This window comes from Talpa occidentalis, unplaced genomic scaffold (assembly GCF_014898055.3).
Source record: "Talpa occidentalis isolate TD23 unplaced genomic scaffold, MPIMG_talOcc4v2.1 talOcc4.14, whole genome shotgun sequence".
Lineage (NCBI taxonomy): Eukaryota > Metazoa > Chordata > Mammalia > Eulipotyphla > Talpidae > Talpa > Talpa occidentalis.
Genome location: NW_023601433.1, coordinates 17,762,595 through 17,880,641, shown reverse-complemented (window position 1 = coordinate 17,880,641; position 118,047 = coordinate 17,762,595). Strand labels below are relative to the sequence as shown.

Genomic DNA, 118,047 nt, shown 5'->3' with positions numbered 1-118,047 from the left:
TCTTGCAACAGCCTTCTTTCTTAATCTCTCTCATTTTCTGTTGCTTTTCTCCACACGTCTGAAATTTTGGGACCCATTTCTACCAAGACTTTAATCTTGTAAAGATCAATGAGATAGAAGTAACAGCCATCTGCTTCCTTGCGCTCCACTTCTCAAAATAAAATATCACACGCTCACACATACTGAAACCACGATGTACCACTGTCAGAAGGCAGAGGCCAATAATCTTGTTTATCAAACCCTGAAGATCACTGGCATGAAAACCCGCAGAGGTGCGTATTAAAACTCAAATTCCTGGACTGCACTTCAAATTTACTGAGTTAAAATCTCTAGGTATAGGGGTCAGAAATCTGTTTTATTGTGCTCTCTGATGAGGTGGTATTCGCTACAGTGTGAATGCTTCCATAACCCATGAGGATCCTCTGATCAAAACTCAGCTTTGGGGCCTCCCAGGTAGCGCAACGTGTTAAGACACAGCCTATGAGGCTGTCCGCAGCCTCTGCAGCATGAGTTCAATCCCCGGCCAGCCGGGGAGCTACCCACATGGTGCAGCAGACCTCTCCTGCTGCTCCCCTCAGCAGTGTACTTAGTTCAATCTGCCTGTTCTGTTCCCCACTCTGTCTCTGGTGAATCCTCTCACCCCCCACACCTCTGGCCTGTACCCCAGCTCTTGTATGCATAAATAAATAAATCTTTAAAAAATTTAAAAAAACAAAGCTTTGCATAAGTTGACCCTGTGACCACTTGTTCTCATGCCCTTTTGGTGAGAATTCTATTAATCATGTTTCTAAATACTGACACAATCTATATAGCTCCAGAGAACATAATGTGTAGACATGATGAGAATCATCCTCTCCATAGTGTCTTGCTTTTGGATAGGGGTCAGGGGACCAGTTCTGGCTGCAGAACTGTGAATAGAATTGAGTTTGACCCTCCACACTGTCCCTGTGCTGAGATGGTAGCGTCGCAAGACAGTGGAGCCAAAGTCAGCTTAAGTCTCTGATGGTCTGTAGAGCAAAGGTCCCATCGATCTTCAGCGGATGAGCAGCATGCGCTAGAAACAAGCCATGGAGATTTGAAGGTGATTTGTTACTGAAGTACAACTGAGTCTGATTTGCACTAATCCAACTAAACCCCCCAATTCTGTTCATGTAAAATTGTTATAATAAGAATTCTATGCCTATGAGCTTTGTTAGCACACTGACCTCCTAAAATCAGCTCTTATCTTCATAATTAATTTTACTGCATTCACTCATCATATGGAAATGAGAAAAACTTTCTGTAGGTGAATGAAAGGTATTTGTAATCTTAATGACTTGGAAAAAGTAAGTGAGGTAAAAATGAGTCAGTCAGTCAGAAATGTCTAGGTGACCTGCTTTGACAAAATTCACCTTGTTCTTTTTTTTTTAAATAACCTCTAATTTTTTTAAAGATTTATTTATTTATGCATACAAGAACTAGGGTACAGGCTAGAAGTGTGGGGGGTGAGAGGATTCACCAGAGACAGAGTGAGGCAGATCAACCAAAATATACTGCTGAGGAGAGGTCTGCTGCACCATGTGGGTAGCTCCCTGGCCTGAGATCAAACACGTGCTGCTGTGGCTGTGGATAGCTTCATAGGTTGCACCTTAACCCCTTGCACCACCAGGAGGCCCTTACTTTGTTCTTATTCAAATCCCTACAACTAACCATGACCGAAAACCTCAAATTTCTCTTCAATCCAAAATGCATATGTACTATAAACTCTATCTATTTAGCTTACTACATCATTTATTGTTGAGTCAGAGCCCCTTTTTAATTTGTGATTATCTTACTCAACTTCGGTGATGGGCCAGTTCAGCCATTCCTGCTAATTAACTCAGGACCAGTCTTCAAAACACCAAACGCTTCCCCCTCCAAGGGTTTTTTCATGCCCTTCCCAACCTCCCAGCATGACTCCCGGGCTATGAGCCAGAAGAAAGACCTTGAACCCTTGTGCCCCTCTTAACATTGAGTCTCAGGTTGGCATTTGATCCTGTCCAACGAGAAAAGTAATGGGCAAAGTAAAGTGAGGTGAGTGGGCAAGAACTGCTTTGCTCTCTCGCTTCCTTTTTCTTCTTTTTTTCTCTTCCCTTTATTTCTATTCACTTTCCTTCCTTCTTTACTGTTAACATACTGTCTAGTTTCTACTTTGTCTTGGCTTTCCATGTCTAACCACTTAGCATACAATTTTTCCCCACACTTTTTTTTTTTTAAGATTTATTTATTTATTTATACAAGCACTGGGTACAGTCAGAAGCGCGGGAGGGTGAGAGAATTCACCAGAGCCAGAGCGGGGAGCAGAGCAGGCAGAAGGACCGAAGTACACTGCTGAGGGGAGCAGCGGGCATGGCAGGAGAGGTCTGCGCACCATGCGGGACCCTCGCCGGTGGCCGGGGATCGAGGCTGCGGGCAGATTCGCAACCCAGCGTTCAACTGCTGCGCCACTGAGGAGACCTTTCCCCATACTTTTGATGGTCTAGACATCTTCAGAATCTGCCACATCTAGGAACTCTCCTGGGACAGTGGCACATTCCCTATATTTATATCTTCAAGTTAAATAAACCCCAGATGAACCAGACCTTCTGCCCTCAACGCAAAGGCTCAAATTCTCTCCTCCTAAAGTATTCCTCTGAAATCAATTTGCAGCCTAAGAATTTGGTTCTAGCATTTTCTTAGATCTTTTTAAATCTTTTTTTTTTTTTTTCAGTAACAGGTTCTTGATGTTTACTCAGAAACTTTTCTGAGCAGTGAGGCTGCAGTGTGGGGGAAACATGAATTTTGGAAAACCTACTCCTGGATGAAAGGTGGCTTTAATCCTTCATCTTTTTAGCTATGTGACAATGGAAAACATAAGGAATCCCTTGGGGGTCCCACACCTCATCTATCCATTGCTTCTCTTCTGATGATGAAAGATATGGAGCCAGGATTAGAAAATTAGTTTTATAGCCTGTGGCTAGAGCTAGCATTCTGTTTAGAATGAATATGCTCTCAGCAATCATCTGTCACCAGCATGGCACTCAGTGAAAACCCTAAAACAAAAAAAAATATGTATTTTCTCTCATAAGCAGGACAGAAATTCAAATCATGCACATTATGGGTCAGAATGCTGAGATTAATCTGATGCCTTCAAAGGATTAATGCTTCTTTTCCTTCTTTTTCGTTGAGAGATTCTTTTGCAAAACTGACAGATTTTCTTTCTTTTTCTCCTTATTTGTTCTCCTTGATTTCTTCTCCCATTACCTTAAATTTCCTTTTATAAAATAGAAGAAAATCTTCTGACTTAAATATTCTATCCTTTATGTCACCAAAAGTCCATCAGCACCTCTAAATTTCCTACCTAGTTAACAAGATACAAAAGAATCTGAACTCACAGTTAATTCTTCCTTATGCCCGCGTGCCAGCTAGAAAGTCAACTTTCCCCTTGGGTGATTAGGCAAGGGGGAGGGCTTTGAGTTGCCCTCCAGAGACCACAGAGCAATGAAAGAGGCTTGAAGTGGGGAGGGAGCACACTTACTTCCTTCCATTCTCTTCTTTCTCTGCCAGCTATGGTCAGAGCACAACTGGTAGCCAAGGACCAGCCTTGAATTGTTGAAACCTCTGTCTGTACCACGTGAATCTTCCATTTTCAGACTCCCAATGTGGTATGTTTGTCTTGCAAAAGAACATCCTGGTTGTAGTATGCATGGCAATGCACCGTCCAGCACCCTCTTTAGGAAAGAAGACAGTCAACATTAATATTGAGAACCCCATGTAAATGAGGTCAGGAGGCTAGGGCATTCATTCCATGCACAATAGATCAGAAAACTTTGGAATCCATAATACCTTTTATTCTCCCATAGTATCTTTTTCCTGGGCAATTGAGGGGGTGGAATTCTGATAGCATCTGAGTGAGGGGGTCAAAGGGAGAAATCAGAAGCACATGAGGCTATCTCGCTCTGCCTGTGCCTTCTCAAGTTTTGTTTCCAAGTAAACCAGTGTTACATGGTTTAATGCCTGTCTCATACTCAGCAAGCAGGGGAATGAGAAAAATGTGCATTAGCAAATTTATCTCGAATCACGCAACACTTCCCAGCTCTCTTCTTCCCCCAACAAAGACAAAAGGGAAAACCTTTTTGTCTCCCAAGTCTCAGGTACATGTTTTTATGATTAAGAAGAAAAATTGTGTAATTACTGAATAGTGGCAGTAATCTTTGGGCTAGAACTTTTGGTGACCACCAAAAATGGAAATAGAATGGTGAACTCATTTATCCCAGCAGAGAAATTGAGAGAGGTAGGATTAATGAAGTAGAGGGAGGAGGGAGACAGGGAGAGACAGAGGAAGGAATTTGGGGGAAAGAAATGATCTGGGGAAAGTGTGCGATAGCAGGAAGCTGCCTGTACACAGAAATCTCAGTTTGGGGGAAAATGGTTATAATTTATATTTAACTCTTATGATAAAGTTCTGTCATCTCCAGAAGGAGGTATATCCACAGCCATGTCAAATAACAAATGAAATAGACAAAAAAAGCAAGAAAGAAGGTGATTTTTTTTTAAAGATTTATTTATTTATTTATACAAGCACTGGGTATAGTCAGAAGCGCAGGAGGGTGAGAGAATTCACCAGAGCCAGAGCGGGGAGCAGAACAGGCAGACTGACGAAGTACACTGCTGAGGGGAGCAGCGGGCGGCAGGAGAGGTCTGCGCGCTATGTAGGACCCTTGTTGGTGGCCGGGGATGGAACCGGCGCTGCAGAGGCTGCGGGCAGCGCTGAACCGCTGTGCCACCGGGGAGGCCCAGAAGGTGATTTTTTTTTTTTTAAAGAATTTTCTCTCGGGGCCTCCCTGGTGGCACAGGCAGTTGAGCACTGTTCTGTGAAGCTGTCCACAGCCTCTGCAGTGCCGGTTGGATCCCCGCTGGCCTCGGAGCAACCCACATGGCGCACAGACCTCTCCTGACTCTCCCGCTGCTCCCCTCAGCAGTGTATTTCAGTCAGTCTGCCTGTTCTGTACCCTGCTCTATCTCTGGTGAATCCTCTCACCCTCCCGCGCATCTGGCCTGTACCCTGGCTCTTGTATAAATTTAAAAAAAAAGAAAAGTTTTTTCTCTCCCTGATTAGCTTCCTCAGAAGGCAACTGTTTAAAATTGAGAAATAGTTACAATTCTTCTGTAATACACTCTGGGGAAAGAAAAAAGAAGCGGAAGGAAAACAATATACAAATTACCCAAATATACAATATTACCCAAAAAATAACAAAAAAACTCTATGCTGTTAGTTTAAATTGAAAATGGCTGATTTGTCATTAGAAGGGAAAAGAAATGTAAGAAGGACTAGATGAATAAATGGAAAAAATGCTCATTCTACAAAATAAAAATGAAGCTACTTTAAAGTTCTTATTAAAAGTGCTTATGTTAGCACATTACTTTGAGAAGAAGTGAAAAATGCTGGCATTTGAGTGTTCTCTATTTGATAATCACCTTGCCCAGAATTTTAAAGGTATTAGTAAAACAACAGGCAGACAACATACAGCCTGTGTTTATCATCAGCCACTAGGCTCCCAACGAGGCTCATGATCACAGCCATTCCATTCTGTGACCAAGAGGACCAGCATGTTCATGCAAAGAGATCACAGGGGAATCCATTAAGAAGCTTCTAGAATATGTTTTCTATATAACCCTCACACTTCAACAATATTGAGTCTGTCTGTCCACCATCTTCCCTCCTCCAACAGACTTTTGAATATTGATTTTGTAGCCTACCACTTCACTGTACAGATTTATTGTTTCTGATAGTTTTTTAGTGGAGTCTTTAGACTTTTCTATGTATATTAAAATGTCATCTGCAAATAGTGATACTTTTACTTCTATTTTCCCAACTTGGATTCCTTTCATATCTTTCTCTTACCTAATTGCTTTAGTAGAACTTTCAATATTATGTTGCATGGTAGTGATTAAATGGACATCCTTGTCTTGTACCTCATCTTAAAGGAAGAGTTTTCAGTTTTTCACCACTGAATATGATGTTTGGTGTGGGTTGGCATAGATGGCCTTTATTATGTTGAGATACACTCTTTCTATCCCCACTTTTTTGAGTTTTTGTAATAAATGTATGTTGAACCGTGTCAAATGTTTTCTCTGCATCTCTTGATATGATCATATGATTTTTAATCTTCCTTTTGTCAATGTGATTAAATACACTGATTAAGATTTATTCCAGGGATGCAAGAATGGTTCAAATGTCAGAAAATCAAACACTTCACTGTTTGACCAATTCCTCCATTCTTCAATTCCCACCTTAAATATTTCTCTGCCTACTAAGCAGAATTGGGTATGTTCTGCCTTCCCAAATCAATTCCTATCTCAGTTTCAAGGTTTATATTCTGTCATCAGTCTGTTTCCAAATGTATCTTCTCCATAAACGTGAGCTTCTTGAGGGCAAGGTTCTTGTCTGATCTCCATTATCTTGTTGTAGTGGAGGTGCTCAGTGAGTCTTACTGTGTAAATTTTTTTTTTAAGATTTATTTATTCATACAAGCACTGGGTACAGTCAGAAGCGTGGGAGGGTGAGAGAATTCACCAGAGCCAGAGCGGGGAACAGAACAGGCAGACTGATGAAATACACTGCTGAGGGGAGCAGCAGGCGGCAGGAGAGGTCTGCGCACCATGTGGGACCTTTGCCGGCGGCCGGGGATTGAACCGGCGCTGCAGAGGCTGAGGGCAGCTTCATAGCCCAGTGCTCAACCACTGTGCCACCAGGGGAGGCCCCTTACTGTGTAAATTGATGGATATTTAAGAAGAAGACAACATGTCCCTTAGAGACGCGTCTGTCCACCCCTAACAAGCTGTGAGGCAGTGCCATTGTTTCCAAGATGGATGACTCTCTCTGTAAATTCATTCCAGTGCATAAGAATGAGAACTGGTTTGCCCCTGCTCTCTTTCCCTTGGAATCTTCCATTAGATATTCCAATCTTTAGGGCCATGCTTTAGAGGTTTTCGTTACTCATAACTATACTACTTTTCTGTATGTTAGTCAGCAGAATTAATTGATCAATATAATTTATATATATATATACGCACAGGCGTGTATATATGTGTATATACATTTCATTATTCGTTATCCCCCTTTTAATGAAAGATAGTTGACACTGAATTCAGAAATTACATTTGATCCTGAACGGCACATACAAAAATGATTTAGCCCAGATTCTTTGAGAAGCAGATACTAAGATGGGATCAGGTTTGTAAGGGAATTCTTGGGAAAGACACCTGTGAGGGGTAATGAGGAGGAAACAGGAGAAGACAGGGAAAGTCCTCAGGAAATGTTGCACATCTGAAATCTATGGAGAAGAAAGGGAAGGGGCTAAGGAAGGATGGAGGGAGGGAAAGCGGAGAAAAAGAAAACAGAAAGAAAGCAAAGGAGGGAAGCCATAGACTGCTGTGTGGTTTCAAGAAAGGTTCTGTAAGGGCATCCTTGGGGCAAGGTCACCCACGATAGCAGCTCCTGTCTTCCAGGAAGGGGCAGCCTTGGTATGTTTGCATCAGCTGGGAATATCCCAAGGGAAGTGTGGTCTTGCTGCTAATGCACCAGCAGCTATGGCTGGAGCTCAACTGTGTTTCCTGCAGTATAGTCTACAAGGGATAGTCTCATGGCTGCCGCAGATAACAAGTTGTGTAATTTAGATTTAGCAACCCTGTGATTTTACCTGAAGCAGTGGTATCCAAGGCAAGTTTGGAGGTTATGATTTCATCATCCATCTGGACCCTGTTCTTAGTCCCACTTAACTTTGAATTGGGAATTGTCATCAGAGTATCCTGAATGAAGATTGAGAAAAGGGATCTATGCCTTGATGAAAATGTGAAACCATAGGTCTGCAGCAAAATAACTTCTGCTTTCATTTCAAAATGCAGTACTTTCCTTCTGCCTCAGAAAGACACAGACTTAAGATGTTGCATGTCTGATGCCTATCTGTCACCCCAAATCTAGTGGCTGTTACTCTAAAACCTTATTGCATGATTCTATGGACTGATTTATGGACCAAGAAAACTTCAAATGTGTCTCTGCTGCCAAAGGAGAAGGTCGCCTTATGGTGGGCCATCTTTGCCTCGTGTCTGGGCCTGTTAGAACATTTCCCCCAGGAACACTGTGGCTTCAATAATGCTGACATCAACTCGACTAAGAGGCTGGCTTTTGTCCCCAAAAGATGATTGTTTAAGAAGCCAGTATTCTCAAGATGGCTTTTTGGTAGGGTCTCCTCTGCCAAAAATCTCACTTGGAAAACCTTGTAAAAATGTCAGGGTAGATAGTGGTAGCATTAACATGGTCTTGCTCCTCCTACTCCTTCCCCATGAACCCTCCCCCCATTTATTTTTTCCCAATAAATCTCTTATATATCTAATTCCTTTTTGGTATCGACTTCTCAGAGAAACTGGACTAAATCAATTTTAAATATTTTGTTTTGCATGAGTAATTTAGAGCCAAATATTATTTCTGAATTCAGTTTCCTTATCTGTCACAGACAGAGGATCTGCAGTGTTTCAGAGTCTGAAATGGAACTTTCCTTTGTTATTGACAGGACCGAAGCAACCCTAGCTTCAAACTCCTAGAGTTCAGAGATATGGAGACCAGCACCTCATGAAGCAACAAGTATAATTTTATGTATTCACACTGTAAGATTATAATTTCTGTGATAACACTACATGGTCGTAATAAAGATTCCACAAATTAAATGTCAATTTACTCAAAGGTATAAGACATCTTAGAAAGAAACAACACAGTAGGGATTCTATTATCAAGGAGGAACTAAAATAGGATCCTAGAATAACTGCAAATTGATTGTACTCATGTGTCATTAACACCACTGAGAAATTCTCAATTTTCATTCCCTCCTGAAAATACGATGAGATGTGCTTTCAGATTATAGCTGTATTGGCTGCCACTGCCATGCATGATCCCAGCCCTAAGTTAATGCTAAATCAAGGTAGGATATTGAAATTTAGAATAAAATATACATTTAAAAAAAAGAAAAAATAGAGTAGGCTTCTGTGGTTTTCTCATAGGGAAAGGAAATACGTAAAGATATAATGGCTAAGAACTTTCCAGGATTAAAGAACAATTCAAATAATCATACGCAAAAAAGTCAAGAAGAAATAAAATAAAAGGAGGGGAAAAACAGCTATTTTCCTTTCTTGAAATACCTTCCTTGCTGAGAGTCAACTGTAGAAATAAAGATTAAGTGTTTTTGTAACAGTTGATATGGTCCTGAAATACTGTTAACAATTAGCTTTGCATAGTAAATATAGCCTGAATTTTGCTTTCTAGTGCATTTGAATTGAAATTGATTTTGGGTGATGGTTATCTAAAAAGGTTACAAAAAAGGAAGCCTTTTTTGTAAACATTGGACAGTAACATCTAGATAGTTGCAAAAGGTGAGGCAGACAATAGAAAGAATCCAAAGGTGTTTTTTTCTATCAACAGGTAGTAGAGTACCTTCTAAACTAAGACAGAGAGATAGGAGAAAATAAGCAGGGGAAGCAGGTTCTGGCTGAACAAGTTTCATCCATTACTAAAGCTTTGTTGAAGACACAAGATTGTTGGCTTGCAGAGCTCACACTGCTCTGGAATGTTCTAGGGATTATTTGCGAGCACTCTCACTCCTGATCCACTTTATTGGCCACCATTAGGGCATACATACTAGTTTAGTCTGGACAAATTCTTTTTTTTTTTTAAAGATTTATTTATTTATGCATACAAGAGCTGAGGTACAGGGGCCTCCCCAGTGGCACAGCGGTTGAGCGCTGGGTTGCGAAGCTGCCCGCTGCCTCTGCAGTGCCGGTTCAATCCCCGGCTGCTCCCCGGCCACCAGAAGAGGGTCCCACATGGCGCACAGACCTCTCCTGCCGCCCGCTGCTTCCCTCAGCAGTGTACTTCAGTTCTTCTGCCTGCTCTGCTCCCCGCTCTGGCTCTGGTGAATTCTCTCACCCTCCCGTGCTTCTGACTGTACCCAGTGCTTGTATAAATAAATAAATAAAATAAAATAAAATAAAATAAAATAGATCTTTAAAAAAAAAAAAGAGCTGGGGTACAGGCCAGAGATGTGGGGGGTGAGAGGATTCACCAGAGACAGAGTGGGGAACAGAACAGGGGATTAGTGAGCGAGACAGGAGAGGTCTGCTGCACCATGAGGTTGCTCCCCGGCCAGCTAGGGATTGAACTCGTGCTGCAACGGCTTCGGATTGCTTCATAGTGTGGTGCTTAACCCCTTGCACCACCAGGGAGGCCCCTGGACAAATTCTTAGGCACCAGTTATGTACAAAAACAGTAGAAAATGGCTTCTGAGTAGAGAAGATTGCTTAAGCCATCAAGTTCATATTCCCACACAGAACTTTCTTTTAAATTGTTTCCAGTTTCTATTTTAGTTCTCTTATTTCCACTGCCATGTGAAGACCAGAGCCATTTTAGTTAGTTTAGAGATAGACTCTGCTGAGGAGATTTAAAGCAGCTGCTAAATTTCCTTCTCTCAGTTCCCTTGGGTGCTAAGGAAGCACGTTCCTTTCCATCTGGGCCCTGAGTGCATCCAGTTCAAGTGAAAAATGCACTCTTGACAGCCAAATAACCCCCTCCCCAGTTTAATAGTGAATCTTACAAAATGTTCTTAACTCTAGTTCCCATTTTCTGGGCATAGAGAACCAGCCTTATCTCCCCCAAGCTGTTCCTGCTATAAAGCTCTTGCATCCGTGCAGAAAACATGTTTTCTCTAAAAGCTTAAAGTGTTTTGATTTTTCTTCTCAACTTTCACCAACCCATCTCTGTAACACATGGCTCATATTCTGATTTTCTCAGGAACCATTGTCTCTGCACTTAACATTACCAAGTGCTTACTACCCAACTTCCCAAATCTGTATTAATTACCAAATGGAATTTGCAAAGTCTACAGCTCTCCTTCTTATTCCTAATAACACCGAAATTTTTATCCAAAAATTCACCAAGTATAGAACCTCCTTTACATTTTTGCTGTTCTGTGACAAAACACATACTGTATTTAAAAGAAATACATACTATAAGAAGCATAAGCAATGAAGTGAATCCTAAATTGACCTATTTTTATTCTTCCTCAAGTCTTAGTTCATGACTTAGATGTGACTTAGTCTTGTCTAAGTCATCTAAATCTTAGTCTAAGTTATGTCTTAAACATGATTCAGTCTTAGTCATGTCTTTTTAAGTTTCCATGCTTGCTATTTCTGATAGAAAAAAACTAACTTACAAAATAAAGCCAAAGTTGGCCTTAGTTGAGACACACTATAATAAGGTAAGGAAGTTAATAGACTCCTAAAATAAGGTGGGGGTTGTGGGAGTGCTCTTTTTAACAGAAAACACAGTAAAAATGAAACTGGAAGGAAGCTCCATGCCTGAAGGGGACCCACCACAGATCTCCTGGCCTCCCCAGAGTCTACCAAAGACAGCTGATGTTTGGTCCTGTAATCCTTCTTAGGGGACTAACCTAGTACCTCCTGGCGATCCAAACTCCTGCCTGGAAGAGCATGGAAGTCCAATTTTCCCCAAAGTGCCTCCTCCTAGCTCCACAATGCGAATATCCAGAAGGAACCCCAACCCAGGTAATACCCCTGCCCTTTCTGCACCTCCTCCTGCATCAGCAGGCCTGAAGTGGCACCCTCTTTCTCCTGGAAAGTAGTAGGATATACTTCCCCCACTCAAAGCAGCTTCTGAGAGGTCACAGTGTGACTCAGCTTCCTTGGTACATCCATCAGAGAAGACAATGAAGATGACCGACAATGCTACCCTGTTTTGCTTATACGATTCTTAAGTGGTGTCTCCAAAGACATAACTGAAACAAATGTCTTGGAGAGTTTTGCCTTCATTTTCTTTGTGTGTTTTGTGGTTAGGGTGATTATTACATTAAATGTCAATTATATCAACTTTTTAAAAAAGATTTATTTATTTATGCATACAAGAGCTAGGGTATAGGCCAGAGAGGCGGTGGGTGAAAGGATTTACCAAGAGACAGAGTGGAGAGAAGAACAGGCAGATCAACTGAAATACACCGCTGAGCGGAGCAGCAGGCGAGCCAAGAGAGGTCTGCTGCACCATGAGGGTAGCTCCATGGCCAGGATTGAACTCGTGCTGCAGAGGCTGCGGATAGCTTCGTGGTGCTGCATCTTAATTCCTTGCACCACCAGGGAGGCCCCCATATCAACTTTTGACAAGGATAGCTCTCTCAAACATTTGTAGTGTGATATTACATGGGTAAGTAATATTGGCTGTAATTTGCTAACATTTGCCATTAGAATTGGGTGCCCTCATGAGATGTGTGATATTTCCAGTTGCATTTTTTTTCTTTTTATTTTTTCCTTATTTTGACAACAGAAATTTGCACATATTTAAAGTGTACGGTATATTTGTGTACATTGTAGACTGATTAGTACAATCATGCACATTAAAAGTCATCACTTTAAAAAAAAAGAACAGGGCCTCCCCAGTGGCGCAGTGATTGAGCGCTGGGCTGCAAAGCTGCCCACAGCCTCTGCAGCACCGGTTCGATCCCCGGCCACCAGCAAGGGTCCCACAAGGCGCACAGACCTCTCCTGCCACGCTCGCTGCTCCCCTCAACAGTATACTTCATCGGTTTGCCTCTTCTGTTCCCCGCTCTGGCTCTGGTGAATTTTCTCACCTTCCCGCGCTTTTGACTGTACCCATTGCTTGTATAAATAAATGAATAAATCTTTAACAACAACAACAACAAAGAACAAAAGTGCTCTTTTGAGAAAACATAGAAGATTTTATCACAATCTGGGCTTTTTATATCTAGCTCTTCCTACCTTTGATTTTATCATAAGCTTAGAGTTGTAGAAAAAATCTAGGAACACACTAAGCTTAGACTTTTCTTATTTGCCTAACACAGCTATTTATTTTCAAAGTAGACTATAATTTGGGGGCTGTATGGACTTATCAGGATTTCAGGAACCAGGGATTACGTTGCTGCAAGTTGTAGATCAAAAGAGGTTCTTTTTGCTTAAACTCATCGAAGAAAAATTTGAAAGCTAAACAGCGAAACCCAAGATTCTGTGTTAGCTGAATTTGAGGGAGAACTCACTGGATGGTCACAAAGTTCTTTTCAACAGATATACTTGGGCAATTTCCTGGTGGACCACAGGTAAGCCACAGGGGTGGGTGATCTAGGGAGTTACCCTAGAAATTACTCCCTTTTCTTTTGAAAAGCTTTAGGTACAGAAAAAGAACATAGGAAGAAGAGGCTTCTGGTCACTGTTGTCATCTCCTTCCACCAGACACTGGCCCTGGCTCACCTGCCACTACCCAGTCCCTCAGCTCTCTAGAGGTTCTGTCTGGACAATACAGAGAAGCTGTGAATGGGAGGAACTGGTTATCCTGGCTTTTGGGGACCTGGATTTCTTCTTTCTTTTCTTTATTGTTTTTCCTTTAGTATAATAAGCCATATTTTTTTAAGCTATAGATTTCACTAGTTTTTGTTTCTCTGATAAATAATGGGGTAGAAGCAGAAGTAATTAAGAGGTATCTATTTTACATAATGTATCTAATTTACATTTTGATTTAGCATATGTGACTACACTAAAGCAGCTAAGACTTTTTGACTTCTTTCCTAAAAGTCTTCCCTGTGTTGATTGTTGAGTGAGATCTGGGAAAGTGAGGGATGCTAATGTTGTTCGATCCACCAATTGGCATTCCAAGCTCTTTTTTAAATCCGCTGTGTTATGTGTAACTTTGAGGAAAAATGACTGCTCTTCCTTATGGGAAAAAAGCATGTGTACAGGTGGGGAAGTAGAGGGAGAAAGGGTGTGTTGGTGTTATGATTTAGGATTGGACAATCTAACATTCTTTGGGACTTTGAATTTTGTGTCAACTACTGTTATGAAAACAGTTACAAATTGACATAAGGTTGTAACTGCTGTAGGAATTTTGCTAAGAACTTGCTTCCTGACCCTTGAGAGCAACTTGGTTCCTGTTCTTTGTCCAATTTGGGTCCTTCAGCTTTCCAGGAATTCTCTAAGCTATTCCAATAAATTTGCTCAATACAGCCAGAAGTGGTTTTTGTTTGCAAAAACAAAAATATCCTTGCTGAAATACAAATTACTGCTTCTGATTCTATTACAAAAGATAATAAAAGCATTTAGGTCGTATTGCCAAAAATGATCTAGGGTACCAACTCCACAGTGCACTCTGAAGTGTCTGAGTGGATCAGCAACCCACTCTTGATACTTTAGGGAAATATTTACCATTTCTAAACCAACTTTCATATTTAAAAAAATTCAGAAAAACTTCAAAAAATTTTCTCCCCAGCTGACTACTATGGAAATTATTTGCAAACTTATCTCAAAATCAGAAAAGCTTTGAGCAAATATTTCTATTTATCTATCCATCTCTATTTAAACATAAGTCAGGTAGAACTGTTTTTCACTTTTCTTCTTTGCAACTTGGCCTTTTTCTATTTATAGTCAGTTATGTGTGCAGGAGATCTTCATTAATGTTGTAGTCTGTCAATTCAACCAGAAACTTCTATGACATTATCTATTAAAGCCTCAGGTTTTGTTTGTTCAGTTTGCAAGAAAACAAAGCCATGAATATATTCATGCTACACTGTGTTGTACATCTCATTCACAGTGGATGATAAACACCAAAGTTGCCTCATGTGATGAGAAGATTTAAAAAAAGTCTATATTTTTAATGAGCAGTTTTAGGTTTGCAGCAAAATTGAGAGAAAGATACACAAATTTCCCATAATGCATGTCCTTTATATATGCATAACCTTCTCTATTATCAATATTTATATTTTTATTTATTTTTTAACTACTATTTATATTTTTACATCATTTTTCATTTTTGCAAAATATATGCATTTTCTTCTTGGTTACAGTCCCCATAAAATTCCCACCCACCTTGTTTTGATCCTACTCCTTCCTTCCCCTGTCCCTGTAGTGTGTCTCTACACACTACAGTCTCTACACACTACTAGTTGCTTGTTGATTTTGATTTTTACTTTATCATAATTAGGCTTTTTCCTGGTCCCTTATTTAGGTTTTCTAAATTCCTGCTATGAGTGAGACCATCCAGTATTTTTCTTTGTCTTTGTGGCTTATTTCGCTGAACATGAGCCCTTCCAGCTCCGTCCATGTTGCTGCAAATTGCATGTGTTTATCTTTTTTGATTGCTGAGTAATATTTCATGGTATATATGTACCACATCTTCTTGATCCCGTCATCTATTTTGGGGCATTTGGGTTGTTTCCAAAGCTTAGCTATTGTAAATAGTGCTGCTATAAACATAGGGGTGCAGGTGCTCTTTGGAATTAATGTTTCTGCGTCCTTTGGGTAAATCCCTAGGAGTGGAATTGCTGGATCATATGGAAGCTCCACCTTTAGCAGGTTGAGGAATGAGGAGAAGATTTAAAGATAAATAATACTAGATTCAAATTCCAGTTTCTCACTTTTACTAGTTGGATAATCTGAGGCAGATTATGCAATCTTTATGATCCTTAGATTCACCATCTACACAAATATGATGAGAATATCTGTTCTAAGACAATATGAAGATTTAAGATATGAAGATTCTTATCATAATACCGACTTTGTCCACTGTGTATGGAACCTCTGTTGTGTATTATCTGTATTAAGTAGGCAGTAAATTGTAGGCAACATTAAATATAAAAGGAAACATAGCAGCCAACACCATAGTTTTTCTCTCCTTACCTGTCACCTTAAATCTCTAATTCTTAACTCTTTTTAAGTAACCCCTAAAATCAAAGAAAACTGTGGGACCTTTCCCTAGAAAATAAACATTCACATAAACTCAAATTGTACAAAATTTAATGGGATTCCCAGACATCGTAAAGCCATTGCATGGACTTCATATTAAGAACCCCTGCTTTTTTTTTTTTTAATTTTTTACATCATTGTTCATTTTTAAACAATATTTACTTCCCCTCCCTCGATGTAGTCCCCATAGAATTTCCTTCACCAATGCACTCATGCACCATCACCACAGTCCCCTGTGCTCCTCCCTCCCTCCCTCTCATCCCTCTTCTTCCCTTGCAGGATATCTCTGATTTAGAATTGTCTGTTTTTGTTTTATTGTGTTTTGTATTGCTATTATTTTTTTTACACTGATGTCTTATTTGGTTCCCCTATATTCCTGCTATAAGTGAAACCATCCGATATTTTTCTTTTTCCTTTTGGCTTATTTCACCGAGCATAATTCCTTCTAGCTCCATCCACGTTACTGCGAATGGCATGACTATCGTATTTTGATTGCTGAGTAGTATTACATTGTGTATATAGGCCACATCTTCTTGATCCAGTCATCTATTTTTGGGCATTTGGGTTGTTTCCAGGTTTTGCCTATTGTAAATAGTGCTGCAATAAACATAGGGGTACAGGTGTTCTTTTGAATCAATGTTTTTGTGTCCTTTGGGTAGCTCCATTTTTAGTAGACTGAGGAACCTCCAGACAGCTTTCCATAGTGAAGAACCCCTGCTTTTAATCAAATAGCCTCCTCTTACATCAGTTACACCAGTTAGAGGCAGTGTTCACAAATACCCAGGTGTTCCCCTATAGTTAGGATGGGCCTGTAGAAATAGTTCTGGCCAAGAGGACTATGTGGGGAAAGACATAATGACTCTTTCAATGCAAGGCTATAACATGCAGGTGTCTCATCAGTGGACTAGAAATAAAGGACTTTATTTAGGATGTCAGCTTTGCAAAATCAAGCATCCTAGTTCTTGTATTGTAGAAGAGTCATTTGACTCACACTGGATTATGGTGTGCAGGAGGAAAGTCTTTGTTGTGGTAATTCACTGAGAAGTCAGGTTACCTGCTAAAGCAGTTAATCTGTCTACCTCCATTAATAAATCCCTTTTATTGACAGATAGCCTTATACAAGTTGGATTAATGTGGACCATGTCCATAGTAAATCTGTATTTTAGTAACAGGTTTGTAAAGTGCTTGTTCAAAGGTCTTTCACATATCTCACTGTAACTTTACAACTTTGTAAGATAGGAGGGCAGGGATTATTATATTTGTTTTATAGACAATGAACTAAAACTCAAAAACCATATGTGGCTTACCCATACATAACTAGTAGGGACCAAAGCTTCTTTTATTATACTACACTTTAATAGAAATATGTTTCAGAATCTTACTGCAACTTTCAAGAAGTATGATCTAGCTTTGTTCTAAAAAGATTTGAAGTGATTATATTTCAACTAGAATCTATATATTAAAGCGTTTAACTAAAGTAGATGTTATGTATAGAAAGTCTGATAAATTTTTGGAATTATCTTTGGTTAAAATGATTGGATGGTTTCAGCTGAAATATCACATATATTTAATAAGAATATATTCATCAAAGCAATACCTTTTAATCGGAAAGCCTTCTAAAAAATAACATGAATTTCATATTTTACATTTTTTGTAAAAAACAAAATATTCACTTCAAACCAGTGAAAGTTGTATTTCTAAAAGAAACCACAAAATTTACTTCTTTACTATTTCATTATTATAAAACATCTAATACAGAAAAGTACATAAATATATGTACAGTTTAATGGATAATTATAAAAAAATTCAATAACCATCTATGTGTATTGATTACGTAGACTCAATTCCAGTGGGTGTGTGTGGAGGCCTTTTCATACCAACAAGCAATTCTTGGACATCATCCGAGAATTCAACTCGTTTCTAACACTATCAACTCAGAGAGCATCAGATTCCACAGATTACATGCTCGGCCTCCTAAAACTGCCCTCCACTTCAGATGCCAGATGCAAGCTCAGGTGCCACCTGGGCTTCTGAACCCGCTGGTCACAGACTGAAGGTTCCTATGATCCCCCCACTTAGACTACAGCTACCTGTTTCAAGTCCAGATTATTGTCTGTGCTTCTGGAGGAGTGGTTATAAATCAGAGGTTCCCAGTACAGGTTCAACTGTTGAACTTCAGGTTCAACTGATTTTCTAGAAAGACACACAGAACTTTGGAAGCCCAGTTATTCACTAGGGCACAAATGTATTACAAAAGACACTGAAAGAGGTGCAGGTGCTCTTTGGAATTAATGAGCACCTGCACCCCTATGTTTATAGCAGCACTGTTTACAATAGCTAAGCTTTGGAAACAACCCAAATGCCCAAAAATAGATGACTGGATCAAGAAGATGTGGTATATATACACCATGGAATATTACTCAGCAATCAAAAAAGATAAACACATGCAATTTGCGGCAACATGGATGGCGCTGGAAGGGATCATGCTCAGTGAAATAAGCCAGAAAGAAAAAGAAAAATACTGGATGGTCTCACTCATGGCAGGAATCTAGAAAACCTAAATAAGGGACCAGGAAAAAGAATAACTGTAAGAAAGAAAATATCAAAATCAACAAACAACTATGAACCAGAGACACACTATGCGGGGGGGGGAGCATGGAAAGGAGGGATTGGGATCAAAATAAAGGGGTTGCAAATGTATGGGGAAAGTAAAAATAAAATTTAAAAAAAAGATAAAAAAAAAGAAAAACCACTGACAGATACAAATCAACAGCCAGATGAAAGGGACATCTAAGGCAGAGTATGGGGAAAAAGTGCCAATCTTCCCGAATCTCTACATGCTCACCTGTCCTCTTAGGCTTTTATGAAGCCTTCCTCACATAGTAATGAATGAAATCATTGACCATTGGCAATGGAACTCAACTTCTAGTCCCTCTCCATGGAGATTGGGGTGAGGTGTTGGACTGAAAGTTGCTTTCCCTAGCAGCCAGCTACTGCTCAGGTGTTTTCCAAAAGTTACCTTTATTAACATGAAGACAACTTTAATAATCTTAACACTTAAGAAATTCCAAGACTTTGGGGGAATTATGAGATGGGATTTGTGAATAAAGACCATATATGTATAGGAAATATATATTTTGGGGGGGAAGAAATACATATTTTGGTATATGAATGACTATTATATATTAATATGTATCTTACAAATTGTTTTATATATATATATATCTTACAAATCATGATATGTAACCATCTAAGTCAAGCAATAAAGTATTACCAGTACTCTAGAAACAATTCTTTCCAATGCGTTTCACTTACTAATTCTTTTGAATTCACTCTTTTGAATTCATCAGAACATAAATAATCCATGACACTGATTTTCCCCACAATTGCATTAGGCACAATAATTGAAAATAAAGACTGAATTTGTTTTTTAAACAGAATTAAAGAAAGTAGCAAGTTATTTCCACTTGTTAAAATATGCTTCTCCATCAAAGGGAGTGAACATCATCAGGAAAGGAAATTGGAGTGAGTTATATTATCATTAGTTTTTTTTTAAATATGGAGACATTCAGATACGAATTACCTTATTAAATGGAGATGCCACAATTAGCCAAAACTAAACAAGTTAGAGAACAATAAGTCATATTCTCAAAAGAAGCTAATTTCTTTCCTCATTGTGCAGTTTATCAATTTGAATTAGGTTTAGCTACTAGTGAAAAAAAAAAAAAAACCAAAATGCCAGTGGCTTAGCAAAATAGCATGGCATTTCCCCTTTCTAGTGAAGAAATTGGAGGTAGTCTCTGTCAGGTAAATATGCCCTTCCATGAAGCCAGGAAACTAGACTCCTGTCTTTTGCTCTATCTTCCTTAGCACATGGCTTCCAGTTCATAGTCCAAGGTGGTTATTCAAGCTCCAACTATCATGTTCACTCGTGCTGCAGAGGCTGCAGATTGCTTCATAGTGTGGTGCTTAACCCTTTGCGCCACCAGGGAAGCCCTCTCTTTATTTTTTTCTTTTTTTTTTAAGATTTATTTATTTATTTATACAAGCATTGGGCACAGTCAGAAGCGCAGGAGGCTGAGAGAATTCACCAGAGCCAGAGCGGGGAGCAGAACAGGCAGAAGGACTGAGGTGCACTGCTGAGGGGAGCAACGGGCGGCAGGAGAGGTCTGCGAGCCATGTGGGACCCTCACCCGGTGGCCGGGGATCGAACCGGTGCTGCAGAGACTGCGGGCAGCTTCACAACCCAGCGCTCAACCACTGCGCCACTGGGAAGGCCCCAGCCCTCCCTTTTTTAATATACCTGATGAACACGCCTTCTTCTGGACATTGACTTTGTGATCCAAGAAAGGATGAAAGCCAAATGGCAAACAACATTTTAGAGGAAAAGAATTCAGTACTACCGTCAGTGGCCTACTGCCTGGCAAATGGGAAACACTAAGACAGGCCTGGCACCCTGCCCATGGAGTCATATGTCCCTGGGCTGCAAGGACACGCACTTGCCTGTATGCATGCGGGTGTTCCCTGCTGCAATGTGCCCGATGCTGTGGCCAAAAAGCGCATAAAACAAAATGGAATATTTCTACAGAAGCCCCAGCATCCTGAAATGATAATGAAACTTGATTAGTTAGGAAATATTGGACACTCACATGCTTGGATCATCTGTCTTCAAACAACTGCATGAAGCAGTGGCTACCTAGAAATTCTATCTTAAATTGGATCAAACTACAACTCTGCAATACCCTTGATCTGTCTTCCAGGAATGCAGGCTATGAATGAAATACCTGGATATACATGTTCGGGAGGTTTTGCAGAAATGGATCCTATGATGTTCTGATGGAGGATTTGAGTCTGTTTGGAAAATGTTGACAGAGGTAATGCTTACTCGGATCTATAATAGCCCTATTTTAAATCAGAATGGGCAGTGTCAGACACCTCTAGGGTTCCACACCACACTCGACCTATATACAAAGTTTGCCTTCACAATGACCCACAAATGGCTGTAAAATCTCTAAAATTTTGGAGACTAGAAGGACCGCCCCCCCCAAAACTACTGGTAGGGTTTTCCTCTTTTCTGATTCAAAGACAGAGGGAAATAATTGAAAGACAATGTAAAAGTCTTTGAAGCAGTGATAAACTGTTTTTGTTTTTTTTTTGGAGCTATGTTGCTAGTTGGTGTAGTTCCTAATGTTATAAAATATAAAACCATTTATTCATAAGAAAAGGATCACTAATAAGATTATAAACATTTTTCAAAATAAGAATCAACTTTCTAATAAAAAAAATCATTTACCATTCCTATAGGTTTTTGTGCTGTTTTGCAAAAGTAAGTTTGCAGAAGAAAGTTTGCATTACAAAATGACTGGATAAACCAGGTATTGGAGTAGGAAAAGCCTGAGCGATCTTTATTGTAGCACTTTAAGTCCCTGGCCAAGTGGAGCTGCCTCATATGTAAACTGGGTAACTGGTGCTTAGCTCTGGGGTCATTTCCTGGCCCAACAGTGTTTCCTTGTTGGCTCCAGCCTGCTCACCAGGGTTGCAAAAGAAAATTAAAGTCTAACATGGGACCCAGAAACGAGGTTCCATCAATCTAAAATTTTAATCTGTGAGTAAATAAACATCCATACAAATACACCCTGTTGTGCAAATGACACGGAATCGTGTGGTTCTGTGAGCAGGGGAGGGTGGGGATCTTGGGGTCATCTGTTCCTGTCTCCCTGATTACCCTCTACATAAGACACATGCAGTATGATTTAGATTATACTTTAGTGATGTGGATAATTTCTCACATCTCACATAGTGTTTTTGAAATTGTGGTAAATTATACATAGATTTTACCATTCAAACCATTTTTTGAGTGTACAGTTGCAGTCATGTTAAGAACATGGATGTTGTTCTGCAGCCAATTTTTTTTTTTTTTAGATTTATTTATTTATTTATACAAGCACTGGGTACAGTCAGAAGCATGGGAGGGTGAGAGAATTCACCAGAGCCAGACCAGGGAACAGAACAGGAAGAACGCTGAGGGGAGCAGCGGGTGCTACAGGAGAATTCTGGGCGCCATGTGGGACCCTAGCCCGGTGGCAGCTGGGGATTGAATTGGCGCTGAAGAGGCTGCAGGCAGCTTCGCAGCCCAGCACTCAATCGCTGCACCACCTGAGGAGGCCCTACAGCCATTTTTTACTGAAACTCTTTACCCATTAAATAACAACTTTCCATTACCTGCGCCCGGCCTCAGCGCCTAGTAAGCTCTATTCTGCTTTCTGTCCCTATGAATTCCAATACATAGGCACCTCATTTAAGTGGAATTGAACAGTATTTGTCCACTTATGACTGTCTTATTTCACTTAACATGACATCTTCAAGGTTCTTCCTTATTGCAGCAAGTGCCAGAATTGCCTTCCTTTTCAAGGCTGAGTAATATCCAATTGCATGTATATTCCATATTTTGCCTGTTCATTTATCTATCAATAGACACCTGGCTGGATTCCAGCTTTGGGTTTTGTGAATAATGCTTCTAAAATATTGGTGTACATGTATCTGTAAGTGAACCATCCCTAGAGCTCCCCCATAAACGACAAAGTGAAGGGATTTCATCTTTCACTCTAAGGCAGAGTTTCTGTTTCTTTTTATACCCCTTAGTGTGGGGATGTGGAGTTAGCTCAAGTGTTGCCCTGTTTTCTCAGATGTCAACAACCCTATCAAAGACCCACCCAGGTAGATAAGTAATTTGCCTTAGAGCAGTATTTCTCAAACTTCCTTTACTGAACATTTTTTGCCATAGTCATATAATGTGTAACATTTTTCTAACACTTCTTTATTGCCATGTTCATATAACATGTAACACTTTTCTTTAAATCAACTCTTTTTTTTTTTTATAAGAGAACAAATCCACTTTTATTCATTGACTTCTCAGTAGATGTAAATTTGTGAGGGGTCCAGCAGCACATGGATTCTGTGTCCTAGGACCTTGGTGGGGACATTGCTTCAAAAATTGGCATGAATGGGGCCTTCCTGGTGGTGCAAGGGGTTAAGACACAACCTATGAAGCTGTCCACAGCCACTGCAGCAGTTCAATCCCTGAGCAGGGAGCTACCCACGTGGCGCAGCAGACCTCTCGTTTCTTCCACTGCTTCCCTCAGCAGTGTATTTCAGTCAATCTGCCTGTTCTGTTCCCCTGCTCTGTCTCTGGTGAATCTTCTCACCCCTGCATCTCTGGCCTGTACCACAGCTCTTGTATGCATAAACCTTTTTTTTAAAAATTGGCATGAATCATGCCACTGTCTCAATGGGCAAGTGTGTCCTCTCCCCCAGGCGACTCCAGTCTGATTTATTTGCCACCAGGGGTCACCGTGTTGTTCACTGTGTTGTACACATCAGCACATTTCTTGCCTAGATAGCAATTTGATCTTGAACATAAGCACCTTGTATTTTAAGAAAAGCTGTATGATTCTTCTGGCTCTGGAGATCCCGTGTATAGCCAGTAAAAATGATGTTGGACCACGGCCTTCCAAGTCCTATTTTAGAAGTCCTGTTCCCAGCAGACTCCACAGCCTCCAAGATGGCAGAAAGAGTTAAATCAACTCAATTGGAAAAAGTAAATTTATCTTAAAAGGAAACTTTAAAGGGTTCCTTCCAGCCATGGCTGATTACAGAGATCAGTTAGTCCCTTGCATGGGGATACCCCTTGCTGGTGGTTAGCATCTTCTCCCTACTCAGCATCAGATTACATCCTCCAGCAAAGCTGGGGGAGTTTTGAACAGAAAGTGCTGTTGAATGCACAGCTAGTCCTTGTACACAGATCTGTGCCCAGGGAGTAGAAGTCATCTCAGATGATTTTCTATACCAGGAAACACTACCCTAGTCTAGAGAACGGTTGTCAAGATTTTATTCTTCTGGGAAAGTCACAGATTCTCCCTGGATATGCTCTGCGTCTGTGACCCAGTTGTCTGAAGATAATTTTTTATTTCGGTCATTCTCAAACTTTGGGGTCTCACAACTCCTTTACATCCTTAGAAATTATTGATGTCTCCAAAGAGCTTTTGTTTATGTGGGTTTTACCCTATTGATACTTACCATACTAGAAATGAAAACAGAAAAATTTAAAGTATTTACTAATCATTTCAGATAATCATAAACTACATGGTAGAATAAATGTTTTCATGAAAACAAAAGGAAAGTGGCTTTGTTTCCCTGTTTGTATGTTTCTTTAATCTCTGACCTAATGAAACTCAGCTGTATTCTCAGATAGAGCTGCTGTTGCATTCAGTCTTTTGAAACAATGCACTGAGAAAGCTGAGCTGCATGCTTATGAAAGGGAGGGAAAAAATCCAAAAATGTTTTATTCTTATGAAAAGTTTTGACTTCATAGATCTTCTGAAAGGGTCTTGACCACCCCTAGATCACACTTTAAAACTGCTTTAATTCATTTTGAGGAGTCAATGTGTAGTGGTTTCCTGGGTAGATCCTAGAGCCCAACCGCCAGAGCTCTGGCGGTTTTATCATCTTTGTGACTTTGACCAACTAAATAACTACTTTGTGTCCTAGTTTTCTTATCTGTAAGATGAAGATAATAAGGTAATAAAAATAAGGGTATATAATTATGAAATCAGTAAAATAAAATGGAATCTTAAAAGAAAGGTGTATACAGGTATTCAATATACACTTTAAACTGGAAGTTCATTACTATTTTATTTTATTTCTTAGTTTATATGTGAACATTTTGGGTATGTATATCAGCCAAATATTTGTATTTCTTCCTCTGACTCATCAATTAATAGATTTCATCTACTTTCCTACTGAGTTGCTTGTCTTATTACTGATTTTAGGAGCTTTTTACAGTACACATATTAACTTCCCAGTTCTTTATGTACTGCAATTCTTTTTTTCAAATCCATAATTTTTCTTTTAATTTTATTTGGGATGCATTTTTCATCATGAAGAAGTTTTAAATTTGTAAGTGTCAAATCTCTTATTTTCCTTCATGGTTATAAGCCAGGGATTTGTAAATTTTCTTCACAATATTTGTGTCTTGTTTCATCTTGAAAAGCAGAAATTGGGCCTCCCTGGTGGTGCAAGGGGTGAAGTTATTCACAGCCAGTGAAGCCCAGGCCAGGGAGGTGACCCACATGGCACAGCAGACTTCTCCTCACTCACCCGTTGCTCCCCTCAGCAGTGTGTTTCAGTGGATCTGCCTGTTCTGCTCCCCACTCTGTGGTGAATCCTCTCACCCTCCACACCTCTGGCCTGTACCCCAGTTCTCGTATACATAAATAACTCTTTAAAAAAGAAAGAAAGAAAGAAATTAAGGTACTCGAAGTTTACAAGTTTACATGGTAAACCAAGAGCATCAATGTAGGGTAAGGTAAAAAAGTATCAGGCTTTTCTGCCCTCCCACCATTAGGACTGATGATGGATCCCTGTGGTCCTGAATGCATGCCTGATGGCGGGCACCCGGAGTAGGGTGTGGGCATGTGTAGATGGGATATACCTGGGCAGAGAGACTGGGCTTATAAGGGCGGCATCATGGGGACACCAGCAGAAGCAGAACAAATGGAAGAACCACGAGAGGAGCAGAGAACAATGCCACCAGAGAACACCGGAGAGCCCAGAAAGATTGAAGACTTGCTTGGGGCTGGGAGGCCTGCCAGCCTCATGGCACCCCAGCACCCCTACCAGCCATGTACCCAGTAAATCCCAATAAAAGCCTGAAAAGCCACTGAGGGCTCCAGGACTCTCTCCTCCTTTACCCCGTCTGCTCGGGTCATAGAGAACCTGCTCTGTGCCCATTCCTGCCGCTACAATCAAGAATTAAAGAAAATTTTGTAATGGCTAACATGAGCCAACTGAGTATTTACTAAACTTGTCCGGTCCATTAAATTCATCTCCCTAAGCCAGACAGTGTTTGATTCTGGCTCTATTCCTCCACCTGGGTCTTGGAAGGAGAGTTCAGTAAGAAATAAACTCCCTGAACCTAATGCATTATTTCTTAAGCAGTCACGGGTATCAGAATCACTTGGAGGCTTGTTAAAACAGAATTTGTGTTCTAATTGTTCCCTGGTGTGTGGCTGTGGGAACGCGTACATTTCTCCACACTGAGAAGGTAATTTGAGTTGATGAACAAAGGAGGCATATCCATTATTCACATTTAAATGTTTGTTAACGCCACTTAGGTGGCCAAGACTTTAGGTCTAGGCAGGATCCATGCCTCGCACCCTTGACAGGAATGTTTTTATAGCCTGCTAAGGCTTAAAATTTAATTAGAGAGTAAAAGCTTATATAAGGGCACTAATACCAGGTGTCCAGGGGACATGTCACATGTGTCTGTAAGGTTGTGCATGGTTCATCCATACAAGCTAACAGTTTAGGGAGGAAGCAATGGGGGAATTCTGGTATCTTCCTTCAATAGGAAACAACCGTGGGTCCTGGGTCTAAGATGGTGTCGATGCAAAGAGCCGGGGTACAGACCAGATGCGCAGGGGGGTGAGAGGATTCACCAGAGACAGAGCGGGGAACAGAACAGGGAGACTGACTGAGATACACTGCTGAGGGGAGCAGCGGGAGAGACAGGAGAGGTCTGCTCGCCATGTGGGTTACTCTGAGGCCGGCAGGGATCGAACCGGCACTGCAGAGGTTGCAGACAGCTTCACAGTGCCGCACTCAACGGCCTGCGCCACCAGGGAGGCCCGAAAACAGCTGTTTTAATGTAACAACCTGTGGAGACTAGGCCTAGTAGTTTTGCTAAAATGGATTCAGGAGAAGATGGTAGAAAGATTATGTCAGAACTCTGACCACAGTAAGGAGTATTAGGTTTGACATTATGTTCCTTTAAAATTATTTTTCATCTGGGTTTAGGATTTATTCATACAATTTGTAGTCTCAACTTTGACTTCTGCTATGATGCAATAATTGTGTAGTAGACTGTTTAATGCATTAGTAAATAGGTTTTTGTTTTTTGAATCATTGTTTATTCATCAGGTATTTATTATCAACTATGAGCCACATATTTGGGATATATCAGCGAGCAAGAGATAAAGAATCCTATCCTATGGAGCTTATGCTAGTGGGCAAGAGATAGACAATAACCTGTAAACATAGTAAGTAAGTTATACAGCATGTTAGAAGGTGATGTGTTACAAGTAAATTTTAACAGAATAAGGGAATCCTTGGATGCAGGAGGAGGGGTTGCACTTCTAAATATGGTGATCAAATTAGGCCCAAAGAGGTGAAATTTGAGCATGACTTGGGGGGTGTGGGGGCTAGCCAAGTGGATATATAGCTGAAGAATGCACATTAAATGGGTTGTGCCAAAGCCCTCAAGTAGCAGCATGCCCAGAGTATTTGAAAAACAAGGAGGTCACTGGAGCAAGCAAGGGTGAAGAATTGGAGATGAGGTCAGAGAGGTAAGAAGGACCAGTTCACATAGGGCTTTTGTAGGCCACTGTTGTGACTTTAGTTTCACATTAAGTGAAAGAGGGAGCCTCTGAGGAATTCTGAGCATCTGAGTGACACAATCTGACATTTTAAAGGCATCACTGGTGGTTATGTTAAGCATAGGCTATAGGTAGCAAGGTAGAACCAGAGAGCTCAAGTAGTAAGCAACTGAGTAGTAGTCCAAGTGAGGGAAGACAGTAGCTTTCATAGGGTGGTGGTGGTATAGGACCTGGAAGTGTTCAGGCTCTGGGTTTATTTAAAAGGTAGAGCCAGCTGGATTTCTTGATAGAGTGGATGTAAAAGAGGGAAATCAGGATGGCACTTAGGCTTTTAGCTTTAGTAAAATGAAGTATGGAGTCAGCATCAGTGAGATGAGGATGACTACTGACCAGGTTCAGATGTGAAGATTAGGAATTTAGTCTGGGATGTTAAATTTCAGATGTCCAGTGACGTCCAAATGGAGATGCTGAGCAGGCAGCTAGATAAAGGAAGTTTGATTTCAGGAGTGAAATCAAGGCTAGATATAAATTTGGAAGTTGTCAGCAAACAGATGGTTTTCAAAATCATGAAACTAGATAAGCTCACCAGTCTGTAGTGAGTGAGGATTGAACTCTGTGTCTAATGCGAGACCAGGGAGAGGCATCAGAGCAGTACAGGAGACACCAGGGCTGTAGAGAGAAAACAAAATGCGGTGCCCCAGAAATTAAGTGAAGAAAGTATGATGCACTAGGTCAAATGTAGCATTTAGGTAAAATGATATTAAGGTGAAAGATTAACCATTGGAATTATCACGTGGAGGGTATTCGTGACCTTGGCAAGTGTAGTTTTGATAATGGGGTGAAAACTTAAATAGGTTCAAGTGGAGGGGAGGAGTTTGAGACAATTATAGACTTCATTTCTGTGTTGTGAAGGGGAGCAGAGAAATGGGACAGTAATGGAGTGGGGGAAGTTTTGTACTTTCTAAAAATGCAAGTAAGAGAATACTTGCATGATGGAGGGAAAAATCTACTATGGAGGCAAAAACTGCTAACATAAGAGAGAGGGAAGAACTGTTGAATCAGCATCATTGCATAGGTGAGAGAGATTAGGATCTAGTGCTGGAATCAGCAGAACTCTTTCTGGCTAGGGTCAGTGAATATTTTAGGTCTTGCAGGCCACACACAGTGTCTACTGTATATTCTCCACACCCCACCCCCCGCAACCATTTGAAAATATAAAAACCATTCTTCAGTCATTGGCTATATGAAAAAAAGAATAGAATTTGGTCCACAGATTGTAGTTTGCTAGTTCCTGATCTAAGCACATAAGCAGAGAGGCTCATATTAAATAAGAGCGTGGGGAGCAGGCAGAGCTTTTGTACAGTAATGGGCTGGAAAGTGGGGTGTATGAGTTTGGATATTGAAAGGTAGACAGATGCGATGGTAGTTCTCTTCCGGTTGCTTCAACTTTCTCCAGGAAGTAGGAAAAGTTATGACTGGGGGTGAGATTGGGAGTAGAACGTGCTGTATATTTGAAGAGGAGACAGTATAAATCATTGTGTAAGAGAAAGGGGGAGTAAAAAAACTTGCATCAAATGTGTTTGATTGCCTGATACCATTTTGGGATCTCTTGAGGTTTGTGTTCATAAATTCAGAGTTGAGACAGATCTCTTAATGCTCTTTGTGTTTTTATTCCAGCTGTGTTCAGCTAGATGGGGCAAGAATGGGATAGGAGAACACTGATTAAAGTTATGGTTTTGCCAGGTAAAATATGATTAATTGAAAGTAAGGGAATATTCAAGAGAGTGATCAACGATTAACTGGATTTGAACAGGGTGAGGGGTGAAAAGGATGAAGGGTAGTACTAAGAAAAATACTGTAAAATTCCAATGAGTTTTAAGAATTCTTGGGAACCAAGGACCCAGAGGTTATCTGGGAAGACAGGAGACATAAAAGGCAGATGCATGGAATTAAGATAACAGGAGGTTTGCAGTTAGTGGTAATAAGTACTTTTCCTTAGGGAATGCTCAGGGGAAAGGCTCAAGGGAAAAGAAGTGATCAAGGAGATGGGGATTAAGGCATCAGAAAGTGTATCAATGTGTATATTAAATCACCAAGAATTTCAGGCAGGAGTCTTGGAGACTGGCAATGAATCAGAAGCTAAAACCATCAAAAAAATAAAGGGTAACCCTTGCTGATTTTAGGTCCTATCACACTGAGATTATTGTTTTGCAGGGTGGGATCCAATTTATTGTCTGAGTCCCCTCTCTATGGCCCACCTTGCCCAACCTACAGAAACCCTGCCTCCCCCCAAATCTGGGAGTGTCCCGTGGAAGGGAGACAGAGTGTGGGGAAATCCCTATGCTCTGTCCTGGGCAGTGCCCACAGGAAGGATACATGGGTGAGGAAGGCCAGTAACTCCACCTGCAGAGGATGTGGCACTAGGTGGGGTACACAGGAAAGGAGGTGCCGGCTGCCGGCTCTCCTCTGGGCCCTGCTGCGGGTGGCATCCAGGGGTGGGTGCTAGCTTGAGGAAGTGCACACCCTTCTCCTGCTGGTGACCGTCGTTCCTATCAGGTTGCATTCTGCAAGGCACCATCGCCTGTATGTGTCCTGGCCGTGCTCTAGCTTCTCCTCACTGGGGGTCAGCAGTTCCTCCTCATCAGCCTGTGCTTCTCCCTAGGGTGTGCCTGCCTCAGAAGTGGTGTCCTCTTGAGGGACTGGTGTCAGGCTGCTGCCACCCCTATTGCTACCGTGTAGGGGCAGGAATGGCTCATTGCAGGATCTCTATGATCAAAGCAGACAGGTAAGAGTGCTGGAGCCCTCTGTGGTTTTTCAGGCTTTTATTGTGCATTTACCAGGTACATGACAGGCAGGGGTAAAGCGGGGTGGGAGGCTGGCAGGCCTCCCAGCCCCCGGCGAATCTTCACTCTTTCTGGTCTCTGGCGTTCTCTCATTCTGCTGCTCTTTCTCGTTCTCTGCTTTCTTCTGCTTGTTCTCTTTCATTCTGCGGGTTCCCTGTGATTCCACCCTTATAAGTCGAGTCTCAGCTCAGGTGTACCCACCTATGTATGCCCACATCCCACACCAGGTGTCCGCCATGAGGCGTGCATTCAGGACCGCAGGGATCCATCATTAATGCTAATGGCAGGAGGGCAGAAAAGCCTGATAATGACTGACCACACATAGTCACCCTTCTTGCATTTTGCTCCTGGGTGATCTCCAAGTGGCTCAGCACAGTATCGATGCTGGACTTAATCTGTGTCAACTGTCTTGATGGCCTGCAGCTCATTGCTCTCTAACTTGATCTTGGCAGAGCTGGCTGAATGGCTGTGGCAGGGCAAAGGACTTGACAGGTACGGTAACTTTGACATACCAACCAACGGAGCTGTGACCTGAGGTCACTACACAGGGACTGCCCTGGGGGACTGGCACTGGTGACAGTTGGCCCTGGATAGTAGAAGAGCCTGTACATGGTAGGTGCTACTCTTCAGCTCCTTGAGACCCAAGGGTTGGGCTCTCTAGCTATGTTGACGTCCAGGGTCTACCCAGTCAGCATCCAGCCAAATTTCTCTCAGGACAGCTGCCCGGCTGTGATGCTTGTTGGCTTACAGGACAAAGACATAGCCTTTGTGCAGAAAACAGGGGGCCACATGACCATACTGGGAGACGATGGTCTTCACATTCAACTTCTTCACCCCAGCGCTGAGGTCTCCCACAAAGACCCAAGAGTTGATGGACTTGGGATAATTCTAGTTGGTTACTCCGTTTGTCTGGATTTTCAAAGATGTGGTGGCCACTAATATCAAAGTTGAGCTCAGCCCCGGATTCCCTCCTTCTAGTGACTGAAGAATATCTCTGAAAAAAGGGTTCTTCAGCCCAGAGGCCTGGAAGAAGCCGCACTGTGCAGGAGGTGGTGCCACATTGTGATCTTAAAAGATTTTATGATTTCTACTTTTTGAAATTCAGTTTTCTATGTGATCAAATTTGACTCATATTTGGAAATGCTCTGTGGGCCCAAGACAACATGGATTTCCTATTTGTAAGACACAAAATTACAGATGTGTTTCGTTTTATTGCACTTCTCAGGTTATTGTGTTTGTATAAATTGAAGGTTTGTGGCAGCTTTGAGTCAAGCAAGTCTACTTGGTTCTATTTTCCCAACAGCGTGTGCTCACCTTCATCTCTCTGTCACATTTAATTCAGGTAAATATACATTTTTACGAAAAGCTGTTTCACACTTAGTACAGTACAGCATAAACCTAACTTTTATATGTACTAGGAAACCAAACACTTCATGTGACTGGCTTTATTGCAATATTCATTTTATTGTGGTGGTCTAGAATGCAATCAACAGTATCTCTGTGTTGTGTCTGTACATTTATAATTATTTTTCATTAGGTCCTCATGAATATGGAGAGATCAGTTAGGACATCACTGTGTAGTCAAAAGATGGTTGGTGATAGTACAGAGGAAAGGCTCTGGAAGGAATATTTAGGACATCAAATCAATAGGACTTAATGATGAACTGGGTATGACTCATAAAGGAGAAAAGTAACAAGGAATGACTTCTAGGTTTTGATCAAAATGTAAAGGATGGTGTCATTAAGAACACATGGCTTGGAGGGTCTCCCCTGGTGGCGCAGAGGTTGAGCGCTGGGCTGCGAAGCTGCCTGCAGCCTCTTCAGTGCTGGTTCGATCCCTGGCCACTGGCAAGGGTCCCACATGGCACGCAGACCTCTCCTGCCATGCCCACTACTCCCCTCAGCAGTGTATTTTGTCAGTCTGCCTGTTCTGTTCCCAGGTCTGGCTCTGGTGAATTCTCTCACCCTCCAGCGCTTCTGACTACCCAGTGCTTGGATAAATAAATTAATTAAAAAAAAAATCTTAAAAAAAAAAAACAAACACAAGGCTTGGAGAAGTCAGGATGACTTTATAGAAAGTTAGTCTAAATTATAAGGTATGATATCAACAAGTTATTTTACCTTTCAATTTTCTCACTGCAAAAAATGCAGAAATAAGTTAGGTTCTTCTTGTGAGAGTTATACATTAGTAAGTGTAAAACACTTATTTCAGCCCTAATGCATGATAAATCCTCAGTAAGTGTGAACTATTTTTAGTCTTTGCTGATAGGATGCATTCAAAGACGACCCAGTTTGAAAGGCAAAGTAATGAGCTCGGTTTCTAATGTTTCCTGGTTGCATTGGGAGCATACGTATGATGTTAGGTAAGGTAAGCAGCTGGATAGTCAGGCCTGCAACTCAGATAAAAGATCTGGGCTAGAAATAAAATTAGTGAGTCATCAGTGTATAGGTGGTAACTATACACAGAAGCCACAGGAGAGGGTAAGAGTGCCTAGAAAGAAAAGTGAGGAGAGAGACTGGTTCTTTTTTTTTTTTAATGGAGGTAAATGTCTTAACATAAAATTCATCATTTTAATGTATAATTCAGTAACTTCCAGTACATTCATGTTTGCAACCATCACCACCATCTAAATTTGAAAATTTTCAACAAAAAAACACCCATACCCATTAAGCAAGAATTCCCCAATTTTACCACTCCCTAGACCTGACAAGTACTAATTTGCTGTATCAGTGGGTTTGCCTATTCTAGACATTTCACATAAATGGGATAACATTCATGCAGCTTTTTATATCTGCCTGATTTTACTTAGCTTGTTTTTCAAGTTCTATGCAGGTTAAACTATCTATCATACGGCATCCTACTTATGGCTGAACATTATTTTGTTGTATGGCTAATATACTACAATTTGTTTTTCTATTCATCTGTGAATGGATATTTGGGTTATTTCCACTTTTTGATTATTTGTTTATAAACATTCATATAAAAGTTTTTGTTTGAATAACTATTTTCAGTTTTCTTGAGCATATATTTAGAATTATTAGTTTCTGTAAATGTCTGGTTTCCAGTGTTCACATATACTTGATTCTGGTAGTTTTTGTCAATTTCTTTGCTTTTTATATGGAGGTACAGGCCCTTGGAGTTTCTTACTTGCCATCATTGCTGATGTCACCTCCACAGGACTGATTCTTGAAGATGTTAACATTTGGTAGTGGAACAGAGGATGAATCTGCCCAAAGGAATGAGAAGTGGTGGGAAGGAAAGGTAGCAAGAAAATGAGGAATGTGATGTGTTACAGAATCCAAAAGAAGGATAACAAAAAGAGTAGCTATTAATAGCAAATATTTGAAGATCAAGTAGTTTGAAAAAGTGTTAGTGAACACAGTGTACACAGAGCTCATGTGTGACCTTAAGACTATTTTTCAGTGGGATGATACTGGTTATTTTGAGCAAGACAATTCTTAAATGTGAGGGATTGTCCTACATGTTGCAGAGTGTGAAATATCATTGACATCCAACAGCTAACCACCAGGTGGACCCCTCACCTTCAAACCACAGTCAAGAATATACTAATCAGAACCAAAAAATATTGCTCTGTTTTCAGATGCCTCCTGCAGAATCATCAATACCTCCTGTACTGCTTTAGGAAAATCTATTTTGGTGTTGTTATAGAGGCTGATGTCAGTCTACAGTGACCTGTAATATGAATAGAGCAGCAAAGAATAAAACCAGTGAGGTGCCAGAGATATCTTACTAGAAGTTTGACTAAAGTGAGGAATGTGACAAAGCAGTAACTAGGGTAATTGGGGTTTTGCTTTGGTTTGTTTTTGGACATAGGAGTCAGATATTTAAAAACTAATGGAGGGCCTCCCCGGTGGCGCAGCAGTTGAGTGCTGGGTTGTGAAGCTGCCAGCGGCCTCTGCAGCGCCGGTTCCCTGGCTGCTCCCCGGCCACAGCAGGAGGGTCCCACATGGCGCGCAGACCTCTCCTGCCGCCCGCTGCTCCCCTCAGCAGTGTACTTCAGTCTTTCTGCCTGCTCTGCTCCCCGCTCTGGCTCTGGTGAATTCTCTCACCCTCCCACGCTTCTGACTGTACCCAGTGCTTGTCTAAATAATTAAATAAATAAATAAATCTTTAAAATTAAAAAAATAAATAAAAACTAATGGAAATGGTCCAAAAGAAAGGCAGGCTTTGAAAAAGGGATGACTTGTAATATTAAGTAACTGAGAGGTGGAAGGAAAGTTTATGAAGAAACTGGTCTTACAGAGGAGACTTAACTCCTGTTTTGAAACTGTGACCTTAGGACAAGGCAATAGCATAATAATTACTGTCCCTACTTCCTTCCTTGTGATACAGGCTATTTTCCGCCAGTGTCACTTCTCTGCTCGTAACTCTCCAATGCCTTCTCCTTTCCTGTAGAATAAAATCCAACCTTTTTATATACTGGCCTATTAGATCCTTCATAATCTATTCCCCCACTTTCTCCTTTAACCTACTTGGCCTCACTTTCTAATCCTTGCTCCTCAGTCACTAAATTCCACCCACACAGCTTTCCTTATTGTTCATGAACACACCAAGCACACTACTGCTTTAGGACCTTTGCTCTTGCTCCTCAATATCCAGGCTCTCATTATCTATCCAACCTGCTCAATGATAAATTTAAATTATCATTCCTTAATCTGGGTACTTCCTATGACCCTCCACTTCTCTACAGCACTTACTACTTTCTAAACTACCTATCACTTATTTTATATCTGTCTTTATCCACTAGAATATAAGCTCCCAATGGGTAGATTTTGGTTTGTATTATTTATTGATGTATCAGAAGCACATAACAGATACTCAAAAATTGATTGACTAAGTAGGATAAATTGAATGTAGACAGATACGCATATTTGCAACTGGAAGAAATTTCCATGTGGTGGCTTCAGTTTAGGAAGGAGTATTGCTATCTACCGCTGAGAGGAAAGGGTAGTTAAGTAAAAGAAGGGAGATCGGTTTGAGGAGAGTGAGCAGATTCTTAGCATGAAAGATCTCTAGTGTGCATAGAGAAGAAAAGATATTCTTAATAACAATTTCCCAATAAAACTCTCCAAATTACCCATCCCCTAGTGGACAAATTCCACGTCAACAGGGTCTGCCTGAAGCAGATGCAGAGACATGAAAGTTTCCCACAAGTCTACGGCACCTTCTGTCAGGGAGCAACAGGAGGGTAAGACAGCCCTTGAGAGCTAGACAAAAGAAGAGCAGGAATTCAAAATGTACCAAGTAATCCACCATGAAGTCTGGCAATGCTGCTATGGTCTCCGACCAGGAGAGCAGCCTTCCCCCAGGTATCTCACCCATGTCTCCTCCAAGGGTCTCTGCCCCAACAATACCAGGGTGCAAGTTGAGCTGAAGAAGCAAGGCGATTCAGGTCTGCCCAACTTCCAAGTTACACAGGGAAACGCAGCTCTGCCCCTAGTTCCCAGTAGCTCCCCAACATGGTATACTGGACTTGTAGTCCATGGCAGCTGCATGTAAATGTGGCATGGAAAAGAATGCCCATTCACTGTGTTGAGGTGCTCCTCCTTTTTGTGAAGATGCCAGTGTAACAGGTTTAGACACATTTAATATGTACTGTCGATTCATTGACAATGAACTCACCATTACAAAAAGTACTAAAGATAAGCCTAGCTAGGAAACGTACATTATCTAGACACGTAAACTATCTAGGAAAAGAACACTACAGCCTTCTGGTGCTTAGGAATACAAGACAGCACCTTAGCATTATGACTGGTGCGCACTTAAAACACCAAAATCACAAATAAAATCACAAAAGTGTGAAAAACATACTGTATAAGGTGGAAAGCACATGTGTTTACAGTATGAGAGCAGTGTGACCTTAGCTTCAGCCGGGAATGTGTTAGGTAAGTTAAAGCCCCTCCTCCTCCATGAATGTTTTGCATATTGATTTTGAGGTTACAAAAAATCTAAATGATTAGGCAGATTTGCAAACATGGAATCTGAATTATGCATGACCATACATTGCCTGTTCTGATCCTTTTGATCAAATGGTATATATAAATTTCTGCAGACATTTAATTATCACACTACATTAGCAATACATTTTTGCTGCCAGTTTTAAAGCTTTCGCAGTTTAAAGTTTTCTAATCTCATGTCTCCTGCCTTCAGTGTATTTGTTACAGTAAACTAGGAATTGCACAGGAAATCTTTTTCTCCTTTCAGTCATTGGCAGTTTTTTCTTATTGACCGCTTAAGTGGGCATGAGGAGGCTGTTACTGCTTTCTCACAAACAGCAATAATCTTAACGTATAGCAGGTGGATGTTATGAGATTTGTAATAAAACTTTGTTTCCCATTAGGTTGTGTTTCAAGTTCTTTACCCCACATCATTCCATCTCCTTAAGTAACTTGTTGAATTCCAAATCAGTTATTTTTGGGGACTGATCTTGTTTCTTGTGGTTTGCTTCCTGTCTGCCTTTCCCCCTATGTAAGTAGCTGTATCTTCACGTCTGTTACTCTCCCTTCCTTTAACGTTTCCCTTAGAGGAGATCAGAGCAGGAAAAGAATCGCCAGCATCAATACCGGAGCTGCCCTGTAACATACACCACCATCCTAAAGCAAAGCTTAACTTCTCGGCATACCTGACCAGGCCAAGGTGGCTACTGCGCCGCAACATACAAAACACGTGGGGCAACCGGAGGCTCCGCGGCGTGCCCAGGCCACACGCGGGGCACCCACGTGCGCTTCCTATCCCCAAGCCGTTCCCGGGAGAGAGGACCCTGGGACACACGGTAAACACAGAACAGGAGAGGGCAGGAAGGCCGGCTGGGGTGGAAACTATCTGAAAAGGCTGAGACGGCTCCGGCCCCCGGCCCCCGCCAGCTGCAGCCCCGTCCTCTCGGGCGCGGCCCCGGGGCGCTCCCCCCCTCGGAAGGTGCCGCCGGGCCCGGGCCGGCCGCGTCCCACCCCGCGGTCCTCCCGGCCGGGCCCGGGCGCGCCCCGCACGCCGCAGGGTGTGACTTACGGCAGAGCGCGCCGGGCGAGCTCCCGGGGCCCCGGCCGCGCCCGCTCGCGGCTCTCGGCGTCCGGCCGCGCGCAGCCGCCCAGGCCCGGGTTCCGGCGCCGGGGCGCGGGCCTCGCTCCCCTCCCCGCGGGCGGCTTCCGTCGCCGCCAACCGTCCGCCGGTGCCGACCTCGGGGGCTTCCGACCACCCCGTCAGCGCCCGGAGGGGCGGGGGCGCCGGCCGGAGAGCGCGCCCGAGGGCGCCCCCACCCCCGCGCCTCCGGGCGCACGCGCAGCGGCGGCGCCGCCCGTATTTAGTCCGCGATGGCTCCGCGCGCGCCCACCGTCCTCCTCCCGCAGGCGGCTCCCTGCCCGCGCCCCAGGGGGCCCCCGGGACCAGCCTCGAGCGGGTCCCCGAGCCGAAGTCGCCCTAAACTGGAACGGCGGTGGCCGGGCGTGCGCGTGGGGACGAGCAGCGGCGACCGGAAAGAGCGGACGGGCCGCCCGCCGGCGAGCCAGGCCTCAGAGGAAGAGGAAGGCCGGGCCGAGCCGAGGTTTGCCGAAGGCGGCGTTCCGGCGCTGCGCGGGGCGGGGAGGCCGGCCGAGGGAGGGAGAGGAGGGGCGCGGCGGAAACGGCCGAGGTTTCCCGAAGGCCGCGGCGTCCGAGTTGCCCGGATGTAGTTGGTGGAGCGGCAGCGGCGGCACCAGCGGCGGCGGCGGCGGCGGCGGCGGCGGCGGCAGGAGGAGGCGAAGGAACAGGCAGCGGCGGCGGCGGGGGGAGGAGGGAAGAGGCGGCGGAGCGGGAGGCAGAGGAGGCGGAGGAGTCGGTCGCTCTCCGCGGGGCCGGGCCGGACGCGTCTCCTCGCCCCCTCCCCCCGGCTCGCCGCTGCCGCCTTGCAGTTGGCGCCGCTGCCCGGGCCGCGAGCGCGCGAGGTGCGGACGGAGGGCGATGGCCCGGGCGCGCCGGCGCCAGTAACGGGGAGGTGCTGTGAGCCGCCGAGGGCGCGCCGGGCCCCGGTGCCGGCGCCGCCGCCCGCCCGCCCGCCCGCCGCCGCCCGCGCGCCGCCCGCCCGCCCCTCGCGGCCGCTCTCCCCCCCGACACACGCTCTCGGCCGGGCATTGATGGTAATGTATGCGCGGAAACAGCAGAGACTCAGTGATGGGTAAATCGTCTTTTCGTTTCGGGCCGGGCCGCCGCGCGGGGGCGGGGGGCGGCGGCGGGGGGGCCGTTCCTCCTTATCTGGCGCTGGCCGGGCCGCCATTTTTGTTGTTAACCCCGATCCCGATCGGGCCGGGGAGGCGTCGAGGCCGCGCGGGCGGCGAGGCCGGGCGCGGGCGGGGCGGGCGCGGGCGCGGGGCCGGCCTCGGGCCGCGGCGCCCTCGGGCCGCCCGGGCCGTGTGCTCGGGGCGCCGCCGCCCGCGCGGGTGGAGGGGCCCCCGCGGGAGGGCCGGGGGCGCGCGCTCCTCCTCCCCCCGAGGTGCCTTATGTCGCCGTCTCTTCCTGTTTTTCAGCTGTCACGACCGGAGGGGGGACTCGCAGCCTTACCAGGTACCGGCCGCGGCCGCGGCGGGGGAGTGACGGGCGGAGGGGAGGGAGGAACTGCTGCTGCTACTCGAGCGCAGGCTTCGCGAGCCGCTGCAGGCCCTTCGGGGCCACAGCTCCGGGCCGGGCCCGCGGGCCCCCGGGGCGGCGTGTGGCTCGGGTCGCGCTCGCCGGCGGTGTCCAGTGACTCGTTTTGACGGGTGGCTGCGCCAAGCCCGGGCTTCTTTTTAGGAAAAGGGAAAAAAAAAAAAATTCTCCGCCAAGACGGACCTGACTCGATTATTTGGGTCTCAGGACTCGTTGGGATGAGGTGCTAGGTGACTTCTGAACCGTAGTAATTGTTCTGGGAGGCTAAAAGTTAACGTAAAAAATACTAACGTTAGAGGAAGGGGCTGGGGAGAAACAGCTAATTGATTGGCAACTTTTAAATGTGTTTTCAGCCACCTCTCCTCAACATTTTAATTATTTTTTTGGTGTAAGCAATTGCCTTCGTGAAGGTGCTTTTGTTTCTGCAAGAATTGAAGTCTTCGGATACCTGGAGAGCTCATTTTAATGGATATGGCTCTACCGCAATCATTTTGATTACTGTAGTTTGCAGTTGTAAAAAATATGATGATGGAAGTGGGTCCTGTTTTCAGGGGGAAAATCATAAATGTTTGCTAACTGAGATGACACGAAAAGTAATTAGTTGTTACATTAGATCACTTAAAGGCTGATTGTTGAGCTGATTGTTAGAGCTGATTGTTGTTACTAGCTTGCTGAGTTAAAGCAGAAGTTAAAACCCTAACTCCCCCGATGTGTAAGACTTTGTTCCCTACATGTGGATATGAAAGCGATTCAATCCTATTGAGTCTGCCCCTTTAAAACAGAATTACACATTATAAGAGACTGCTATATCATGGTTGTCTTAAATATATGTTACAATAACTAAACCATTTTTTGAGAGAATTCCATAATGTTAGATGTATAGACCATTATGCCTTAAAATTGTTTTACACATCTGCAAGAATAGTTAAATATGAAACGCTTTATTAAATATCAAAGAATTGGTGAAACTGACACTTTGGTTTTGTAGGTTTGAAACATGATTGTTGTTATTTATGCTTGTGTCTGTGTGTCATTTGTACAGTGAAAATACATTATGTAGTATTTAGTTTCTCTACTTGTCTTTAAACTTTTTAATTTCCAGAAAAACTTATCGAGGAATTAATGTACAAAGGTGTTTAATTTCTTGGTTTTTTTTTTTTTTTTTTAAGGTACTTACTGGAGATTTTTTTCCCCCATTTTAAACATGTCATTTGTATCTGGAGCTTTATGATGATTATTAGTCCTTTAGCTCGTGTCTGAATAACTTAAAGGAATAATTGAAAATGGAAATTTTAATTTTGTTGATATAAATTTATAAACTTAATAAAATCAATACATCCTTAGTTATGATAAAAGTAATTGAACTTTTAAGTTTCAATTCTTCTTCTGTTTTTTTGGGGGGGTGATGTCTTGCAGGCACTTAAGTATTCATCGAAGAGTCACCCCAGTAGTGGTGATCACAGACATGAAAAAATGCGAGACGCCGCAGATCCTTCACCACCAAATAAAATGTTGCGGAGATCTGATAGTCCTGAGAACAAATATAGTGACAGCACAGGTCACAATAAGGCCAAAAATGTGCATATTCACAGAATTAGAGAGAGGGATGGTGGTGAGTAGCTTTTTTTGTTGTTGAAATGTTCACATTTTGTTTATTTACATAATATGTTTGTTTTTAATCAAGATCTGTATATAAAACAATAGGTGTTGGTAGTATTTCCAGTTTGGGGATTTGACCATGTGGTTAGGTCATCAATATTTTATTTCTATCCATTCATTTCATTACTAAACAAGTTGCTGTACAAATAAGGTGCTGACTTGAGCATCTAAAATTGGAGTCAGGTAGCTGACCATAGAGAATGTATTTATGAATATAGTCTGCCACATGCCTTATTAAGAATAAGAGAAATACTGGACTTCTTTTTTTTTTTCTCCCAAGAAAGATAGTTAACATTTTCAAGTAGATTCCATTTGTTTGACTTGATTTATTTTGAGATCTTTATTGTGTTTGAATAACTTAAAGCTTTCATGTATTTCCTAATGGTAAAAATGAGTTTAAAAACTTAGTAGAGTTATTGATACAGTTCACAGGTTACAGAACCATTTGTAATTCCTTTTGGGTTACTGTTGTGAACATTTAAAATTTTAATTTCCATATTCTGTAGGCTTTCATTAATGTAACTACTGTGTTCATTTAAATATTTGACTTTTTAATAGCCTCATTTGCTTTGTGTATTAATGTAATCCTTCAAGCTCTTTGGCACGAGGCTGACACAAAGTAAATAAACTCAACTATTTTCTAACACTAATCGTCCCAAGTTTACCAAAATACTAGATTTTTTTGTCTACAGCATGCATTGGGGAATAAAATTAAGACATCGGTATTGTTTGCACTGTGAGATCTTATAGATAACATTTGGGATAAAATATTTAATATTAATTGCACTTTGATGAGCTTCTGAGGAAACTCGAGAGAGAACCCTGTGACTTTCTGCCTCTGAATGTCAACTAGCTTCTCAGTACTTTACTTAAACTTTAAAAAAATACCCTTCATCTTATGGTCCTCTCTGTGGCCTTGTAGGATAGAAATCAGCATTACTTATTTGATCAGATAATTAAACATTGGCTTCTATAAAACTACTTGGTTGAGGAAATTAATGGTCAGACGATTGCATTGAGTTGGAATGATTTACTTGATTTAGTGCATGGGAGGAATAGAGTTCTCTGTTGAACATAGTTGTAGCTTTATGCTTGTGCAGAGAAAACATTTTTGTGAGTCACAGTAGCAGGTGGGTATGATTATGAAAGTGTTAGAAGTTCTTTGGCAGCAAGATTATTTTAATTATTGATTGCAATTTTGTGGGTAAATTTTCCATAGTGTTACAATGTTACTGAGCACGCTTCTATTGTGTTTGTCAAGTGTTAGCTCTTATTTTTGTACTCTATTTTTAAAACTTTGGTGATTGTGACAAAATACGATGTAGCTCCGCATCTCCCCTCATTCATTAGTATCTCAGGTTCTCTTTTAGTGCTTACTAAGTTAAACTGTATCTGCAAATTGAGAAAGAATTCAGTTTTGGTGCTCTAGGATTTCCTTCTGTAAATAAATGCTTTCATATATTTACGGTGAACCATGCTGGGTAAATTCTTTTGCAGGTGAAATGATCTCAGGAATAATCCTTTGCTAATTCATTCAACAAACATTGGGCGTCCACTGGGTCAGCAATTGTGTGGTGTTCCTGGAAGTAAAGATAGAAGATGTGATCCTGGTTTTTAAAGCTATTCTTAAAGGTGTTACTCTTGAAAGCTAGTGGTGTTTAACTGCTCACTTTTTCTGTATTCCTTTTTTCTTCATTTTGATTTTAATTTTATTTCTGTGAGAACTCTAGATCCCTCATGTTGGCTTTTGTTTTCCTCTTTGTATGTGCCTGCTGATGCCGCCTTAGTTCCACTAGTAAGAAACTTTGTATTCAGAATCATTTAAGTTACAACCACACTTTAAAATTTGCTTCTTAATTACTTGCTTGCCTTCCATTGGTACCTTTTAACTACTGTGAACGTAATAACTCCAGTTCTGTTCCAAATCTAATATACCTGTCTGTCTTATCCTTTATATTATGTGAGAATGCAATACCATGAAATATGAGCTCTCCATTCTAGAGTCCTGTGTGCATCTTTGATATAATTCCGTCTTTTGTGTGACATAGTGGTTCTTTCATTCTTTAATACTTGACCCAGGTGTTTTCTTTTATTGCTAATATGTGTTTAATGCTAAGCTTTTTAAAGTGCATGTAGAGACTTACGTATTCCAGTAGATTTTTCTTCAGTAGGAATTAAGATATAGAAAGTACTCATATATATAAAATCAGAACTATTATCCAAAGTTAAATGCAGGCGAGTTGGAATGTATGTGTTCTTAACATGTACAATATAAGTAACAATCTAAGAACAGGATGCTATATTTATTGAACTAATTTAACTTTTTTTTTTAGAAATTTAGATCGAAAATATCTAATAATTTAATAGCCTATGTGCTGTAATTTGTAACTTGCATTTTACAAAGCAAGTTAAGCAAATGGAGTATTTGTAAGATTTGTATTTTTCAAGATTGGGCATTACTGGCATCTGTCCAAAAAGCTGGCATTTTTTTTTTTTTTTTCAATAATTGATTTCCTTTCATGCTACCTTGGATTTCCATGAAAGTGCCAGTTCAGAAGTAATGTATAAAAGGTCTTCATATGCTATAAAATGTAAGGAAAGGATTGAGAAGGATTGTCCCTCTTTAGCTGGACATGCCTCAATATAGTGAGTACATAAAATTAGAGATATCCCTTAGGATTTGTTAAGGGAAATGTAGACTATTACAAATCATGGGAAGTTATGTGAGAATCTAACTTACAGAATAGGTTCTTTAACTTGATGAAATAAATTGTTTTTATTTAATCTGTGATCTGTGTAAAACAATCATTTGTTTAAAAATTTTTAAGTCACAATCTTGAGGTATAATCATTAGCTTTATTTTTTATAGCTGATATGTGTTTTGCAAGATATAGCTGACATCTGAATGTCAGAAGCATATACAGTCAATACAGGTTGAATTTTTTTTTTTTTAATGGAATTTTAAAATGCTTTCCATTTGGTTAAAATTAGTTGTCTTGAAAACTGGTTCTAAGTTGTAATTTTAGCAAGAAACTTAAGAGCGATGTTAGTACAGTTGACCCTTAAACAACACAAGTTTGAATTGTCTGGGTCCACTTAGGCCAGTTTTCTTGTAAACAGACAAAGTAAGCATACTGTTTCAAATATATTGATAGTACAATACTATAAATGTATTTTCTTTTCTTTTTAAATTTTTTTTACATTGCTTTTTTTTTTTAAGATTTATCTGTTTATGCGTACAAGAACTGGGGTACAGGCCAGAGGTGTGGGGGGCGGGGGCGGGCGGTGAGAGACTTCCCCAGAGACAGTGGGGAACAGAACAGGCAGACTGACTGAAATATACTGCTGAGGGGAGCAATGGACGAGACAGGAGAGGTCTGCTGCGCCAGGGGATCAAACTCATGCAGCAGTGACTACGGATAGCTTCATAGGTTGTGTCTTAACCCCTTGAGCCACCAGGGAGGCCCTATAAATGTATTTTCCCATGATTTTTCTTAACATTTTGTTTTCTTTAGCTTGTACTTAAGAATACAGTCTAACATAGAAAATATGTGTTAATGGCTGTTAATGTTACTCAGTTTTGGGGGAGTCAGAAGTTTTATTCTTGGACTTCAGCTAACTGTTCAGTGTCGCTGTAACTCCCTTGTTCCACATGTCAATTGGGCACATGTGTTTAGGAATGAAAGGTATTTTTACTTTATTCTGTAAAACTGCTCCACAAAATTTCAGCCTCTTGAGGGTTGTGCCATTTTTCTCTTTTCAGAATTATCTGTGAGAAACTTGTTATAAGACATATTTGGAATACTTATTAGAAACATCTTTTTTGGAGAGAGAGCTTAATTGGTTAACTGAAAAAAAAAAAATCCTTGATTTGTTGGACTTAGTGGACCTTTATAGCTTTTGAGTAAATATCTTTTGAGTCTAGAAGAAAATTGTCCTTAATGGAAAGGTCCTCATTGTTTTTAAAGATTTTAAGGTTTATAGTGAAAGTTTTTTATCTTATTTTTTTCATTTTGCCTTGTCTGAAGTAATTCGGAAATCTTTTTTTACCTGATTTCCAAACAAAATTACTATGAATTTGAAGGAACTGTTCAGTCATCACCATTTTGGGATAATTGGTATTTTCGTAGTTTTTAAATAATGTTAGTAATAGTTGAATATAGGATAATACAGACTGATACTTGTGCAACAGTGCTCTATCTATGGTTTGATTCAGATAACTCAGGTTTGAGTAAAATGAGGATATGCTTTGCATTTGTAATGTTAGAAAGTACTATAAAAAACGAACAGTCTTATTTGATCCTCATGTTGACCTCAGAAAGTAGGTAGACTGGGATAATATCCCTTTTCAGTTTCACAAATGAGGGAAAGTTTAGTCTACTGAGGTATAGCGTATACACTGTCAGACCTGAAACATTTAGGCACATTGAAACAGTATTTGGTGGATGCACAAATTAGTATTAAGATGATTTGGCTTCTATTCTCAAAAATTTTCACCCAACTTGCCCTAATGGTTACATCTTACCTAATTATAGTACAATATCAAAACTAGGACATTGACACTGATACAACTATATATGATACAATATAGTTCTAGACTAAGTTATCACATTGTCAGATAGTGTTTTCAAAAGTTTTAATGTGAAAATCTGCCTACATTTGACTTAAGGAGTCATTTATCTAAAGTTAAGTGCTCCTGTTGAAAGTAGTTTTCAAAGAAATTTGAAAATTTCATACAGGATCAAAAGTTTGCTAATAGTTCGATTTCAATACCACTGCCTAATGTTAAGTTTTTTTTTTTTTTTTTCCCCCTGTCGAATTATAGATTACTACCTATTTTATTGACCTGTACTTTATAGTAAGATGGAAACTAGGCAAGTTATGTTTTTATTGGGTATCTATAGGAAGTTAAAAAAGACCACAGGAAACATTTATTCCATTTCAGGAGAAATAGAATAAGTTTGGCAGATTAGCAGTCTTATAATTTCAACTCTTCAGTGGTATTTTACTTAATTTTAGAAAATACCTATGCTCTAAGTACTTGGGGTTTTATTTGAACACTTACTGCATCATTTATCTTGTGATCGCATTTTAACATTGCTGTCATCTGTAAAGATGGTTATATATTTATGATGGGATAATAACTTCACAATCAGATTATTGGAATGTTCACTTTGGTCCTTTAAGTCAGTTAAATTTTTTAGTTGTGCAAAATGTATTTAAAGTTCTGGGTGTAAAATACTTAGGATTTTCTGTTTAAATTTTATAGGAAGTCTGTATTCTAGGTTGTTTCTGTTAAGTATCTGTCTATTGTCTTATTCTTGTGCAGCTTGATTTTAGTGTAGGTAGTGTATCATTTTGTTATGCTGTCAACAGTGACGGTAACAATGAACTGGGGCATTTTTATGAGGCTTCCGTAGTTGGGACCGCATCTGTAACTGAATTCTGCTTTGGGGACTGTATACTAAGTACTGGGATACTATTTGGCAATCTAATCACTTCCAAACCAATTATTTAGGGCTTGAAAGTATATCCTGTTACACTTCATAATTTTCATAGCCTCTTTACATTATTTCTCATCTGATTCCATTACAACACTTTGAAATAGGCTGATTAAAATTATTCCTATTTCACTGGTGAAAATTAAAGTATTTAACATTCTCCTGTTGAAACTGGAAGGCAAGTCTCTTTGCTATACAGAATACCTTCAAATTAATCCAGGTATAACTACTTCATAGTACTTAGAATACAGCACTGTGCCAACAGTGTGCCAGCCCTTGTCCAGACTTTGCAGTAGCCTTCCAAATGGTGTCTGCTTCCTTTCTTGCTTCAGTTTTGGCTCAGTATTCAACATACAGTAGCCACGAGTGATCCAGTTAAAATGCCAGCTAACATCACTCTCATGCTCAAAACCCTCCAGTGATTCTTTACTTAACCATGGCCTGTAAAAGACCCAATATAATTTAGTGTCTTTGTCTTTCTACTCTTCACCTGCTACCCTTCCCCTTTTTTCTACTGCTCTTTATCCTGGCTCTACTGTAAGAAATTTGTTCTTGTTTCAAGGTTTTGAAGTTATGCTCCTTTCTGGGATGTTCCATCTGTCTGTGTCCTCCTGGTGCATACTCACTTCAATAACATGTCTGCTGAAATGTCACCCTGTCATAGAGGCCTTCCCTCCTGCATCCTGATCAATCTGAAATAACCCGTCACTATCATGTCTGTCTCTCTTCACGCTCTGTACTTAAAATGACCTAATGTCATTTATGTGAAGTCATTCTGCTGAAACATGACGTGTTCCTGGAAGTCACCTTCCTATGCAAAATTGCACCACAAGACTTAGGAAAAATGTGGCTGGGGCAAAGCATTAAAAAACACTGTCAATGACACATTTTAAAAATAGAGGAACTTAAATACTGTAAATATTGTTATATTATTACATAGTTAAGGAATATATTGACAGTCCATTGTACATGATACTTGCCTTGATAGATCTGAAGTTAACTTACGGAGGGCTGTAGTTTGTGAGTTATGAAATAACCTGAAAGTTGTAACACCATTGTGGATGGGTTTGACTCATACATAACTCATACGATGAACTGAAGTAGATGATAGATGTTTGAGGTGTGTATGCTTGTGTTCTTCGTAAGTTCCTGTTCAGCTGGATGCTACTAGTGGTTTTCACAGATGAAATTGCTCATAAGAAAGTGGGAGATATGTGTTATGTTCAGTTTTCTGATATCTCAAAAGCCTGCAAGCAAATTTGTGTTTATAACAAGTGTTACAGCAGGGTTGCCTTATTTTAGTTTGTTTGCTTGTCTTCTGTGGAAAAAAAATTCCACCAGAACAGGGAATGAGTTTACTTCTTTTTTTTTTTTTTTAACAAATTTACCCCCCTGTATCTTACTGCCTAGAGCAGTGCTTAACACATTGTAGCAAATAAACAAGTAGATAAAAGAATATTGGGGTTGTCACTGTGATTTAAGGGAAATGAGACTGTGCTTTTTTTGGGACTGTGCTTCTGAAACTGGAGTATGCATACTAACCACCTTGGGATCTTGTTAAAATACATAGTTCAGTGATTTGGGGTGGGGGAGAGGGGTGGAGCCAAAGGTTTGCCTTTTTAACAAGATCCCAGTGGTGTCCTTGTTGCTGACTGTACATGAGTAACAAGATTCTTAAGCAGCACTGTCCAATGGAAATGAAAAGGAAAATGCAATACGTATGTAGTTTTCTAGTAGCAAAATTAAAATGAAGCTAAGTTAGTTTTAGTCTATATAACCTAGTGTATCCAAAATATTTCAATGTATTTGATATTTTAAGAACTATTAATTAATAAGGCATTTTATAACAACTTTTTGGTGCCAGCATCTTTGAAATCCAGTATTTTGCATTTATAGCTTATTTCAGTTTAGCCACATTTCATGTGCCTATTTGCCACACACATTAGTGGCAAATAAGGTTAGTGGCTACTAAAGTGGACAGCACTGTTTTGGAGAATGTGATCACTCTTGGTCTATCTAACTTTACCCATTCCTGGTTCTCTGAAGAAAATTTTTTATATGACTTATTTCTGAAATATCATATTTCTGCAAGATGAGGTTGGAGTAAATGGATCCTTGAACTACTTTCTCTTTGTTAGTAAAAAGTTTGTTAATAGAAAAAAATAGGAAGTACAGAGAAAGGGGGAAAATAGAATTGCCTCAGATCGTATTATTTGGAGTTAATCATGAGTTTAATAATAGAATGATTATATAAATAACCTTTCCAGAATTTTTATTAAAATGACTTCATGTTGTGTTAACCTTTTTGGGAGCAGGGGGCTTGTAGTTAACATTTATAGAATATTCTCTACAGACCATTGTGACAATATCAATCTGAGGGGATTGTTGAATCTGGACTGTAATACAAGTGAGTTATCCTTAATCACTAATCCGAGTTTTTGTCTCCACTGTGTTAATTTTGGGGTTAAGTTAGGTATTTTGAAATACTTCTAAAGCATTTAAATTTACCTGAATTGTCACCCATTAGTTTACCTTTACTCTTTTGACTGGTAAAGAGGGTCAGATCAGCAACCCTAGGTGCTCAAGCTGGTGCTCCCTTCTGAGTTAGGACAGAAAATGTTAGGTATTTTAATTGCCAACTGAGAAATCTAAGGAGAGAGCCACATGAGGGGGTCTGCAGGGCAGTTCTAACTTGGTTCCACTCACACCCAGGACTTTGCAGTTCAGATATTTTTAGTATAGATGGATTCAATCACCCACACACAGGTTTTAGGGCAATTTCCTCAAGTTTGACTGCGTCTTAGAATTACCTGAGAAGCTTTTAAAGATTCCTGTTCCTTGATGCCCTCTAAATTACCTTGAATTCACATTCTTTTTTGTCCAGTTCAGAGTTAGTTCTTTCTCCTCCTCTTGTGTGTACTTTGCCAAGATCTTCAATTTGTAAGTACTAAATTAAAAGTGTTAATTAAAAACTTAAGTTTTCTCGTTTCTGTCCCCTGTTGCACTGATTCATGGTAGTTCAGATAGGAATCTGAAAGAGTGGTTATTTGCAAAGTTAATGTATGTGTTGAGTTTTAAAGAATTGTTTTCCTCTGTCAGCTTGCTTGCTGATCCACAGATACACAATTAAATTTTAAATTGTTAATTTACCGTCCTGTGTCAAGGATCCCTTATGTCTCAGAGTAGAGCTACTGCCAAACAGTAGAGAAGTTTCTAACCAGTATTAGCAACTGAAAAAGCCAGTAAGAATAATGTGGGCAGTATCTGGAGCCACTGCTGTTGCCTTAACTGTCTCGGGCACTATCTCCAGCCTCTCCCCAAGCCACCAGGCTCTTCTGAGAAAGTTCAGTGGTAAACCTCGCTGAATTTTTGTCTGTTTGAAAAATACTTCACCGAGTATGGTATACTCTGGCTGACTTCACATGTCAGCAAACAGTTTTCTTAAAATTGACTCTTAGGCATGATTGTGTTTAAAAAGAAATTTAAGATGAGGATGGTTGATGTATTTAGATAATGCTAGTCTTTCATTTTAATCTTTGCATCTGAATTGTTTGATGTCTTCCGAGAGATTCTGACCTGTAGTCATATAACTGGTAACTCATATAACCAGTTCTTTCTGGTGTCCAAATGTTCTACTAGTAAGATTTTGAATAATTTTGGCTAGAATGAGGATAAGTTATTAATGTTAATCAATATTAATTTCATGGTTTGTGAAGGATAATTTTGTAGTCTTTCAAGTACATAAAAATGTGCTTGAAAACATTGATTACAAATGGAGAAAAGCCGTGGAAGTTGGAACACAGTGTGAAAGACTGTTGGGAAGTCTGTTGCCGGAAGCCTTTTCTGTGGTGAGTTCGTCTGGTTTCGTCTGGTACCTGCTATCCATTGGCTCCTTATCAGGGTTTGAAGCTGTTGTATTTAGTGCTGTATGCACAGCTATCTGAGTCTCATTATAAAGAATAGTAAGGCTTAAGTTGCAAGGCTATACTTTGTAAAATTATATAATTACAATTATATTTTGTGTTTTTGTGTAATTATGATAGTTTGCTTTTATCTAAGTTGAATGCCACTGTTGATTATTTTGGAAAAGTAGAACAAAGGGGTTGACCTTATTTGGGTCCTTTTTCTTTGACCTTGACAAGGAGTATGTGACAGTCCGATACTAATGCATAATGAAGTGATGTTCTTGGTTCTTGGGAAGAACGTGTTTCAAAATGTAGCACTCATTTTGGTATTTAAATGGTGATGCTGTGTTTAGTACCAACACAGAGAATTGAAAGATTCATTTTATTGCTTAATTTAGTATATTAGTTAATTGACATTTTCGTTGTAAAATAGTACATGAAAATTAAGTGTGATCAGTCTAGGGCAGAAGAACTACTGGGTGCTATTACTTGTAACTTAAATTTAATGTGATTTTCTTGAATTTTTATTGAACACTTATGGTATTAGCATCATTTATTAGGACAGTTTGGGATACACTATTAGTAGTTTTCATTTTTATGTCCTTGCACTAGTACATTTTGCATTTTAGGCTTTGAAATTCTCCTTTTGAATCTTGATTTAGGGTATATTAGCTGAACTTTGGTCACATAAAACCATACAGTACAGGTACTATTGTGCATTTGAGGTGATTAGGCTTCATATTAAGATGCTGGAATTTAAAGAGAATTGCTCTTGTTAGAAATATTTTCATTTTTTCTTACATCATTGTCAATTTTTGGACATACTTGATTTCTCCCTCCAGCTGTAGTCTCTGTAGTTCTCCTACGACCTTTGCACCTGTTACTCTTTCCCCCGTCCTTTATGCTCTTCCCTCCCATTTTGACCCCTTTCCATTATCCCTGCTGTGTGCCTCAGATGTACCACATCTTCTTGATCTACTCACATGTTTTGGGGCATTTAAGTTGTTTCCTTATCTTGGCTGTTGTAAATAGACTACAGGTTACCTTTCAGATTAGTGTTTTTGTTCTCTTTGGGTAGATTCCTAGGAATGGAATCACTGGGTCATATGGTAGATCCATTTTTAGTGTTTAGAGGAACCTCTACACAGCTTTCCATAGTGGCTGGACTAGTTTACAGTGGTGTCAAGAAGCTTCCTTTCTCACCACATCCTCTCCAGCATTTGTTGTTTCTAATTTAATATGGTGTGAAGTGGTATCACATTGTGGTTTTGATTTGCATTTCCCTGATAATAAGTGATGTACATTTCTTCATATGCCTATTAGCCATTTGCGTATCTTCTTGGGAGAAGTGTCTTTTTTTGATGTGAGTATTTTGAGGGAACAACAGACTCTACTATCAGAATGATTAGAAATGTTGAAACAAGCTTGAATCCCATAACATGGGGGAATCCCAAAGAAAGGGGGTGGTATGGAGGATGGGGAGTTTGGTCTTACGTCTGTTACTGGATGACCTCTTTATTGCTGTTACAATCTTGTTAGGAATTTTGCTACATGGGAACCATTTCAAAATTACTTTGGTAATGTGGAATGGATCGAGTTAAAAATATCTTACGTTTTCTATTTTAAAAACAGAAAGGTTTATTAAATTTTATTAATAAGATCAGTAAGTATCCGAAGAGAATACAAACTTTCATAACAATGGAAACATGATCAAGGTTCCTACCTTATTAAAGTAAGAAGGGTGACATTTATGAAAGGTAGAGAGTGCATGTTTCTACAGCAGCTCCTCACCATAGTAAAGTTATGGTGCAGAGCATATGAAATTGCTGTTTCCATGGGTTAGAAAATCATCATTTATCAAAAACCTAAGTTATAAGTCTATATATAGCACATTCTGCTTCTTGTCAGGACAAGTCTTGATCTTAACAGAATATCTAGGGCGTATTTCTGTTTCTTGCTTGGATAATTCCCTCTCCCCCCCCCCTTTTTTTTTTTAAAGTGGAAGCTTTTTGCCAGAGATGGGCATCCTTGTTCCTGACTTCAGTGGCCATAGTTGTAGAACTTTCACTTTAGGAATATTTCGTTGAGTTTTCTAGTAGATGTTTGCCAAGTTAAGGCACTTTCTTCCTTTTCCTATTTTGCCAGGAGTGTTTGTCAGGCATAAATGTTGATTCTTACGCTTTTCCCCCTGTGATTAAGAAAGATGGTCATATGGTTTTTCTTAGTTCATTAATGTAATAAATTATAATAGATTTCTTGATGCTGAAACGGAAAAAAACCTTTTCTTAGTTTAAATAAGATAGGAATTACTTGCTTCTGAAAAATGTGGTTGAGTTTTACTTTAAAATTTCTGGTGGTTTGTTGCCTTTATTGAGTCATAACTTTGACTTTTCCCATTTTCCCTGTGGCTGTTGATTTCTTTTCCCTTCTCATTGATTATTATTTTATTAGATAATTTATCAGTGCGAAACAAAATTTATAATTAAATCTGTCAAGTTTAGCTCTTTTTCGTGCCTCCGATACCCTCCGTTTTTAAGAAGCAAACTCATTTGATTGGTATTTTTAAAGAAACAATTCTTTTTTACTTCATTTACTTGAGGTTTTTATCGGATTCTTTTTTTGGACCTAAATTCTTCAGTGGAATAATTAGTGATAACATTTAAACATGTACATTTTCTATACTTTGCTGCTTGGTTGTTACTGCATACATTTTGATGCAGTGATAGAATGATTTCATTTTCATTCAAGCCTACCTGTGATTTCAGTATTTAGAAATGTGTTTTAAAAATCTAAATGGATTTTGTAAATCACTACTCAAAAATACTGACTTTCTTTTGCTAAATTTGAATTTCATTCGCCTTTAGGAATTGAGTTTTGCTTATTTTAGAATATTTCGTTCATTATTGTTAAGTATTGTAATTGAAATACTTTTCTCTTAGGTACATTGATCTCTGTCAGAACAAGTTTTTTAATTAGGTAATACATGACTATTAGAAATCCTGATGATGATTGTTCATTGGTGAGAAGTGTGATCGACCGAGTTCTTACAGGTATTATGGTGGACGTGTCTCTTGCTTTACTCTCCTACCATCCATCTTGAAAGGTGCTCTGTATATTTTTAAATCTCTCTTTTTGCAAGGATGTTAAGGGTAGGTCTTTTTTCTTGAAGTTAGTAGCTGGTAGAAAACGTCGCCCCACCCCACTTCTCTTCCTGGTACCTTCCCCCTCATTTTAAAATTGTTTTTGACTCCTTTCCTCTATGTCTTTTGGTTCTGTTCTACTTATTTCACCTGGTAAATAGTAGATATTTGAATACTGTTTTGAGTGAGAATACCTAATACCCTGGCATCTTCTTCCAGTGCACTGATTATACTAAAAGGTGGGCTTCATTCCATCTACTTACTGAAGGCTTTATTTTGGACTTCCTGTACTTTTTTTTTTTTTTTTCCCCTTTGGACATCTTGTAATTTTATGAATCTGATTCAATAGAAAATGGGATTTTTCAGTATATTTTCAGTTTTTCTATCTCAAGTACCTTTCCTCAGTTTTTCTGTTTGAGTTTGGTGTGGCTCTTGTTAGTGAGTTCCTTGGGTGTTTGCTGTTTGTAATTATTTGTAAATGAGATACTGGGTGAGCTATACTGTACAACAGAATGTTTGTATAGTTAAAAATATTCAGTGTATGAGCCGTCAGATATGGTAACCACTTCTGCCAATTGGACATTTATAATGTAGTTAGACAAACTAAGAAATTCAAGTTCTCCAGTTAATTTAAATGTAGCTATTTGCTGTTTTGCTGTTAAGCTTCTTACCTATTTACTACTGAGATACCTTTTTTTTTTGCAGTTACTAATTATCTTGGTTACCAAGTGCGCTGAAAACCTTTCACATTTTACTTGCGTTGCTTTCCATTACATATTATGTGCCATAAATATAAGTATATATTGCCCCTATGTACAGATTTTTGAAATGTAAAAAAAGTCTAGAGACAGGAAGTAAACTCAGAATTGCATCTCTCTCCCCATTCTCCCCCCACCCCCCAGGTGAAGGGTTGGGGGCTGGAGACTGGGAATCCACTTCCATGTTGAATGTATAAAGTACATGAGATTGAAATTGGAAAGCAAGTTGGTTAGTGATTTTCTTAAATGGTTACTGGTTTCCTCAGTGGATCTAGGAACACGCTCCTCGAACCAAGAAACCTTTCATTCTTTAACTTAATTCCCTTGAAGTGATTTCTCCTTTTGTATTTAGAGTTATTTGATATTTCATAATGTTGGTTTTCCTTTCTGTGCTATTGTTTCAATTTCATAGTCTCATGTATCTGTCCCTGAAAAGTTAGTACTCCCTGAGGACTTCTGTCCTTGTTGCTTCTCATTCTTCAAATCCTGTCCTTTGATTGCCAGGTCTGCACATCTTCATCCACAAGAGGTGTGTTCCATATGATCATCCATAGATAACTTCCTAAAATGGATTTAATTACTCCAGTATCCTTTCAACAGACCTCTTCTTTATTCCTGCTCAGCAAAACATTTTAAAACATTCTCTTTGTTAACTGTTAAAGCCTAAATTTTATAGGTTTTCACTGTTGCATTGACAACATAATTATCTGAATGTTTTCCACCTACTTCCTTATATAATTTTCTGAGAAATCTTCATATCTGGTGTACACAGAGGACACGAAAATGAAAACACTTATATTCATGCCAGCTTTCTGGCTGAAAACCTTTCACATTTTACTTGATTTTAATTGATATTTTTGGCTTACAAATACACCTTGAAAACTTGAGGAATTAAAACTTTTTTGATTCTGCATTTCCAGGAGCCCAAGCTTCTTTTTGCTCAACTATTCTCTCTTCTCTAAGCCACAGGCATATGAAACCACTTAACCAGTCTTAGAATATCAAACACTTGTCTTCTTATGTTTCCTTGGTCAAAACTGTTTTCCCTCTACTCCTATACCACCTTTCCCTCCCCACACCCCCACGAATCTCTTTAATTCTTAAAGATATCAATTGTATGAAGTCTTTCTTAAACCTATTTCTGTTGATTCCTTTCACAGTGAATTGTGATTGTTCACATACATGATTTTACCTGCTATACTGTGAGCCCTCAGAAGACACTTATAATTTTTACTGTATTAGGGTCTGACACAATGCAGTTTTATTTTATCACTGGTCAGTAATGTGAAATAAATGTCTTGCATGCTATTTGACATGTCAGAAAATTAATTTCAATTGAATGTTAATTGTAGGTATAGTTAACAGTAAGATAAGAATTTATTCATTTACTAGAATCTCTGTATTGGTTGAAGTTGCTTTTTACTGTTTATGAAGGAAGCAAACAATTCCGACTTTAATTCTGACTTCCTGGAAAATATATAAACAACGAGTTACAGAATTTTTAAAAATAATGTACATTATTGGCAATATATTTCCAACACATTACCAATCCTGTAAGTAGCCTTGACTGGTAGACTAGTATCACTTGCTTTATTATAATCCTGTAATATATGTAATTTGGAAAAAGTAAAATTATGTTTTAAATTCAATCATTTTTACTAGTTTTTTACTTTTCGTGAGTCATCGTTTCTCAGTCTTAAATTCATATCCCACTAGCTAAAGAGATTTTAGCTAGACTTCTAGTTTATTAAGAAGAATAACTGGTGGTGGTGGTGTTAGTCTCTTTTCCAAATATAGCGATAAGGTTTTTTGAACTTAGTGAAATTAAGAATTTCCCTGGAAATCCTCACATGTGGTGCTTTATTTCCATCACCCTTGAGAATCACTCCTCTAATTATTTTTAGTGATTCATTGTGTTGTGAGGTTATTCCTAAAAATGAATGTAATGTTAACTGGAGATCATTTTGGCTTGGGGGGAAAAATGCAGCTATAACTTGGTTGCGCTTAGGCATTTTGAAAGAAAAACTGACTTTAAGAGTAAATTCATGGAAAGTATGTGAGGTATTCTAGTTTAGCAATGACTTCGTCTTTCAGGGCTGCATTTAAAACTTGTTGAAAATCCAAGAGCTACAGTAGTAGATTATTCTTAATTTCTCTATCTCATTTTGGTTTTATTTTGATCTGAAATGGTGTTAGCCACCTTGGCTTTCAGCCTTATTTCCAGTAATTTAATTGAATTATTGTTTAAATAGTCAACCCATCTTTAATGATTCAAAGAATTATGTTATTTGAGTCAATAATAGACTCAGAAATGGTTTTCTCAAAGAGTAGTAGATGTTTTGAGAATTGACATTGGAGCCTCTTAAAGGTAAGTAGTACTTTAAAAGGATTCTTCTTTTTTGTGTGAGGTGTTTCTTTTTTTTTTTTAATCATGTTATTTTTCACCTTTCCATTTTTTTTTCCCCCACCTCAATGTTCTAGTTTGTTATCTTCTGGTTTTTTTTTTTTAAACAAAACACTTGATAAATTTTTGTAGGTATTGGGGTGGAATATATGATGGATTTTCCTCGATATAGATGCAGAGTTGATCAAGATTAGGAAGAGAGATTTAGCTTGCTGGTCATTGGTACTTAAGTTTTTGTTTGTTTATCCATTCACTCTCTTCTGTATGACCTAATACACACTACCCCTCTGTAATCCTTTCACTGTCATTAGGCTTGCTATCAATGGAGGAAGGCAGGGGCACGTATGTAAAAAGTTCTATTTTGTGTGCAGTGTTATTTCAGAAGGCCTTTATTGCCCTTTGGGTTATTAGTACACATTTCAAAGCATCATGTTAAGGAAAACTTATCAAATAAAATTTAAAATCTACAAAATGAAAATGTTGAGTCATAAAGTGAAAAGTCTGAATAGTGACTGGATTCTAATTGTCTCTAAGAAAGTTCCTTTTTGTGTTTGAATATTTGTATCTTTTAGGATGGTATGCAAATAGATTGTTTTTTGTTTAAAATGTTTTTTAGTTGTATTTATTGAGGTATGTTGATTAACAACACTGTATATAATTTAGAGATAATAGGTTTACACGTCTTCAAATGGATGTTACCACACACACCCTCTGCCAGAGCACCCATATTCCTCCACCATAGTTGGAAATCCCTCCCCAACTTACTCTCTCTACCCTCTCCTCCACCCTGCCCTTCTGGTGGTCTCAGTCATGCAGTCAGATTTCCAGGGTTTGTTTTGGTTTCGTTTTGTCTGTTTCATTGTTTTGTTTCTTCATATTCCATATGAATGAAATCATCTAATACTTGTCTCTCTCTGACTTATTTTACTTAGCATAATTTTCTCCATTTCCATCCATGTTGTGCATGCCACACCATCTGTCCATGGTGATACCGTATTCTTTATCCACTCACCTGGGCTTGGGCGCTTAGGTTGCAAATAGTGCTGCAATAAACATAGGAGTACATGCGTCCCTTTGATTTAGTGTTTTTGTATTCTTCAGGTAGTTACCTAGGAGTGAAATTCCTGGATCTTGTGGTTGTGGTCTCCTTTTACTATTTTGAGAAACCTGCATACTGTTCTCAATAGTGGTTGGACCTGTCTACATTCCTACGGGCACTATCACTGTACAGGGATTCCTTTTTATCCACGCGCTCCTCACCAACACCTGTTTCAGATCTTTTTCATAAGGAGCATTCTCACGGGTGTGCAAAGTGGTATTTTGTGGTTTTGATTTGCTTCCCTGGTGCTAAGTCATGAGGGGCTTTTGGTGGGGGGGGGCGAGAGGGGTTAGGTTATTCGTCTTCTTGTTGACTTGTATGAGTTCTTTGTAGATCTTGGAAATTAACCCCTTGTCAGATGTATGATGTGCAAATATTTTCCATTCTGTAGAGTGTCTTCATTTTAATTTGGTGTAATCTCATTTATTTTTGCTTGTTTGCTTTTATTTTTTATAGACATCATTGAAGCAAATGTAGAGACAGGTTATTGGTAACAAGAATTAAGGTGAGAAAAAGTAAAACGGGAAGAGCACCAGCCTTGATGTGAATGTTGTAATATTTGTTTTGCTAGTTAATGGCTTTTTATCCAGGGCAAATCATGTAACTCTGATAGTTTAAGTAAAAAATTATTTCCCTTTTCTCAACAAGGTTGAACTTGATTATCTCCAAGATCCTTTCCAAATAAATGGCTTGAGGTGTGTTCCAGATGAGAACCTTCTGATTTTATGTGTGCGTGCTTTCATATATTTGTCATATGTCCTTCCATTCCATGGTAACTACAACTCCCTGCTAGAAGTGTAGTATAGAATGTTTGGTTTCTTTTCTGTGTGACCTTTGAAATATTTCCTATCAATATTCATTTAAGATTTTTACTGCTAAGCCAGACCTCTCCTGTTTGGCCCGCTGCTCCCCTCAGCAGTGTATTTCAGTCAGTCTGCCTGTTCTGTTCCCCACTCTGTCTCTGGTAACTCCTCTCACCATCACACCCTCTCCCCACCCTCAGCATCTCTGGCCTGTGCCCCAGCTCTTTCATGCATAAATAAATAAAAATCTTTAAAAAAAAAAAAAAAAGATTTTTAAAGGATAAAACAAGTGTGGTCATTTTCTCTGCATTTATTAAGTTTAAATTGAGAAATAAGATCCACAATTTTCATGACTGAAAAATCAGAATCCTAAGGTTTTATTTCCTGTATGAACTGTAAAGATCAGTTTTGTTTATATACAAAGTGGTTGGTTTGTACCATTTGTCAGTACAACTTCCACTTGATTAAGTCTTCAGCTATCCACCAAATATTATATTTGTATTCATTGTGACTCAAAATGCTGAGTATTAAACATTTTAAACTTGATCTGTGGTCAAATACCAGTTTCTGATCCCCCTTCCCCCAAATGGGAGATTACTGATTTCATACTCCAGAAATTCTTATGTATTCTTTGTGTTTTAAAGTATGTAAGTGGGGTGTTAGTAATTTGATAATTTTTATGCTTCTGTTTGGCGAAAATGAAATTTTTAATGCAAATAATTCAGAATGAGAAAATACTTGTAATGTTACAAGTTTTTGTATCTGTGGGCTGCAATGATCCATTGAGGTTTGGGTGAAACATTCTGGTTGTCCACTTACTGCTTTTATGAGCCCTCAGTTCCCTGTATCCTTGTTTCCTTCCTTGGTTCTTGACTCTTAATGCAGTTAATCTCCCTTATCCCCTACATGCATTTGTTGGATCTCTTACATAGCTTTTGAATCTCTGACATAGCTTTTGAATCGTAACTTTGTTTTTCTCGCTCAGACCCTGAGCTTCTCCCCTCACTAGAGCAGAGCCCTTGCCGGCTGCCTTTCCATAGCTCCTCCTTTGCACTCCAGTCAGACCCGCTTTTTAAGAAAAGCATTTTGCTCATTCTTTATGTAAACATCTTTCAGCATCTTCCCCCTGCTCTTAAGATGAAGTGCAGCTAGTTATATCTCTTTCTATCCTTTGTGCTTCGGACTTGGGGGGCATGCTAGGGGGCTTCGCTCATGCTGTTTCCTTCTAGAACACACTCTCCTCCAGCCTCTTTTGCTTCGTTAATTCCTTCTTTTTATTCAGGCTTCCATTTGGGAGTTACTTCCTTTACTCTCCTACCCCTCAGTTTAGACTAGCTAGCACATCTGTTCCCACATGCAACACTGTCATTATGGTGATGGATTTGTGGTGTCCCAAACTGAGTTCCTCTTCCCCCACTCACACCTGCTTATTGCAGTCTCCCGCATATTGTTAAGGAGAAACTACAACCTTCCAGTGCTCAACCCAATGTTGAGGCTCCTAAATGATCTTTCTGCTTTTCCTGCCTTTCAACTCTTCAGTGTATTTTTTTAAGATTTATTTATGCAGGGCCTCCCCGGTGGCGCAGCGGTTGAGCGCTGGGTTGCGAAGCTGCCCGCAGCCTCTGCAGCATGGTTCGATCCCCGGCCACCGGAGGAGGGTCCCACATGGCGCACAGACCTCTCCTGCCGCCCTCTGCTCCCCTCAGCAGTGTACTTCGGTCCTTCTGCCTGCTCTGCTCCCCGCTCTGGCTCTGGTGAATTCTCTCACCTTCCCGCGTTTCTGACTGTACCCAGTGCTTGTATAAATAAATAAATAAATCCTTAAAAAAAAAAGATTTATTTATGCATACAAGAGCTGGGGCACAGGCCAGAGATATTGAGGGGGTAGGGGGGAGAGGATTCACCAGAGACAGAGCGGGGAACAGAACAGGCAGACTGACTGAAATACACTGCTGAGGGGAGCAGCGGGCAAGACAGGAGAGGTCTGCTGCAGCATGTGGGTTGCTCCTTGGCCGGCCGGGGATTGAACTCGTGCTGCAGAGTCTGCGGATTTCTTCATAGTGCGGTGCTTAACCCCCTGCACCACCAGGGAGGCCCTCTTCAGTGTATTTTCAATGACGTAATCATATTAAATTGTTCCTGTGCTCAAAGCCCATGTCCTTCGAGTGGTCTGCAGACCCTGTGTAATTTGTTACTCCCCATGTTACCTCTCTGATCTTAGTTCTCTAGACATTTGCTGAATTTTAGCCACACTGACCTCCTTGAAGTTCCTTGATCATTTCAGGCACATTGCGTCTCATTTGCTCCGCCTTTTTATCAGATATCTCCGCTTTTATCAGTTAGGTGGCTTGAAAACGATACATAAAATGTGTGATTTAGAATAACTACTAAGAGAGTAGTAATAATATATTAAATAATTTGAAATGGAACAGTCAGAAGGATTGCATGACATTTGTAGTTCTTACCATTTTGAACAGCAGCAGCTTGTTCAAATGCTTTGTTCCTCATAAATCATTCCTTCGATAGCTAATCTGAAAGAATAAATCTGTTTCAGGTATTTTGGGCTTGTAGAGATTTTCTTTTTATAATCAACAAACACTTTAGTAAATTTCAGAGAAATTGGCTGACTTTGTCTCCCTGCTGCCCCCCCCCCCACACACACACACCCCCTCATGGTCAGAACCATGTAATATTGTTTCTCAAAGTATAGTTCATGTGCCACTTGCTCCTTCAGAATTACTTGGGGTGTTTAATAATGCCTTTCAGTTCTTCTTAGGTACGGTGGAATCATCAGCCTCTGGGTGATAAGACCTGGAAGTCTGCACTGCACTTTTTAAAATACACTTCTTAAGTCCTGTGGCTCACAAGAACGTTTGACAACTACTGTTTTGTGCCGGAGTTGTAATGGAATAGAGGAACTAAGAATCCCACTAATCCCTTAGTAGCACAAAGTCTGGAGTAGACATTCATTACAAACCTTAGAAAAATTAATTTTTATTTAAAACTTTAAAAAAAAATAACTGAAAACTTGGATGCTATGGGGCCATGGGGCCTTTAAGTTTGGAGAAGTAGCCTTCTCTTTATTGGGGGGCTTGGGGGACAAGTATTTTGGCACTGAGTATAATCTTTTTGGAGTTAGTTGTCAGTAATACTCAGGACAAGTGACATTTTGGCACTAGGGATTGCACTAGAGAACTTTGAGAAATACCCTTTGATTGAGACCATGGAAATATATGTGCAGTATAGTAAAGATTTTTCCAAACCTCTGTTTTCTGAGGAGATGTCTCATTTACTGCTTTGGTTGCATCAAAAAATTTTAGGTATCGGTTATGATGAGGTGAGCTGTTTTACGTTAGCACTCATTTGTTAACCTGGATGTGAATGGGTTATTTTGGGTTGACATGGGCTGTTTTCCTGCCTGTGGCAATTGTTGGTCTGTTAAATGCTTTAATCCATTTAACATGTAACACTTTTAAGATGGCAGTTGCCCTAAACATCTGATACTGGTAATTGTATACTTTGGTTACATTTCTGAAAAGACTGCTTAAGTCAAGTTTATTTAACTTAAAGTCTTTAATAAAAGCAGGTAGTTATACCTCATACATATATTTTAGAAAATAGTGTAACTACCTGTAATAATCACCTAATTAAGCTGATAGGTATAATTTAATGCATTTTCAACATCTGTAAAAAGATAAGAAAATATTAAGGGGGAGTGTGATTTTACAATATTAAAATAAAATTTTTAGTTTTTGTAAGCTGAATTTGTCATTTATTGAGATGAACACTATAGAACAAAAGGTTTGGTACATAACGAGAATCAGAAGTTTCGTTTGGGGACTGTCTTACATGTGAGGATCCTATTTAGGCACCAGATGTTGAGTGTACAGATGTGTGCCTGAAGTCTAAGGAAGATATTGTCCGGTGTCTTCAGCAGATAAAGTGCATTTAAAATCATGAGACGGGCCTCCCTGGTGGCGGAGCGGGTTGAGCGCAGCGCTGTGAAGCCGTCTGCAGCCTCCGCAGCGCCAGTTCGATTCCTGGCCGGCCAGGGAGAATCCCACATGGTGAGGCAGACCTCTCCTGCCTTGCCCGCTGCTTCCCTCAGCAGTGCTTTTGGTCCATCTACCTGTTCTGCTCCCTGCTCTGTCTCTCACCCTCCCATGACTCTGGCCTGTACCCCAGCTCTTGTATAAATAAAAATAAATCTTAAAAAAAAAAAAAAAAATCATGAGACTAAATTATGTAATATTTCATCCAGACTAAAAAAATGAGTAAGCATCAAGGGTCTACAGGCTAACAGTAAAGGACTAGATAACATTTTGCCTTTGCAGCCATGGTGAGTCTTGTAAATACTCAACTCTTGCCAATGTGTAGTACACATGGTAGCCCTAGATATTGTGTAAAGGCATGGGTGTGGTCAGATTTGATCAGCAGGAAATTTGCCCATTCCTTCAGAGAGTAAAGAAAGAGATAGCTGAGGATTGATCTGTGGTACTTTGATACTTAGAAATCAAGGTTTCAGCAAAGGAGATTGAGGGGGAGGAGCCAGTGGAATAGGTAGAAAACCCAGAGAGAAGGTATGTCCTAGAAGCTAAGTGAAAAAAATGTGTTTACAGAATAAGTGACTACTTGTCTAGTTCTATCAGTTGATTGAATAATCTGAGTACTGGTGACCCAAAGAACACTAACCTTGAGAGCAGTTTCAGTGGCTTTGGGAAAATACTTCTGATTGCAGTGGATTTAAGAGAGTTGGTAACCAGGAAGTGAATAAGTGAAGAGTAGTTTTGCTATGAAAGAGAGCTGGAGAGGGTAGGTTGTGTGTTAAAGGAAAGGGTTTTGTTTTTTTGAAAAGACTGGAGCTACTGAAGCATATTGTATACAGATGGAAACAGTTCAGTAGAGTGAAAAAATTGTAGAGGGGCACTTGCTGGAGCTGTATTGAGACTTAATGTACAAATTAAAGGGTTGGCTTTAGATTTGAGCATTAACATTTAATTGATAATAAGTAAGAAGGCAACTTATTACTGTTACAGTGTATATACTGATTATTTGCCACTTAATTATAGTTGGAGAGATCTGCAGCAACGCTTTTAAGTTAAACATAGGAAGGTTTATTTGAAACTATAGTTGTTAAATGGGTCTCTACTGCTCTCAGACTTCAGCCTTTAGTGCTGTGTGTAGTGTAAAAGTACTTGCAAGGCCACTGTTAGGAGCAGTGAGGTGAGACCAGTTTTCTTTTCATCTGTTTTCTATATCTTTCCAGTAAGATTTCATTTTGAAAAAAATGAAAAAAAAAGTTTTTTTCAAATATTTTCAAAATATTTTCTGCTAACATGAATTGATGTCAGTTAAAAAAACACTAGGGTAAGGTAATACTCTGTATTGCTTCCCCTTCCAGCTCCAGAATTGGCCTGATTTTGTTGTTTGTCATTGCCAAGTATTTGTTCAGCTTTGATTTTGTGTTTATAGATTTTTGTGTAACAAAAATTTAACTGCAGAAGCAAAGTTCACTTTCAAAAGGTGTTTTAAAACAAGAAGAACAAAGATTACATAACTTTAAAGTTTCTTTAATTCAGTTGAATGGTGGACAAAATATTATGTCTCTCATTTCTGAATTATTGAATAAGAATCTTTTTTTTGTTTTGTTTTGTTTTTTAAGATTTATTTATACAAGCACTGGGTACAGGCAGAAGCGCGGGAGGGTGAGAGAATTCACCAGAGCCAGAGCGGGGAGCAGAACAGGCAGAGTGATGAAATACACTGCTGAGGGGAGCAGCGGGCAGGGCAGGAGAGGTCTGTCGCGCCATGTGGGACCCTCGCTGGCAGCCGGGGATCGAACCAGCGCTGCAGAGGCTGCGGGCAGCGGACAGCTTCGCAGCCCAACGCTCAACCGCTGAGCCACCAGGGCAGGCTCAGATTAAGAATCTTTTGAAGGGTGGTTTGGGATAAAAGGGCAGGGATATGTTGCAGAGAGACAGGAGCTGATTCTCATAAACAGTATGCAGCAGACACTTGAAATGAGTTCTGTTTTCTAATAGATGTTCTGAATTATTTTCCCCTCTGGTTCCTGAAGGGCAATGACATTAACAAAAAATTCTGATTCTAGTAGTGATTGATTTGACCACTTAACAGCATCATTTTTTGGTCTGATGTATACTGTCCATGCACATAGTAGTTAGTCTTGTTAACTCTGTAGCTTTGGACTTGTTGAAATTTTCCTCAATTTCTTGAACTGTAAAAGAGCTACTTTTACTAAGATTTGCTTGAGGATAACATGGAATAACGCCCCTGCTAAACCCCCCAGCCTATGTACCTGATAATGTATTTTGTGGTGGTGGTTCTGATTTGCTCTTTTTAATTCTACCAGTTTGAGTAAAAATACTTGGATTTATACATGGAGAATCTTTCAGCGTCACTCTTTTCAGTTTCTTTTCTTATACTTGGGATGTTTAGTAATATTTAGTATTCATATCTTCATTTTTGTTTTATAGCCATGCTCAGTGATAGTGATCTGGGACATTCGGGAAGAAAACAGGGTTGGTATCTTGACATGAAATATCTTACACCTCTTGGGTTAACTTTTTCAGATTTATGGGCACTTTAATGATAGCAACACACAAGAAACTCTACTATATTTTTAATGGAATTAAGTAAACTTTTTTTTAAGATTTATTTATTTATGCATACAAGAGCTGGGGTACAGGCCAGAGATGCGGAGGGTGAGAGGATTCACCAGAGACAGTGTAGGGGACAGAACAGGCAGACTGACTGAAATACACTGCTGAGGGGAGCAGTGGGCGAGACAGGAGAGGTCTGCTTCGCCATGTGGGTTTGTCTCTGGCTGGCGGGGATTGAACTTGTGTTGGTTGTAGAGGCTGCAGATTGCTTCATGGTGCGGTGCTTAACCCCTTGCGCCACTTAATTCCACTAGGAATTAAGTAAACATTTGACTGTTTTTTGAAGTATTACCACATCCAAAGTGTTTAAAAAGGCGGGTGGGGGGGGAATCAAGGAGCAAGAACAATAGGAACAGAAATTGTAGTTCATTGACGTGATTGAAAATGGTGGTATTTCTAGAAGGCAGAATGATTGTTTTGGAGAAGTTTTGGATGTTTACGTCCTCATGACAGAACTGAAAGAAAAATCAGAGAAAAGCGGAGGTTAGGTGAATTTGGAGTGACTAACATACATTAATGGAAATTTAGTGAGGGACAACAAACACTTAGCAAGACCTGACTTTATTATGGGCAGTGAGAGCGCAAAACCACATCTCTAGTACTTGCTAGCACTAGAAGGAGCAGGGAGTCACGTGGGTTTATGTCCCAGCTATTTGATTTTAGCTGGTTAATCTTAAAAGAAAAAAAATTTTTTTTTTCTTTTTGAGCTAATGGTAGCTTTACATACCTTAGTAAAAAAAAAAAATTCTACAAAGAGATCCAGATAACCTTTATTTAGTTTGCTGCAAAGGTAATGTCTTGCCATTAACAACCAGGAAATTGACATTTACACAATCCATTGACCCTATCCTGATCTCATTAAAAAGTTAAGCAGCCAACCTATCCCATGATTTTAGCTATTAATACTCCTATGCATTTATAACAAAGACATGAAGTTATGTCACATTGAAGCCTGTTCACAAATGTACAGCTGTATTGATAGTAACCAAAAACTATAAACAACCCAAATATCCTTGGGTGTAAAAAAAGAAAACCGAGGTACCTCCTTCTAGGTGATCTAGTGAAAACACATTATTGATAGATGTTTTCATTGTTCTTAAGGAAATCATGCTGACTGGAAAAATACCAGTCTCCAAAGGTTACACACTGAGATTTCATTTGTATACATTTTAGAAATGTCAAAATTAGAGTAAGAACAAATAAGTGGTTGTGGGGAGTTAGGGAAGAATGAAAAGGTAAAGGGTGGCTGTGCCTATAGAAAGTAGCACAAGGAATTGCGATCATCTGTCTTGTGCTTTGACTGTGGTGGTATTCACTTGCAATCTTACCCTGAGTAGATTAATGTGACTACGAATGGCCAGGTAGTGTTGTATGGTATGTTTGCTGGAATCATAGGGTAAGTTACAACTTTTTAATAACTAAAGCAGAACAATCTTTGCATATTATCATCAACCATTAAACTATTATAGCTTATTATTGCTGCCAGTATTGATTCTTCATCTGTTGTCATCTCTCAAAAAAATCATTCTTCTGCAGGTCATTACACAAATTTTTCATTATACTGAAATTTCTTAAGGAAGCAACTTTAATTACTGGATACTAATTTAGTGTTTTAATACTTGTATCTGATGTGGAGTGGTAGTAAATGTACCAGAAAATGTTTTCAGAAAATAATACAAGCAACTTTTCTGGGTAAACTACCTTCCATATCGTGGAGCTTCTCCATTGGTTAATTTATTTTGATTTACCTTACCATTATATTCATCTGTTTGTTCCATCCTTCCAAGTTATGAATGCTTTAATTTTTAATTCTTAAATATGTTAAATTTTGAATTTTTTACTATTGTTGCTACTTATGAATGTCATGTTAGTTGAAAAAATAATTTCCGGGTCAAATCCTTTTTCTCTTAAAAAACATCATTACATGTCGTTTAGCATTTAGTGTTGCTATGGGTCGTGAAGGTCATGCTATGTAAGTCTGAAGTCCACCCTTTTTTGCTTTTTTTTTTTTTTTTTTTTTTTAAGAGGCATGTGTTTTTTTTTTTTATTTATTTATTCGTTTGTTTTTTTTGTTTGTTTGTTTATACATGCACTGGGTACAGTCAGAAGCGCGGGAGGGTGAGAGAATTCACCAGAGCCAGAGCGGGGAGCAGAGCAGGTAGAAGGACCGAAGTACACTGCTGAGGGGAGCAGCGGGCGGCAGGAGAGGTCTGCGCACCATGTGGGACCCTCATCCGGTGGCCGGGGAGCAGCCGGGGATCGAACCGGCGCCTCAGAGGCTGCGGGCAGCTTCGCAACCCAGCGCTCAACCGCTGCGCCACCGGGGAGGCCCCACCCTTTTTTGCTTTTAAAGTGACATAATTCTGCCTGGATGCTTTAAGAATTCTTTCTGCTTAAAATGAGAACATGAGGATATGTGCCAGTTTTATTATCACTCTCCAGATTGAGATGTTTATTTCATGAAAGCTATCTTTTGTTATACTCTAGAATGTTGTCCTTGTTTTCTGTTCTCTTCTTTACGACCTCCAGTTTTAGATGTTGATAAATGTTATGTATATGTTGAAGTTTTCTTCTTTCATGTCTGGTGTGTTAATCTTTGTGCTTTGATCTTTGTCCTTTTGTCCTGAATATGCAGTGATGTTTCTCAATTCTGTGTTATGGTGACTTTGCTTTCAGCAGTGTTGATTCTTTTATTCTAATAAGGTTTTTGGTTCTTTGATGATCTCAAATTTTTCTTAAGTTCTTGATCTTCCACCTCCCTCCATCCACTTTTGTATCTTCTTACCTCATTTTTGTTGTTGTGTCATAGAATTTGTGTTCAATTGACATTTTGAGATAGAACAGTACAGAATTTGTTTAAAAAGTTACTGATGTCCTGGGATTGCTTTCAGAACATTTTTACACCCGTTTATGTTTATATACACCCCCACTTTGATTTTTGCAACACTGTGGGTTGGTTTCTGTATATATATGCCTTGAGCAAAGTTACCTGTTGGGCTTTTTAAATACATATATGTAATATTTTTTATATATACATATAGCATATGTGCATGCATGTGTGTACATAATTGTGAGTACTGTCTCTTTGATTCTGTTTCTTCTTCTCCTGACACTATTTCAGTTGTAACCTTAGAAGTTAGTGGTCTTATCTAAGTCCAGGAGAGGGAAGAGATGTGGAAGGTGTCTCTTAGGAGCTGGTAATGTGGGGATTACCAGCAGTTCATTACGTTTTCTCTGAGCAAACGCTGTATTTGTGATCTCAATGCAGAGATTACATCTGAAGGTGCAGGCAAAGATTTAAGAGTCACAGGGCTCTCCTCTGGTTCAGGTAGTTCTTTGCTTAATTAAGGTCCCAAAAAGTCAACTTATTTTTTTTTTTAAAGATAGATTTATTTATGCATACAAGAACTGGGGTACAGGCCAGAGTTGTGGGGGGGGTGAGAGAATTCACCAAGAGAGTGGGGAACAGAACAGGCAGATTGACTGAAATATGCTGCTGAGGGGAGCAGTGGGTGAGTCATGAGAGGTCTGCTGCACCTTGTGCGCAGCTCCCAGGCTGAACTCTTGCTGCAGTGACTGCAGACAGCTTCATAGGTTGCGTTTTAACCCCTTGTGCCACCAGGGAGGCCCAGAAAAGGTCAACTTATTGAGCCAAACAGCCCTTCCCGTCTATCTCTGCTGTGTGCCACGGTTTTCAAAATATGTATCCTGACAGAGGATGTTAGGATCCTCTGTTTATATATATATATAAACAGATATATATCTGGATATATATATATATATACTTTTTAGTGTTTTTCTACACTTGGTGTGGAATAATTTTCTTTTGAAACTATTTGTCAGTACCAGTACCATTGGTTGGGACTATACCCTTGTTGGAGTTGATTAGATTTCCTTTTTTTTTTTTTTAATTAGGTAGATTTTATAGAGGGCAAGTATGAAAACATTCTTATGCTGTCATCTTGCTGAATATCTGCTTTCAACATAATTTTCATGCTGTCTGAATCATTTAATGCTATTTGCTAAAATACATTTATCATTCCAATTGTTAGATTAATGACTTTAGAAATAAGTTTACAAATAATGTCCTAAGATAACTTTTACATGGTTCTTGTCAGTGTTGGGTATTACTAATTTCATTTTTATATGGGTTGGAAATTCCAGCACCTACTAAGTCATACGTAGAGAACATTACTGTTCCTCTGATTACATATTATGATATATGCATACAATGTGGAGTATATTGTTGCCATTAAAAATGATTGTGTAGAACTAGCCTTACTGATTTGGGAAGATGTTCCTGGATATTAAATAGAAAAAACCCCATTTGTAAAGCTTATGATTCCTTGTTTGAGTGCTATATGCGCATGTGGAAAAAGCCTGTAGGATATAGTCTTTCCTGATATTTTTCTATAGCTTTTGGTTATAATATTGATACTTGTTCTTTATCTTTAAATATCAGATAAAAACAGTTATTGCAATCTTATGGTAAAAGCAGATTGACTTGAGTACAAGTTGTCTAATGTTTCCTACTCAGTCTTTTAGTATCTTATGATTACTTGATAAACTTTTTCTTAAAAACACAGGGGGCAATGTGGAATGTAATTTGATTGCAGTGCATAAAAATAACTCTTACGGAGAGACGTGTACTGTGATAGGGTTTTATTTTAGATTGGGGTCAGGGAAGGCTTTTTTTGAGGATGTATCATTTATTCTGAGACTTGAAGATAATAAAATGGGGAGGCAGTGGTTAGAAGACAGAGGAGAGACCATAGGATTTTGAAGGATGTAGGGGTAAAAAGAACTAGGTGTATTCAAAGAATAAAAGAGGCCAGGGTAACTGAAGTGTAGGGAGCAAGGTGCTCAGAGCTGCTTGCTGAGACTGAAAGGTAAGTGGAGGCCACTTCCATACTCATTAAAAGTCCAAACATATTCAAATTATTGTTTTGACTATTCCTTGGAGAGTGTTTGAAATGGAGATGAGAATGAATGCCGGAGCTGAGTTAGAATGAGAATTAAAATGGGACAGGAGGTAGGTTCACTGGATGAAGCCCAGTGAGTTTCTACTGGAGTCTGTAAGAACAGAGAGATTTTACTCCTGGAATAATTCTACATAGCCCTGTAATGATAACTGACTGCTCTGTGTGGATCTGAATCAAGCCTAAGATCACTAAAGAGTCAAGGATCGTGTTTTGATCATTTTTCTAAACAAATAGAAGTATCCTCCTCTAGATCTTGGGTTAGGCGATTAGAACACTCTATGCTTTTTTGTGTTGTTTTTTTCTGTTTTCTTATATTGTTTTTCATTTTTTGTACAGTAATTGGTTTCTCCTCTCAGATGTAGTCCCCATAGTTCACCTGCTACCATGTAGACATCTATGGTTATTTTGTTAATATAGTCCTCACCGAGTGCCAATTAAAGGAAGGATAAAAATCTTAATTGCAAAATTTTCACTCATCCCTTGGTGAAAAGTCATGGCATGGGTCAAAGAGGTTAGTAACATTCATATTCATAAGGATAGCATTTCAGATGTGGTTGTGATGTTTGCAATCATACATGGACACCCAAGCCTTATTTGACAGTGATGGTAACCACAGAAGTCAGATAGCTTGATTGGTCACAGGTTAGACCCAGCCTCCAAACCCTTTAATAATATTTTATACTGCTATTTTTAAAAATTGACCCATAGTTCACGTACCATGTAGTTATAATATTCCACCTCCTCATCAGCCCATACTTAAACTCTTGTTTCTTTACCTCAACTCCCCATTCCCCAACCACTGAGCTTTTGTCTGATACTCCTGTTCTGGACACTTCCTGTAAATGGATTATATAATAAAGGGTGTTTACATTTTCAGTAAGAGAATATCATCATACAGGTTTTTCCAGACTTATATGATCATGTAACATTTTTTATACAAAGCATTTCATAGGATTAGCATTTGAGATGATTAAGAATAAGTTATGGTAGGTTTTTTTTGTTGTGATATAGTTTTATTCTTGTATACTTTGCTTACAATTTAAATTGTAAATTAAGTAGTTGTTGTTGTATTCACAGTTGTACGGCTATTACTGCAATTTTAGACAATTTTATCACCTGTCTTTCCAAAAAATTCCTATAGCTATCCCAAACCACCCTCTGTGCCCCTAGCCTTAGACAACCATTGAAGTATTTTCTGTCTCTTTAAATTTGCCTGTTATAGGTGTTCACATAAACTGAATCTTTTGTGCTCTTTCGTGAGTGACTTCATTTAGCATATTATTTTTGAGGGCTTTGTACTGTTGGAAAAAAATTCCGTGTACCATGGTTTATTCATCTGTTAACTAATGGATATTTGATTTGTTCCCATCTTTTGACTCTTAAGGATAATGTGCTTTGAACTTGTGTATACATTTGTTTTCATTTCTCCTGGATGTATACCAAGAAATAGAACTGGATCATATGGACAAAAGTGACCTTCTCAGGACCTGCCACACTATTTGCCAAAGCAATGAGTAATTTACATTCATGGCAGCAGTGTGTATGGGGTTCCCTCTTTTGTGCATCCTCACCAACATTTGTTATAGTTCATCTTTTTTATTATAGCTGTCCTGATGGGTGTCAAATGGTATCATGTTGCAACTTTGATTTGTATTTCCCTAGTGGCTTAATGTTATTGGGCATATTTTCATGTACATTTTGCCATTTGTATGTCTTTGGAGAGATGTTTGTTCAGATCTTTGACTCATTTTAAAAATTCAGGTATTTCTCCTTTCTAAGAGTTGTAAGAATTCCTATTAATAGAACAGATAAAAGTCTTCTACATATGATTTGCAAATATATTCTCCCACTCTGGATTGTCTTCTCACATTCTTGATGGTGTCCTCTGAAATACAAAAGTTTCTGATTTTGACAAAGTCCAATTTATTAGCTTCTACTTTTTTTTTTTTTTTAATTTTCTAGAGGCATGTCTTATTTATTTATTTATTTATTATTTGTTTGTTTGTTTTTGGTTTATACATGCACTGGGTACAGTCAGAAGCACGGGAGGGTGAGAGAATTCACCAGAGCCAGAGCGGGGAGCAGAGCAGGCAGAAGGACCGAAGTACACTGCTGAGGGGAGCAGCGGGCAGCAGGAGAGGTCTGCTCGCCATGTGGGACCCTCCTCCGGTGGCCGGGGAGCAGCCGGGGATCGAACCGGCTGCAGAGGCTGCAGGCAGCTTCGCAACCCAGTGCTCAACCGCTGCGCCACCGGGGAGGCCCTATTAGCTTCTACTTTTGGTGGTGATTTATACCTATGTATTCTTGTCAAAGTTTTACCACTTTGCATTTAGGTCTGTGACTGATTTTGAATTAGTTTTTGTGTATGCTGTGAGGAAGGGGTTTCACTCAACTTCATTCTTTTGCATGTGTACCTTCCCTTAAATATTTTTTACAATCTCCATGCCTAGCCTGTACTTAAATAATATGTGCCGAGTACCAAAGATATGGGTTAGCTCCAAAAGATATAATGTAATACATAATTCTACAAAATAACTGATGTAACTGCTAAAAATATTTAGCATATTCATTTAGGATAGACATATAGGATAGCAGTACTCTTAAAATTGTTAATTGAAGTCAGTGCCTCTACTAAAACAGAAGATTGTGTCTACAAAAGCACAAGTTGAAACATCTTAATACTTCTAAGGGGGAGGTCAGCAATTACAATCATCATGTAAGCAGTACTGTGTTTTTTTTTTTGTTTTTTTTTTGTTTTTTTTTTAATTTTTTTTATTTATTTATACAAGCACTGGGTACAGTCAGAAGCGCAGGAGGGTGAGAGAATTCACCAGAGCCAGAGCCAGAGCAGGGAATAGAACAGGCAGAAGGACCGAAATACACTGCTGAGGGGAGCAGCGGGCTGCAGGAGAGGTCTGCACGCCATGTGGGACCCTCACCCGGCACCCGGGGATCGAACCGGCGCTTCAGAGGCTGCAGGCAGCTTCGCAACCCAGCGCTCAACCGCTGTGCCAGCAGGGGAGGCCCTTTTTGTTTTTTTTTTTTAACAAGCTTTAGTTATGAAAATGAGAGCTGCTTACATTTATCTCTGCTACTTTGATAATTTTGGATCCTAACTCTTTAAAGGAATCTCCTTGGTGTAATAGATAGAAGTGTACATACGGTGTAATTGTTGATGATGAGATTTTTTTTAAGGGTGAATTTTTTTTTTAAGCTATATATTATTTATACAAGCACTGGGTACAGTCAGAAGCGTGGGAGGGTGAGAGAATTCACCAGAGCCAGAGCAGGGAGCAGAACAGACAGACTAACGAAATACACTGCTGAGGGGAGCAGCGGGCGGTAGGAGAGTTCTGCGTGCCATGTGGGACCCTCACCCGGTGGCTGGGGATTGAACCGGCACTGCAGAGGCTGCGGGCAGCTTCGCAACCCAGGGCTCAACCGCTGCACCACCGGGGAGACCCTGATGATGAGATTTTTTTTCCAAGTGGTGAACATCCTGGTAAAAGGTCAAAACAAAACCAATACTCTGTGATGCAGTTTTCATAGCAATTATATTCAGGATATTATAGTAAGAGGATTAGGTTATAGGCTCAGTTAAATATAAGTAGGTTTTTTCAGGCATGGGATAGGATAGCTCTTTGGAAAATGTACTCTGCAGAGTTAGGCATCTCTGGCCCCCTTTCACTAGATGTCACTGAGCACTTTTATATAGAGTAGTGCTGTCCAGTGAGCCAAGCATGCAATTGTAAATTTACTAGTCGTTAATATGTCAAAAATACATAATCAATATAAAAATACTAATATGCTGTATTTTACATTCTTTTTTACTAAGTCTTTGAACTCTGTGCATTTTACACATTGACACATACAGCAAATCTCAATTTAGATGAACTTTTTGTGGCTGTTGACTATCTTTGGCTAGCGCAGGCTAGCGCAGGTCTAAGGGGAGTAATTCAACTACAGAGGGTTGTCAGATGCAAGCCTCCCATCTCTTACTCCTTCCCCCAGAGACATAGTCTAGTTAGCTACAATTTTTGCTTTTTACTCCTGGTTAACTCTCATACAGTTGGTTAATTATAAACTGAAGTTGATTCATGCATGAATGTTTTCTCTAGGCAAGGAGAATCAGAATAGCAGGAAAAGGTTAACCTTCATATAGGAAAAGATCCTCAACCAGCTATGACACAAGCAAGGTCCCTAAAGAAAATACAGCTCTTTACCCCTAGGCTTGCATGGCTCTCTGTGCTAGTTCTGCTTTCTCCTGTCCATTTTAACTGTAACCTCATCATTGCTCAGAACTTCATTTCCATGGGAAATTGTTTCCCAGCAAGCCAAATTTCTATCCTTTTTTTTTTTTTTTAATATCCCTTGCAGCAGCCTGTTGTTATGCTAAGCTCCTTGCCTGTGCTACTCAAGTTTTTGTTAGTTGTCTGGTTATAATAAAGTTGTGTATTTTTTAGTGGTTTGTTCCTACTTACTTTTGCACCATAACCATAAAACTTATTTCAGTGTACAGTTTTATGGAAGTCAAGGTTTTTCAGGAAGATACTTAATGTTATAGCAGATACTCTCATTACAGATATGACTTTGTGAAATCTTATTTTTTAATGTTTGTTGTCCCTGGTTCTGGAATAGGAGGAGGGAGGAAATAAAACATTTGTAATAAAGTGTGAATAGTTGCTTTCTCAAACTCAAGTTAGCAGGTTTCACTGCCACCACCATGTCCCCAAGTGGCCAGCAACTGCAGTGTTGCACACTCTCCCCACCAGCCTCCTCAACTACCACCGTTGATGGTGGTCCTGCTCCCCATTGAGCCAGTTGGGTTTCATGGCACAGAAGACCTCCATAGATATGGTAGTAGCCATGGGCTCAGCTGTGGGACATGGCTGTGGGACCTTAGTCTTCAGGGAAGCTTTAAAGCCCACCCTCTTAGCCAATCGGCAGGCTCCGACCCATACTGGCCCCTTACCCCTGCATTTGGGGCCCTGCGCTTAACAAGATCAGATAGTTTCTAGACTGCTGACCACTCAGCATGACATGTCCTTGTGTGAGGGCTACAGGTACAGTGTGGTAGTACAGGTACAGTCACAGTCTGAGCTCCCTGCCTTAAAGAGGAAGTGCAGACTCGTGGGCCAGTCATACACTGACCTGAACCCCCTTACCTGACAACCAGACTATGGCACATTATACCCATGTAGCTGGGATTGGTAATGGAGGGGTTTCTTCAGCCCACAGAAGACCCAAGTTGCAAATGTGCAATTTTAGACTGGAGAACAATAGTGTGGCCTGGGTACTGACCACACCAGTACCACCTTGGGAATGCTTATTAGAAATTCAGTCTTTTCTATATATTCTGAATCAGAATCTCTGTGAGATTCAACCTTGAAATGCACATTTTCTAATATACTGAAGTTTGAGGTCCATTGCTGAAACTTAGTCCTGCTATTAACTTTTATTAGTTTGGAGAGCAGTTTGGAGTGGTAGATAACCTTAATATCTTTAGTGTTACAGGTATACCTTACTTGTTCTTCTAGATATTTGGAAAAGGCAATTACTTAATCTCAAAGACTAAGGATCTAGTAGTGAATTCTAGTGGTTATCATGTTCTAGATAATAACAACAATAACAAATAACCATAATATTTTGCCTCTTAGCAGAGTAAATGACTATTGTTCTACCCTTTGAAAAGCTGCATTTGCCAGCTTGTTTGGCCATTAGAGCTATCCGTATACACATCCCTTTAATATTCAAGTTCCCATTTCCAAATGAGATGTCTCATTGCTTAATGTCCATTTCTTGCTGTGACAGTTGTTATATTTTGCTAATTTTTTGCCCATTCCCCAGAGTATTCTTTGAGGGTTCCATTTTCATCATTCTGGAGGCTGTATTCTCACCTTTCAGGATCTAGCTTGTAAAGTTTTAGAGAATGCCAAGCACATATTATTCTGTCTTTTTAAATGTTGGCGATTCAGGGAAAAAGTTATCTGGAATTGTATTATTTACTCATCTCAGAGTAATGTCTAATTCAGGACTTGGTGGACTTTTTCTTAAGGGCTGGATAATAATTTAGTGTTGTAGGCCACACAGTTATTGTCATAATTAAGAGTTTCAAGTAGACATTTACATGGTTGGCTGTGGCTGTTCTAATAAAACTTTATTTTAAAAACATGCACTGAGAAAGTTGTAGTTTGCTAATCCTTGGACTTCAGTCTAATATTAGCATCTCTAACAAGCTATATATCTCATTCACACCTGCCTTTAGGTGAGCACAGGAAGGAAAACTTTGTGTACCTTTAGATTCTTCAAATTGTGGGCCTGAATATAGAAACCCTATTATTCTTCCCTTTGCCCCCTTACCAAGTAATTCTCGGTAATAATCCTTTCTTAGGAGCATGTAATACTTGCCTAACTTCTCAAGGTTTAAATGTATATCATCCTCAACCAGTTTTAACCTATTTATGGTGGAATACTACTTTAGGAGATTTTTTTTTTCCCCAAGGAGTGAGACTTGTTCTTGATAATATACAGAGCATAAAGGTCACTGGAGCATGTAACAACTTATATTCTTGGTTGGGCTAAACAGAAGCGCCTGCACTATTTCTCCTTTCCCCCTTTAAGCATTTGGTTGATCAATCACTGAATTTGGCATTGCAATACTGAGTTCAAGTTTTATGCTTGGCTTTACTCTCTTGAACATGTTAAATCCACCAATTGCATTTCAGTTTTAGACTTTGCATTATACTACTAATTTAAAAAACTTGTGTTCTTATCCAGAAACATAAATTCATTATAGAATAGGATACAAAAATTCGTGTGAGTTTTTAAGGTAAAGTAGAAGACTTCCAAGAAATTTTGCATTGTAGCACTTTCTGTAGGTATAGCTGACTGACCCTGGGGAGGTTGTGCCCACTATGCTTTTCTGTTGACTTGCTACTTCATTTTTGGAAAGAACTGTGGAGAAATTTAGATTCAGATGAGAGCTCCACCTCCCTGAGTGCTTTGGAAGATAATTTTAATTGTATCTTTCTTTACAGAGATACAATTTTGTGTAGCTTATTATAGTCATGTTATTCAGGGGCAAATTTACCCTGCCTTGATTTATTAAGTTTATCCTTCATTCAGTCTGGAATCTGTAAAGACATTGCTTACCATACCACACTATCTATAAAACCTTTTTCTCAGTTTTGGATTCTGTTTAATAAAGTCAGTTTATGCTTAGCCTTATACTAAAATATCTTTATCTTGTTCCTCCGTTCCTTAGCTTTTTAAGTGGACTTAGGTAAACCTTTCCATAGAATGTGGTATTCAGTCCCTATTCAGCAAGTTTCTGCCTCAGAGAATGATTTCCTTCTTAATAACTGGTCCAGTTTTCTGTCATCCTTGAGTAGTCTGCCTTGATACTTTTGGTTGTAGTTTGTAATTATGATGTCACGTCCTCTGAAAACATATCTACTAGACCTAAAAGCTGTCTGATAAGTTCTATCAGACTGGTGGAAGACATACCATTCCTTCAGAGGTAAAAGCTTATTTAATTGGAGTGTTTGTCAATATTTGTGTTTTTACTGATATTAGGAGTAGCACCACAGTAGAGAGAATTTTTAGATCTTAACCTCAAGAGAAATCATTAAACCTCATCCCTAATTTACTTATCTATAGCAGTTTTGTGTATTTTAAGAAATCAATGTTGATGTTTTTATTTTGTAGATAATAAGCAAGGAACATCTTACTCAAGATGGATGTAAATAAGTGTCAGATAGGGCATGTAATTCAGGCTTCTTGATAGATTACTTGGGTTCATTTTAGTCAGTGAGATTGGTCTTTACTCCATTATTGCTGACATTTATGTTCATTTCCATGGACTTCTCAATTCATGGTATATAAATATGTTATTCTGGTAGGCCATGCAGACGTTAAAAAAAAATTCTTTTGTTAAAACCTATTATGAGTTTTCTATCTGAAAAATAAAGATTTCTGCAAAGATCTTGGTAAGATTTTCTTTAAAACCTGAAAGTATGTGTTATAGGAATATAGGTTCCCACTTCTTCAAATGTATGTTACTGTGTCCTCCACAAAGCACCAGTGAATCTTCCACCACAATTCATTGCACCCCCTCCATTTTCTGCTCACACCCCGCCTCTTGGAGCCTCAGTTCAGCAGTCAAGAGTCCAGTGGTGGTTTGGTTTTTTTTTTTTTTCCCCTGTTCCTGTTTTGTTTCTTTATATTTAGACATCCAGTATTTGTTTTTTTCCTAACTACATTTAGTTTAATCCTCACCAGTTTCATCTGTTTGTCCCAAATGGCAAGATTCCATCTTTTTTTTTGTTTCCTCTTTATACTGAGTCGAATTCCATTGTGTGTATTTACCACATCTTTGTTTTCTGTCCTTGGGCACTTAGGAAGTTACTGTAAGTTGGCTGTTTTATCCCACTCTGTAGGATATCTTTTCCTCTTAATGAATTTCTTTCACTGTGCAGGAGCTTTTTAGTTTGACATAGGCCAATTTGTTGTTTGTTTAGCTTTCATTAGCCTTGCTGATGAAGTTGAGTCATTGACGACATCACTGAAGTCATGGTTGTAGAGTGTTTTCCCTATGTATTCTTGTATGTGTTACGGTTTCAGGTCTTATATCTAAGTCTGTATTCCATTTTGTTTTGGGGTGTTTTTTTTTTTTTTTGGTTTGTTTTTTGTTTTCTGTATTCCATTTTGAATTGATTTTTGTAAATGATGTAAGATAGTGGTTTTGTTTCATCTTTTTGCATATAGACTGCCCAACACCATTTGTTGAAGAGAGTTTCCTTTTTCTCCATTGCTTGCTTTTACCTCATTTGTCATAAATCAGCTTTCTCTTATCAGTGTAAGTTTATGAAATAGTTAAATTTTTGACTCATTTCTCCTCTACCGACTCTGGTTATGACCCCTAATCCTTGAACCACTGGACCATTTAAGTTTCTCACACTTTCAGTGTTTGTTCATCATAGTGTGATCTCTACACCATGGTCAGCTCAGTTTAAAAAAAAAGAGTTGGGGGAAAAAAAGATACTTGTCGCTGAAAAGTAACTTGTGAAATGAAATTTAAATGCTAAGAATTAGCCCAAAAATAGAGGACTGGATCAAGATGTGGTATATATACACAGTGGAATATTATTCAGCAATCAAAAAAGATAAACTCATGCCATTCGCAGCAACGTGGATCGAGCTAAAAGGAATTACGCTCAGTGAAATAAGCCAGAAGGAAAAAGAAAAATATCGGATGGTTTCACTTATAACAGGACTCTAGGGAAACCAAATAAGACATCAGTGTTTAAAAAAAAAACAAAAAACTACAAAACACAATAAAGCAAAAGCAGACAATTATAAATCAGAGACATACTGCAGGAGAGGAAGAGGGAGAGGGATCAGAGGGAGGCAGGGAGAGGAGCACAGGGGACTGTGGTGATGGGGCACGGGTGCGTTGGGGAAGGAAATTTCTATGGGGACTCAGTCTGGGGGGGTGGGGGAAGCAAATATTGTTTTAAAAAATAAATTTAAAAAAATACTAAGAATTAGACTTGTGGTAAAACTTTTTGTATTACTAATAAAAGTGTTTTTGCAACTATGGATTTTTTTTTTAAAGATTTATTTATTTATGCATACCAGAACTGGTGTACAGGCCAGAACTGTGGGAGTGAGAGGATTCACCAGAGACAGAGTGGGCAACAGAACAGGCAGATTAAGTGAAATACACTGCTGAGGGGAGCAGTGGGAGAAACAGGAGAGATCTGCTGCGCCATGTGGGTAGCTCCCTGGCCGGGGATCGAACTCGTGCTGTAGTGGCTGTGGACAGCTTAACTCCTTGCGCCACCAGGGAGGCCCACAACTATGGAGTTTTATACCTTGACTTTACTTAAAACAGTAAAAGCGATCATCTCTGATGACCCCTGAGATGTGTAGGTTATTCATGAGTTACTTCAGCAATTTCAAGGCGGAGTTAATTGTTATTAGGAGACTTAATGCCATCATCATCTTGAAGGGAGTACCTTTGCTGAGACTTTTGACAACTTGATAACTTTTCATTGAAAATATTGACCAAAAACTTAAAAAGCAAGTTGTGGGGATTATTTAAGGAATTGAAAATCAATGGGTAAAAATTGGGTAATTGTGATGTACAGCTCTTAACAGAGTTTTTGTGCCGTTTTCTATGTTGTTTTTTCCTAATAAAATTTTTATTATAAAACTGCCAGAAATAATGGAGATGACGTTTTGCCCATAAGATTGTTCCATAGGATATCAGCCATGTAGTATATAGTGTGTTTTAAGACACATCTATTAGGCTCACAAATACTTTATGTGAGTGAACATGTATTTATTCCTGATGCTTATATAAATCATAATAAAAAATGATGATTGGGGGATATATAATGGTCTGTGTTATGAGAGAAACACATAAAATGTAAAAGATAACTTATTTGTAATTCACTTTGCTTGTTTTATTTTTAAGGGACCAGTTACTCTCCACAAGAAAATTCACACAACCACAGTGCTCTTCATAGTTCAAATTCACATTCTTCTAATCCAAGCAATAATCCAAGCAAAACTTCAGATGCAGTAAGTATATAAACATACCTAATTTTGGTTTTGGTGTTTGTTTGGGGTGAGGGGCAGTTGAATATATTACAAAGAAGAGACATCATTGTAAAATCTAATGAATTTTTAAAGTAGATATTTTCTTAATGTATTTGAACTAATGAGCTTAAACCTTGTTGATAGTAGTGAGGTGGTCAGAAGACGGCATCTTGGCATTTTATCAGCATTCCTGTATAGAGCAAAAAAATTTTTTTTTAAGATTTATTTATGCATACAAGAGCTGGGGTACTGGCCAGAGATGTGGGGAGTGAGAAGATTCATCAGAGACAGAGTGGGGAACAAACAGGTAGATTGACCGAAGTACACTGCTGAGAGGAGCAGCGGGCAAGTCAGGAGAGGTCTGCTGCGCCATGTGGGTTGCTCCCTGGCCGGCCAGGGGATCGAACTCGTGCTACGGTGGCTGCAGACAGTTTCATAGTGCTGTAACTTACCCTTGCGTCACCAAGGAGGCCCTATAGAGCAAAATTTTACTGCTACAGCCTCTGAGATACACAGAACTTCAGATTTTGAGACTTCTTTAGTTAAAGTAGTTTAACTTGAATTCATTCTCTGTTCATTATATGCCTTTTTATAGCATTTACTTGTTGAACATCTGATGTGATTCTCTATTAGATACTAGTGATATAAAAGTCCCTATGCTTCAAGGGCATGAAATTCAATAAGGGATTTTACATATTTCTAAAAAGATGTCATTATTAATCAACGAATTCAGATTTTTTTTTAAGTCAAGGTTGAATTTCCAATACATTCAGCAAAAACACAATAAAGTTTCAGTTTGCCAAATATATGCTGAGTTGTAGATTTAATATTAAAGGAACTTAGTTCAATCTTAAAGGAACTTTTGGACATGATTAGAAACAAAAAAGTAAACAGAACAGTGCATGTTAAAAGTTGCTTTGTGAGCACTTTCGGGGGGACTGCTAAATTGGGTGTGGATGATATGAAAGTACAAGCAATGCTGCTTAACAGATTGCATGTAACTGTGCTAGTTGAAGAGGTTAATGTGTAGCATGCAAAGGAACTCCACTTAAAATGCATAGATGTGAGAAATAGCCTGGCATGCTTGGAGAACTACAAGGATTTTTTTATAGTGTGGAAGCATGGTAAGAACTAAGATTACAGCAAATAAGTAGGGGCCAGATCATAAAGAGTTAATGTATCTTGTTTAAGGAATCTGAGTTTTATGTCAAGACCTTGGGAGGTGACTGGAGAATATACAGCATGTCTTTGAAAAATGTTACTAGGATTGTTTTTTCCCCCTCATCTATAGTATAATAGACATCAGTATTTGAGGAACTGCTTTCATTACATGTAGGTTTTTTTTTGTTGTTGTTTTAAGATTTTATTTTATTTATTTATACAAGCACTGGGTGCAGTCAGAAGTGTGGGAGGGCGAGAGAATTCACCAGAGGCTGAGCGGAGAGCAGAGCAGAGCAGGCAGACTGACAAAGTATACTGCTGAGGGGAGCAGCGGGCGGCAGGAGAGGTCTGCGCGCCATGTGAGACCCTCCCCTGGTGGCCGGGGATCGAACCAGCGTTGCAGAAGCTGCGGGCAGCTTCACAACCCAGCGCTCAACCACTGCGCCACCAGGGAGGCCCTCATTACATGTAGTTTTGCTTACATCCGTTTCGAAGAACCCATCGACAATGCTAAGTGAGACCTTTAACTGTAATCAAGGAAGTAACAGCATATTTGAAATTCAAAAAAAAAATGATTAGATATTGGTGTGGAAAACAGATTACAGGGAGAATGTATACCTTAGAAGGCTGTAGAAGTGTAGTTGAATCCCGTAGATTTTTGTCTTGATGTTTGGGTGATGTCATTGGTATTGAAAGACCCTTAGGGTTTATTATTTCTTCTCCCTTGTTAAAACAGTGTGGATAGTTCATTTCCATAGAAAATTGAGACAGTAATGATATTTTCATAAAAGCAAATTTAGAATAGTTTCATATTAGTCTGGGTCTACTTAGGAAAGTAGAGTTCATGGTAGTTATTTTTTTATAACAGAAAATAACACAGGCAATAATAAATTAGATATTGCAGATATTGAGGACTAAAAACGATCAGTGAGGTAACATATATTTAGCATATATTTAGCAGTCACCCCATAGGGCTGAAGGAGAATGAAAAGGAAGAGGTAGGAGTTACTGGAACCTAAGAACTGAGAGGATGAGCCCTGCAAGAACTGGTGATAGTACTTTGAAGTGGTTTGTCGAAGCTAGTTCTGGTTTGGGGGAGATAACAGTTAGAAACTGGAACCAACTGTGACTTGACTACTAGACTTCTTTCTTCTGCCTCTCGGACTGTCCTCTAGTGCTTTTTTAAATTTTATTTACTTATTTTTGCGTAGAAGAGCTTGGGTGTATGCCAGAGGTATGGAGAAGTGAGAGGATTCACCAGAGATTGGGGAGGGTAGGAGCATAACAGGCAGAATTACTGAAATACACTGCTGAGGGGAATAGCAGGCAAGATAGGAGAGGTCTGTTGTGCCATATGTGGCTTAGCTCCCTGGTAGGGGGGTGTCAAACTAAGGCTGCCTTGGTGGGCCATTATGGTGACAGTGCTTGGGCCATTACGGTGACAGTGCTAAAACTTAACCCCTAGGCCTCCAAGGAGGCCCCCTAATGCTTACTATGGGCATAAACTAACAAAGCCAACTGGCTAAATACAGCATAATTTTCATTGTCCCTCTCCTAGCACCGTAGAACTGAGTAGAGAAGTGTTTCTATTGAGGCTGACAACAGCTTGATAAATCTTAACAGGTGTTATCAAACTATTGTGCTGAGTCGTTGTCAATAAGACAAATAATTAGGATTTTAGAATGAATCTATTGTTGTGTAAAGTGGGTCCATTAATTTACAAAGTAGCACTAAACTTCTATATCACTGACAGTTTATTGCCATTTGTTTGCTTTTAGGATAGTGGAAGCCCATGTGGACATTGTTTTGGTTAAAAAAAAAATTTCTTATTCAAGGAGAACAAAATTATTTGCATTTTCAAGAAGTGGATTAACATAGTGAAATCAGAAAGAATGAGTAATAGGCGTCAGATAAGACCCAAATTAAAAAGGGGGTGATGGCTAGGGGATTTCATTATGTGAGTGGAAATGGAAAGATCATTACTATAATGGAAATACATGTTAGGTATTTTCATAATCATGATTCCCCTTTGGGTAGATTTCAACTATAGCTGTGTAATTAACCTTGGAGCAGTGGTCTCTTTCATTATACCCATTGGGCATGGCACTTGTCATTTCCAGACTGTAAATTCAAACCTTACCCCAAAAGTTGACATTTAAATATTTCTGAAGTTTTATTGCAAACTGACTTTTTCTTTGCCTTAAAGTCACTTCTAAAGCAAGTTTTTGAGGAGCAAGTAAAGCATAAAATTAATCTTCATATAATATATTCATAATGAAAAACTAAGGAAACAAGTGAATATCAGTTAACACATTGACATACTATTTTAATTCAGGTTAAAATATGGAATAGTTTTAAAGATATGTTATTTTCCCTCTTTGGGGTTTTTAAGTTTTAAACCTGTCTTTGAAAATCGTGAACAGTATTATTTACAGTTCTATCTACAGAGTTTCTAATGTTGCAAGTCAAAATGAAAATTTCTTACTTTATTATGTATTATACTATTATACTATTTCATGTAATTCCCTGCTAACTTCTTTGATAAACATTCGTTGTAATGTTTCATTACACAGTGCTTCATCCATGTAAGTATTTAGAAAAAGCTTGTTGAATGCCTCATCCTTCCTAATCTAAATCTTTATAGGATGTAGACTGCTATACATTAGTTATCCATAGTTCTCAATTTCTCCATTTAGAGGGGAAAAAGTATTCCTCTTTAAGGACATAATTTGAATCTTCCTTCACCAAATTTGATTAGTTGGGAAACAGTTTAGATTCAATCCTAGATGACTTTGTGTTCATATCAAAATGCTTCTTGTCAATATCAACTAAATACCTTATGCATATTTGGAACTGTTTTGTTTGAGGCTCATGACCTGTTCTGTGTTAACTGCTTTCACCTGAAGATACTCTACTTAAAAAAGAAATTTACCAGAATACTTAGGAAATTCTTTGTTACAGTAAATGCTGTCTTTGATGTTATTTAATAAACTATCCTTTATTGACAACTCATAAGTTAATTCTAAAATTAACTGTTGCATTTCATAGCTTAGCTTGGATGAGTGTGAACTTGAATGAGAGAGGAGAGACTTTTTAAGAAAGGGAGCTACTACAATTCAGTAACTCCCAGTGCTGTTCTTTCAGAGCAGTCATTTTCATTTGTTTTGTTCTCAAGATCCATCTACATTCATGAAAATGGAGTTTTTTTGTTTATGACTATTAATATTCACCATACAAAAAATAGGGACTAATAAATTGAAAAACACGTAACTCATTTAAAAATCAGTTGTAAACCCCTTTACATGTCAACTTAGTAAATTTTTATGAAAAATAACTTTCTAAAAGTCATTGAACATTTTTTTTTTTTAAGACTGATTTATTCATACAAAAGCCAGGGGTACAGGTCAGAGGTGTGGGGGGGTGAGAGGATTCACCAGAGACAGAGTGGGGAACAGAACAGGCAGACTGACTGAAATACACTGCTGAGGGGAGCAGTGGACGATGTAGGTTGCTCCCTGGCTGGCTGGAGATCGAATTCATATTGCAGTGGCTGCAGACAACTTCATAGGTTGCGTCTTAACAGCCCTTGCACCACCAGGGAGGCTCCTGAACATCTTTTTAATGCTTGACTGAGTAGAAGATGACACTTTGAATTTGGTATCTGCTCTGCATTTAGTCACTGTACCAAGTGACCTATACAATCTCTAGGCAGACCCTACTGTGTTCTTGTGGTAGAGTGCAAAAGAAAACCAGAAAGTTGTCTGAGTATTATTATGAAAATAGTTAGATCTTGTGAAATGATATTGAGGTGTTCCTGGACAACGTTTGGTGAACTGCTGCCTTAGAGCATTTATTAGCAACCACATCAAGCCTAATTTAGAAAACTTGAAATGTTTTCCAGGCCCTTTGTTCAGTTCTTTTCTTTAAATACTCTTATCGTTAAATACTTTTTAAAACCAAGAGATTTAATAAGGCTCTAATATATAACATAGTGATGATAGTTGATTACACTGTATTATGTAATTGAAATTTACTAAGAAAGTAGAATTTAAATATTCTTGGTCTGTCTCCATGAAAAAGTGAGGTAGTAGATCTGGTAATTAGCTACAGCAGATGTGTATAATTCTATCACAATGTATGTGCATAGAAAATAACAGTGTACACTTTGTTTTAATTGTATTTTTATTGAGGTGTAACGGTTTATACCACTGTATATAATTTAGAAGTACTTCTTCAACTGTATCTTACCATACCCACACCCAGCCACCAAAACACCCATAATTTTGTCCACCATAATCCATTAGACCTCCTCCCCTCTTTAATTCCCACGCTTCTTCTCTGGTATCCTCAATACCACAGTCTGGATTCTAGGCTGTATTTTGATTTAGTTTTGTATGTTTCTTATTGAAAAATGATGTACACTTGAAATATCTTAGTTGTATTTGTCAGTTACACTTCAGTAAAGCAGGTGGCAGGGGCAAGAGACAGGTTGTACAGGGGACACATTGGTTGGGTGTGCCAGAAGTGTTATTAAATATACTGTTTAGTTGAGCTGAATACTTCTTTTTAAGCAAGACTTTTGGTAAAAGGAAGAAGCAGTGTATTGATAAATATTTTGATGCAAAGCAGCTTATCTCCTCCAGGACCGATAATACCAGCCGTTCACAAGTCATCACTTTAGAAACGTATAGTTCTAGACCACTCTGATCTACTCTGTTGTCTTCTGTCCACCTACCTCCGGTCTCTACCTCTTCATACCAAACCAGTAATCCCGTATAAGTACTTGCAAAGTAAACCAAATCTTCCGGAAACATTTGTAGACCAACTTAGTTTGCCTATTAATTTGGGTATAGTGGGTAGTGGAGAACTTTTAAAATTTGACCTTCTGTTACTGGTTACCTGCATCTTGGTGCGGCCTACTGTAATAAGCTAGGAAGATTGAGAATTAACTCTCCACTGGTTGTAGAGGTTTGACAGCATATGACTAATTTCTGATACTGTCATTATTTTGAAACATAAACATGAGAACATATATGGACAAACAGGCAATATTTGTTCAACTGCCCTCACAATTATTATGTCACTTCCAGATTTGGTGTTGATTTAGTGGAAATATGGATTTTAATGTTTTCTTCTACCACTGATTAGTTTTGTTACCTGAGGACTGCCTGTGAGTTCTCAGCTTGTTCCATACTTGGTAAAATTAAAACAGGCAGGGCATAAGAGTTCTATTCCATAGACCTTAGCACACCATGATGAACCCAGAAGGATAGCCTGCCAAAATGTAGCATGAACTCCTTTGAAAAAATAGTAAAGAAATTTATCGAGAAGTATACTTAAGATTCTACCAGATTTCTTGTGGCCCATGTGGGCATGTAAAACTTTACTTTCTGAAATCAGTTCAATGAAAACTAGGCCATTCTGACTTTCCTAATTTCTTTTTTTTTTTTTTTTTTTAAGATTTATTTTTTATTTATTTATACAAGCATTGGGTACAGTCAGAAGCACGGGAGGGTGAGAGAATTCACCAGAGCCAGAGCAGGGAGCAGAGCAGGCAGAAGGACCGAAGCACACTGATGAGGGGAGCAGCGGGCTGCGGGAGAGGTCTGCGCGCCATGTGGGACCCTCCTCCAGTGGCCGGGGAGCAGCCGGGGATCGAACCGGTGCTGCAGAGGCTGCGGGCAGCTTTGCAACCCAGCGCTCAACCACTGTGCCACCGGGGAGGCCCCTGACTTTCCTAATTTCATTATAATTTTATAGTGCCTATAAAATACCTACAAGGCACTCTACCTGAAAACTTTTGAAAGACCAGTTTTAATTCCTGGAAAATGAGTGATGCCCCTGATCTTAAATATTACAATGTGAAACAAAATTCTGTTTAATACTTGGCCATCTCAAGGACTTTGAAGGTAAAACAGATTCTCAGGTATTTTTTTCTTTTTGTTTTTTTGTGGGACCCTTGCCGGCAGCCAGGGAATGAACCGGCGCTGCAGAGGCTGCGGGCAGCCCCGCAGCCCAGCGCTCAACCTTTGCGCCACCAGGGGAAGCCCCAGATTCTCAGCTTTTAAATAGCTTTGTCTTTGTAAAAACTTTTTGTGCTTTTTTCCACCAACTAGCAGTAAATACATGCAGGATGTTCTCTGTTATACTATATGTGATTATTTTAGTGCCCTAAAGAGTTTAGAGCTGATGCGTTCTCATGTCCTCAAACCAGTTAGTTGAGAGTAAGTTCCCTGCTCCTCCCCATGTGACTGCATTTCAGCTATTAAAGTTACGATAATGAGAGCTTTAATCATGCTCTTATATAAAGTCAAGATGTTGTTAATTTCATTTTTTTCTTCCTGTGCCTAATAAACTACTGTTTATTAATCTGTTTAATTTGACATTTTATAGGGTTATTTCATTGTTATCTTTGAAGGTCTCCTAAAATACGCTATGCAGATATTTTACATCCTTGATTAGGGCACCTTTGATAACATATAAGTCTTTTCCCATATGTATACTTTGACATTCCTGGTATTTCATATCAAGTGATTAAATAGTATTAACATTTTCTAATTATTAAAAATGTTTTTAAGCCTTATGATTCTGCAGATGACTGGTCTGAGCATATTAGCTCTTCTGGGAAAAAATACTACTACAACTGTCGAACAGAAGTTTCACAATGGGAAAAACCAAAAGAATGGCTTGAAAGGTAGTTGAACATTCTGTATATTCTTTATTCCTTATAGTGATACTCATCACTCTGTTTTTTAATTGCGGTGGTTGGCCCATTTTCTGTGTTTTTCATAATTTCTCCTTAAAAAAAAAAAAACTTGGACAAATGAACTGTTGTCTATAAGGGCCTTGTGAAAAACTAGTATACCTACATTTGTGCATCTTCTTTATAACACAGTCTTTATAATTCTTACAGGGAAATATGTTCCCTTTATATATGTAAACTATATTTTCAGAATGCACAATTTTGTTTGTGGAGTTAATAGCATAAAAATATCTCATCTCCCACACCAGCTAATAATATTAATGACTGTGTATACTTATTTTCTGTATGCCATTCTGTTAAGTGTTTGGCCAAAAGTATTATATGTAGATTTACTGTACTTGATGTAACTTTTATGATTTTTTTGAAATTTTTTCTTATTTTTAGAGAACAGAGACAAAAAGAAGCAAACAAGATGGCAGTTAATAGCTTCCCAAAAGACAGAGATTACAGAAGAGAGGTGATGCAAGCAACAGCCACTAGTGGATTTGCCAGTGGAAGTAAGTATTAATTTTTTTCTCTGAAACAGTATAATATTTGATTCGTCCTGTAATTTATATACTTTACATGGTTATAGCCATTTATATGTAAACTAAAGTAAATAGAAAACAAAAGGTTTATTTTAATATTGACTGTCCCCTATTCTGTCATTTTGTTTCTGAAAAGTGATATATTGCACATGTATTCATCCCTTCCTATAATAGGTGTAGTGCAGATGAGTTGGTTAAAAAAAAAAAAAAAATCACACTTTTGGGTTGATTAAAAAAACACACACACACACATCCCCAATTCTGTCCTATTAAACTGAATGTTCAAATCCCTTAGAAAACGCACTGGGTTTCAATCTAACAATTGAATGATAGCCACACACACAATAATGTCCAAGTATTTATTGGTGTTTTGTGTTACCAGTGAGAAGCTTGTTATCCTCATATTTAGAGATTAACTTCACTGCAATCTGTATAACATATCCATACTGAATTACTGGAAAACTTACGCCTTTATATTCTAAGGTGGTCTTCATCTATAATTCAGACTGTAAGCATACCTTTATGTTGTTTTAAGGCCAGATTTTGTCCATGTGGGACAATATGGGTAATATACACTTGTTTGTTAAATTAAAATTGAACTTGAAACTATTACTAAAGGTATTGTGTTCCCAGTGGGTTCCCATGCTTGGAATAAAATTTGAATGTCATATAAAGTTCTTGGGCTCTTTATCAGATTTTGAAATTTTGAGAAGAATTCTAGATGTGTTTTGGGAATTCTTAGACTTAAGTGTTTGAAACGTTCTAAAACGCAAAACAGACAAGTAGGGGATGCATTTAGTCTCAGCAAAGGATGTTAATTGTTTTGATGGGGGCAATTTAAGATGGAAAAAATAGTGTTGTCATTTCTGTAGGACTCAAATGTTTAAGATAATTTTCCTTGGAACATTTAATTTTTTATATCAGAAAAATTGTATTCTGTTCTTAGAAAATAAAAAGTTCTGAAGTTAAATTATGAATGTTGTGTTTTGAGACAAAGGACTTGGGTTACAGTACCATTTCACTAATAAAAATAAAATAAAGGGCTAAATAGGTAGCACTCTGTGAGCCTTTGCAGCAACTTGGGGAGTGGGAGTTGGGCTTGGGAAAGAGTGGCATATGTTGTAAAAGTGAGCGTGTGTTCTCGTTTCCAAGCTAGGCTTCTCCACTTAATGAATGAGGGTTCCCAGAGAGGATAAAAGATCAGATTACCTCGTACATCTGCTTTATTCTTTCCAAAGTAGCCTTCCTCATGGTAGAGTAAATGAATTGGAGTAGTAGCGATTTGATAAAAAAAGTTGACAGAAGTGAAACTGTTCCTTTTTAAGGAAATAATTACTTTGTATTTTTTAGTGATTTATCTGTGCGCAGCCTTTCCTTTGCAAAATGAAAGATTTTTTTGTTCTGGATTTCAAAAGTAAGGCATATATGTTATTGACAAATCACAGGGAAAAGTTTTTGCTGTTAGGGCACAGGAACATTTGAGGACATGAAATTTTTCTATCTCCATATAAATGTACAAAAAGCACACGTGTATGTATTTTACACCCAAAATGGGATTATAACTTCAAACTTTTCTTCTGTTCAGTAATACTAGAAATAATATGTTCCATGTTAGCTTATAATTCTACATTTGTTATCTTGACTGCTTGGTATTCCATTTTTTGGTATGCCCTCATTTATAAATAATCCAATTTATCCATGAGTGCTTGAGTGGGTGCCACTCTTTTCCTACCGTAAACAATGTTATGAATATTATCTTTGCCCATTTAGCTAATTACTTAGATATACATATGATGGCTCACAGTACAGACGTTGTGTACTGAATGTCATATATCACTCTGTTTTGAATTTTAAGTAACATTTGAAAAAGGACCTTGGCTATATTGCCTTTGTAAAATTGGTCACCGAGCTATACTTTGTGTGGTAGTAATAAAGTCATTAAGCCACTTAAGTGCTTAATTTTGTTTATCCGGAAAGATGTTTGTAGAGTTTTCCCTTATTTACAGTATGTTGGTGTTCATGCCTGGTAAGATTTAAAGCTTTGGAGAGAGAGAGTGAGTGTGTGTGTGTGTGTCTTGCACACGCAAGAGAGGGGGAGGGAGGGACACCTATGCAAGTGGGGGTTGCGGGGGGCAGGCATGGAAGACTGGGAAGATACATGACAAGAAATAAAGGTAGAAAGATTGATTTTAGAGCATGTTTGTTTTTTTTGCAATAATGTAGCAAATAATGTTATCCACACCTAACATCAAAAATTTGTTTGAGTACAATTTCTAATTTGATATTGTTGGTATTAATTTTGTTTGGTCATTTTTGATCTGCCTCAGAGTGTGATTGCTCTATGATTAGAGAAACCATAATTTGGATTTTCTCAACAATAAAAAAATAATATAGGGTTAGGTTTTTGTTGTGGGATGCTGTCCTGCCTTGTAGAATGTAGACCACCATGCCTTGCCTCTACATACCAGATGTCAGTTACACACCTTCCCTCTCCCCAGTTGTGACAAACCAAAAATGACTACAGATAATTTGCTAAATGTTTATGTTGCGGGGGAGGGGTGCAGCAGAATCAAGACTTACATGGTTTGTCTAGAGTTATGAGTGATTGCAGCTGTAAGTTTCTCAGTTGCTATCATGCTGCTATAGTTTATTTTGGTTTTTTGTCAATTTTTTTTTTTTAAGGTAAAAACGTCATCTTTAATTTTCATCCAGATATGCTTACTTGGTATATTTTGACTAGTGAAAAGGAGCTGAAAGGAAATTTTCTTGGTCAAGGAGATAAAGATTCTAGATAACCAGGTGACAGGGATTGGGGGAAATTGAGCATGGTGTTTTTATTAGATATATCCCTAAAGATTTCTATTATAGTAATTTTTTTTCCGGGAAGAAACTCTTAAAAACTTGCTTTATGTGCACACAAATTGATCGTTTCCTGATTAGTATCAATAGACATTTGTATTCTCTTGATAGCTCAGTCTATTTTTCTCATGTGTAATTTATAGCACTGAATTTCATTTATTAAGTTATTAAGTCAAAATGCCTTGTGTTTGATATTAAAAACTGTGGTAGTACCTAGTACCCTTTGTTTGGTGCAACATGAAGCAGCTTGAAACTGCCTTGCAGTTTAAGCATCCTTTTTGGTGCTTTCTTGGTCTCTATGCTCAGGAGAACCATGAATTTGGAGGGGGTAAAAAAAGCTTTCAACAGAGGACAGCCTTTGCTAACATTACCCTCACACATTGGGTGCTTGAACCTTAAGATGTTTCCTACTTAGTGGTTGCATTAATTTTTTAGTTACTTGTTAGAGTGTTGTAATTGAGGTTAGAAATAAGATGAATATTAAGTTGGTGGTATTGTTGAAGTTTTCCTTCCTTTGTAGTCTTGTAGAAGTATATTGAATATAGTGATTTTAGTAATGCTGAGTTTAAAATACTTATGTGGCTTTAAATTGGAAGATCTGTTTTTAATGTAACTTAATAGCAAGTACATTTTTCTGACTATGCTGTGATGTAGGATTTCTATTTTCAGATAATATTATCTATAACTTGATTTTATGGAGAACTTTTGTTACCATTATTTAAAATACCAGTTGATTTGCTTATCAGATGCACAGTTCATCATAATTCATCCATCCTAAAAGGAGGTCATTTTAAGCCCTGGTACAAACTATTTTTAGAGCCCACTAATTAGCTACTTGAGTATTCAGGAAAAAATCAGGCTGATCACTCTTAAATTCCTTTGCAGTTGAACCACTGTGGAAAGATAATTCAGTCATATTAGAACTTATGGTCCATATTTTAAGAGAATGAGCCATTTACTTTTTCTACTCTTAAAATATTTTTAATCTTTTTATTTAAAATGTTATAACTCCATATAGTGATTTTTTTTAATGTTTTGTTTGAACTATGGTGTGTTTCTAAAAATTATCCCCCAAACAAGTAGCTCACTTTGAAATCTGAATATAGATTAATATTTATAGTTGAGCTGAAACTCCTCTCCATTATTTGTATATTCTAGTAGCAAAACTGCAGACACTAACTAACTGGGCTTGCAGTTTCATAAAAAAATATAAGTACAGTATGTTGCTAAATTAGCTGGTGTTAAAGACAGGATTCTAACTTAATCTTTTTTCTTCCCCCTTCCGTCATTCCAACATCTCTTTTTTCGAACTGTGAACTAAAGTGGAAGACAAGCATTCCAGTGATGCCAGTAGTTTGCTCCCACAGAATATTTTGTCTCAAACAAGCAGACACAATGACAGAGACTACAGACTGCCAAGAGCAGAGACTCACAGTAGTTCTACGCCAGTACAGCACCCCATCAAACCAGTGGTTCATCCAACTGCTACCCCAGGCACTGTTCCTTCTAGTCCATTTACGCTACAGTCTGATCACCAGCCAAAGAAATCTTTTGATGCTAATGGAGCATCTACTTTATCAAAACTGCCTACACCCACATCTTCTGTCCCTGCACAGAAAACAGAAAGAAAAGGTATGCCATTATTACTAGATGCTGCACGTTGAACTATAGTGTCTGAGTTTTTTTTTATTATATTACATTATTTCCTGTAGCTTAAATAAGAATTATAAATTCTTTTAAAAGACTTTTAGAATGTTACTGCAGAGTTGGCCATATTTTGCTCTTTCTTTAATTTTTAATTATGAAACCTCAGAACTGTTTTTTGGCTTTGACAATTTGAAGTCAAGTGCTTAATATATAGCAAATTTAAATGGTTTGAATTAACATATCAAGGTCAAGTGACTATCCCTTTATATCTGTACCATCTTTGGTTTTGTGATTATTGTCTTGATGGTTTAGTTTAGAAATTGTCTCAGTTTTCTATTAATTAAAATTTAAACATGAAGGGACATTTTTAAACTTGTCATTTTACGTAACATGCAATTTTTTTTTTTAAGTGTAGAAGAACTGGGGTGCATAGGCTAGAGGTGTTGCGGGGTTGGAGGTGAGGAGTGAGAGGATTCACCAGAGACAGAGTGGGGAGCAGAACAGGCGGATCTACTGAAATACACGGCTGAGGGGAGCAGTGGGTGAGACAGGAGAGGTCTGCTGAGCCATGTGGTTTTTTTTTAGTTCCCTGACCTGGGATCTAACTCCGCCTCTGTAGGGGTGATAGCTCTGAGAGGTAACCTCTAGGCCACCAGGGAGACCTATGACTTTTGCTCCCAACTTTTGGTGTTAACTTGTCAATTAGAAAACTGACTTGTGGGCCACAAGATAAGCAATTTCAAAGTCTTGAATTAGAACTTAAGTCTGAGGAGTAGAAATTAAACTTTGCAACCCAAATTATATTTAATCAACTCAGTGTTGACAACTATGTTACCTGTTCAAGAGGGTTAGAAAAAAATTAAAACAAATAATTGGGAGATGACACGATGTAGGCAGAGGGATGAAATAAACATTTTACCATAGACTACTCAGTCCCAAATATATACTTCATAAGAAACTAAAATTAAAAAGTAATAAGTAAACAAATTGTCATGGGTAGACTGACTTGTTAATCTTCAGCTTTAAGTGTTCAGGAATTTATAAATGCCCTGTGGGTTTAGGAGATGCTACAAGGGCCTGATGAACCTTTAAACTTTTGTTCTATTGTCATTCATTATTTCACATTGATTTAATTTGTTGACAAAGGGTTCATATAATTGGATTTCTTTTGCTTCTAGTTTTTTCCCTTATTATTCTTTTGCTTCTAGTTTTTTCTCATGTTATTTGAATTTCCTTTGTAGCATTTTACATCTTGCTAAGCCATGTACCTTTTTTTTTTTTTTTTTTTAAGATTTATTTATTTATTTATACATACAAGCACTGGGTACAGTCAGAAGCGTGGGAGGGTGAGAGAATTCACCAGAGCGGGGAGCAGAGCAGGCAGAAGGACCGAAGTACACTGCTGAGGGGAGCAGCGGGCGGCAGGAGAGGTCTGTGCGCCATGTGGGACCCTCCTCCAGTGGCCGGGGAGCAGCCAGGGATCGAACCAGCGCTGCAGGGGCTGCGGGCAGCTTCGCAACCCAGCGCTCAACTGCTGCGCCACCGGGGAGGCCCAAAAGCCACATACTTTTATCATGTAGTACATAATACATTAAACAAGTTGTTCTAAGGATTGTCAAATTCCTAGATGTTTTATGTAGAAATCATTTGCCTGATGCAGAGGTAAATGTACAAAGAAAATTTTCAAGAGGTGAAATCTGAATTAATGCAGTAATTGTTAATACCATAGTACTTTCTAAAAGATGTACTCTCTAAAGGATTTTCAGTTCATCATAGACAACTTTATTTGAAAATGCTATCAGTTAAAAATCCTATGGCTCTTTAAAAAGTCTTTATCTTCTTTTATCTTTCATTCATTTAACACTTCTTAGTTCTTCCTTTTTGAAATTTTTTCCTTTTTTGGCTTCCGGGATGCCACTAATCTCCAGTATCCTAGTTCTTTTCTTGCCCCTTAAATATCATTTTTGTTTAGCCTTTAAACTAGTAATGCTTTATACTAATGTTTTATTTCTTTTTTTCTTATTTTATTCTTTATCCTTTTTTTTTCCTTTGTGATTACTTTGTCTGCACAGTTGATGCCCAGATTTTTATTTCTAACTCACACGTCTACTTAATTTCTATAAGCACTGCGCCTCCCCGGTGGTGCAGCGGTTGAGCGCTGGGTTGCACGGCTGCCCGCAGCCTTTGCAGCGCTGGTTCGATCCCCGGCCACCAGGCGAGGGTCCCACATAGCGCGCAGACCTCTCCTGCCGCCCACTGCTCCCCTCAGCAGTGTGCTTCATCAGTCTGCCTTTTCTGCTCCCCACTCTGGCTCTGGTGGGTCCTCTCGCCCTCCCGCGCTTCTGACTGTGCCCAGTGCTTGTATAAATAAAATAGAATAAATCTTTAAAAAAAAAAAATTTCTATAAGCACTTAGTACTTGGCTATATTTCCTCAGAAAGCAGTATGTCCCAATTCTTTTCCTGCAATTTATTTCTCAGTAATTGTGACAACACTATCCCCCCAACTTTTCCTTGCTCTTCAGTGATCTTACACACCTACCCTTAATCACCCTTTTACAAATCTTGCATTCTCCTCTATCTTATTTGTGTATATTATTTTTCTTCTTATTGTCACTGCCGTTATTGAAACTTGGATCATCTCCTGTGAAATAAATTCTGATTATTGCTCTGCTTTTATCTACCTAGTCGATTCACTTAATACTGTCTTCATAAAATTTAGATCATATTGTGTCGCTTCCTTGCTTAAGTAAAACCTCTAATGGTTTTCCATTATCCAAAGGATAAAAGATCATACATCTTAGATTACATCAGTTTAGTAAGATTATAGTAGGAATTTTAACATTCTGGTTGCAATTTGTCTTACTGACTTGATCGCCAACCGTGCACTCTTGCATTCCCTGTAACGCATTTGTTGCAAACTTAAAATTCCTAGAGCACTTTATGTTCTTTCAGGTTTTTTTCTCTGTCCCTTTAGTGTTAAACTCAGTATTCTTTAATAGTAAGGCAACCTCTCCAAATCTGGTTTATGCTTCAAGAAGTATTCTTGACAAACTTAACAGAATTAAAAATTAACTGTACCAAGTTTTGTTCAGAGTTTTGTACTAAGTTTTATTCTATATTAGTTTATTCCTTAAAGCAACATTATAAGGCAAGATATTGTCCCTCATAATTGGAAAGGCAGCTTTTTCAAAATCTTTGTTCTATCTATAAAGCCATATATGATTATTAATTTCGATTTTACTATCTCAAAATTCCTAACAAGTCATTGGTGATCAAATTTAAACAATGTTTGCTAATGACAAGTCTTATGTAAAAATTTTATTTATAGTAATTTTTAACTGAAAGAAACATAGTTACTGTGGAATTGCTTAATAGTTTGAATCTTTTCAGATTGTTTTATAGTTAGTCTAACTCTGTGTTCTTTAATTTGAATTACATTTTTCTCTTCGGAGACATTTATGTTATTTAAATTGAACTTCCTATTGACTCTTCCCATCAACATACTGATTTCCTTGTTTGAATTTTCCTTAACAAATTATATTAAGAGGTTGATGCTTAGGGTTCGTAGTGTGATTGAGCTATATTTAAGGATGTCGTCAACAGTATGCTGTTGTATTACAGATACAGATAGAAAAGCTCAGGATCTTTGTCTTTTGTAACCACTGCTCTATCCCTAATGCTTGGCAGATAATAGGCTGTCAGTAAGTATTTGTTGTGGATGGGTAAATAACTCAAAAAATGGTAATGAATGTCTTGATGGTTGGGGAAGTACCTATACTTGTCATGGTTTTAAAAATGTATTTGGAGAAAAAGAAGAATGTTATATGTGTTGTACATCTAATTAAAGGATACCAGCAATAGATTTAATCTGTTTAATACCAATGTGTCTTTTGAGAAAAGGAACCTAAGATGAACTCAAAGAGTTCTGTGTTTGCTTGAGGTACAGTGTGGAGAAAAGGTGAAACTCTCCTGGGTTTTGTAGAGAACATTTCTGGTGTTCCGGCAAAGCAAGAGGATCAAGTGCCCCTTTAGGATAATATTTGAGTATCTATTGGCAAGAATACTTGCCAATTGGACAACTATATAACAAAGTTACAGAGTGAAACTCTTACTGTGCTAAAAATCTAAATTGGTTTTCTTACTTGGCCGCCTCAGTGACCATTCTAACTGACTAATAACTCTGCCATCCCTTTCAGATTTGTAAAATGACAAAATAGATGTGGGTCCTTGTTTTTTGCTTTTGCCAATCAGAGTTTTTAATGCCTTTAATCAACAGATTTCTTAGTAATTTAGACTTATGATTTGATAGCCTAAAGTCAGGGTTTTTTTTTAAGATTTATTTATTTATGCATACAAGAGGTGGGGTGCAGGCCAGAGATGTGGGGGGTGAGAGGATTCAACAGATACAAAGTGGGAAGAGAACAGGCAGACCGACTGAAATACACTGCTGTATTTCAGCAGACGAGACAAGAGATGTCTGCTTCGCCATGTGGGTTGCTCCCTGGCTGGCTGCGGATCGAACTCATGCTGCTGAGGCTGCGGATTGCTTCATAGTGTGGTGCTTTAACCCCTTGCACCACCAGGGAGGCCCCTAAGTCAGTTTTAAAACTAAAAGTAGCCACAAAGAGCACACCTTCCTATTCAGTGACTTCAAGCTGGCTCTCAGAAGATTAGCATGTCTAATATGCACATAGTACTCTCTTGCTGGTTCGGTAGTCTTAGATGGGGACAGAGGTGTCTTTCATTAATAAGAGGTGTGAGTCACTTGGAATAACCTTCCCCTTTGTGTTTTGATTTTATCTATAGACTAAGTGAAATTTGAATAAACTTGAAGATTTTTCATCATGGGTTAGCACTGTAGTCTTTTTTTTTTTTTTTTTAGAAGATTCAAAAAAGTTTAAAACTAAATTTTAGTCCACTTAATAAAGATGGTATTTTGAACTGTGAGTTGGGGAAATAACTAGATGAAGGAATATTAGGAAAACATTTGAATTTATAATTTGAAGGGTGGGAAAGGCCTTTTTTACCAAAATTCAAAGCACATGTACCTTTTAGAAAGTTGATTAATTTGACTACATAAGACATTTAAAACTTCTGTGAGAGAGGTACAATAAATAAAGGTTGACAGACAAATACCAAATCATATAAAGCAATATGAAAGACAGTCCTTAGAAAAAATGAGCAAGGGATATGAACATGCAGTTAGAGAAGGGAATTTAAAATCACCAGCTTTGTCTTATTGCAGTTAAAAACATTAACTCAAAATAGATCAAAGACATATATTTTAAAAGCTGTAATTACAAGACTCAAAGAAAATGGGAAAGTTTTCATAACACTGGATTTGGTAGTGATTTCTTGAATGTAAGACTAAAAGCAGAGGCAACAAAAGAAAAAATAGATAAATTGGGGGCCTCCCCAGTGGCGCAGCAGTTGAGCGCTGGGTTGCGAAACTGCCCGCAGCCTCTGCGGCGCCAGTTCGATCCCCAGCTGCTCCCCGGCCACCAGAGGAGGGTCCCACATGGCGCGCAGACCTCTCCTGCCGCCCGCTGCTCCCCTCAGCAGTGTACTTCGGTCCTTCTGCCTGCTCTGCTCCCCACTCTGGCTCTGGTGAATTCTCTCACCCTCCCGCACTTCTGACTGTACCCAGTGCATGTATAAACAAACAAAAAAAAAAAACAAACAAATAAATAAATAAAACATGCCTCTATAAAAAAAAAAAAATAGATAAATTGGAATTCATCAATGAAAAACTTGTGCATCTGTGGATACTTAAGACAGTGAAAAGACAACCCACAGAATGGGAGGAAATATTTGTAAATCATATCTGATAAGGAATTAGCATCCAAAATATATAGAAGTTCTAGCTCAACAAAATGCAACAGTCCAGGACAGAAAAGCACAAAGGACTTGAACAGACATTTTTCTGAAGATTTTCTAACAGTGAATTAGCACATGAAGAGATGTTCAGCATTATTAGTCCTCATGGAAAGCAAATCAAACCCAAAATGAAATACCAGCTTAACACCCCCTGGGATTTCTATTATAGAAACAACAACAATGGAAAATAACAGGTGGATATAGAGAAATTGGAGCCCTTTTAACATTGCTGGGAGAAGTGTAAAATCATTCAGCTCCTATGTAGCATACTTAAGCAGTTCCCTAAAAACTTAAACAAAATTAACCATAGAACCTACCAGTCTAGATAAATAACCAAAAGAACAGAAAGCCAGAGAATCAGACACGCTGTTCATAGCAGCATTATCATAATGGCCAAAAGATGGAAACAATCCAAGTGTCCCATCAACAGATGAAGGATAAACAGAACATGATACATATCTTCATGCAGTGCTACTTACCCTTAAAAAGAAATGAAATTCTGATAAATCTGCAACATGAATCAATCTTGAAAACCTTATTGCTAAGTGAAATAAGCCAGACACAAAATGACAAATAATTGTCTGATTCTACTTACAAGGGGTAGCTAGAATGGGCAGATTCCGAGAGACAGAAAAGAAAAGTGGTTATTAGGGAATGGAGGGATGGAGAACTGCTATTTAATTGGGTGTAAAGTTTCAGTTTGGAAAGGTAAGACTGCTGGAGATGGTGACAGTGGTAGTCGTGTAACAGTGAATGTACTTAATCCCAATGAATTGTATGCTTATAAATGGTTAATTTTTTATCAGTCTAAAACTGAAGAGAAAGATTATCATTACATATTAGAAATTAAGATTGAAATGATATTTTAGTGACATTGTAACAGTTGAATATGGGGAAACAGTTGGTGGATGTGAATTAGTGCTATTATTGTAGAGGTTGCTTTAGTAAAATCTGTTGAAAGTCTTAAAATATTCTATTTATACTAATAAATATTTTCTTGATTAAAAAAAGCAATTTGCAAAAATATATCTTTGTAGTAACACCGTATTTGTGTATGTATGTTTGTAAATGCATAGAAAAAGTTCTGGACAGTTAACATAATTTTAAATATTCATGAAAAGTTACAGATTCTATACCAGGTGTTGTCACCTAGGTACATTATTTTTTTCTGGTACAGTGTATACTTTATATTTCTCCATGTTGTACTCTCTCTCCCATATAATATCCCAACTACAAAATAGAACAAGCAGTTAGCCCTTGTTGCAGTGATAAGTTGAGCTTTGCTCACATGGACTGCTTAGTGTTGTCACAGGATCATCATAGCAAATTATACAACTACTTCTACAAAGCGCAGTATCTTATATTTATTGTAGATCAGAAAGGAGTTATTTGGCATATCAGAAAAATGTAGCTTAGAAATAAGTTCTGACTTTGGTTTATGTTTCCTTGCATGTTTTGACAGGGTAGCTATAATTAGAAAAGAGAAGTGATAGTACTTTAAACCTTAGAAAGTTAAATTAGTAACATTTCTATGTGAAGTCTAGTCTTTGGTAGGTTACTCCCCCTGCTGGTAAAATTTGGAAATACAAATGAATAAGCAAGCATAAAGGGAGAGAAAAAGATTTTATCAAAACACACATATATAATTTCAGTTAAAACCAAAGGGTTATGTACTTATTGTGATTACTTAGAGTGGAAGCGGAATAGAAATTATAGAAGTATCATATGGAAAAGTCACTTAGTTCCTTAAGTTTAAAATAGTGTAGGAAGGGATTCCTCAATATCCTTATTATAAAAAATCAAAATGCTAGAGCTAGAAGTAAATAACCACTCAGTTGCCAGAGACTGATTTTGAAAAGCCTCTTGAACTTGGGAAAGTTTGCATTTAAGGAATGAGACAAGAAGCTACTAATCTTTTTTTTTTTTTTTTAATTCTTTTTAATTAATGTAACACTGATTTACAACACTGTATGATTTGGAGGTAATGGGTTTTCCCCTCCTTCTGTGTATGCCACCACACCACGCCTAATATCAGAGCACTCATCGCCCTTCATTGAGGCTGATAATCTTGAAAAGCAGACCTGTTGAAATGCCTTTGTAACTCAAAACAACATTTATTCTCTAAAAATTAATTTCTTGCCATCAGCTATTTTCAAAGATTCACATTTTTTATTTGACAAATTTGTATAGACATGTTAAATTAGCTTCACATCCTCACAGATAAACATTCCGGATTAAAAGATTTCAGATAAATAAAAATGTTAATTAAAATATCTGTAAAAACACCCTCAGTAATTGTTTACTTGTTCTAAATAGTAGTTTTGTTGTCTTTGGTGTAATACACAGTTGTATTTTATGAAGTTACTTAAAATAATTGTGGATGAAATACATTTGTCTCTAAGACTATATAGTGTTACTCTGCTTTATGAAAATAATATAAAGCACGCTGTTCATTATCTGCTTTGTTAATTATGGAGATTGTATCTAGAGGCTGAGGATGAGAGCACATGTGCATTTATCTGGGCCTATATTTTGTGGAGACATCAGTCAACAAATACATGTTGATACTGTCTTGATGCCAAGTCCTTTATTGGCACCAAGGTATAAATACCACAGAGTTTCTCTCCTGAGGGAGTTCATATTCTGATAGGAAGAAGAAAACCAAGTAATTCTCTAGAAAATGTTGGGTAATATGATAGAACTGTATTAGGGTACTCTAAACCCAGAGGTGGGCATCCACTCTTTTTTTTTTTTTTTTTTTTTTTTTTAAATAAAATGGTGTTCCATGGTGGAACACCTTTCAGGATAGCTTTTTATTTTAATTAATAAACTCAGTGAGTTATTGTCAATTAGGCATGTAGCTGACTTTACAGCATTATTATTATAATAGCTAGGACATCCCCACTGATAAGAGGATTGGATTAAGAATATGTGCTTTATTCACACAACAAAGTAGTATTCTGCCATAAGGAAAGAAAGAATGTTGCCAAGTTACAACAAAATGGAAGGTATTCAAGGGAATTACATGTAGCAAAGCAAATCAGAATGATAAAGACAAATATGAGAGGGATGTTTATATAGTGGTAATTAGATAAAGCAAAATGCTTTTTACCAAAAAAAATAAAGGCTCTGAGGTTAAGGAGGGGGGAGGGAGAAAGGGCCAAAGGGGTATAATGGGGAAAGAATTGTTCCTCCAGGTAAAATTACGTCAAATGTTTAGTTTGTATAGGAGAAAAAATTTTGACATGTTACATATTTTGGAACTGTTGATGAATGAAATGACTTGAAAATAGTTTAAAAACACTGTGCTACCTGGAAATTTTGTTTTCTGTTTTTCAAATTGAAAAGGAACTTTGGCAATTCTCTAATCTTATTTTTTCATAACTGGCAAGGATGCCAGAATTAGCCACAAGTTCTGCATACACTTGGTCATCTTCCAAGTACTGGAGGATGGTAAGCATTCTGTTGAGAACTAATATCCAAAATCAAGCCTTTTAATCGGTTCTGACCTTTTTTAGAGAGGGCACTGAACTCAAGGGTTTCTTAAGTAGTATCAGCTGGTTGTTACTCTATAATCATGTCACAAAAGGAAATTATCCTGAGAGTTAAAATAAACACTTATAATTAGAAGTTACAGATGCTTAGTTTTTTCTAATTTTATTTATGATAATATATATCATTTTCCTATTTTGAGGTGTTTTCCTTCCACTGAAGGACAACATCTGGAGAATTTTCAAGTCTGTTAATTTTTCAAATCTGTGGATAGATTTAGTAGCACCAAAACAAATTTGAAAATACCTCACACAGGAGGAGCTTTTACCTCACAGTAAAAGCAACATAAAAAGAGTAAAGATTATTTCAGGGATATAAGTGCTTAATGTTCACACAGGAAGTAAAAATACAGAACTTGTTTCATTCCATACAATCATGATTAATCATTTCACATCTTTTGTTGTTCATTTTTCTACTGTGTAGTTTCTTTTTTGCTTAATAGAAGTTTCTTAAAATACTTTGTGCTTTGGTTATTGATACTTTCTTTGGTTATTGATACTTTCTTTCTATTGATACTTTGGATGTGATTTATTTATTTTTTACAAATTTCTGCATTCTGATGTCAAAGACATCTTGCTGTTTTCCTCTGCTGCTTCTAAAGGTAGACATACATGTTTAATATACCTTTAATTGGTTTTGGTTTAAATTTTAAGTTTCAAAACACAATTTAAGTTGTGTTTTTTTTACCCTAAGAATTTTGTGCTTAATACTAGTTCATGCCTCTTTCAAGTAAGTTAAAAATCAGCTGGACATGTGCCACCAAAAATGCTATTGAGATTTTTTTTTTATTTAAAGATTTTATTTATTTATGTATACAAGCACTGGGTACAGTCAAAAGCGCGGGAGGGTGAGAGAATTCACCAGAATCAGAGCGGGGAACAGAACAGGCAGACTGACGAAGAAATACACTGCTGAGGGGAGCAGTGGCTGTGGCAGGAGAGGTCTGTTGCACCATGTGGGACACTCGTCGGTGGCCAGGGATCCAACTGGCGCTGCAGAGGCTGCGGGCAGCTTCGCAGCCCAGTGCTCAACCGCTGTGCCACCAGGGGAGGCCCTGCTATGGAGATTTTATGATGGAAGTTTTATTGGGTTTATATTTGTAATGACAACTTTCTAATAATTTTTCGTGTGTATTTTACACAATTTTCCTCTCTAAAAAAAGATGGTAGGGTTTTATGGGTGTCTTTTGTCAGTCTGTGTGTTTTTTTGGTGATGGTGGTAGTTTTGCTATTAATGACACAAATAGGGATAGCCCACTGCCTGGTACATTTATTTATTTATTTATTAAAGATTTATTTATGCACACAAGAACTGGGGTACAGGCCAGAGGTGTGGGGGTTGAGAAGATTCACCAGAGACAGAGTGGAGTGTAGAACAGGCAGACTGACTAAAATGCACTGCTGAGGGGAGCAGCAGGTGAGACAGGAGAGGTCTGCTGCACGTGCCCTGTGGGTCGCTCCCTGCGATAGCTTGATAGCAGTCTTTAACCCCTGTGCCACCAGGGAGTCCCTGCCTTATACATTTAATTTTAAAAGGGAGGTACGTAATTCTCTTCACCATGGCTTTATCCTGATTTGTATGAAGGCCATTGTCATATTGAGGTAGGTTGTAATTGTACTCATAAACATTTTCCATTTTACTTTATCAGACATTCAAGTTAAGCATTGGAGAACTATGTTGCCCCTATATCCTAAAGGAAGCTTGTTAGAAGGTGTAGTTAGTATACATACTGGTTTGAAATAACACTCTAATTTATAGCAAAGTACTTGCAGAAACAGACTAGGTTTTATAACTCTAACAAGTTTCATAGTCCGTCTTGTTCGGTTTTCTTACCTATGAAATTGGGATACAAAAATGTCTCTTCCTAGTCACTGAAATATTTACTGAGCACCTTTCCAACTGTTACCTTGTAAAAAATCAGTGAGACTACTTCTGTTAAGTACCTGGCATATGGATGTTGCTTGTCTGATGTTGGTTTCAGTCACCTCTACTCAAGAAAATTTTTTCAGCCCTATTATAATCTTTTTATTTAGAATCTACATCAGGAGACAAATCTGTATCACATTGCACAACTCCTTCCACGTCTTCTGCGTCTGGGCTGAATCCCACATCTGCACCTCCAACATCTGCTTCAGCGATCCCTGTTTCTCCTGTTCCACAGTCACCAATACCTCCATTACTTCAGGACCCAAATCTTCTTAGACAGTTGCTTCCTGCTTTGCAAGCCACACTGCAACTTAATAATTCTAATGTGGATATATCCAAAATAAATGAAGGTAAGTTTTTATACTAACAATTTTTTTAATTTAATTTGCATGTTTTTGGTTTCATTTCAAATTGAACTTTGCTTTGGAACTTTTGAACTTCAAAATCAGAATGTTACATCCTCCAAAGTTTAAGACTTTTGGTTTTGTAATTGAGTTAATGATAGTTGGATTTCCTGTGTAATTTCCAGACTTGCTATGTACCTGGAGATAAGCTGTTCTGTCTGCTTTATATATATATGGTATTTTGAAGTAGAAACAAAGTATTTATTAAAATTGGTGAAAACATGGGACCTCTCTGGTGGCACAAGGGGTTAAGTCTCAGCACTGTGACGCTGTCGGTAGCCACTACAGCAGGCTGCTGACCCACATGGCGGAGCAGACCTCTCCTGCCCGCTGCTCCCCTCAGCAGTGTATTTCAGTCAGTCTGCCTGTTCTGCTCTGCACTCTTGTCTCTGAATCCTCTCACTGTACCCCCCTTTCTCCCCCCCCCACACCCCAGCTCATGTATGCATAAATAAAATAATTAAAAAAAAACCTGATAAAAACACGCAGCATTTGGTTTCTGGCTTATTTCCAAAAGTCTGTATGTGAATGAATTATTACTACTTGGAAGAGCAGAAATTCACTCAGTTCTTTCAATGCTTGACGAAAATTTGAGAATGCAAATGATGGATAACATTTTGCTATTTTTCTTGGTTAATTGCTTTGTTAATTCCAACTTTGCTTTTCAGTATGCTGCTAAAGTATTTTTACGCACCAACCTTATAGAAGTCTTAATAAAAGTTAACAGTTTTAATTTGCAAACCATTTAGATTGAAACATTAAGTCCTAAGAGCATTATGAAGTTTTCTCTTTAGAACATCTGTTTGTGTGTATTTTCACATAATGCTATTTTAATAGTGTAAGTGTAAAGTTCTTGGCTTCTGAGGCCAGATGATCATTAGTGTTCTGTTTTTATTGTCCTCACCTTTCCTATATTTTAGTTTTATTTTCAAAGCTACTCATACCTTTTTTGTGTGTGCTAGGTAAATGTTTTACTAGGCAAAGTAGGGCTTTTAAAGCAATTTGAAGAAAGGAATAACACCCCCAAAATAATAAGAGATGATATGCTTCATAAATACAAAGTGTTCTTAAGCACTCACCAACTATTTATTTATTTATTTATTTAAGATTGTATTTATTTTTGCGAAGAACTGGGATGTAGGCCAGAAGTGCAGGGATAAGAGGATTCACCAGAGACAGAGTGGGGAACAGAACAGGCAGACTGACTGAAATACACTGCTGAGGGGAGCAGCGGGTGAGGCAGGAGAGGTCTGCTGCGCCATGTGGTTTAGCCCCCTGGCTGGGGATAAGACTCAGACCTTGTGGTGATAGTGCTGAGACTTAACTCCTAGGCCACCAGGGAGGCGCTCACCAACTTTTAAATACCCATTTAAAAAAGATTGTTGGGGAGTTGTGTTGCTATGTAGGATTTGAGTGGTCAGCTATATAAAAAGTAATTACATGAATGAGCTATCATAATCCATTTAATTCCAGGTAATACACTGAGCGTTTTACCTATACATGGATAGGTTTCTAGATTAATTGGAAATCCTAATGGACACTATTTAAATGTTTTTCGAAAGTCTAATGGAGGTATTTTTTTTAACTGAACACCATAATTTTAGTATAAAGGAAACTTCTGTTTTCCTTTGTCATATACCTGTTAAATTTATTTTGCTCTGCTTGAGATAATTTCAAATCTGTAGGCCCATTACATATAGTCCTCTTTTGAAATATTCCAGGTTTTTTCTGGAGTTTTCAAGTTGTTATAGTTGCCACATATGCCTTAGTTTTTATTGGAATTTAAGATACGCTATGTTTTTAGTTCTTACAGCAGCTGTGACACAAGCCTCATTGCAGTCTATAATTCATAAATTTCTTACTGCTGGACCATCTGCTTTCAACATAACTTCTCTGATTTCTCAAGCTGCTCAGCTTTCCACACAAGGTATTTATACTGTTGGATATATCGCCAAAATTGTATCTTGATTTTTTAAATTACTATCTTTTTTCAAGTTTTTGACGAGATTAGCTATAATTTATTTCTGTTTTTTTTAAATATATACAATAATATTTTTATTTACCACTTCCTTTTAGATGTATGCCTGCTCTGACATTTTCAGTGTTACTGTCTAGTCTGTAATAGGGTACATATTTAATTCAGAATTTTAGTAGTTAATGAGATGTTTTACTCAAGAGCTGTGAAAGTAAAGTCTGACATACCCTCAGTCATTGTGAGGCATTGAATATAATTTGTTTGGTTTAGGTTGATGTCAGATAGGAGTTTACCTGAGGATATGGAGATGCTCAAATCCTGCCTTGAATTGATTATCTCTCTTCTCCCTGAAGGCATCCAGTGGAAAGAAACACATTAAGAGCAAATGGGAAATGAGGGGTCATTGTTAGACTAGGCCAATTAAAGCTGATAGAGATATACTAGTGTGAAATGTGAAAGTGTAAAAGTAAAAAGACTTGTAAAAGCCTCTGGTTAGCCTGAGGAGGCAGGAGACTGGAGGGAATAACCAGGCCTAAAATTAGAATAACAAGAAAACAAGGATGCCTTCCATATGAGAATAGGTTCAGGTTTACATAGAGATTGCCTCACTGGATATGCTTATCTCTAACACACAGCACATTTAGTCAGTGTGCCCCAGTGACTACCTCAGGTTCTTATCTCAGACTTATTCAGATAAATGTTTCTGGTAGGGGAGTACATGGAGCATGTGGAGAAATGCCCCAGTCTCTCCCACATATATTTAAAAGATTTTGGGTTTATTTGAAATTAATTCCTTCACTTTTCTACAGCTCAACCATCTAATCAGTCTCCAATGTCTTTAACGTCTGATGCATCATCCCCAAGATCATATGTGTCTCCAAGAATAAGCACACCTCAAACTAACACAGTCCCTATCAAACCTTTGATTAGTACTCCTCCTGTTTCATCACAGCCAAAGGTATGTCACCTTTGAGGGAAATTTCGAAAAGAAGCCACTTTTAGAAAACATTTAGGAAAAGCAAGTTGAATATGTTTTAGAATCTGTATTGTAGAAAAAAACCCTCTTTGAGCAATGAGATAGTGGTATGGAGTGAATGATAGGTATGTGAGGATAGATGCAGGTTAGAATCTCTCAGATAATTGTGAGATGGAGAAGAGCATTGCATCTGTGCTACTTTTATGCATTTAATTCTGTTCTTTTTACTGGCTTTGGGGTTTATAACATGGATAGCTGAATAAAAAAGAGCACTAATTATCATAATGTGTGGAGTTTTCAGACTCTAAAACATGAGAGACTGTTTTCCAGTGACTTTTCCCCATATTTCTACTTCACAAATCAGTTTCTGTGCTAAGAGTTTATATATGCATTACATTTAACTTTCATATCCTGGAAATCAATTATTTGCCTCATTTAATAGTTAAGAAAATCAAATCTTTGGTTAAATCTAGTTTTTGTTTTGGAGTCAGAATTTGAAGTCTAGGTTTTTTGTTTTGTTTTGTTTTTTAAACCCAGAACCCATTTTGCTAAACTCTACTATTTATGTTTGCGCAGAATCTTACATGAATGACTCCTCAGGGCAGCTACAAAATTGATGGTCTATTCTTACTGGAATATGAACAGGACCTCAACACTGTTGAGCTCAAATTTTGTATTGTATCGCCTGAATTTTAGCCACAAATTCATTAATAAGCCCCAGTTTTAATCATCATTGTTTTGTAGCATACCACCAGCAAAAAACAGACTGGGGAAGTCAGTATATACAAATTCTGCATTTTTTCTTTTTAAATTCTTAATGGTAAATGTAGAAGGGACTGCTTTGTAAGTTATTGTGAAACAATGACTGTGTCAAGCTTTTCTTCCAAGAATTCTTTAATAAAACCATAAGGTGAAGTTTAAAAAGGCATTGAAGCATGGCTTGAAATCAATGGTAGGCAGCTTTTAGTTCTTTTTTGCTTACCCTTCCCTACTTTGACTATTTATGCATATTTTATGGTTACAATCTAGGTTGATTTTTTTGTTTTAATTCTAAGTAACAGTTTGTTAGAGTTTGTTATTCAGTTCATTAGTTTGCCTATGTTTTGATGGGATAAGAATTAATACGTGATTTTCAGCAAGAGACCTTACTCTTAAAACTTTTGAGGATACCAAAAATGATAACTAAAAGTGAAATAAGTGGTAATGTTGGTTCTATAGTTACAGAATTAGCGTTTCCGATGCCTTAAGAGATGGTTATCAGGTTTTTTTTTTACATTTTAAAACTAGTTGGTCTTATGTAGACCTTGTGAAAATATTCTTTATGAAAGAACTGGTTGGCGCCTAGTATTCAGCAGTAGCAGTGCAGTCCACATGTGTTTGAGAGAGTATTAGTCATCTCCCAACTCCTTCATGCACATCCCTAAAAAACTGCTGCTGGAGGATGTGACTTAATCACAGGTGGCTTGCTGCCTTTGTGCCTTAATTTAGGGCTTATATTTAGAACTGCTTGTTTTCTCTGTGTGACACTTGAATATAAACAGTATATGTATCCTCACTGGCATCATGGACCTCTTGGTCTATCTCTATAGGGTAACATCTCTTTAAAGACCACTTAAGCTTAATTTTGTATGGGTCAGAGCTCATCTCTTATTAGACCAGGCTGTATATTCCGTCCATATGTGGTTGAAACTTAAACAGCTGTATTTGTACAATGTGGTAAGAGTAAATCAGAAGAGGCATTATAGTGTATTGGAAAGAAATTGGGCTGAAAATCAAGAGAACCAATCACTTAGGCTGGTGTGCCAAGAAAGTGATTTTTTGGACTTGGGCCATGTTTAAATCTAACTTTCAAACCTTGATTCTCTTCTAACTGTACAACGTTTGACAACTCATTTGACTCATCTCTTTACTCTTTAGGTGTAAGATATAGTCTTTCAGTGTTTAAGGGGAGTGTGGATTTGGGGACCTAAAAATAATTTACATAGTCAAACATGTCTATTACTAATATTAATTTTCTGTAACAGAATTAGAACCAACTCTTGTTATCTTAAAAATCACTAAAAAATAGGACTCATGGGAAAGTTTCATTGGTAGAACTTTGGCCTTTATCTAGATTTGGTGCTGTGTGCCTATGAGATGGAAATCTTAATCTCACCAGATTTTGACGTTTCAGGTTAGTACTCCAGTAGTTAAGCAAGGACCAGTTTCACAGTCATCCACACAGCAGCCTGTAACTGCTGACAAGCAACAAGGTCACGAACCTGTCTCGCCTCGAAGTCTTCAACGTTCGAAGTAAGTTGATTATTTTTATGGTTATATAAATTATATATGCAGTTCTTACAACACGTAGTTCATTGTCTCTAGAGGTAAAACCTGGATTATTTTGAAGAAAGTGGCTCTTTACATAGTGGAATGTGATGTGTCTTGGTCGCATGTCCTGGTATGTGATCTATGTAGAGGGTGTGTGATTTTTTTCATACTTTATTTATGGAAAATTACATTTTTTAAAAGACGTTTTTTTTATTTATGCATATAAGACTTGGGGTGTGGGCCAGAGTTTAGGAGGGAGGGGGCATGAAAGGATTCACCAGAGACAGAACAAGAAACAACAGGTGGATCTGTTGAAATACACTGCTGAGGGAGCAGTGAGCAAGAGAGGAGAGGTCCATGGGGTCATGTGGGTCAGCTCCCTGGTGGGGGATGGATCTCAGTGAGTCACAACAGCTTGATAGAGCTGAGCCTTAATAATCCCTGCACCACCAGGGTGGCTCCCAAATCACATTATTTTTAACCTCATAGCAGTTTTAGATTTGAATGTCAAAAATCTCATCTTAAACTAACCACTGACATGTTTCAGGCTTTTCTAATAACTTCAGTTCAGACCCTGATAGATTGCTCATCAATAGGTTGAGATGTATTTTGTTGTCACTTTTGTAGCAAAAGTAATTGATTGATTGATTTTCCTAATTTTTATTTCATGTTGTGAGATGGGAAAATAGTTCAACTGTTGTACCTTTTGTTTTCTAAACAAACATTCCAGGACTTATACATCCAAATGAGAATCGTTCCCTTCAAAATAATCACCTTGGAAAGCTGTCTACTTACTCCAGCAGTGTTGTCACTGCACAGAATTTTCTTAGGAAATTCTTTTTTTTTTTTTAATTGTTTTTAGAGTCTAAAGTATTTTATTTATATAAGTATTCTCAGTGATGACAACTTTTCATCCTTTGGGAGATTTAGCTTTTGGTAATAACTAAACAAATATTCAGAGCCAAATCTGCTAAAGCAGGTAGAAAACCAGCTGAAACCTACCCAAACCGTACATCTGAGATCAGCACTCTCAGACTGTTCCTTTTTTGGTCTTATTTTGCCACTAGACTCATTCATGCCGATCAGTATTTTGCTTCCTTCACACATTATTTACCCTTTGATTTAACACTTTGTTCATATGTTGGACAGAGATAATTTTTTCCCTCTCTTTATCTAAATGTAGTTAAGTTACAGTATCCAAGTGTGTCTTTTATCTGCAACTTAAAAACTGACCATTTCTTTTGTTTATTTGTGTAATCAGGTTTGTCAAGTTTGGAGGCCAGTGTTATTTTAAATAGTGCTAAAAGAATTCTTTTTACCCCCACAGGTGTTTTAAGAAATATATTATAATCTTTGGATTTTAAATTCTGTTCGTTTGATGTTAAAAATAGCATTTTCTTTGGGCATTTGGATGTCTTTAAGGGAAGGTATTGATAATTTCTAGGCTGCTTAAGAAACTACTTTGGAAAATACTACACATTCAATTTTGTTTTCTTTTCCAGCAGCCAGAGAAGTCCATCACCTGGTCCAAATCATACTTCTAGTAGTAATGTATCAAATGCAACAGTTGTACCACAGAATTCATCTGCCCGACCAACATGTTCATTAACACCTACGCTAGCAGCACACTTCAATGAAAATCTCATAAAACATGTTCAAGGATGGCCTGCAGATCATGCGGAGAAACAGGTGTGTGGCAGGAGTCACAGGCAGATGTTTTACCTAGTAGAAAATTTCATCTGGACCACTTTTAAAATAACTAATATCTAATTACATTATAGTCTTTTTTTTAAATATTTGGTTTATACTTACTGTGAATTGTACCTGTGGTTTTAATATTACCTACCATTTTTTGCACATAGCTATGTTCTAATTGCTTAATGTTTATTTTCTCCTCTTAAAATTGCTAACCAGTATATATGATGCTTTCCCATTTTACCAAAGAGGCCTTAAAACCAAATAGATAATTTCAAGGTGTGTTTAATGCAATGATGTGGCTCATAGCCAGTGTGTTTTTTCTACTTATTCAGCCACTCTGATAGCTTCAGAATCTGTTAGTACTGTTAATCTCATGACGTTCCCACTAGAAGAGAAATTAGAAGTTAGAAAATACTTTTGCTTTGGGATGAGGAACCTTAGGACAATTAGATTACTGCCATTAACATCTCCCATTTATCAGATAACTGACCATCTGAAACGTTAAGTTTATGTTCACTGAAATGTGTCGTGTATCTCATCATACAGGAATGCAGTGAAACCTTATGCCATTGTATACCTGAACTTGGGCTTTGGCTAACTCAGCTTATTTTATTTAACTGCAAATCATGAGTCTTTCTAGTGTTCTACTATCTGGAAATTGGAGATAACTGTTTTCTTAATCGACCTGGAGGCAAATCTTGAAATAAATACCTTCTACTATTAGAAACAATTCCTCCTAAGGTTCACCAGCATTTTTGTGAATTTTTTTTTTTTTAAGATTTATTTATTTGTTTGTTTGGTTGGTTGTTTGTTTGGTTTGTTTATAAATAAAAGCACTGGGTACAGTCAGAAGCGCGGGAGGGTGAGAGAATTCACCAGAGCCAGAGCAGAGAGCAGACCAGGCAGAAGGACCGAAGCACACTGCTGAGGGGAGCAGTGGGGCGGCAGGAGAGGTCTGCGCGCCATGTGGGACCCTCCTCCGGTGGCCGGGGAGCAGCCAGGGAGCAGCCGGGGATCGAACCGGCACTGCAGAGGCTGCGGGCAGCTTCACAACCCAGTGCTCAACCGCTGTGCCACCGGGGAGGCCCCATTTTTGTGAATTAAAGGAAAAAGAATTATTCTGTAATCTTGATAAAGTCCTCAGAAGTTTAATGTTTAATTTTTTGTATGTGAACATGATAGGTTTAATGTGATTTTCACTTCTTTAATTATAGGCTTCAAGATTGCGAGAAGAAGCCCATAACATGGGAAGTGTTCACATGTCAGAAATTTGTACTGAATTAAAAAATTTAAGATCTTTAGTCCGAGTATGTGAAATTCAAGCAACTTTGCGAGAGCAAAGGTAAATTTTTCCCTGAAATTTTTGTTTTTTAGTATTAAATATCCTAATGAACTTAAGGAACATAAATTTTAATTTCCGAAATTTAAAGTTAACTTTGATACAGTCCATAATACTGTGGCTGTTTTCATAATTTAATTATATGGTGACATGGTACTGATATCCTAAATTTTTTCTCTTAACCTATGATAAGTGATTCATTAGACTTTTACTCCTTAGGTTATAACTTTATATGGTTATGGTAATAAATTATTTTTAAAAAGTGAAATGTTGACTGCTAATTTTAAAGGTCCCTTCTTGATGGTAGCACTCTCTTTATTACTAGGGTACTTCTTTAACTTGAAATTTCAGATTACTGCTTAATTTGTCTGTATCACCAGTAGATTCCCTTGGAAATTACAGTGAGAATTCAGTTATTCAGCAAGTTTAATCATGTATCTTGTTTTCTTGTTTTCACCTAAGCTCTTAATGTCTCATTTGTAGTCCTCTATTCCGCTCAAATGGGATCTCTGTATCCCAATTAATTGTATAGATGTCTTAAAAAACCTATTGCAGAGTTGAGGACAAACTTTCAATGACTTTCTGTATAAATTACTTGGTCAGGGATATTGTTAATCTTGTTAGGAAACCATAAATATTTAGTGAATACTAAGTTGGGGTTTATAGTAAACTTGGAAAAGTTGAGTTTTCATCTAACCTTTCAGTTACTAAACTCTGTGGAGATACTTTTGAATATTGCCTGGGATTTTTTTCGTCTGGCAGTAATTCTAGCAGACATAAAACTTACTTTTTGGCTTTCCTGACAGATGAGTTGACTTTTAGGAAATTGCACTGTTCTTAGTGCAGCTTACTGCAAGTATAAATCGTGAGATATTAAGCCCAGTGCATGATTATGCAGGAGTCACTGGTACAGGTGATAAGTATTGTCATTCATGGGAGAGAAGGGGTCAGAAGAGTACTGATTTTATGACGTTTATGGGAATCTATTTAGCTTTGGAGTTTGTGCTTTCAGTTTAAATAATACATGTCCATGGGACTTTGATTTGGCACGATGTAAACCAATATTTATATCGAAAATTGTTCTACACAAGATTAGCCTCTTGCACCTAGTTAACTCTGGCCCAGAAAATTTGTAATATGGTTTATTTCATGTTTAATATCTACTGCCATCCACTGCCTTTTTCAAAGGCAGTGAACATTTTAAATCGGTTTTTATATTCAAATTATTGAGAAATTGTTAAACATTCTAACTTTTGTTACCTTAGTACTTCAATATGTATCATATTCAGTGGTTATTTTGTCTTAACTATAGACTAATTCATTTTTAATTAATTTAGTTTTAACTAGTAATTATGTTACTAGTAACCTAGTCTTAACTAGTCAAGTATTGGTTTTTCTGTGACATTTATTTGAACATACCAGTTCTGATCCCTTCTTTTATTTTTCAGGATACTGTTTTTGAGACAACAAATTAAGGAACTCGAAAAGCTAAAAAATCAGAACTCCTTCATGGTGTGAAGATGTGAATAATTGCACATGGTTTTGAGTACAGGAACTGTAAATCTGTTGCCCAATCTTAACATTTTTGAGCTGCATTTAAAGTAGACTTTGGACCGTTAAGCTGGGCAAAGGAAGTGACGAGGGGACGGGATCTGTAAGAGTCAATTCAGGGGAAAGATACAAGATTGATTTGTAAAACCCTTGAAATGTAGATTTCTTGTAGATGTATTCTTCACGTTGTAAATATGTTTTGTAGAGTGAAGCCATGGGAAGCCATGTGTAACAGAGCTTAGACATCCAAAACTAATCAATGCTGAGGTGGCTAAATACCTAGCCTTTTACATGTAAACCTGTCTGCAAAATTAGCTTTTTTAAAAAAAAAATTTGGGGGGGTTAATTTATCATTCAGAAATCTTGCATTTTCAAAAATTCAGTGCAAGCGCCAGGCGATCTGTGTCTAAGGATACGATTTTGAACCATATGGGCAGTGTACAAAATATCATGAAACAACTGTTTCCACACTTGCACCTGATCAAGAGCAGTGCTTCTCCATTTGTTTTGCAGAAAAATGTTTTCCATATCCCATGTGTTCCATTTCCCTCTGAAATCCTTGATCTGATTTTATCCATTTTTTAAGGCTCCTCTTTTTCTCCTTTCTTAAGGCACTGTTGCTATGGCACTTTTCTATAACCTTTTCATTCCTGTGTACAGTAGCTGAAAATTGCAGTGATTGAGCATAACCCACTTGTTTGTATAAATTATTGAAATCCATTTGCACCCTGTAAGAATGGACTTAAAAGTACTGCTGGGCATGTGTGCTGAAAGTACATTGATTGCTCAAATATATGGAAATGGCCCAATGAAAATGGTTGTGGGTGGGAAGAAAGGAAACGAGGCTAGTCAGATGTGAATTGTACCTGTTGGAATAAACATGTTAAAACAAACAAAAATTGTTATTTTTCCTTTCCTTCGGTCAGTGCATATTATTAGAATTTTAACTACCTGGGGATTCTTTATCAGAACTATTCTTGTTGAATATTTACACTTAATTGAAGTAATTCCTTAAGGGAGGTTTTGTTTAAAGCATAGTAACAGGAAATTGTTTATAAGATATTTAATGAAATATGAAATTCAACAAGAATGATTAAGTCATTTCCCAAGTGGTTGTCATTTGTTAAATCCTGGTTTACCTGTCTTGCTATTATGACATTTCATTTTGAAGGATGTTTGTGTTGTAGCTAACTGTTCAAGTCTGGTGCTGACTGCTGTTCTTAGCCATCACAAAACGCTAAATTTGTGTAATTGGAGCTTCCTGCTGTTATCTGGAATGGTGGGAAAGCTCAGCTTTGTATATTGTTTCCTAAAGTATATTAAAATAAAAAAAGAAACTATTGCTACTATAAAATTACCTTGGCTTTTTTTTTTTCATTGCTAAAATAATGGTCTCATGGCCAAAAAACATGACACTGCCAGTATTATATCAAATCACAAGGGTTTCTTTATGCATTAAAATCTTTTAATTTCAAAATCTTACTCAATTTAGAGACTTGTTTTCTGTTGAGGCAGATGTATTCATTTGCTTTTCAGAACTGCCAGCACCAAGGGCTTATTTTGTGATGTTAGACGTTGATATTATTACACTCTGGGATACTAAAATTTTGAAGTTGCTCTTATGCTTTAATCATTTAAAATATAAAAGATAACACACAGACTTTTCAATAAATTTTTAAACACAAACTGTAAGCAATAGTATGGGCAATATTTTCTAAAATACAACAATGTTCCAGTGTAATTAAAAGGTATTAAAATCTACTGGAAATTGATTTTTTTTAATTGTAACTTGAAAATACTTTTAAAATGTAAGAAAAGACGTCATTAATTATAGCATCATGAAATGTTCCTATGTGAAATTGTTAACAAACATTTGCTGGAGTTGATTAGTGCATGTAAATGAAATTCTGACAAGCTGTGTTAAGTGAGAACCCTTACTGCTGTGGTCCTGTATGTTTCCTGGAAAGAAGTGAGCGATTTGTTATGTAGTAGGCAAATGTTTCCTAATCAGATGGCAACTTGACTTGTGATTTAAGGTAAACTTGGATTTGATTTGCTAATAGTTTATTGCTCTATGTCACCTTACTCCTTTACTTTAAAAAAATGTTTACATACTTAAATAATCATCCACATATATAGAGAAGATGCCTAATTTGAAATTCCTTGAATTTTTAAACAGAAAATTAAAATTTTTGTGGAAAATATTTTTACAATATTTGATTCACTTATTCTGTAGTGCACTTTAATACAGATACGGTGTCCAGCTACTAAACTTTTAGGTAGCCAGGGATATTTATTTAAAGAGGCATGATCTAATATCCAAAACAGTTCTCTTACCTAGTTGGCCGATTGCCATGACATGTATCTCATTTTGGTGGGCACCTTGGTTCAGATAATTAAAAAATGAATACAAATTGTCCCTAGGAAACCTCAGGGGTTTTATTTTTTTGTATTTGTTTTAAAAGAGACTTTAAGTCTTATATTCAAACCTTAAAACCAGGATACTGTAATAAAATGTATTTTGTGAAGATGGGTCTGTTAGAAAGTCTACCCTAAAGAACCAGCTTGCCTACCGTTTTTTTCCCCTTTGCTTTCTGTTTAAACCAGTTTGACTGAATTTTGAAACTTGGGCTATAACTCCATGCTCAACCCGTTTTAAAAATGTGCTTTTAATAGTCAAATGGTTTATCTTCTAAATTTTGTTTCAAACTTGTAAGATCTTGGAAAGGAGGGCTTACAATATTGCAGAGTGAATTGTTAACCCATTTCAAAAGCAATCTATTGTTCTGTTAAAACACAACCTTAGCTTCTAGGGATTTCCACGGGGAGGGGGCAGGGCACAGGGTGCAAAGTAATTCCACTGCAAACTATTGTAGTTCAGAACTAAAGCTACTGTATTTAGATGTGGGGTTTGAATATACAGATTTCTTTTCAATACCTGTAAATATGGCTATATTCTTGTATTTGTACTGGAGTGTACAAAATGACACTTAAAAGTAATAAATATGTTTTGACTATATTGTGCAATTATTTCAGAACTTCAGAAACCTTCAGAGTGCATAATTAATGCAATTGAGTAAGGAAACCAGAGTCCAGCTAAAAATTTTAGAGCCATTTTTTCTCTGTTGTCTCACTATGATCATCTTAATTGCATTATTGCAATGAAAACTCTGGCTTAGAGTTGGGATAGAGTTCTTTAGGTCCTGTTCTAATTTGCCATACCTCTTCTTCCC

At 38.4% G+C, this 118,047-nt stretch overlaps 1 protein-coding gene, 1 long non-coding RNA gene and 1 pseudogene across 5 annotated transcripts in view; 1 reads left to right on the top strand and 2 right to left on the bottom strand.

The window, feature by feature from the left end:
- The window catches only part of LOC129145714 (uncharacterized), a 19,830-nt gene extending 12,027 nt beyond the window's left edge, over positions 1 to 7,803 (bottom strand). Inside the window, exons 1-2 of the long non-coding RNA XR_008551677.1 lie at positions 7,701 to 7,803; positions 3,536 to 3,728 (exon numbers count right to left, since the gene is read on the bottom strand). This is a non-coding gene — a long non-coding RNA (uncharacterized LOC129145714). The remainder of the gene's footprint in view (positions 1 to 3,535; positions 3,729 to 7,700) is intronic.
- A 20,701-nt stretch (positions 7,804 to 28,504) lies between these two features.
- Positions 28,505 to 35,179, bottom strand: LOC119245144 (RNA-binding protein Raly-like; annotated as a pseudogene).
- Positions 35,180 to 37,541: 2,362 nt separating this feature from the next.
- On the top strand, positions 37,542 to 117,840 carry WAC (WW domain containing adaptor with coiled-coil). 4 transcript variants are annotated; one of them, XM_054694814.1, is made up of 14 exons: positions 37,542 to 37,635; positions 38,594 to 38,630; positions 40,128 to 40,323; positions 80,123 to 80,229; positions 87,987 to 88,102; positions 88,556 to 88,668; positions 92,881 to 93,189; positions 104,669 to 104,911; positions 106,770 to 106,892; positions 107,750 to 107,898; positions 110,090 to 110,208; positions 111,729 to 111,915; positions 113,139 to 113,266; positions 114,712 to 117,838. In XM_054694814.1, the coding sequence occupies exons 3-14, from the start codon at positions 40,185 to 40,187 to the stop codon at positions 114,779 to 114,781; spliced, it is 1,803 nt and encodes a 600-aa protein (XP_054550789.1). In that variant the 5' UTR covers positions 37,542 to 37,635; positions 38,594 to 38,630; positions 40,128 to 40,184; the 3' UTR covers positions 114,782 to 117,838. The 4 variants fall into 4 exon arrangements, with proteins under 4 accessions (XP_054550789.1, XP_054550788.1, XP_037366050.1 ...); XM_054694813.1 differs by lacking the exon at positions 37,542 to 37,635 and adding an exon at positions 38,148 to 38,244 and having other exon boundaries at positions 111,732 to 111,915; positions 114,712 to 117,840; XM_037510153.2 differs by lacking the exon at positions 37,542 to 37,635 and adding an exon at positions 38,148 to 38,244 and having other exon boundaries at positions 114,712 to 117,839.
- Positions 117,841 to 118,047: the final 207 nt, after the last annotated feature.

Coding starts and splice junctions, on each gene's coding strand:
- WAC (XM_037510153.2), top strand. CDS start 38,204: ATGGTAATGTATGCGCGGAAACAGCAGAGACTCAGTGATGG. Junction 106,893..107,749: donor TGCTCAGCTTTCCACACAAG/GTATTTATACTG, acceptor ACTTTTCTACAG/CTCAACCATCTAATCAGTCT. Junction 113,267..114,711: donor GCAACTTTGCGAGAGCAAAG/GTAAATTTTTCC, acceptor TTTATTTTTCAG/GATACTGTTTTTGAGACAAC.